Raw genomic sequence first — 144,179 nt, forward strand, 5'->3', positions numbered from 1 at the left:
TATGAATACAAAAGAAGATATTTTGAAGAATGTTGGTAACCGAACGGCGGTACCCATTGGTTACAATTGAAGTGCATGGGTTCGGTGCTTCAAGCATCTTAAAGGATTTACATTTTAGATGCTCACCCTGGATAGGCATTCAGTTAAAAGTCTATCGATCGAATCAATACAATCATCAATGCAAGCATTTGGGAAGAAAGAGCAAGCATGATACACAAGTCTAAATTATAGCTCACTTCATCATTACAGGCAAGGCATCTCCCAAGTGTGGCGTAAAGTGGCCCTTAATGGACATGCATTCTTGGTCCTCATAATGCAAGCTTAAATCTCGGCCGGTCTGGCTTAATTACCAATCACTTTTTGTCATCAGCACCTCTCTGGTCGGTAACATCCTCATCTCTGCTCCGCGACACGTGTTGAAATGATGGTACTCAGACATGGGTGTGTTTGATTCAGTGATTTCTGTAAGGTGTCATCATGGATGTGAATTGCAGCATTTGCTCCTCTCAAAACAGCTGTGCTGGAGTTTTTCCTCTCTCTCTCTCACTCTCTCTCTCTCTCTCTCTCTCTCTCTCTCTCTCTCTCTCTCTCTCTCTCCTCTTGTCCATTATTATCGCAAATGTTACCTAATACAAAACATTTTCATTTGAATTATATAATCCATGACTAATGCTCCTCTTTCATGCAGAATATTAATATGGCATTTGCATTTCTCGCAAACAGTGTTTGGGATTTTAAAAACTTAAATGGAAATGCCAGTGTTGCAGATTGGGGGTGGGGGCGTCACATTACAGATTTTGTTTCGGTGGTTTAATGCAAACCAAAAACCCCAATACATATAACCAAATGCATTTTCATGGGGGGTTCTCTTCAGGAGCTGCTGGAAATGAAGATACGGAGAGAAGTTATTGTATTAGTTTGGTATTACAATTCAACTGGTGAATTCACATGAGAACTAGCTGCGAGATCGCAATTCAGACATATCACCCACCTTCTCTTTGATCCATGTGACTGGATTGGGTCATGAAAGTTCTTCATAAATGAAAAGTACAAGGAACGGAAGTGTGTGCAGGCTAAATATAGAGTCACTCCCTGGAGTTCTGTTACATCAACAACAGACACAGAAATCCTGTTCATTGCATTTGTTCTCTGAAATAAAAAGAGAATTGAAAGAATTTTAAGAGGAAATTCAAAGTTTAACACAAATTAAGCATCCACAGAAAAGGATTTGGGCTGAACCCTCATTGTGCGAAACAAAATGTGTTTAGAGTAATGCACTTAATCTAGTGGGAATACATTATGCCTATATAGGACTGTGAAAGAAATCACCAACCTTGTCTGTGCAAAGTCAAATTCAATTCTTCAACTTCTTTAACTCTGTCGTGACCAGATAAAGCCAGTGAAACCTGTTTCATTTGCATGATTTGCAAAAGGATGCCACTCAAAGGAAGAAAAGTTTCAAGATCTCTTTAATATCACAGTTGGAAAGCAAATTAAACTTTTCCTGCCCCTTCGATTTTTCCCCTATGAAAAGGACAGTAATCTCGCATGAATTCTCTAAAAGATCTCAGCAAACCGTGCTCGGATTGGCCAGGGTTACGAGTTCTGCACTTAAAAACAGATTTATATGAATGCAAACAATTTAGAGTTATTCATGTCAGGAAACATTTAAGCAATAACATGTTCCTAGGGGCAGAATGGGACAAACATTGTGCCAGTAACACATAAAACAAGCATAAGCTATCGTTTCTTCAAGAATTTTATAGTTTTAGTTTAAATGTAATGAGAGCATTACTGCAAACATGGTTTTTGTTTGGTTTTTATAAACCAAGGAACAATACAAGTGGAAATTGTTTTCTTTGGTTATCAACATGATGTCTCTGTGCTATGCTACTTGTCTCTGAAGTCGCTGACCTGGACGATTATTTCGCCTATTTTTGTTTGTTTAAAAAATAGTTTTCAATCTAAAAACTAAAACTGATACAAAATTAAACCCTGTGATAGTTTGAAGCACTTGAAGCAAAGAAATCTGGCTGAAAATGACATTAACAAGAAAAAAAACCTTTCTAAGTTTCTCTACAACAAGTTAACCCATTATTCTCCCCGCCAAACAAGTTGCCAAATTGTCCATTCTCTTTCTGAAATATTCCTATTAGAATGGGGGTGAGGGTAAAAGACGGCAAGATGGAGATCCAGAATGTGACAGACAGGACCTTGATGATGGGAAAGAGAGGGCAATTGACAGCATTCTGAACATGCCTCTATCCTTCAGATAATGATATTTCACCATGTCAGACAAAAAGAAAAGAGGGGGTAAGAGTAAGGGTCAAGATGAAGAGACGGGACAAGAAGGGACGATTGTACGAGTTTCATACGTGGCATCATTTTTGAAGCTTTAAAGATAATGTCAGGGTTATGAATATCCGTGTCAACTTACATGTGCATGTTTATTCATATCTATGTCTGGATGGCTGTGTGTGTGTTATGCAATAGCTGACCTTCTGTGTGTGCATTACTCATAGCGACCTGCTGTGTGCAGTCTGGTCGGGTCTGAGATTTGGCCCCAGTCTGAAGAGAAGTGGAGCAGATGTTCCCGTGTCTGGAGCTCTATCCAGTAAACCCATGTGATGATGCTCAGGGGAGTCGTGTGTCTGTGGTTGTGTGGGCGTTGGGGTCATGCATGAACATGTATGTGTATTGCTGATTTACAGGCCAAATTTCATCCAAAAAAGTAAAGAAAACTAAAATAAAGAAAAAATATTTATATTTTAAGATGCCATTATTTTCATCATAACCACAGGCAACACCCCAACTCTCATTATTGTAATGCAATAATCCAGTAAGGAATACTATAATACAATGACTCGTAATAAAAAATGTGTTCTCCATTACTCCCCCATCTGTCATGATTCGTAAACTAAACGTTAATTTATCAAGTTTAAATTTTTTAGGAAAGATTTCTTACCTAAAATCAAGTTATAGCTTACTAATACCATCACAATCAATACGTACTTTGCTTTAAGGTGCTGTTTGTAATATTTTGCAATAAAATATACACACCTATGACTTCCTAGTTGTATACATAATGGAGCGACATGTTGTTATCCAAGAATGAGCTATTTCTAACTACATATACCACGGGTCCCCTTACATGGAATTCACCATGTTGTTTCTACAGTAGCCCTAAACGGACAAACTGCTCAACAGAGCATGTTTTGAAAATAAGTAATCTCCTTTGGCAAAGAAGCGAAAACGTAATGACATCTTAGTCCTGTGTCAGCCGCCATAGTGCTTCGAAAGGGAGGGGGAGGAGAGAGCCGTTGATTGCAATTCACAACCTCATTGCTAGATGTCGCTAAATTTCATACACTGGGACTTTAATATGGAAAAAAAACAAAGATCCATTTTTTATATGCAACGAGAATGTGCTAAATTGCAAAATCCCTCATATTAATTATTAGCTTAATAGTTTTTCAAATACGTAAAATAAAATGTCTTTCTGTTAAATTAAGGTTGACATATTTTCCCGATATGTTCTTGATGGGTTTGTGAGGATCAATCACCCATATATATATAAAACTGTGTGCAGTAGAGGTGTGTAAATTAATTTAAACCCTGCAGTCGTTCATCAACGTCTTAAAAATACTCGCAGTAGAAGTGTGTGTGTGTCTGAACCGAGTGAACTCATTTAAACCCTGAGTCAGGCGTAAAGGTCTGAAATCCCGCAGAGGTAAAAACTCAATCAACACAGAACTTCCTTATCACAAAACATTCAGACTATGCAGAAGGCAAAATAAAAACCCTCCAGAGAATCTGCGTTATTGAGCTGCGGATGGCGTCAGCTGTAATGATGTTGTTCTTAGGGTACACTGAAAGTACAGATTACTCTTGACGTATGAAAAAAACATCAGGCTTTTGTATTTAGAGTCGAGCACTTGCCTGTGCAAAGTGGAAATATTAACATTTACTAAGCGCAACGTCCAGGTGAAAAGTCTTATTGTGGAAAGCAATAATCACAGTCTGCTTTACATTTTTATCCAAAGCGACTTACAATGCCTTACATGGTATACATTTTATCAGTATGTGTGATATCTTGGGATTTAACCTATGACGCTTGATAGTTTACCCAAAAATGTAAATTCTGACACAATTGACTCACCCTTTTTAATTCTGTATGACTTTCTTTCTTCTGCAGAACACAAAGATATTTTGAAGAATGTTGTCACCTGGCACCCATTGACTTACATTGGTTTTGTGTCCATGCAATAGATTATCGGTTCCCAGCATTATTCAAAATATCTTCTTTTATGTTCTGCAGAAGAAAGAAAGTCAATGACAAGTTAAAACACTCATATTTTATCAATTGTTCTGACAGCGTATACAGTAAGTGTAAATGTTCAAGAATCGTGTCGCATTAGGACATTTAAATTTCCTTAACAAGAATCAAGAATGAGTGTAGATGTGGATATTCTGCAGAGGAAACAAAAGCAAAGCCTAAACATATGTGAATCAAAGTAAATGTGCCTAGAAGAAAAAGAAATCAAAGAAGAAAAAAAACGGGTCTAGAGGTAGTCCATAAATATCAGAGACATTATTAGGTTGTTATGGAGACAGTTAGATCTTGATGCCGAGAGGGTGGTCCACGTCACCACGACAACTAGCACTGCACCCCCAGCTCCAGAACAGACTGCATCGTCTCTATCTCTCTGGTGCTTTGCGAGTTCATTGTAAAGTGCTTAGCCTCTCGTTATAACGCTGTCATTAGGAGAGGCATTAGAGAATGCCTGCCAGGCATCTCTCTATAGAGAAATCGTACCCAAATAGTTAGAGTGCTTAGACTCACTCATGATCTAATGCTCCGCTAGCACTGAAGGTATTGTTATCTGAGAGGTCCCACGAAGAGGAGCGGGCATAATGGTTTGAGCTCTTTGGGTTGCAAACATCAGTTATCTTTATTAGGAAAAGACAGCCAACTGCAGAGATGTTTATCATTTAATTGTCACGTGGAAGGAAGAAAGCCATTAAAAATCTTCAAAGTTGCTTTTTTTCGGAGAAAGGAGGTGGTTTGTTTATCTGGCTTGAAATGTGACTGTTTTCTCTTATGAATAAAACTTGAAGCGGTAAAATGCAACATAATCCATTAACACTAAATTATTACTTCTTTCTGTACTTTTGTGGCAGTCATATTTGCAATGCCTCCAGGCAACTATTTCAGTCATATGGGACCAAGTCCAATCTATTTGACAGATATCTCCTCGTTGGCTAAGGACACAATAAATAAACATAGTCGGGCAAAACGTTAAACCTGACATCAACTGTGACACCATTTTTTTAGCTCAAATTGTGCTAAAGCAAAGAAAAGCCCTATTTGCTTCAGTTCAGAGCTCCTCCCCCACAGAATTGTCAGGCTTAAGCGAGTGATGATTGGCTCTTTATATTGGAGGGTGGGACTTATGTTGCAAGAGTGTCCAAACAGAGCGTTGCACTTAATTCATAATAATAGTACTACAGCCCGTTGTCAAAATCTTTGTTTGGGGCAGTTGTGACCTTTGTTGTATTAATAAGGGGGCGTGTCTATTGTCCAGATATGGGCATTGTAAAACCTAGATATGAATTACATATGGGTCTTGTCTATTTAATAAGATGAATGTTAAATTCAAAATTGAAAAGACAAGGAATAAAAAGATGTATCATACCTTAATACGGTGGCCATCAGAGCATCAATTCTGATCCGACGAGCCACGTATCAAAAAAAGCTAATAAACGCACAATCTCACATTTTATATTAAAGTGCCAAGTCGCTTTGTGATGAGGACATCAATAGCAATTTGTGTAATTATGTGACAGCTCATCACTAAAAACTGAAAAAATAATGACCAAAGTTATTAGTCTGAAATTAAACTACTCATTAAATATAATTGCTGGAGAATGAGGAGCAAATGAGCGATTAGGAGAGCTTTGCTTTTGTCAGAAGATAACCCAAAATCAGATAGATGTTCTCTAGGTACCATCAGAAGAGTTCCCCATTTCGTGAAGATTCATCAAACCGTGTGACACTCGCGGCTGAAAAAGACAGCATTTACCATGAGGCTGTTAAAGTACAATCCATAAAAACAGCCCTAAAAGGCTTTGGTGACAGAGGTAAGAATGGTGCCCTCTGCTCAGTCTATAAAATCATCTTTTGCCTGGAGTCACTACGTCAAATGGCAGCACTAAAAAAAGAGAGAGTCTGCTCCGCTTTTTATTGTTTTTGAATCGTGAGCACTTTGCGGTCCCCGTGAACCCCCTGTTGCCTGGCTAATGTAAATATTTCAGAGAAAGGTGCATAAAACAGATATATAATTCTAATAAAGAGCCATAACTGTTTTTTTGGCCCTGGCGAGACCCCTCTTCTGCCAGTGGGGGAATACCTCGACCTATCACGCTGATATCAGATGCATATTACCCTTCCATGCAGGGAGGCATTTTTAGCTTTGTGTTTGCAGATTGAGGGACGGCCTGCACTTTGCTATTGATATAGACTCTATTGACTCGATCTAAATGCGAAATTGAAACCGAGAAAATCAACAATGTAATTGACCTTTGAAATCACGATCTGTTTATTTTAGTCTGTTATAGACTAAATGGATTTGTCTTGTTCAATTTTAACATTTCATACGCCTCATAAGTTAAGGATTTGCCTTGTTTATCATTAGCACCGGTGGTTGTACATTATTATCGCCATTTCTTAAGGTCATCGGGAGACTAAAGCGAATAATAAACCCAGGGAAAGTTTGAAATCAAAAAGAAACGTGACCGGTGCTTGAGTTTGGTAGCGCCCAAAACCTACAGTACTTATTATGGATGTGGGAAACTCATTGAAATGCTAAATAACCAGTGATCTGCAGTATCTTGTTTAAAAAGTTAAATGTTCCAAAGCCATGCGTAGTTTGTTTCTACTGAGCATCATTATTTAAAACAATATTTGCTTATTTTTTCATGTAATAGCTATTTACAGTGTCTACACCAGACGCGACTGGTGCGTTCTAATGGGATTGATGCGTCGCACTGCATCCAGTGTGGACAAAAAATCTAATGATAATGGTTCTAATGCGTTCTATTGTCCTCAGTCACATCGATTCACGTCCGCTGTAGACACGATTTACATTGACCACACCTGTAACGCTTCCCAAATGGACAAAGAAAAACACCACAAAGGAACAGTAAAGTACATTATACTCATTTTCAAGTCTTTAAAGCCATATAACAAAAACACAGCAGCTCTGAAATCTTATTCTGAAATATTGGAACAAGAACCAACGACAAATGGTGGGTTATTCAACCCATGGTTGTGTAAAATACACACCCAAGTGCTAGGTTTAAAATAGCCTACGCATGGTTGATTTGACCCATGGACATTTATGGGTCAATTTAAACCAGCGGTCAGGTCTGTCCATATTTTATCCAACCATGGCTCGAAAACAACATATTTTTTGTAATCTTCCATCTTGGTTCAAGTGTTCCTTTAAATATGTCAAACTTTATATGTTATATGTATATAATTTTGCTTCCCTAAAACATGTTACCTTTACCTTTTACCATCCTGGGATTAAATCAAATTCATAGCACTGTTCCATTGTAAGGGTCAATGTGGGGTCAAAGCCTTGGTGGGGTCAAGCACCTCACATTTGATCTGCTCAGACGGATCGTCATGCAACCTACATGAGAATTACAGGTGATCAGTCAGAGGCCTGAAAATACAGTAACCGTCCACAGCACAATGACAAATCTGATAAAGGGGAAACATTTATATTATGAGAACGATGATTGATAAGAGGATCACAGTGAACTTAAAATGTCTAAACAGACATTGGCGAAACAGGGATGGGGTACAACAAATCCTTTTAGTCATCATTGTAATTTTGTTCTCCTCTGAATGAGCTCAATAAATGACGCTCACGCCGACATCCATTTCAACAACAACATTGATGTAAAAATGTAAGCGCGAGGATGCAAAACTGCATTTTTGATTCTTAAATCTTAATTTTTCAGCACGTTGTGAAATTGAAACAAATGGGGCTACATGTTTTCAATGAGATTGATGTAACGTGTATAGAAAATTATTTTCTATACACAAATCTGTCAAAAACCATCTAAGAGAAGGTTAAGATGATGCCTAAAGGTCAGGCACCAAGACATTTCACTACGTATTAGAAAATAGTCACCAATTCAATCAAATTTAGCGTTTAACACTATGTACAAGAAAAAGGAATACAAGCGCAACAATCTTTTCCGTGCAAAAATGTTATCAGTAGCCCATCATAAATTTACTTTAAAAGAGATGAAACGATACTGTAAATCTCTCACGACAGCGACCGCCTTATCTTCCTTCCTCTCTAAATCTCAGCTCTTGTTGTGTCTTAAACGATGAGGAAAGGGAAGACAAACAGGTAGAGGTGGATTTACAAGTGTATGACCTGACCTCCTCTTTGCTTTATCCATCGTCCTGCCCCACTGCGACCCTGAAATTGGCGGCATCAGAGCTCGGCGGGAAGGACGGAGGCTTTAGCGGAGAAACGGGCCCGGCAAAGCGAGAAAGCAAACGCTTGTGTTCTTTTTCTCTTCGTGAGAAAGAAAGAGAAAAAAATCCTAATCTCATGCCGTCTGACGGGGTCTTAAACGCTCGATTGCTTTGCCGCTCACGTCCCTCTCCCATCATCTTCCCCTCTGAGTCTGAGAGAAATGCATAAGTGCGAGCACGCGTATAGGCTGCCGCTGCAACTCTGCGGTGATGAATGACGTCCCCGTCCCATTGGGTCCCTGTCGATGCATGTTCAAGTGGACAGGATTGAATTTAACCAGAGAAATGACAGACCATTTTTTGGCAGGGCCACATTACAAGAATGGGTAACGGCTACGAAGACTTCATGATTTATGGCATTACAGAGTGTAGGGAGAGATTTGTAGAAAAATTCAGAAGGCGCAAGAGAAAAGATCACACTGAATATCTGCGCACCTCTGTAATAGACCTCAATTTCGGTCCCCACAGTGACACGAGTCCAAAAGAGTTGGTGTGAATTCAAGTTAAGGTCCTCACCTGATATTAAAACAAGGCCACGCACACACAAAGATATGTTTGCATGCTTGGCACATTTTCCCTTTTACTGTGTCAAATCCATGAGAAAAAATACTGAAAGAAACGCTCAGGGTGGTAATAAATCTTTCTGTAAAAGCAAGTTCGCACCAATGTCTGTAATTGAGCGTGATTTAGGCTATACAGTGAAAAAGCGTTTTATAATACACAGTTACTATAAGAGTTGATTTTTTCAGATCACTCAACCAGAGAAAATTTGACAATGACGAAGGCTACTGGCTAATTTGTCTCGAGGGAATTCTCATAAGAATGTGTAAACATATCTGAGAAACTATCAATAAAACAAGACAGATGTGCTATAATTTCCTAAAACTCTAAAAATAATCGACATGCATCATTTAGATTCAGAATGATTCAGATTTAATACAGAATTTTACACCGTTCAGCTCACATTTTACCCATAAAATCAAAAGAAAAAAAATATTTGGCACAAAGACATTGGGTATGATTACTTTGTTATATTCAAAATGTAAATATTTTTTACAATTATACCAACTTTCTTTCCATTTATTACTCTTTTCACTACATTAAAAAGAACTAGGAAGAAAGATGTGATGTGTCACAATCCCACAATACACCATGTATTTTAATTGTCCTAGAAATAGCTGTCATTTCCTCTAAGCCTGTATCATTCCTAATTCTTTGTTGCCAAATATGACCTGGACAGATTCACCCCAGCTATCAGAATCATCCTTTAGGATGAAGCTAAAAAGGAAAACGACAGAACTAGACCAATGAAACACTGTATGAAAAAGAGAAAGAGAATTTGACAGGCAGAGGCAACCTTTCAAAATAAATCTGTCCTGAGAACATTGGACCCGGCCCTTCAGAAAGCGGTGACTGATGCAATCACCCCGACAGGAATTGGGTCGGCACTGTAAGCCACATTCAGCTCTCCAGACGCTCGGCCTAAAACCAGAAAGGGTTTAAACCATTCAATGGTGCCAGTGATTGAGGACCTAGAAGTGTCATTAGATCCACAGTAATCCGGAGGGGCAGGAGGAGGAACAACAGAACTGTGCCGTGGAATGGATTTAAAGGGGAAAAAATTAATAAATGAGATCAGAGTGCTTCGGAAACAAATAAAGCGATAAAAGAAGTCCACCAGAGAGATGAAAAGGTATCGCATTTGTCAGACTCTACCTGCTTCCATCCGTGCATCCCAGCTCGGGGCCATTTGTAAAATGAAGATATGGAATGAAAACAGTTTTCTGAAAGTCAATTTAGTGAGAACACGTCTGCCAGAAACATGAATGTAAAGTAAATTTAGAGGGATAGTTCAGCCAAAAATAATCCAACCTGCACTTTCCTCCTTCTGTGGAACACAAGAGAAATTGAGAGATACAGTATGTTGACAATGCTCTTTTTCATTTGATAAAAGTGAGTGGTGACCGAGTCATAAAGGTTCAAAACAAGTGTTAAATATGGACAAATTATATAGGCACACAGAGATACATCAAATCACAACAGTATTCCCGTTGACATGTCTAGGATATCATCATCATTACAACAGAAGATGAGATAACCTGCAGGCTCTTCCTCCTCCGTTCTTGCATAATTTTCTTTTGAATGGATGGAACATCTAAGCAAAATCACTTTGAGCTCCATCTAATTTAATTGAGCCTTGAGAGAGGTTAATGTATAGAAAATCTCAAACAACAAGCCACATGGTTTTCGGCATTGTACTCAGCACATTTTTTCTCCCACAATTCCCTTTTATCTTTCATACGGTTTGTATGCAAAAATAAAATCCAGATGTTACACGTTACACGGTGACACCCACTCAATTCAAACTATGGGACACATCAGAGGCTCAAAGATGTGTAGTGTGACATCTGAGAGTGAAATTGAGAGGGATGTTTCCATAGTAGATCTGCAATTCTCGTTAGAAAAACTATAAAAGAAAAACATCTGTTTAGCTTTTGACTTTTAGGTTTGGAAACTAAATGAACTTAAACTAAAACTAAATGAACTTCGTTACACTGTACTTGTATATGTGTAATGACAATAAAGTTGATTCTAATCTAATCTAATCTAATCTAAAAAATGTAATTTTAGCAGATAAACATAACAAAAATCCTGCGTATCATCAGTGAAAACTGATATGGATGACCCATCTTGCCCTCATTCATTCTAGATTGAGAACATCCCTTCTACTTTAGAACAATATAACATACATAACATTCATTTCCTGTTACGCTTATGGATCAAAAGATTTGTCAACAAATGTCAACACAGGATAAAAAATGGCATTTATCCACCACGTAAATGCCCATGATTCTTGGCTCTTGAAATCTTGGCTTTGTTAGATAACTCCTTTCCAGAAAAAAAATGATTTTTGAGAGAAGTTTTATGATGCACAAGGATGACATTTTAACATCGAGGTCACAGTTAATTACCTAATGTAGAGTACAGTGCTTTAATCTCAATGGTGATGAAAACGTACATAAAAGGCTCGGAAAATGAAAAGACAGAATTTTATTGATGCTGGCAGTGTGCAAATCTATGATCTAGCGGAAAAAGAACTGCTTTAAACTTTCGACCGGCAAATTAATATCTGACATAACTTGTCAGTGCACACGCTGGGTAAAATGGTTCTATAAACAGCCTGGAAAAGTTTTTCAGAAAGGAAATGAAGGCTGGTGTTTAAAGACTTCGAAAAGAAGAATCTGGCAAAGCGTTTCAAAAGCGACGCTGCTTTGTTTGTCTGTACGGGAAGCAGACATCAACCCAGGTGAACCTCAAAGATCCTGCTTCCTTTCTAACCAAATACATCCAGTAAATACGACTGAGCTATCCACGCTGTAAGCAAAAGCGAGCATGAAAAGGAGGAGATATTCCTCTTACATTACATATAATCCTCAGAGAGGCTCTGATTTCAGAAACTCATTATTTTGAACGTTTCATAGGCAAGTGCCGATTTCTTTTAAGGTAGATTCATTTTATCAATATATAATGAGGGTCTTGATGTCAACTTAACAGGAAATGAGGATGTCAAGGCTGATTTTTCAACAGCAGAGAAAAACTAATCTCTTACTTTATTTTATTGTCCCACTGGATTCACAGTCGGAGTCGGCGCGGTCATTCATAGCCTTAAATCAAATCCTAGTAGCTCTGTGCGACTGAATGAGTTTTCGGAGGGAATTAGATGGGACGTCCTCGCTCTTAAAGCCTACTGGGTAAAAACTTGTTTGATTTTCATTGATTTCACCGTCGGTTGTCAGCATGTTGTGACATGTAATCAATGACCCTATGCGAAATTTATGTTGAAAATAGGTATGGGAAAATCTTGTCAATTAGCTTCATTTGCTCTTTTTATCTGAGGTTCTGGAAAATGGGTTGAAATGTACAGGTTTTCTGAATGCTAATCAAACATACAGATATGGGCGGATCAATAAAAATAGATATATTTATATTAGCAAGCTCGCTTACTTAACGGAAGCACTAAAAAAAATTTGATCATGATTTGCTCTCTTGCTTTACACACATTGCTGCTGTACTTGAATCTCCATTTAACATGTTGTTTTTGGCATAAATCATTATTATTAGTCACCCTTTATATTTGCAACTGTGTTTTGCAAATATGTAAACTTTGATTTCCTAAAGACAGCTAGTTTTTTTAAAAAATTAATGTTTCGTAAGGACAGCAGCTCAACTCAACACAAAAGGAGGAATCCTAATGAACTCACTGTTGGCTCCATGCAATTGCAATAAATGAGAATTACACATTTTTAAGACTGAAAAAGCTAAAAGTTTTACAGTATTAAATAATATTTCAATATCTGGATTCTGGATTTACAGAGAATGTTGACGTCCGCCCAAGCCCTCCATTGCACGTTACCCCAAAGTAGAAATGTCCAATGAATCCCAGCACAAAACATTCAGACCAGTATTGGGACTGCATTTAAATATTGATTTTATCACTACATTTCATGTGAACTCCAATGAATGTGCCAAGAAGGAAGATGACAAGATTTTCTGTACATGACTGAAATCTTGGGTTGTCATTGAACATCAACAAAATAATGACAGAATTTTCATTTTTGTTCTTAAAACTGCAGCAATCTGGCTAATAAGATCTCTCTTACCTATAGATAAGATCCTATTTCCATACCTCCAATGGTGCACACAACCATCAAATCCAGCTGTCTTTTCACCATCATAATATCTCTCGTGACAGACTGCCATGTCTTAATACGTCAAATGTGCTGCTCATATTTAAAGGGGATTTAAACGGAGAGAACAGTTTGATTAGATATAAACCGGGATTACTTACTGTATGTCCACATACAAGTTAAAGTTAAACTGTAATGCATTTCTAATGCAGTCTAATATGCTTTTTCAGAACAGCCAGTATCGGGACAGAAGACTACTTGAAATAAAGTACCTTATACACAAAGTACGTGACATTTTATTTGCGCGAGATTACGTATGTGCTGAAGTAGATCTCGGGTTATCAGCACAGAGCAGAATTTAGGTAGAAAAGGCGAGAGAGAAATCGTATTGCTTCTGGCTCTGCCCAAACAAGCAGACTCATGGGAACTTCCCACTGCTGGTGAGTGGGCTGAAATGAAAAGCTAAGAGAGCACTTTATCTCATGCACGGAATGTCACAAGTCCAAAAACACAGTTAAGATTAAGGCTGAAACAAACGAAAATGCTATCACTCCAATTGTTTACTCGAAAGGTCAGAAAGTGTTGCCAGGCCCCAAAAGATATCCGTAATTCCACCGATAAAGAACAGCCAGTTTGAAGATTACAGTACGCACCAAAAAACGTGTTAACACATAAAAGTATTGGACATTTAAGTGCTAAAACGGAAAACAAAATATTACTAATCTGACAAATGAAGAAAACAGTAATGTATGATAAATTATTTCTTTGTGATTTTTTTATGAAAGACCGCACTCATGAAAACCAGAAAAAATCTTTAAAATGATTAAAGTACATAAGTGCCAGTTTAAATGTACAAATTGCATGGCACTGTTTTTATATCAATTCCGAATGATAATGTATCAAAAAAGTTCACACTAACCCCAGATGCTTGTTTTTCCAAGTACACTTTCCTTTGTGTTAACAAACTAAAATCTGACATCATACAAGATATTGTTGGCACAAAAACCTCCAGTGTAAAAACAAAACACCCTGAACCAACAACAGTTATTCCTAAAAAGAGCCTTAATAAAGCGAACAATTATTGCACCACTATCACAAATGCCCATCTTGACCTCGAGACGAGAAAAACTTGACAAAGTACTTGTCACGTAATTTCTGTTCAACTATTTTATGCAGCCACCATTTTTCATGCTATCAATAACGCCAAACCCGTCGATGCATCAGTTGGCTCAATTAATTGGCCTTTATTTCCAAACCCTATATCTGTAATTCATGAAATTTAATTTTCCACCAGGACACATTAGGTTCCGTCAAATTTAGTCGCAATTAGACGGGCATCAGCGATCGGCATAATACTGCTAATTTAGTGGGAAAAGAAAGCTTTGTGATTTTGACTATGTCAGCATGTTTGAGCTAAGGCATTTTTCCCCCTTTCTTGCGCAGGGTGCCTCATTTAGCCTGCTTGATTGTATAGGGCCCCGGGAGATCTCGGCCCATTTAACCGTTCTGATTTTTCAGTGCATGAACCACAGGACAACTCTACTAATAAGGTATTCAGTCAAAGTGTGTACACTCACTGACTGACAGACACACGACCCGCTAATGTGTGTGATATTGCATCTGAGTTCCCTGACCTGATTTGAATATGAATTACCTGTGTTGAAACGGGTCACGGGGTGGACAGAATTACAGGAAGCTGTGCGGTGGCTCTCTTGACTGACTAAGTTGGCACTCAGACGAAGGTGTATTATTAGCAGGTATATGGTGGCGCGGAGGGCAGGACTGATCAGTTCCTGTGATGTATGGAGTCATTAACTTTGTCAGAAGTGATGTACTATATAGTGTGTATACTTGTACTACATGCTATACTTTCCATCTGTGCTGTAGCTTAAATTGGAACATACAGAATTCAGGATCAGGATATGTAGTAATAATGCATTGGATGTGTTGTTTCTCCTCTCTGTCAACTTTGGAAAAACTAACAGGGTAAAACTTCAAATAGTCCACATGGTTACCTAAGTACACACTTCTGTAAGTTTATACTGAGCTTCATATACTTCAAAATAGCACGGAGTAATGCAGAACCACACCAAGCAGGAAGCAATACCAAAAAGTATGAGCAGACGACCCAGCGCTCATATATCCTCTTAATTCCATCTCTGAAACACACAAAGGGACAATTTTATGAATAAATCAATTACCTTAAGAGCAGATTAATACTGCACCGTCGCCATCAAGACAATCGTGCTGCATCGCCGCCACCAACAAAATGCTTAAGGGAAAAATCATAAGAAGAGGGGTGACAAGTGATCAGTTGATGAATTAAAGAAACCGTGATGTGATGCCAAGTAACTAGAGAAAAGAGAAAGGGCTGAACTGGAAAAAAATAAGAGATAGATTGTGCAGGCTTATGACCAAAGGCGATAACTGTCAAAAATAAGACCCTTAACTGGGGGCTGGGAGAACAACCCACAAACGTTCTGACAGGGCGAGTTAAGAGTGAGAGGAAAGCTTTAGTACAAATAACATTGCTTTACACAACACATGAATCAGATGATCGCAGTTTGATCTCTGGTGCTGGTACACACAAAAAGAAACGGAATTACTGTGCAAATAAGTAGTCCCACCTCAAATTTAGCTGTGTTGGGATGTCAAAAAACATTACGTTAATGTGGGTATCTTGCAGATCTATAATGGGATACAAGATTCAATAAAACACAGACACAACCCTGCTCAATCTTACACCTTAGATCATAGAACATTTAAAGACAGTTAAAACTTACTTTAAATTATGTTTTCATAAACATGCATTGCATTCAAATCTACCAGGGAAACATATAATACTGTGAAGACTTTAAGCAGGGGTTCCAAGTAGCATATCTCTTTGCGAAAATAATTGTCTTTAAAACCTTGGAGGGTTATATAAGCAAACGAAAATCTCAAAACGTCGCCATCAGTCAGGATTTGGCCCAAAGGCTAATATCCAGCATGTCAGAGCGAATTGCAGAGGATGTTGACAACAAGGCCAAACCCTATAAATATTGACTCTTTGCATGTGTTATGTTTTTGCCAATAAACGTCTTTAAAATACTAAAAAATATGCTAACTTACGATACCCAGTATACCATACCCAAAATGTACAAATACAAAAATATCTTCAAATACAGAAGCAGCAAACTTTGCAAAACCCCCAAATTATGTCTTGGCAAATACTTTTGGCCACGACTGTAGTTATGATGACGAACTTAAAATAATGTATCTGTAGTTGTGTGAACAGTTGGTGTAGTTTAATTTACTAGGTTTGCTGTAGGACTCAGCCCAAGACAATACTAAGAGCTAAGTTTACAAAACAAATAAACATCAACCCTACCATAACATAATGGTAATACAAAATGTTTACTGTATAACAGCATTCAATGTAGTAGCAGAAGCGTTATTTACCTGTAAAACCATAAATAATATAAACTGGCCCATATCAGAATGTTTCTCACAGAGCGTGGTTAATAGTCTCCACGGATGAAGAAAGGCCACATAACCTCTCCAAGCTGACACTGGACCTGTGAGTCAGCAACAAAAGATAAAAAAGCATTTCTCAATCCATTTATAAACTGACAAGCCTATCTGCCATTCTAACTAGAAAACAGTTTTGTATCATTTGCATTTAGCATCGTTTATTCCCTGCTGTCTGCAGCCCTATCAGAACAACTACATTTCACTGTAACAGCCCTGCTGTTAAGAAACCACTGTTTCACTGCCCAAAAATGTTTTCCACAATCCAATAAATGTGGTATTGTCAGAAAGAAAGTATTGCGCGATTGTTGGACCATGTCTACAAATCCCAAATTTTGTTAGGCTCACCTGGATCTCAGGCACAGAGTGCCAAAACCATTTTCTCTGCACAGGCTGAAAATAACGATAATGATCCGCACACAGTTTCTGTTTCAGAGTACAGAATAAGAGCCCTGGCAATGTTTGATAAGGTTCTATAATAACAATGACAACAGTTTTGGGGAGCTCATTAATTGAGAATCTCAAAGTAATTGCTTTACATCCTGGGGGCTGACGCCATTGTTAATGTGGAGAGCTGTCAAACTGACAAACAGCAAGTTGCAGAATATGGATTTTTTGTGTGTTTTTGTGTTAATAACCATTATCAGAGTGTTGCCGTGGGAGACCGTCAAGATGGCACCCATGATAAAACACCAACACGCGACAGAAACACCTGCCTGGGAGAATAACTTCTTTTATTTGGGACCGAACCGCTACTAGTTTCCAAAGTTTGTGTTATTTGACCACAATACCAAAATAAACTGAACAACAGGGCTAGTGGAGTAAAGACTGTTAAATAATAAGAGATTTATTATCTCTGCCTTATCCCTGGACGTTAAACGGTAACTTTTATAAATCAATAAAAAGTATATTCATCAACAGTCAAAAGTTTGGAAACAATGTTTATTACGCTTTATTTTCAGTTAACTCCTAAATACCACGAAATAACACAATTGTAACTGTAGGAATGATGTTGTGACTATAAGCATTCAATATAAATGAACACTGTTATATTTTAGGATCTTTACACCTGCCTTGAATTTACAAAACCATCCTCTTTCTCATCGTATCATTCACCTGCTTGAGATCTTAAAGATGCTGTGTGTAATTTTTGGGGGATCTATTGACAGAAAAACAATCAAATATAATGTCTTCAGAGGTGTATAAAGCCTCACATAATGAAGTGGTGTGTTTTTATCACCTTATATTGATCTTTTTCTATCTACATGCACCACGGGTCCCCTTCCGTGGAATTTACCATGTTGTTTGCTCTAAACGGACAAACTGCTCTACGGACCGAGTTTCGTAAAGATCTCCTTCGGCAAAGAAGCACAATTCTACCTAATTATTTTTTGTTTTCATCCAAGAATGATGATATCAATCATCATTCATCCTCGTGTATGTCAACTTCAATGTCTCACTAAGCTTCATTAAACTTAAGCATCCTGTTGAGTTCCATTCTGTTACACATCCTGTTAATTTTCTTGTCACTCTATACTCAAGCTAATATTAATAAAGTTTGAGCACCTGGGCTTGACCAAGACATATTTCTTAAAGTCTGGTATTCTCATTTAAACGAACACCTCCTTACTTTGCAAACATGGAAAGTTTTCTAAGTTTATAAGGTAGGCCTACTGCACAACAATTAAAACAACCCTCAAGGACATGCAGCATCAAAGCATTATGTTTAAAATTCTTAAGGTTTTCTACAGATTTCATACAAAGCCACACACCATTTGCCCTTGTCTCTCGGATCTCACATGAAAACAAAGCACTCAGTCAAAACTAAAGCAACCAAACAATTCCACTGTCAACCACACATGCCAACACCGTTATACTCGCGGACGTGCACTGTGCCGCACGCTCGAACCCCAGACACCAGGTGTTGTCGAGACAATCCAGAGAATGCAAATAGACTCAATGAATGCGCCGGATGCGAGTGTTCTCCATTTGTCAAAGAATATGTTCATTACCTGCCACTCTGGACCTAAAATTAGTGTCAGAACAAGACATCCTCACTGGGTGATGAATTTATTTTTTCCGCACGTGCATTTTGGATACCTCCTTTGCCCAACCCCTCCTCTTTCTCTCCACCTTCTATGTGTCCTTCACATCTCTACGCCTCTGCTCTATATTTTACTTCGGAGAAATGTTAGTCAACGAGCCCGACAGCGAAGCCCCAACCATCCAGCAAAGGACACCACCCACCAGATGGTGCGCTAATATTGCTCTCTGTATCAAGGTGTTTCATCTCGTAATCCAAGGAGGAATATCCTGCTCGGGGTACCAACCCGTTCTCTCTCTCTTCTTTTCTGTGCCAAAGTCTAGTAAACACAAAATAAAAAAGCTCATTTTGAGATTGTAGAGATTGATGTGGCAGATCCTGATGCACTTAGAGACCTCGGTAAATATTTTACAGACAGAAAAAAATAATTCAAGGAAAGTGGAGTCTTCTAGAAATGACAGATCTTTGATAACTAAACATTAAATACAAATAAAAACATAAAGGAACTGTGTTTACTTACCCAAGTATTTTTTTCACATTCTACTGTACAGCAGAAAAAAGTTGAAGAGTGAATGATGACAATTTTTCATTTATGGATAAAATATTTCTGTAATAAGTGGAATTTATGGTCAGTGGTAAATGAATTAAAAACACCATTCGAATGATCAAAATAAAAACATACACACTTTTTCTGACATTTCAGACTCGGAGCATCATGAGAGGGGACAAAAGATCAGATCGGGTCAAAGGTCAGACCTATGTTATTTTAAAATGAAAATAAATACAATCTGTAAAGCCCAAATACACTCTGTCAAACAAACACCACTTCATTTAAACATGTGCTAGTATACCATCTGTGACAGGCTTTCATATTGTCCCCCAGCAAATGTCTCCAATAAATGCAGTCACGGCATTTCATGATGGCAAATGCCACGCCTCCCTACTCTAGCACAATGTCTAATATCCTCAATGTCATCATGTTGCCAGCACCACCCGGTCCTGTAGATTCATCCTCTACAACATTAGGAAAATTAGACCTTTCCTATCAGAGCACTCTAGGCAAGTCCTAGTCCAGGCTCTTGTCCTGTCCAAACTGGATTATTGCAATGCGCTTCTGGCTGGACTTCCTACTTGCACAATCAAACCTCTCCAGATGATCCAGAATGTGGCGGCAAGAGTGGTCTTCAATGAACCGAAGAGAGCGCATGTTACTCCGCTCTTCATCAGGTTACACTGGCTCCCTGTTGCCGCCCGCATAAAGTTCAAAGCTATGCGCCTGGCCTACAAGACCAACACCGGATCTGCACCATCGTATCTCCACTCGCTAATGCAGCTCTATGTTCCTGCCAGATCACTGCGGTCTGCAAAGGATCAACGACTAGTGGTACCATACCCAAAAAGGAAAAAAGTCACTCTCCTGTACCTTCTCTGGATCTGTTCCACATTGGTGGAATGATCTACCTGCTGCTACAAGATCAGCAGACTCGGTTGCCATCTTTAAAAAACGCCTAAAAACGCATCTCTTCCGTCACCACGTCGCTGATTGATTTTTCCTAATTCTCTTCCCTTTTCCTTCTTTATCAAAAGCAAAAACAAAAATTACTAACCTCACTATTCTTAGCTTTTTATACTGTGCTAGGCTTTAATGGACTAGTTTGATGCACTTATGTATTTTGTTGCCTTTGTTGTTATAATTGCTATAATTTCCTCATCGGTAAGTCGCTTTGGATAAAAGCGTCTGCTAAGTGACTAAATGTAAATGTAAATCATATATCCAGCAGCTACACTAATCACACTATCCCAGCATGCATCAGGGACACGCCCCACTGAGACATTCAGAAGAACACTGGCTTGGTGAAATGAGCAACGGCAAAAAAACGTATGTACACAAAAGAAAACATGACTAATGTACTGGTGGTCAAAAAGTATAAAATCAAGATCAACTTCAATTAAGATACTTCAGTATTGTGTATTTCGGAGAGTGAACCAAAACATGAATGAGAAAATTAAGGTGGCGGCTTGTTTTTTTTAAGGTGCAAATTGTTCTAGAAAAGTAGGACTGACAGTTGAATTGAAGGTGTTTAAGTTTAAATCTCACAAAGACATTTTTTTTGTAAACTGATGTGCACAGATAAACTGTTTATCGCAAAACTAGCATTGTGCGCTAACTAAGTAAACAGGTTCAATTTTTATTTTATAGGGACTTTTAATGAACAGTTCACAAAAAAATTGGTCTTCATTTATTCACCGTCAAGTTGTCCCAAATCGGTATACATTTCTTTGTTGTAATGAACACAGACAAAATATGTTTGGAAAAATGCCTGTGAGAACAACAGAAGAAGATATTTATGTAGGAAAGCAAACGGTGGAAATTTACACTGGTTTGGAATAACTCTAGGGTGAGTAAACGTAGACAGATTTTTCATTTTTGGTTGAACTGTCCCTTTAAGAAAGTAAATGGAGTCAATTATGATTTTATGTTTTTAGGATATTAATACAAGGCAACAAGGCAACAAAGCATTAAGAAATAGGTTTATCTCTGTGCTTGCAGTAAACCACAGCTTTGAGCTGTGATTTCTAGGAAGAAATTAGTGCTGATGTGAAAACTTTAATCCTCAAAGAGATATTGTTATCTGTGAACATTTCCACAACGATAAAGGCCATTGCCCATTGAATCCGAAATTTGCGTCTGAAATTTTACCAACTGCCTCCGATATTTTCGTCCGTCATGAAACAATTCGGACTGGGTTCGGTTTTCACATCCGTAGCAAGCATTTTGAGAGGCGATTTGACAATTCAGAGACACTGTACGAACAAGCGCCAAATTAAAAAAAAACGCATACGAAATATTCAGACTGTATGTGCAAAGACCTTAACAAACTTTTGTAGCATAGTTGAAATAATAAAGTATTTATGGTAACACTTTACATTAAGGTATCCTAAATAAAGCATTTATGCTCACATGTTATTATAAATGCTTATTAAATGTATTTATTCATAATTTTTTTTCGAAAGCAGATTCATTATTATCTTGATGTTGTTTGCAAAATAGGCTGTCAGACTGGACAATGCAGGGTGTTATATTGTGTTTCTTATACCTGCTCACTATTTGGCAGGTATTTCGTTAGAATCCCGTTTTATTCGTGCAGTTATAACTACTTTATAATGCATTTGTAAATGACTTATTAATCATTAATATGCCTCAGAAAGGGTACATTAATGTAAAGTGTTACCGTATGTATTTAAAATAGTTTTCAAATGTGGTTTAAATTCCGAATTTTTGTTTTCTTTTTACTCCTTTTACCCCATTCCTGTTGCTTCATTAATGATTAAAAGACTATCTCTCGTGTCAGGCAGCAGACAACCACACAAACTCTGTCTCACTTTCCATGGCTCCCTTTGCACACTTCTTAGTCCATCTCAGATGTTTTTAATTCCTGCCGTGTCCTGAGAATGGACTCACACATGCAAAAATCATTATCTTAGCTGCTCTGGGGCTTATCTGAGAGAAGTTCTTCTATAAAGAATCAATAGATATTTATTGCCATGCTGGCCGAAGTAATAGTTTTCACCTTCAGTAAGTTCACGAGGACGTGCCTCCTTGCAACAGCAGTGATACAAGTTCTTACATGTGTTTAATTCCGAAGACTTCCCAGAATCCTCTGGGGAGTCAGCAGCGTGCCAAAATTGGCCCAAGAAAAGTGGCTGTAGGCTTGATTATCTTGTAATTAAGTAATTTAATCACTAAGCATGCTTCTATGATTTAATAAAAAGAGCATAGCACATTATTAAATACTTGAGCCGCTCTTTGAGGGAGAGAATAATAATCTGAGTAGGCCGGTTTGTACAGGGTCAAGACTTTTTGGACAACCATCAGACCATTAAGTAAAGTCTATCTCGATGCTCACTGGAGCATCTAAACAAATAAATCTACATTTCGCTCTGCCATAGCTTTAAAAGAACAGCTCCACTGCTCTATATTGTTGCGGTGGAAATGCACAGCATTGTGATTTTACACTAAGCGGTGACACTCGCACACACAGATCGGGACACAGAGAAAGCGCTTGTTGTTTTCTTCATTTCCATTGACACGTCGGAACCCTGTTACTATCATTCTGGCTGAAGACCCTTATCCTTCCATTCAGCTGCGGGAGATGCTTCTCAATGGCTTCTTACACACCTTTCACCCTCTTGTCACCATGTGAATGCCAGTCGGGTTCTGCCATTTCCACAGACCTTTATCTGGATGGCACAAAGTCTGCGGCGTGGGCGTCTTTTGTCCTCCGCCTGTGAGTGGAGTGAATGGCTCTTTTTGATTCACCCTTACAATCTCCGGCATAAGAGATGGCTTTTCTGCAACAGTTGCAGTGTCCAGCGCCCTCGCAACACCTACAATCAAAGGTCCCCGGAGCTCAAATGTCCTAAAAGCCGAACTGTAAAGGAAAAACATAGCATTCATGGAGACTTCCAGATAAAATTCCAAAGACCAACCACATTCACTGCACTGAAAAAAGACATCAAAAGCCAATTTTTGGGGTTTATTAATGCATTTTGTATTTTAATTCATCGTGTATTTTCTATGTATTCTATATTGCAAAACTACATCTTTTTTTGTGAATGTTAAGCTGCTTGCAACAACGAAAAATTAACTTGTTGCATTACTTGACTCTAGTTAGAGCTTTGAGGTCTGATCTTTTTACAGTGCTGGATTTTTTATTTTATTTAACATTTATTTTTGGATTAGTTTATCCAAACATGAAAATGTATATGCATGATTTATGAGCTCTTTGAAAGCACATAGGGACCAAACAAGCAGAATATAAAGTCTTCTCATATTTATTTAAACAAAGCTATCATATAGCTTTAGAACAAAGACCTCAAATCACGTGAGCTTTTATGGTTTATTTTTATTAGGTTTTTATTTATTTTTCAAGCTCCTGTTCGGTCACAGTTTGTCTTTAATGTGTGTGGAAAAAAACACTGTGAACATTTTGCTGCATCTGTTGTGTTTCGTGAAAAGAAAGTCACATGGTTTGGGACGACATTACACAAGAAGGAAAAAGGCCCAGGCCCAGCTCCTTCCACGAGAATTCTAATCCTAGACTTTATCTCAACATTACCCTCTGCATTTCCATATGAAAGCTCTTATAATGCAGAGACAGACGTACAGTAACACGGTCCATTCCCTGATCTTCTGAGCTTCACGGTGAGCTGCACTTAAAATTCACAAGCAATCTTACTATGTCCATGGGGCTGTTTTACTACTTGCTTTCTGTTCTACATACAAATGCTTACGTGAAAGGGTGCATTAGGATCTACATCTCTGGCCCTATGAAGCGATTCCACCATGAAATTCTGTCTTCTAATCCCACAATTGAACTCAAACATAACATGGCTTTAATTCCAGTTGACTCACCGTTATTCCTAACCCAATTTTAGGAGGTGACGGTTCGGAGGTTACACGTCTGACATTACTACCTCCACGCTAACAGGAAAAGAGGTTTTCTAAAGAGGACCAGACAGTAATCTTCTCCATCCCCAACAAGCAGTAGAGGACAGGATCAGACGTTTATATAGATTGTAATTGTTTCTCCCCCTTCCATCTGTCTTTTTTCTTTTTGGGCTGGATTCAACACCACAAGGTCACTGCTTTTAGGCAGCTCAGAATCTGCTTTATTGTTTCCCCGGGTCACAGGGGCTGACATGTATCACACCTATTATTCCTTTCTAACAAATGGCTGTCTGCCGCTTTGATGTATGGCTCCCATTTTGAGCCGATTCCATAATACCCGTGACAGATTTTTTCTTCTCTTTTTTCGACGATCCGTCTTCTTTTCTTCCTGTTCCCATCCCTTTAAATCTGGAAATTTGATGATGGCATTATGATGGATAATTGCAGTTTTGATAAAGAGTCAGTTTCGGATAGCGGGCGAAATGCGCATCGATCTTGCGCTTTGAAAATTCAACACATCTTGTTAGATGTTCCGTTGTCATAAATAAGTGCTGAGAACGGTTGTGGGGTTTAATACCGATCAAACGGTAATAACCAGTACGGTCGGCGCTGCAGAAACATGTTGGCATGGTATTGAAGCCTGACAACTTGGCAACAGAAGGCTAGGGAGTAAAAGTGTTAACGCCGGGTAAAATGTTTCATTCATTAAAGAGCCATTTCACCTCTGGCTAGGATTTCAGACCAGACCAAATTGCCACCATAAGGGATATTGTACGGGAGGGTCTTTAATGAGCTCCTGGTGGTGAGTTTGGAAACACAGTTGTCGGACCTTTGCCGCTGTTGAGCCGAGTAGGATTTTTACATAAGAATTAGGGCTTTATCGTCAGTTGCGCTGCAGGTAACCGACTTTCGCATGGCTTACACGGTGGGACAAACATTTGGAATCCTGAACCATCCGTGCCAAGGCTGGTCCTCTCTGATGAAGCGCTCGGTCGAGTTTGTTTAGATCCCTGCGGCTAGCTTTCAGCTCATTATAGAAAGCCCAAAACCGTACCTCTGTCTGTGAATTATTTATGCGGACTGTTGCATGGACGTGCTTCGCTGTGTATGTGTGGGTTTTAATTAAACGGAGCCAGTCACCCTTAGACGGGCTACTAGAACGGACAGGCTTACAGGGGCATGCTACTCTAATGCTACACACATATTCAGGGCACAGCTGACAACAAGAGAAATACTGCTGGCTCAGGGCGTGCATGGCATCGAAGACAAGCTTGAGTGAGGATAGTGTACAGCATATGGGTGTTTTGATGTTAATGCAATAGTACAGGAGTTCTCAAACTTTTCAGGACACGTAGCACCTCTGATCGAATTTGAAACACCTTATTACATACCTTCAGCATCGAGCATACTGAAAGATGGGTACGGTGGGTACTATCCACATAACGCCTTATTTCGACAATCACCAATTCCTGGTAATATTCTTGACTGGCCCTTTGTAGGTCTGTGGAACATTAGCATCTAAAATGCAAAAACAAAGTTACATTAAGATGTTTTACAATCTAATTAAAAACCATTTTCAACTGAAAACAAAAGCATTTCAAGTTGGAAGTCCATCATAACACACAAGCACAGTTGCTGAAGCCAATATTAAAACTGTATGAGTGTGGAACAGTGCTGTCTGTTTACATCATAGCATCTTCGAATACACAGTGCCTTTATGTAGCATTCTGTCGGAAACTTTCAAAAGCAAAGCATTCTCTAAACTAACAGTCAATGAGGGTCAACTGGTATAAAAGTATAAAAAGGTGAGACATTCCATTTTAACTCATTTTAACAAGTGGGTCAATGCACGTGTATTACAGATGCATAAATGCAATATTTAAACTCATCAAAAGCAATATTGATCAAAATTAGGCTACGTTTAGGCACTCCAGTTCCGTCTTTACCAGTCAATGTTCTATCCTAAACCTCTAAACCTCCTGCAGATCCCATCAAGTATCATGTAAAGTGGGGCTGAGCTAAATATTTAAATACTTAAATGCAAGTTATGCATTTGCTGGGAGGCTAATAATTGCCAATGAATAGTCACTTCATTCAAAGCACAGCATTCTGTCATTACATTTACATTTATTCATTTGGCAGACGCTTTTATCCAAAGCGACTTACAAGTAGTTTTATACAGTGGCACATTACTGCAGAGCAATCAGGGGTAAGGTGCCTTGCTCAGTGCCCTTCAGTCATGACCTGCTGGCACTGAGATTAGAACTGGCAACCTTCTGATCACAAGCCCAACCATTAGGCCACAGCTGACCCCATCATTACAAGTAAAAGAACAGCTTATGGTTGGATATAACTATATAAATAAATGTAAAAGCAGCAAGAAGTGATTTCATATTTATTCTCACAGTAATTGGTAAACATCGGAGATGCTCAGCCTTGAAGAAGCGGGAAGACTTGTTTTACATCACTACACTTTCATTGGTGTAAATTGGCCAATGCATTAGCGTTACAAATACGGACTAGTAGAAATTAAGAAACAACAATTGTTCTCATCTTAGCTGAGAGGCAGCATGTGTTTATGTCTGTTTGTATGGGCTGAAAATGTTATAATGTCACATAAATATTAACGTCACCAAGCAATATTTGTATTTATCAAGGTCCATTCAACATCCCTTCATTGTAAAATGAGGAGTGCAAAGGCTTTAGACAAAAACGGTATATCCAACAGTCCTGCAGTCTGACCGTGCCATAACAGTGTCCTCTCTGAGCATATCTGCACACATCTGAAACCCACCGAAAGTTATTGAAACACTCGTTTACTGCAATGCTATTCCAGTCCATACCACCGGTCACTACCTTCCCATACTTGCATACAGGGCTTTCATTTAATCTCTGCATAAAACGAATATAATTTACCTTAAAATGTACCTTGTGTAACCATAAGAGCCTGATTTAAACACAGGATTTATAGTCCTGAAATGCAGCTAAGGGGCTGGACAGAGAAAATCTGGCCAAAAAAGTAGAGCACTATTGCAATTACGAGTTTATTTGGCCCATTAATATGTTTACACAAAACAATCCAAATGCAAGAAACAACCTAAACTCAACAGGGCTGTGCTTTGCAAAGAACTAAATGAGGAATGCTATTTAATTCCAATTCAATTACTGAATCTAAATTGAGGTAGCAAACAGAATATACACTTTTTTAATAAATTACCTTTAACTAGAGGGATATTCCACCCAACAGTAACATGTCTGTCATCATTTATTCATCATCATGTCATTGAAAACCTGCATTCAACTCTCATTCTGTTGAACACAAAAGAAGAAGATATTTTCAGAAAACTTTCAGGGTTTTTTGTTCCAACAATGAAAGTCAATGGGGACCCGTGTTGTTTGGTTACCAACATTCTTCAAAACATCTTCTTTTGTGTTCTGCAGAAGAAAGAAATGTTTAGAAAGAAATGAATACAAATATTGAAAGATTTTCATTTTTGGGTTGAACTCGTAGCAAAACACTTTACTTCCCAGCACACCAACACATCTATTGATCTACTGTACATAGAGGTGAAATCATATCGGTCCAATTCAAATCAAAACAAAAGGGAGGCAATTCTTACAAATTCAGCACTTTGCCAAAACCAGTGACAACAAGTGAGCATCTGCAAGAACACTAACTCAAGGTTAACGCTCGCTCCTGCAATTCCACGCCCGTGAAGGAGGGTAAATGGAGATCAGGAGTCAAACGCTCACAAGCGTGTTAAATTATCTGTGGAAATCAACACAGTCCTCATTAATTACACAATAGGCTGTTCGTCATATCCCAGTCCCTCTCTGCCGCCTCCCCCGCCACGCGCCGTGATGAAGAGGCCCAGCGGATTACAGGAGGATGCGTCTTTCAAACCAAAACAAGCCCCGATAATGCAGCGAACGACTCCTGTTAACCTTCAGCTTCTCAGACCTGGACGCAGTATGTGAAGTACACTCGACGTCACCCTGCTCTCGATAATTTCAATCTTCAACTTTTAACAGCTAAGGGAAAACGATCTTTATTGTCTTGCGAGCACCTATCCGTGCCCTTTTAGTTACCCACGCGCCCTGTGACATTCCCATTCACTGTGTTTTATGCCCGTGTGTAGATGACACTTCATCTATCTCGTCGGACAGCTCTTCTGTAGACGTTCCTGCTCGCTCGCTCGAGAGGTGCACCGGAAGGAAGTATGCAAATGCTAAGGAAGATTTATAGTGTAATCTCTGACTCTAAAGATTGATCTTACATTACTGCCGAAGCAATATAAAGTTGGCTTTTGTCTCATTCTCCAGTGGAATACACTGAAATAAGCCTGGAGACTATCTATTATTTCCCAGTAGAGGTGGATTACTCCTGGCTTGCCTCTGTTTGACATTTACAATATGCATTTTATTATTGGAACTGATCTGTGAATTAACGCTGGTATTGCAAGCCCGGCGCAAACCTTCACAATCTAGACGAGCATCCACCCTCTCCGCATCTCCTCTGACCTTTTTGCGCTGCATTATTTAACACACACGAAATCGGCACACCGGCGCACGATGCTGGCAAATGGAATTGACAGTGACATATGGCGGCTGGTGGCCAACGTATTGAGAACTTTAAAAACGGGAAGCAGTAGCAGCTCTCGGCCTGTGGCTTCACGGACCAAAGCCACCTTAAATTTTTACCGTACTTTAGGATGTTGTCCCCATTCTTTGTCATTTCATTATAAGGACCTTAAAAGGAAAATGCATTTTGAAGATTATTTTTTATTAAATTAGGATTCTGAGATGGTTCCATTCAACAGAAGTACAAAAGACCCCTGCGGCCAATAGAAGGACAGTTTTGGGAATATATAATGACCAAAAAATGTGAAACAGATCTAAGCTGTCTTATATTTGATGAAAAGGCGCACTTCTTCAGTGCTATAGACAGAGTAATAGGATGAATATAATTCAAGGCAGGCAGTTCTGACGTTCAAAATGCAAAGTTCTGCCACATTTCAACTTAAAAAATGTTTTTCCCTGTTAGTAAAAAAATAGTTTTACATACATGTTTATATTATATATGCCCTACATATGCTTAAAATTGCCTTTGATTGGAATACACAAACATATAAAGATATAAAACAACAAAAAGCTTAAGATCTAACCTTCACATTAAAATAAAAAAAGATTTCCAAATGCAAATCTCCACCTCACTTAAAAATAACAAATTGAGAGTGTAAAACCCCAGCTCACAAATATAATTGTTTATCTAATATGCATTAAAACAAATCCAGACTGCCGGCTGATGCAACAGAAGGAAAACGCTGCGACTCAAAACTGCCTCCTCACACTCAGTAATTCCAGAGCTTTCCCTAGAAACTTCTGCCTCCCTACAGCCACGTGAGCTTGCTGAGATAACCGAATAGATCACAGTCCGGCCGGCTTTCAAGGTTAAACTCATGCTAAAACAAGGGGCTGATGTCATTTACAGCAACCGCGCCCCGGGTGCTGAATGCCCAAACATTCCCATTGATTGTACAAGTTTATTTTGGGGTTTGATCCTAGAAAAACAGAAACCTGTTGAAATTTAATTTCTCAGCATTGTTATGCTGTTCGAAAGGTGAGTGTTGTAATATCGAAGTGGGGTTGTGTCAAACCAGATATATGTGACTGGTGGCAAGACTTTTCATTATCCCCTTTGCTGGTTGAGGTCTGTCTGAAAAGAACAAAGAAATAAGAAGAGTTATAAGGTATACTGTGTTGTACAGAGGACTAAATGTTTGTGGTTTTTAACAGTGGATGTTCATGTGGGGCCCGGCTGACTTCCTAGGGGAGCTCAAGATGACTAGTGATTTAAAATCAGACAAAATGAGCATTGAAATACATTTCATTATTTTTCAGAAATAATATGATTGGCCATTGGGCCATGTTTGCCTATGCATTGGGCAGTTTTTGTTACAGAAATCTGGCATCCCTGACCAGGGCCGTCGATAGTGGGGTGAAAGGTGGCGACAATTCCGCTGCCCAGGGGCCTCACAAAATCCAATCAGTTATACAAGAAAGCCACCTGTTTTGTAAACAATTTAATACATGAGTTGAATACATAAGATTTTAATGAGATCCACATTCGCCCTTCCCAAAAATGGTTAATGGTCCAAAGTCCAACACCTAGCTCGTGATCAAAACCAATCAGAGTTGAGGCGGCAGGCAGCTCAGCTGATGTATGTTTTGATGAAGTTATAGAGCAGGAGAATGAGTAACTGAAAATGTCCCGGCAAAAATCTGAAATGTCATAAAAAGGAGAAAAGAACTCATAGAATTGCTGTTTCCCAGTCTATCAAGAAGTTCCTTAAAAGGTCGGGCTTTATAATTCCTGCAATGTGGGATGGAGACGGATTTGCGTTATCCATGGGTAAAACTAATAACTCGGATGTGTAACTTAATGCGTGATGCTCATGGAGTTGTCAGTCTGTGTGTCTAACTATATAAATATGTAAATACATGAAGATCTCTGAGCTGCTCTTAGATTTCCTTTGAGAAAAGCTACTCGCACTGAAACTCAAAAGGTCTTAGCAGCGGCCCGCCAAAATAAAAGTCTGGTTAATTTCAACAAATTATGTAATCACCCACACATAAAATGATTAAGTATAAGATCAACATTACATTATATACAAATGTATTGGAATGTATTCGAAATAAATGGACTTTTAGAGATACAATTATAATTTAATTAGTTATCATTTTATTTTTAAATCAGTTTTATTCATTAATATTTAATATTGTATTGTCTTTTATTATTATTTCATTAGTTTGTTAAACGTCTCTATTTATTTAAGACAATGTTTCATAAGTTCCTATAACATTTATAAACACTGTACTTTAGAAAGGATTCACAACGACAATGCTATTTTCTGTTAGATGTAAATAGACTACGTCAAAGTGATATGATATAATTGATATAAAACTTGACATAAAATGTCCCTCTGTTAGTTAGAAGGCGGGGGGACCACATCAATATTTTTTCAGGGGGGCCCAGAATTCTCAAGCTACGGCCCGGACCACTTCTCCAACCACCTGTCATACAGACAGACTCATAGAAACTCAACAATGCAACCTCTTAAACTACAGCTTGACTGCACACTTTATTTAAACTTTAAAGAAACTGTTCTTAGTCAATTTGTTTACAATTCTATCCGACTTTGAATAGAAGAACTAAATCTAAAGCTTTACTGGTTTTACACAAGCTCCACATTTCTCCCACATTTATACATTTTTTGAAAAATGTCATTGAAAATTGAAAGATATTTAAATATCAAAACAACGTCAATATGATTGACAGAACAAATTAATGGACGTCATTTAAATCAGGCTTTTCTCGCTCCCCGGCTGCGGCTTTAATTTCAGTCGTGTTCAATGCAATATAGAGATCAATGCACTGCTTGGTATTCACAGCCCTGAGGACCACGGCTCCACGTCCTCGCACCGTGAGACCCCTCTGATAGTTATCCGCGAAGTGTCACGCAGGACAAAAAAAGACGACATTTAATAATTAACAAGCGTATACAGGAACAGCAAAGAAAATAAATGATAGCTGTGAAAAAGAGGACAATGAGTCGACATTAACAATCAGGTATGCGGGTGACTAACGAGCGAGCCCCACAACGTTTTAATTAGCAGCCTACTGGACGGCGGAGTGATTAATGAACACAATTTTATTTAAGCTTTGCTCTGAATTAATACCAAATTGACATTTAATGAAAATTACTTACCACAATCAGAATTAAAGCTGTTTTCAGCCTTGAAAACAATAGCCTGCGAGCTAAATGATCTCGCCACCATTAAACTGGGTAAAGAAATATACTAATGCGCGTTAACTATGACAAACGTTTCAGGCTGGTTCTTATTCATTTTACATACCTTTTTAATGTTAGTGGTGATTTTCTCCCCCTTTCACCGCTAATGCATATTCATGACTTTCTAAGCGTATGTAAATGTCCTGAATGAAAAAAAATCTGCATAATTTTAATTGACATTGCGCGCACTCAGTCTCGTGCCGTTCATAGAGTAATCGCAAGTTGGAATTTAAGAGCTGGAATGAAATGCAGAAATTCAAATGGCATCACCAATTCCTGCTTCTTTATCTGCTGTTTATTATTCATTCTGGAGACTGTTTGAAGATAAAACACTTGATTCGTCTTGGTGGGGGATGTTGGCTTCCTGTTGAGCCTGCAGGGCTGAGCTTTACCCCGAAACACCTGGGCCAACTGTTGCATGCACCGCGGTGACATCGTCTTTCGTTTGCTTTTCTGAAGACCCATGTAGTGATGGGAGAGTAGTAAAAACTGGGGGATTACTGGAAGTGCTATTGATGAATCAAATCGATGATTGCAGACCGTCATAAAACGTGTGGCCTTTTTCTAACTCATATTCAGAACCTGAATAAAAACTATGAGCGTTTCCTTACCCACCTGTTGTTCCAAATCAGTGTGACTTCTGGAAAACACAAAGCAGGATTTGTTTACAGTTGTGTTTTACATACGAAAACTTGCGGTGACAAACAGACACTGTCAAGCAAAGAAAATACAAACTTGCCGGAATAATAAATTCCAGTGTTATGACATTTTTAGTGAAATGGCCAATTCCATCCAAATGTTAACCTTACCATGAAAGTTTTTAGGTAAGGTTTTCGCTAAAATGATATAAGCACAGATATAAACATTGAGTGGTTAAAATAACCATGTGAGGTCTCAAAGTTTTTAAAGCATTTTTTTGTGCATTGTTTTCCATAGACAGGTTACATAGTCCTCATGAATGGGCACATGAAAATGATATGGGCCTTTTTGTCCATGTCCTTTTTGTCACATCCATAACACATGTTTATTGGCCTTTTTTAAATATAAAAATCACGCATAGAATGATATTTTTTTATGTTCAGGCCATCAACAAAGGTTAAGTAAAATTTAAACAGCATATGGTTCATTATATTGGTTACAAACACATTATATGTCACACCCATAACATTGTAATTGCCCAAAAGTTAATTCTCAGAGAATGTATTTATTAACAATAAATTAAATCATGTGTTTATATTTTACTAAACCCCTGATGACAGAGTCCAGATATCATAAAAGTTTTAAAAGAGAAAAAATGCATGCGTCAGATATGACAAAGAATTATGCGTGAGAGATACCATACTTTGTGGAATTTCTGCGGATTACAATGTACCAACCAGGAGCAATAATATCCAACGTATGGAAAAGGGATGGCTCTTTAGAATACAAAAGCATTTGAAACAGATCTGACCTATCAGAATGGTGAACACCTTTGGCTAAATATAGATTTTTTAATCTTAAGGTTGACATTTGCATGAAATTGCCCGACTACTATTAAAGTAGCTCTACTATATACTATATTCTGAGTTTCTAATAATATCAAAATCTCGCTGCACGATAACACCTCGGTATGGAGTTCACAGTGCAGTATTTATTGCAATATTTAAAATGATAAATGATGAATTTGAAGCGTCCTCTTTTCTTTATCCTCTAATCATAACTGTTGCTCAGAGGTATTCGATGTGTAATATGACCCTTTGATAACATCAAATAATTTAGGTAACATCTATAATTTTTCCGAACATTCTCTATGTTAGGCCCGGAAGACCTATCGTTTCATAGTCATGTGACCACGATAATATTGGGACAATTTTGCTATTGTGATAACATGATATTGATAATATTGCTTCATCCCTACTATATTCTAAAGCTATCTAAAGGCACAAAATAGTTTAATGCAAGAAACAAACCTAACAAACCTTTTTGTTATTAGCTGAAAAAACCTTCCCCTCTCCCACAGCTCTGAAATCTCATTTGTGCATGTGTATAACGAACCATGCTACATCACAATGAGTTACAAAACACACAGAGAAACATTCCCATTTGATGTTATTGACCAAGCGTGACACAAAAGCAAAAACTACAACAGAGCACGAAAGACTGAGTACCGCAAACTGCCAAATGAAGCAATTTTAAGAGTTCACAGCCATCTTGTTAAATGTGTTTCTTTCCGACTGTCCAGCCGCTGGTGCATTTAACAAAGAGTGAATACTTTAGCGTGGCTCCCTGTTTAGTAGCGCGTTACACCCATTACAGGCTGATGACAACACCAGGAACAGCACTTTCGCTCTCACACAGCGTTTACTGCTCCTCTCTCTGTAATCAATAGAGATGTGCGGGGCCGAGAAAAGGGAGGCTGAGGGCATCAAGAGACGGAGGCAACAAATCAGGAGTGTTTATTCAGTTGCTGTCGTGTGTGCGCGTGTAATAAAGCCCCTCGAAATGGCTGTTGATGATGTGACCACCGGGTCATCTGCGCACTTAGCTGAAGGATTGGGTGATTGTAAATGCTCTTCATATTTGCTTTGGCAAACTCTATTTGTGAGACTGACTGACAATATTGGGACACCGAGCTCTGGGAAGCTCATTATTAAGTCACATCCACCTAAGACAAAAAACATAGTTGGAGATTAATACGGAGAGACAACTAAGTTAAATATAAACAATGCATTGGCGCTATCAAAATATCGCTCTGTTTGTTTTAGCTTTCGGAGAACGCTAGCGTTATCTCAATAGCAATTGCTTGTTTGGCACGTAGAACTACCTACCTTGGCATTTTTGCTTCATGGGCATTTTTTTACCTGAGTCATAACTACAATCTTACACAATATAGATGAAGTCCATTAATACTTTAAGAGCCCTCTGGAAAAACTGGAGTACTTCTTAGGACATTCTTTCTAAAGGGGTCTATGATAAAAAAATCTATTCCTATTGATTTTAAATAGCATTTGATTAGAATGTGCTTGTTATTTTTACAATCATTTTAAGTTTAATTTAAGGAGATTAACAAACTGTCACACCAGGGGGAAATCACTGCTGTTCGCTCCCAAACATCTTTCGCGGTGCTTAGAAAACAAGAAGTCTAACCGAAGTGAAGTCAGACGTGGAAATGTCTAACATTACAGAACGTTCCAGCCGGGTAGTTTTACTGAACTCGTTCAGGCTTACGGCGAAACTTTTTTATTCCTTAATAAAACAAAACACAAAGGCTTTAATTAATTCCTGGTGAGACAAAAAAATAAACAGGACATCTGGGAGGCTACCTGCTCTCGTAAAATACTCAGAGACGTGACGGCACGATCTCAGCATGTTGAATGCAGCTCTGTTCCTGCTTGTCAAACTAGACCGCCTTCTTTGTAACCAGAAATCTGTCTGTTTTTATTAATCACGGGTGTCTTTGTAACCGTCGCTTCTTACACTGTCATTTGTGATAAAACCACATTACTAAAACAAAATCCAAGATGTATTTTCACGCAAGTTAGCCGCTGGATGGTAAATTGGGTTTCCATTTGCAAAAGTGACACCATCAGTAGTGGCCCTGGGGAGAGATGTTCTGTGAAATAACAAATTAGCCATTGAAAAAAGACAACTCAATAATACCACAGACTAATTGCATACGCCGGGCAATGGCCATTAATTCCCTCACTGTAGAATCTTTAGCTTCATTGATCATCTTCTTCATTTGTTTAAATAAACGTGAATGGAAGCACGGAAGCGATGGCGGCTAGGCATCGGCCCACCCCTCGCCACTAACCTGAGGGTATCGGCGCATACAAATCAGCAGAAATGAGATGAACTACCGTAAAAGCCCATGTTAAATCCGTGTTTTTCCACAGAGAAACAACTGAATTATGCAAGCCGTGCCCGATCAATACAGGCAGTGTTTACAAGCGTTAATTGTAATTCTCGTATGTGTGCATCCATAAAATTGGATCCTTAATTAGAATCTGTGCCACTAAGAGAGCAAGAAAATAATAATGCAAACAAATGCATATACCTCTGAGAGAATTGTTGTTCTCTTAAATGTCGAGTAGCCCCACCCACACTAAAATCTGCTCCGCATAACTGTTCATTAAATATCTTCTGATTGGCTGCGATTGTGTCACGTCTTGCAGCAGTTTCACATTCAGTGTCACTGAAAACATGTCGTATCACGCCTGCTTAGGACACGGTGCGTTTTGTGTACATGAGCGAGAAAAAGAGAGACAGGGGAGAGCAACACCTCTGACAGTAATTTATTTGGAGCGAGATCTGCCAGCGGCAGTAACGCCCCCTTCTCATGCCTGGCATCTGTGCTGCCACCCAAAATGTCAGCAGACAGAATCGGGCACTCACGGGTCATTAGGGAAAGCTGTCAAAGCCCACTGTCACCCCGTCTCTGTGGAGAGAATGAGAGAGAGAGAGAGAGAGAGAGAGAGAGAGCATTACTTGTTAGACTCCTTCACCTCATCTACTCATAATGGAAACAAACTGAGTACCAACACAGACCTGCCATGAAACAGGGAAACTGTTGCAAGTTTTTCTTCACCTACCCAGATCAATACAGATAATGTATACTGAGACTGATCTGAGCGTCCTGTACAGTTGCAAGTATAGAAAAACAGAAGTCGTAGAATTTGCGTAATGTGGGGTCTATGCTACATAAACACAATTTTTTTTCAGTGCTGCCCAAGCACACTACCGTGCAAGATTTTGAATTTAAGAACCTGTCTCATTCAATTCATCGAAATTGGACTAGCCACACCCACAGGAAGTTGAAATGGAAATTGATTTTAAATTAATTTAAATTGAATGAAAAGGAAATAGTCAAATTGTTATTTAGAGTCACATTTCATTAGTCCAACAAAAGTTCACCTTCGAAATGAAATTTCTGTCATCATTTACCCTCTGATCATTTCAAACCTGAATTACTTTCTTTCATCCGCAGAACACACAAGAAGATATTTTGAAGAATGTAGTGAACAGCCCCCCATTCATTTACATTGTTCTGTTACCAACATTCTTCCAAATATTTTCTTGTGTGTTCTGCAGTAGAAAGAATGTCATACAGGCTTGAAATGACAACAGGGCGTGTAATTATGACTAAATTTTCATATTGAAGGTGAACTACTCCTTTAACAACAAAACATAGCATCATTAATTGTTCATGATATTTAAAATATTTTTGTCAACAGATTACACTTTCTCTAAACCAAGTATACTACTGACAAAACAATTGTACACTACCAATAAACGTATCTTTTTTTATTTCACAATAAATCACCCACAAACATCTAAATGAACACTAACTTCTTAATTTGAAAATTGTTATTTTTTCTGTATTTTGTGTGTGTTGGTCACCCTTGTTTAATCAAATGAAAACATTTTCAACATCTATAACTGTTTCTGAAAATATGCATTTGTGTGTCTACCGGACGCACGCACCTGGTCCAAAGTTTTATTCTATTTAACTTATCTTAATAATAATTTATATTCATATTTTATTGTATATTTACAGTATTAAGTTGACTTAAAACCTACGTAGGTTTCTTTGCGTAGTTCCACCATGTAGTTAAGTTTGGACCACATAACGTTTGTTTATATTGTTGCCGCTGAAACAGTGTTTGGGGGTAATTCCAAAACAATATTTCCTATTTCCTAATTCAAATGACATTTCTGCTTAATCCAAATTCACCATTTAAACTGAGAATTAAATTCGCCGCCTCGTGTGTATGTGTGCAGATAAAGATATACAATACCTGCAGAATAGGTAGAGAGAACATCTGCAGCCAGAGAGAGAGAGAGACTGAACACTATGGTGCCTGGTTCCTGACATGCGTGCTGACGGCCGATTTGTCGCTTCAAACGCAGAGTGCTGACCTGGGGGCGGAGACACACACAGAGCACAGTGAGATGGCGACTGAGTCTGAAAAGCTGTGACACTTCAAAGAGAAGCTCACACACGCGCACCCACAAACAAGCTGTCATAGCCCGAGAAAAGATACACTATGCTAACCTGTTTACCATGTGTAGAAGAAGGCAAGAAACCCACAGATGCTGTACTAAGCTGCAGATCTAGTAAACAACAAAGATGAAGACGTGAAATTTGTGTGCACCCTGGAAACCATCTTTAAAGCCTGCGATCTCAAAAATCTTGCTGTTACCGTTTTCCTCTATTCAATACTATCCATGTATTCAAGCCAAACATATAAGCAACATAAATATTTCATTATATGACAGTGTTTTATCAATGGCTAGGAGCATGTTGGAGCAAGACTATTTAAAAAATTTAATCTGTTCTATCGTGTGCAGCCAGGGATTTAATGGCACTGTGTGAAATATTTGGACGTGCCTGTTTGCATGCGACCCTACTCTGTACGTGTGCATGTGCGCGAGCGTGTGGTCAGTATAATGTTCCACTAACATCTCTATTCCCAGAGGGCTTACCTGTGACTCACTCGACCGCTGTAATCATCACGCTTGCCGCCTGCGAAACTTGATTTCCAGCCTCCGTATGTGTGTGTGTTTGTGTACGTGCGTGTTTCCTGGACTAATGTCATCTGATTGATGGAGTTTGTTTGGGTTTAATTACACTGTAGGTGACTGACTATACCTGAACACTCCACTGAAGCAGAAAACTCAACTTGGTTAGGCCAGAAATTGGATTTCCGAAAAAGAAACAACATGGAATGGGAGGTTCTTTGGACGATATCAATGTCTCTTTCCTTCAACAGCCTCTCTCTGCAAGCTCTGCCGTAATGTAATTACTGTAATATAATGATCGATTCTTACCGTAGAACAAAAGATGGGCTAGACCGAAAAGACAGAATCTATAATGTTGAGACAATAATTGTGATGTGTTCATCTTCCACATGATAAGAGAAAGATGATAACGAGTTATCCAGCCTTCCTCTATAGATTTAGATATCGATGGCAGTCAGAATAAGGCAACAAAGCATGGAAACGCATCGCACCCCGTCGGCAGGTGTCAATCAATTATATGTGCAAAATAACTAAAAAAGAACATTAAACGGAATTTTAAGAACACTTACCATCCGAGACGTAGGAATAAAGCATATATCTGAGGGTCAGTTTTGGAGAGAGGTTTAATAATACAGGGCGAATTCTGCTGGGAACAAACGTTCAATTTCAGCCCAACGCTGCAGAGTTCTCTAATCTGTCAGCTTTGCTAAATCAATTTAATTTCTTTGCCTATTTCCACAGGGGGGAAATTGCTCTGCTTAACATCCACAGTGTCCACAACAAAGAATTTTTCGAAAACCACCTTTTCACGGCAGGTTTGTTTGCATATATATCAATAGAGGGGGGCGATTCAGCGACTAAACCAGAAAATACTGTATGTGTCGACCTGTAGGTATTTTGCTTCTTTCACAGTTCGGTGGTGAATTACTTTGTTCAAAATTATATTTTGGAAAAGTTTTTGGATTAGATTTGAAATTTGCCATTGTGCGGGTACAAGTCAAAGACGCAGTAGTTCTGATATTACTTTAAAAGGGACAGTTCACCCAAAAATTAAAATGATATCATCATTCACTCGCCCTCAAGTTCTGCATAAATATCTCTATACATTTCTTGGTTTTGAAGAACACAGAGAAAGATATTTGGAAGAATGCTTATAACCAAACAGTTCTTGGACCCCATTGACAACCATAGTAGGAAAAATGACAATGGTAGTCAAAAGTGCCTGAGAACTGTTTACTTTCCTACATTCTTCAAAATAACTTATTTTGTGTTCAACAGAACGAAAAAAATGTATAAAGCAATTTTTCCTACTATGGTAATTATGGTGGCCAAAAACGGATTCATTGTAAGCTGCTACAGTTTGGTCAGATTCACATTTGTTTACTACCAACCTTCACATCACTTTTTACATGTGCTCTTGTGCTGGGGGGTGATCTGTTGTTCTGCAGTTGTGTCTCCACGGCAAGGCTGGATTTAATGGAGGGCTGAGCAGTGCCAGTCCGCTGGCGTGGTGCGGTCGGATGCGGGGGAGGCGAGGAGGTCTGCGGAAAGAGACTTTTCCAGATGGCAGGTCTGTGATGACCAGCTCAACTGGCACAGACCGGGTCCAACGACAGCATTAGTCCACTCCGGCACCCTGTCATTACCTTATCTCAGTCATACTGACCCAACCAATGCCTCTCAACTCATGTTTCTCTCTTTCTCTTTTCTTGACTGCCTCTCTTTCCATCTTTATTTCACTCTCTTTTTCTCACTCCTTTACCCTTGCTGACCGATTCGAGAGCTGAAATGAATTTGTAATTCAATATCAGGTGTCTCTACACCACCAATGACAATCACATTGATCACTCGACAAATAATCACAAGCCACACATTTCATGGCAAGATCATCTTTCATTATAATGAGACGACAACAACTGCTTAGGAAAAGCAGATGTTTTCTCTGTTAAGAAACGTCCACACGGGGACAAAATCATCCATAGAAAAACGTGATGGCCACATGGTGGTCTCCGACATAAATCTCAGTGGAGTGGCACAAAGGTTTGAAATGTAAATGAACCCTGAGTCAAAAAATGTCTTTGACAAAATACCTTGTAGTATCATTTGCCATGGCAACAAGAAGGTAATACCACAGTACCATGGTCTCTCCGCTTTCTCACCTTTCATCTTTTTTATATAGATGTACATTATAGTCAGTGAGTGTGTAAAGCAAGGTAACATTTTTGGTAATCTCTCCGTCCAAGTACACTTCAGTCCTCACCTGACTTGCTTTACTGTGCAGTAGGGGGTGCAGAGAAGGGAGGGGGTCTGCCAAAACAAGTGACAGTCCTTAATACTCACCCTGCCTGTTGTGTTTCATAATGTCGTAGCCCCTAGATCAAACCATTCCCACTTCTGCCCCTCCGCGTCGAGACAAGTCCCGCCACTGATGCATTTACCTCATTTGCCGGTTTTTACCCTGAGCGAAGACAGTCAGGCCGGATTTCGCCGGCTTCTATCAAAGCCACATTTCTTTGTCAGCTCTCCCCTCTCAGCCTGTGGCGTGTTTGGCAAGGTAAACTACTTGATGAAATTTAAAAGTATAAATGTGGATGTGAATTATCACACCTCTGCTGGGCCCGGGCTGCCGTCTCTTTGTCCCGGGGTGGAAGTGAACAATGGGGGTCCATTATTGATGACATCCATCAGGTTGAAGGGGCATCTGGAGGAGGGGTGGCAGAGATGTTGGCCACGTGACCGCACTGCGACTGAAGCGCTACTTCTTGGAGCCTGCGATTTGATTGAAAAATAACCAGATATGATAATTGACAAAAAGCAACAACGCTGAACAAATATACTAATTAATTAGTGGGATAAAAATGAATTAGTTGTCGTAACAATTTTTCATGAAGTTTTTCTGTTGTCTCAATTTAATAGCAAAGCTCACAGTTATAAGAGTGTGTAATTGTTCGGTTCAACTTCTTAGCTAGGGAACGTTCAGCTCATTTAGCTTCATTAGATAATAATAGCAGCCTAGTTAATTTCAATCAAGCAAATAAAAACAAATCAGGTTAAATGAATTGATAATAGGATAGTAATAAGGATAATTTGTATACTCTTAAAAACTGTAGGTAATTGGTTTGAGGTAGTTTGCGTTTTCTTTGTGGTGTCGGATAGGCTAAAAGTTGAAATGATAAAAATCCAGATCCATTCACATTCTATGCATTTGGTTGATGCTTTATCCAAAGCAATTTAGTTCATTCAAAGCTATACTTTTTTCCTTAGGAATCAAACAAATTAACCAAAAAAGTTGAAGGACCCCTGCTATAGAGCAAATGCAAAGTTACCATATCAAAAATGCAACATAAGCCAGTAACCTGCTTTGCTGGCCTTTTCAGCAGGGAATGCTGGGACGTCGCATTTAAGATCAAATTTAACACCCAAAACACTTTCTATAATCATATTTATTATACGTTCACTGATGTCACATATATGTGCACAAAAGTATCTCGTGCACAGATGTTAAGGTTAGCACAGATTAATCACTATCTTTCAAATTGTGAGTGATCAATGCTTGACATTTGTGATCACTTTTCCTCAGTCCCTCCAGCGTCTTTTGGGAACGGCGCTGAGTAAACAACACACACTCTCAACGATGTTTGATTTATCTTCATTTACACCACTGACAGCTGCTCATCCCTTTCAATTGTTATGCGCGCACAGGCACGGACACGCACGTCATGCATGTCACAGCATGAACGGAGACATAGCAGCATGGTGCATGCACGCACACAAACAAATACACACACGGTGACTGACAACAAAGTAATAATAGTATCTAATTTTTATTAGTGAGTTGACGATCAACCGAGGCATTGTTTTCACATTTAACGGCAGGAGTTAGGTGGCGAGGGATATTCTCACTGTCTCTAGGGTGATCGAGAAGAAAGATTAAGAGGAAACGAAGGAGAGAGTGAGGGAAAGAGAGAGAGGCTGAAGTGGTAGGGGTGCAGGGAAATCAATGGCAGCGCACTGAAAGATGCGAGCCGGAGGGTAATTATTGGTCATTCTGTATCTTCGGCACGGGATGGCAGAAATTGTGACAGATAATTAGGAGGTGGTGATTTTAGAGTAAGAGAAGCACGCTCTTGCTGCTGGCTACGCGTTCAATGGACAGGATGAATAAATCAATGATATAAACAAAGCAGACATGCATGGAGCGAATATGTGACACTACAATGCGGCCCACGCGGAATTGCGGGCGTGCTGAAAGGGTCGGCTTTCACAATTTAACTAGGAATACATGAAAACCAAAGAAATACTGACCCCACCAAAGAGGTTGATGTGGTCTGGACGTCAAGTCTAGAATCCCAATTGATTAAGTGATTGTGATAGTTCACCCGAAATGAAAATTCTGTCGTTATTTACTCTCCCTCTCTTTCATTTCAAACTTGTACGACTTTCATTCTTCTGCAGAACACTATAGAATGTTGGTAACCGAACAATGGCAGTACCCTTTCACTTCTATTTAATAGACACAAGACCAATGCAAGTCAATGGGTACCGCCGTTCATTGTTGAGTGAACTGTTCCTTTTATATAAAATCCTATTTGGTCTACTGGCCAAATTAGAAAGGAGATGGTTAAAAATGACTTCTTAACCAAGCAGTTGAATGAAAGAGAGTGATTGATAGAGAGAAAGGAAGGAGAGAGAACGTCAGGAACAACTGTTTTAAATACTTCTCATCTCCAAAGGACACTAAAGTTTTGTTAACAATGTAACTATTCAGGCCAAGGATCTGACGCTGAGGTTGATCTACACCTTAGTCAGCTTAGCTGCACTCTCGAGACCAGCGTAGCCTTGGACAGATTTACATAGTGATTTACACATCGTGTATCTCACTTCCCCAACACGTCTGTAAATTTGGGATCGTTTGGAAGAGGACACGGCAGTAGATCTTACGGAGGTCACACCGCATTTCCCAACACGCCAGGTCTGTGCTGGTTCCATCAGAATTTTGAACAACATTTTTACACAAGAGAACCAAATGTGACCTGGGGCGCATTTTCCTTTAATAATGTAGTTTGCATGGTTATTGTGTTGGGAATTGCGGGTAGCGGTCGTTCGTTCGTACAAAGCGGCCCCTCTCTCATATTTACACGTGCCACGGCTCTTCCAGGTGATTAAGCGAGAACGAGCTGAGAGAGAGAAATTGATTCAGAGTAGCCTCCGAGTCAATAAAAGATGGATGCCGGGTGCCTGGCTAACCACACCCCCTTCATACCCCGAGATGAAGAAAAGAGATTACTGGATATAGAGAAGAGTGTTAGCATGATGGAGCGGGAGATGTTAGCGGCTAGCTGGGCAGGCGGCACGAGACAGGTGCCTGAGTGGCTTTAGATAAAGATTTGTGTTATATTTTAAAGTCCATATAGCCGCTCACTCACACACCTATTAGAGACAGAAGCTATTACAGCAGCACGCTGACAGACCCCCAGGAGAGAACCACACTGTTCGCTGGTAATTCCAGGCAAATAGAAAAAGCCAACAGCAAAATTATTTAATGCTGGTGTGGTGGGAAGGAGCAAGGGGGAGATAGAAAGAGTGAAAGAAAAGAGAGATAGCCCTACGTGTTGACGCATAAAATAACATCTCACTTATTTTATTAAAAGGTCTCAAAAATAAGTGCTTCTTACTTTTTTCTAATGGAATAAAAGGTATTAACAGCACTGGATAAACGTCTTTAGTATGCCTTTACTTGTATCTACTGCAAAAACTGTTTTGGATAAGCCAACAAATTGCTTCATGTGGCCACATCTAAATAAACTGTCTCTATGCATGTCAAAAAAGATTTTAATAAAGGACTTAATGAGTATGACTACATCAACCAAAGTAATTCAGGCGGGGCGGAAATAACTGCTTTATGGAACAACAGCACATTTTCATTTCTACAGTGGCTCAGCAAAAGAACATTAAAAATGAAAATGCTCCGCTGAAACAAGAATATTCAATAAATGTATAAAAATCTAACAAGTTCAGTCTTTGTGATTAACACTATTCTGTTGTTATGAAACTCTTTCAGGATTACAATTGGGTGTACAGTACTATGGAAGAGCACTTGCTATATATTTTCACTGTCAGGAAAATAAATTTCTCGATATTACTTTAGAAGAGATGTTTATGGTGAGATGCAATTGTATGGGAAAATACAAAAAATTCTTGAAAATCCACATCTCTAATCTGTCACTTGATAGTGACCATTTCTATCAAGCAACCAACAGTCTTTTTGATTGACACGATGCAACACAAAGTTAATGCTTAATAACCCTCTTGTCATTTCAAACCAGTATGAATGTCTTTCTTCTGAAAGATGTTTTAAAGAATGTTTGCAACCGAACAACGGCGGTATCCTTTGACTTACAATAGAAGTGAATGGTTTGTTGTTTGGTTACCAAAATACTTCAAAATATCTTCTTTTGTGTTCTGAGGAAGAAAGAAAAGTCATAGTGGTTTGAAATAACAAGATGGTGAGTAAATTATGACAGTTTTTTCATTTTGGGGTGAAATATCCCTTTAAATGACACGCAACTGAGAGCTCCATCAAATAAAATAGAAGTTAACTTAGATGTTCGACTCGAAAAAACTATGAAAAAACTAAGAAATGGCATGTATAACAATTTGACCAAACAGAACATTGTAAACAGAGACAACGGTCAAATACAGTCGATTATCAACAACAATAAAGCATGCTAACATGCATCACTGACTTTGCATTGAGAAAAATACCATTGCAATAATACCATTTTTCCCTTTTTAATTATAATGTATGTAAAACTGCTTTGCGACAAGAAAAATCATGAAAAGCGCAATCAAAATCTAATTTAATTGAACCGTGAGAATCAAAGTGAAAAACATTGTCTTGTAAGGGACGAGAGAAGGTCTGTCGCAGCATCTTCACGGCATATTAATGGGTGATTATTGCCGCCTCTAAATCACAGCAACACAATTGGGCACAATGCAATCAGCCTTCCTTCTGATGACATTTGAGACAAGCCCAACCTTTTCCCCGCCAGTTTTTACCATGAATGCGCAAATCATCTTGACTTGTTTGGACTGCCATTTCATGGAAGATATCAAATTAGCCCAGTGGAATTTGACTTGGAAATGAAAGCCAAAGAAATAAATAACAACAGGAGTGATATTTCTTACGCGCTTTTTCTGATTGCTCCAATTTGCATCGCGGAAAGTGAAATGCGCTCTGGCTAACTCGTCAGCTTTCTATTCATGTTTGAAACGCCCCCCGTCTCATCTTCCCATTAGCGAGAGTTTGGGGGGGGGTTGCAGTGGGGTGAGTCCTTCATTTTAACTTTGAAGATAATTAAACACATAATGGATATCACTGTCACCAACAAACTTCATAGCTCGTTTATTGGCAGCAGTCTTTTGTATGCTAGCCAAATTAAAAGGCTAGAAATGTGCATGTTACTAATTCATTCGGCCATTTAAAGAATGGGGAGTAATGCATTGGAGTGGGTGAGCCAATCTGTTAGACAGAAAGTGCTGCTTTTCCTTGCTGATTTATGAGCCCTTCTCTCTTCTCTTTTGTGAATGGGCAAGCCAGGCTTTTGCTGTGATTTGACTTGACAAAACGAGTCGTGGGCGTGCGTCTCTTTCATTCGCTCCGTCTCTTTTTTCTTAAGTTATATAATTTGATAGTCAGGAGAGCTTCAGAGCCAAGGAGAATGTCTGAACAAGAGTGCAATGTTCAGAGCGTCGTTTTGAGTTACATATCAGGCACGTCATCGTGCCGGATTGTAGATTGTGAAATTTATAGTGATTTTTCATTCTTCTGTGACTGGGATACCTCAGAACAATGTGATCATAATTCACTTCAATAATAAACTGTGCTGTGCGCTTTACAGCTTTTACAGCAAGGGCATTAGCCTGTACTTCATGTGATGCATTAGCATTCCCCGTTTTTATTTACATGTCACAAGTCTTCGCTGATTTGTTAACTGTGCTGGTGAACTTGACAGGACAGGCCTCCAACACGGTAATGATCTCCATCATGGACTAGTAAAACTTTACTATCCCCATAACATGCCTTTCAGCGAGGGTAGGATAGCGTTCGGCACAGTAGTCTTAATGATAGCGTAAAAGCTTCACGTTTGTCTGTTGATGTATGGGCTAGCCTCCAACTCCCTTTTACTAGCGAAAACTAATAGAAAAACAATCTTACCATTGGTAAGAAAAAAACATTTTGGACTTCCACAACACTTGATAGATGGACTGCGGGTACGTCCGGGAAGCTATTCAACGGCTAAATGTTAAAATTGCACGTATTTCTATATTCGGTTATTGCTTCTTCTTTCTTGGAACTGCTGAATCGAATCTCTGGAGAGGAGGTGCCACACCATCAACCACGAAGTGGTCATTACGTTGTCACATGCCACCGCATAACGCAGTTAGAGCGATGATGTTCTTGTCATTGCATATCTACCCGAACAATGTCTAGCACGACTAATGTCAGTTACCTCCACTTGCCAATTACATGGTATGGTGATTCACATGTTTGACTAATATAGACGTGCACTTCCCCGAGTTCTTCTCAGAAGGTTCAGAATGTCCCCGAAGGTGGCGCTTTACAGCCATAGCTCTGTTTTTCGAAAACTGTGTGCAGGTGAATCTATAACCGGCATTCTGCTGTGCCTGCAATTATTCATAATTATTGTGACAAATAATTATGCAGGCATTCGCACAGGACAGACTCCCTTTCCTCATTGTCCTCTAAACTGCACATTGTCATTTCCCCATGACTTCTTCCATGAAGCATGTGATGGGTTGAAGATCCCGTTCCATATTAGATCAGAATAAATTCATGCAATCCGCAAAAAGTTTTAAATGAGCCGAGTGAGTCCTACATATAATTTATTCAGAGTTCATTCGTATGTTAAGAAATTATAGCATACGTGTGCTTGTACCTTCCCCCTATTACCTTTCGATGCTATTAACTATATGAGGAGTGACAGAGACATTTATGATGTTATCCAGGGATGACATGCCAATAACGTCTCTATAAAACCCCTGTAAATGAGCGCTTAAGACACGGACTTAGTATATGTCCTCTGCACGACGGGCTTAGCATTTGTAGTAGTGAAAAGCTTAGCATATCTAATTAATCAGTGTCTCAGCGTCTTGTCTCACAGAAACAGATCCTACGTGGCCTTTTAGGCAAAAGAAGCGACATAATGGCAATGTAATCACATCAATCAACTCATTTTCCTCACGTTTCGCTCCTGTTTTAATGGGATTTGAACCCCTTACATTTCAATGTGTTTCATCTCTGATGCCCTTTACATCATTTGAACTTTCCATTCCATATTTTAGACAGCAGTTTGGTGTTTCATTGAACGTGTTTTGAGCGGCCTACCAGGCAAACCAGGGTTCAAAATCAACACTTCCCCCAAAATAAAGTGTCACGTCAACGTAAACCATTGTTATTAGGAACTGCAACATAACACAATTTATCAAATCATGTTAGGGGATTGAAAGTTGAACATGAAGAGCTTTTGAACTTTTACCTCTTCACGATTTTGTGACAGGTACAATTTCACAAAAAGATGGGGACTGGAACTTTCTGTTTGAGTTTTTAACACTACACAAACATTTGAACAGCAACTAGAGCATTTATAACCGAATCAAAATGTTTAATGAGTATTTTTATGATTTAAATATGTCTAAGATAAAAAAATAACCACATTTTGTGAATTCGTCTATATCAGGCCTTTTACCTTCCCATCATTCTATTCAATGCTTATATGCCTATTAGCTGTTTATATTTGTTGGTTTAGTTTATTTCGCTGCTTCGAAAGTGGTGCCAGACCACTGATCATTCGCCAGGCCACAGAGCGGCAAACCAAAAGGTAAATATTGTTCCAGTGGCTCTGATTTAATGTGGAAGAACTTCTTAATTATGTTCCCACAAAGCTTTACTTATTTCCTCTGCCTGGTCATTTCTCTCTCTCTCTCTCTCTCTCTCTCTCTCTCTCTCTCTTCTTTGCCCCTCCACGCCTGGAGGAGCAGTGAGATGCGAGCTTCAACGTGTCTGACTGATTACTGTAATTCATACACTTTAATTAGCTGCACAAACCATTAGCTACAATTAGACTATTACAGAATGCTTTGTGGCAGGAGCAAGCCTGAGGAGTACGTTTATCTGCTGGAGGGGGAAAATGGAGAGAGATACAGAGGCAGAGGAGCGGAGCGGAGAGAGTGGGAGGACGAGCTTTCAGTGAAAAAATTTACACACGAGTGAAAATATTAGACCGAGTGCTGATGCAGGGGTGCTGGCGAATTCAAAAGAGCTAATAATTCCAACATCATCTGAAACACAAACAGAAGGCCGATGGGACAGCCAATCAATTTGTTTGTTGTTTGTAAAGTCAGGTGTGCTGGTAAAAAGTGTCTCTGTTCAAAAACCGTGTTGCCCTGATGTTTTCTATGTGCACAAGCGGCTGTCTTCTCTGGGAGCATACTAAATGAAATGGAAGTGCATAGGTGATCGATTTGGAATGCCCTACATAGCTAGGCAACGACTCCGATCATACAAACAGAGTGTTGACTGTGGTTGTGGCATAGGCCAACTCGTGATCAAACACAAGTATCACAACTCTGATTATTTCAAGCTACTGCACAGACTAAACAATTGTTCGACATACCACATTTTTAAACCATAGTGAACTTACACTATAAAACAAAATTGGGCTATACAGCACAAAAAGATGTTCTTTGCTCGTAATCATAGGGGAACCACTTTTAATGCTATTTAGCACCATCTTGGTGCTTCAGTGGTTCTTCACCGGTTCTTTGGGCTGACCGAGGTGATGTATAGCCCCTGTATGGTTCTTCAGTGGTTCTATATATCACCTCAGTCATCCCAAAGAACCACTGAAGCACCCAAATATGGTTCTATATAGCACTTAAAGTGGTTCTCCTATGATTACGAGCCAAGAACCATATATTGTGTAATGTAGGCTATACTTTTATATTAGTTATATTATATGAGCCACCATAGTTTGTGATTGTATAACTTACCAGAATAATTGTCAACTTTGGTTGAAGTTCTTCATTAATGCTGGAAAAAAAGATAAGTAACAAAATGAATATGCAATAATAAATATTTCTCTCTCAGCATCTCGCTCTCACTACAGTTGTGTCTACGCTCAAATAATTTTATTTATTTACAGTTCTGAACTCATCTGTGAGGGATTGTTTGCAGTAGAGATAGTGTTAGACCACAAGGGATTATATTTGGGCATGCAGGGGTTGAACCACTGGGCAATACACCAGTGTCACTAATAAGCTTTACCAAGCGAAAGAGGGGAACATTGAGAAGGCACGGTGTCGCAGTCAAAAATCTGAACCTGAGGCACATGCCCCAGTGCTCTTATAAATTTTAAAAACCGATCAAGACCTTTAAAGGGCAGGGCTTGGCCTGCTATGGAGAGAAGCTTTTTCTCTGTTTCAGGCTTGTCAGAGCTAGTGAACTCAGTCATCAAATGTACCGTGATGCATCACCTCGCCGCGAAACTATGAGTTTGCCGTGTCCCAGCGGTCTTTGCAGGTAAAAGAGTTTGGTGACCTTACTGTGAGTAGAAAAGTCCAGGTAAGGTTACGCTCAATCACAGAGGCTGTCAAATACAACCGTACATCATGCGGATAAATACGCTCGTCGCTCTTTCCAGAGCCTAATCCTGTTCTGAGTTCAGCCATTTATAGCTGTGGGACCACATTACATAACCAAATTTACAGCCAAAAAATATCAGTCTCTACACTGCATCAGTTTTATAGGAATAGTTCATCCAAAAAATATAAATTCTCTTACAGTTTACCCACCCTCGAGCAATCCCAATGATTGACTTCTTTTCTTCAGCGAAATATAATGGAATAATAGCATTTTGAAATGTTACTGTATCTTATATGGAATTCAAAATGTTGAAGCTAAAAAAATGACAAAGCTCCACTGACGTGCAATGACAGGTGAGTGTGAGAAAATACATTATATTTACGTTTACTACAAATTAAGTTTACTTATTGAAACTGAAAGCAAAACAAACACATGAGCGTTAAATTTAAACACGGCATCGTGTCAATAGCTTCAGATATCATTCGTGATCAGCCGAAAAAATGAAATGATGAATGGATGAGTAAAGAAATTTTATATTTTTGGTTAATTTCCGAATTAACACATTATTTTAAACTGTACCTGACAACCAACACAACCACAATATAATAATAATAATAGTTATACATTACAGGATGATTATTATTATTATACATGTATAAAATATAAACTATATTATATGTTTCATTTATAATGCCCATATCTGTAGCTCATAGTCACTTTACATACAAAGCAGAATAAGGCCCGAGCAAAATAAATACATCTCACCAGTCTGAAGCCAATCTTAACATTGCATTAAAAGCAAGACAGTTCTTTACAGTTATCACAATTTTTGGAGCGAGTCCTACAGTATATTCCATAAATACACTGAAAAATAATGCAGATGATTCACAAAATAAGATTAACTATTGTGTGCATGAACTACATTAATAACTTTTGTTTACCGACACGTATTAGCGACCTACCAGTTATCAGCACTGAGTTAAAATCACCACGACACTCGCTACTGCACAGCTTCACTGAAATAATGATCAGAATTCTATAAAACTCTGATCCAGTTCAAACTCACCATGTTTAATCTTTCATAATACACCATTGTGTGATGCCTACAAGACAAACCTGAGCCGCAACACAAGCTTCAAGGTAGGTAGAGTTTAATATTTCAGCGAGACAGTTTAGTTAGTCCCTGGACTGAGCGATGGCTTTGGTTGGTTATTACAGACAGCACAATCTGTTGGTTGATGGTGTCGGTCGCTATTAGCATCAGAACAGACTAGACGTTCTGAAGGCTAGACTTTCCGAGGGTATGTGTGACGGGGCTATGGAGCACGTGCAGCTCTGCCGCTAGCCGTCTTGGCAGTTTTAGCGATGTGCTGACCCAGCGAGGGCTCCGGGAGATGCATCACGCGCACAGGTCTGTGTCAGCTAACCTTTTGGCCCTCGAACATCTAGCACTATCTGAAATGGTGGGTGGTCTGACTCTTCAGCTCTCGATCAAACCGGCGGTGCACTTCATTCTCTCCAGCCTGAAGGACGCGGGTTTAATAACACAGCTGAAGGGTTGAAGCCACTACACAGTGGCCCAGATTACAGTACACGAACTTAAAGATGCTGACAGACCAAAGAGCTGAGGAGATAAGTCACCGTATCTATACGTAAAGACAAGATACCACAGAAAGGAGGAGAGGGGAATTAAAAAACGCTTCTTGAGCACTTTTCTAATCTGGGAGAAACAGGAGCAAAACACCAGAGCGGCCTGCAGTAATTCAACTGGTGCAGGGATGCTAGTACGCAGCGGTGCAGTTCTCCATTATGAAAATTATTTTATTATACTCTTGTCTTTCCAAAACTGTATGAATGTCTTTCTTTTGGGAAACTCTTGGAAACATTTTTATTTTGAAGAATGTTGGTAACTCAACAACATTGTAACCATTGATTTCCTTGGCCAAACCATTTCTCCAACAAAAATGTTTTGTTCCACAAAAGAAAAAAAGAATTCAGGTTTTCAACGGTGAATAAATGATGACAGAATATTTATTTTTGAGTAAATTTTCATTAAATAAAATATACATGAAATTATATAAAAAACAATTGTGTCCATAACATTGAAATAATAGAACAAGTTTAAAAAACACAATAAATCAACTACTTAAATGTTATATGGATATACATATGCAGACTGTGTATGGATATGAAGGTGAGGATCTGAGCTGGCATATTCTTACTGCAACTTTACGGTAATCATTTGCACTTTGATGTGCATAGCCCTATCCACCATAAGATTCCTTTTCGACCTTGAGTGGGTTTATGCTGTAATGTAAAGTTGTTTCTTTCTGACTGGCTGGCTGTTAGAGATCTTCCACACTCAAAGCCAAAGCATTTGCCCCGATGCTTTCTGGAACAACTTCAGTGGCTGAACGTGACTCCATCTTGCCCTGTTCTCACATGGCTACATTGCAATTGTCTGGTTCAGTAGAGCCTGTCGCTGTGCGGGAAAGGTCTGCACTTTGATGGACAGACACTCTTGTGCATCTGGCTGATCTCCCCCTTCTGAAACCGGTAGATCCAGCCCTCAGTTTATCTAAACTTATAAGACCATCCACAGCTCCTGGGCCAAGCCTGGGCCTAATGCTCTAATCTGTGCCTTCTGGCCGCTTTTACTGATGCCAGGGAAAGAAATGGACTAAATGTGTGTGAATTAATTTAGATGCAGCACGGGTTTCAAGATTGAAGTTCTGAAGCTGGCAATGAGGTCAACAAATGTGGCAGAAAAAATGTAGCTTTCAGAAAGCAGGCTTTTCAAAAGTGAAATGAAATCTCTGAGCTCCAAGTTTTTACAAAATGATGAAAATGTGCTAACGAATGTAAAATACAAATTTATGCTTTATTGATCTCAGAATATTGCACGGTACATACACAACTTCCAAATGAGGCAGTTTTTGGGCTATACGGATGTGCGTTTAGTACAGCAATTGTTTGCGAGCCATAATTCGCTTTTTACACTGTTTACTCATTTGCCAACCCAGCATCCCTTGCCCTGGGGTTTGAGAACAAAGTTGGAAATTTCATGAATTATATTTTCGCTCTGGGCACTTTCTCCAAATGTTCTAAGCAATACTGGTTAAAGCAGCGTGCCACCTGCAAGGTTTGAAATTTAGCTCAAAGACCTTTATGGGTAGCGGGGGCCTGGGAGGAACCGCAGCTTCCTGCTTGCCGAGTGCGGCCCACAGGTGGCCCCAGGCAAGGACAGGCCACACATCCTCTCCGACCCCCTCTGGAGGTGACCTTGTAACATTACTTGCTGCGTAAAAAAAGATTTATAGGATGCCAAGGCGATGTGTATCAGGGCTTCAAAAAGCCGCCCGGGGGGAGAATCGTTTTGAGAAAAGCCCAGGTTTAGAGGGCTCTTTGAAACACAGCGGTGCTGGAAAGGGTCTGCATTTTGCCTCACAGCTAACAAGCCACCGCAGATTTAATGCCGCTATCACCTTAAGGAAAGTCAGCATTAAAGTATAAAGCTCTCCATGGGACTTCAGACTTTAGGAGGGAAAAAAAACGAAGAATAGAAAAAACAAGACTTAAAAAAACAAAACCATACATAAAAGAGATGTTGCCTCTGCATGGCCATTGCTTCCTAAAGAAGACGTGAGCATCCGTTTTTACTAGACTGCAGCTCGACGGTCATCGAGAAGGGCAGATGCTACTGAGGGGAGGATAATTGGTCATGAGCTGTCTGAAATGTGTAATTAGACAAGATGAGACACTCCCTGATTTTTTATCACTCTCTCTCTCTCTTTTATCACCCTCCTTTTTCCAGTTGGCAGTTTGAGCGCCTTAGTGTCGCCTTTGATCTCAGTTAAGGTTCTCTGAGCCCTTTCAGATAGGATCAATTTGCTGTTACACACATCACTCCTGGCTCTCTCTCTCCCCTGGCTACCAACTTGTTTGTGACAGCCGCACACGCATACAAATAATTACGGATCTCGGCTATGCCGGATAAAAATAAGATGCACAGATGTGAACTGCGCCCCCCTCGATACAATACGGAGCGATCTTTTACTGTATACTTTTTACTGTTAACTGTATCACAGATGGACTTCTGACTTCCAATTTTGGCAAACTTGATAAAGAATTCCAAAGAATGCACAATTAGAATGTATTAAAGTACACGCCAACCTCCAGACTAAACGAACTGTAAAAGTAAATACTTGCATAATTTGTCTGATGATATTGGCTTACAGTTCTTTTCTGTTGACATGCTTTGGTCAGCATGAATTACGCTTGTAGTTGATGGAACCAAGCGGTCAAGGTTCGTCTGGCTGCCATGGCCCTGTGAGCCCCTGCTGATACTTGTCATAATGACACCATCTGGTTCTACAGAGAAGCATCCTTCACTATTGATGGCCATTTGAAATAAGCTGTGTGTCCTACAAGCAACAAAACTGACACTGGGATTAATAGAAATGGTAACCGATAGGTTAACAGGATAATTTAAAGTTACAGTAGGTGGTATGGATGCCATTAAACTGTACTGGTTGATGTTAGTTTTTCTGGTGAAGCTGATCCACCAGTAACATCAACCATTATCCAAATCAGCGCCCCATGCCGAAGATCCATTGTGTTGGAGAATGTGTACAAGCAAAGTCAGCCAAAGGCTCTCTGGAGGGCTGCTTGTGGGCTCAACGACAGGTCTTTAATGCATGACTTTTGTGTTTTCCAGAGTGCTTGTAAACGCTCTGCGAGGCTTTGTTGCAAAAACGCGATTTTAAAATGCTCTTTAAAGTCTAATGCTGATGGAACTCCAGCTTCTTCTGTGTTTAACAAGCTTCTAGCCGTCTCGTGAATGTCTGAGAGAGAATTGCACCCAACAATGCGGTCTATGAATGATTGGTGCCAAATTATGTTAAATGTTATGTAGCTTTGAAGAGTGCGACCCTCAAGCTCTAGTTCACAGCGAACTTGTTTACAGACAACCCAATGCAGACTTCTCTCACTCCTTTTCGTCTCTCTTTTTTTCTCTCTCCATGTCTCTCTCTCTCCCCCCGAGGCTTCTATCTCTACCTCTTCTCTCCCTCCATCTGTTTCATGCTCAGCACAGTCAGGCTATGAGCTGGAACAAGTCTATCTACAAAACCAGACTTGGAATTGGGTCTTATGGCCGGAGAGGCTCTTTTCCTGGTCCAGATAATTCCACTTTTTCCCTGCCCCGCTACAGAATAATACCCTTTTGTCACGCCAGACGACAATCCAAGCTTTGACGCGTCAGCCTTTATTCATGACAGTCATATTTTGGCCAATGTGACGCTGCTACAACAATTAACCATCTGAGAAAAGCAGGAGAATGCGGCGGGGAGAATTTGCGCAGTTTCATTACGCCGAACGAAACGCATTTGCAACTATTGCATGATAGGTTTCGACGGTGATATTAAAATGCATTCTCATTAGCAGAAACATCGGAAGAAAAGCAAGGTGAGGGGTCGGATGATTACAAGTCTTTGTGGTGCCAGGCAGTGAACTCAACAAGGAGCCAGCTGTCAATCAGGATTGTTTGCCATGGATTCTGGTCAGTTCATCAGCTGCAGCCTTGACCTTATGCAAATCCGCAAGATGAAATCTATTTATGATGATGTGGAACAACTTATTGAGATGCAGAAGGCAAATGCTGCCAACCCAAAGACATGCCATTATTCAGCTTCGTACTAGCATGTTTCCAAAACATGGAAAGAGATTGCGCCAGAGATCATTATATTTCTATTAAAGCTGCAATAATGTAACTTTTCGGGTAAAATATAAAAATCAGTTATTAAGTAGGTATGTTATGGCAAGGTTATAAAAATTGATTTATAATTTGAGCCGTCGGGTAGGATTTCATCTGAAAAGTCAATTTGCTGTCATTTGACTTTAACACACATTTAAGTCCCAGTGAAACCGTGTAAAGAAGTCAGAATGGTTATATCAGTTTGAATGCTTATACCTTCTGAATGTGAATATTGTCAGCATGTAGGAGCTTATTAGATAATTGACGTCCTTAAGGCTAACTTATTTTTAATAAAAGGAAAAAACTTTCATATTGATTTTACTGGGGCTTTAAGGTACAAAAAGTGACACATTTCAACCAACAGTCATCTGAACCAGAATAATACTGGACAGACCAAATATCTAATTTTTTCTATCCTAACAAGTTCTTCGCTCTTTTGGCTAACTATTTCCAATGAATCTCACAGTTAACAGTAATAATTCTCTATGTAGTGCTATTTCAATATGCCAGAGGAGATCTGGCTATCCTAGTTGAGTCTGGCCTTTCCCAAGGTTTTTTTTCTCCACTTTTATACATCTACGGTGGAGTTTTGGTTCCTTGCCACTGTTACTCACTGGGAGACTGCTGATTTAGTTAAATCCATAAATATGAACAACTTGCTTTATATCCAGTCTCAATAACAATATTTAAAATAATAATATACCTAAATTAAATATACTTCGATTGAATAATGTATAGTTTCTGACAATCCACTGACATCAGTGTACATTGCATAGAGAAAAATTATCTTAATGCCCTATATTGACTTACATTTTTCCCCTACATAATTTTTATTAAATGTTTTATTATGATGTACGTAAAGCTGCTTTGCAACAATGAGAATTATGAAAAGCGTTACATATTTTGGCGGGAATTGAATTGCAGCTTTAATAAATGCAGATTTAATTAGATTTAATTGAGTGTGCATTATTTCTAAGGCAAAAATTAAAAATTTTCATTAAAATGAAATAACTTTCTCTTCTAAATATTAAATATCCAATGGCTGGCCTTCCAAATAGTGTTGTGGAAGATGTGGGGGACCTTGAAGTCAAAAAGGATGACCGTTTTACAGGCCTGGCAGAACTTACACAGCATATTGATAATAATGTGCAACTCTCATCTAACAGAATGGGTTATTGGATGATGTGAGAGTATAACTGCCTAATTTTGGCCAAATGCTGACAGTGCAGACCTGTAAAGTTGTTAACAGGGTTTACAGTGTATGAACTACAACCCAATTCAATCAAATCACATCCCAATAAAATCTTTAGACCAAGTTACTTGGTCAACGGGGAACCATAAAATCAAAAGAAAAAGGGCGCCTGCTATACCGGTGTCCTCATAACTTGCTGTGACAATGTATTACAACAGAGACAAGGGGGAATTTTTAGCTGAACCGTTAAGTCATGTTCTTGTTTGGGGTTGTTTGAAGACCTATTCTAAACTATTCAACTTTAGGGAAGCATTAGTGAAGTGCTGACTGTTACCACAAAATAATTTAGTTTGTATTTGTGCATAAACCACCAGAATGATACAAGTTAGCTATCATTTATAAAGCACTGCTTACATGCAACAGACTTTAAAAATGACAACCAAGAAAAGTAGTCCCACGAAATGAATTAAATATACATTTGATATGATTTTACCATTTTGCAAAGCGTACACTACACTGTTGCAGAACCACATTTTTCACATTTGTAATAAAGCCTTACAGATGTTCATTCGACATTTCGTTCAGTTTTAAACAAGCATTTAGTTTAGTCATAACATTTTTGTAGTGTTAAACTAAAACAGGAAGTGCGTCTGCATCAGTGTTTTTACGGTCTATATTTTAAATATAAGACAAGGCATTAAACAAGCCTGTGTAAAAACACCAAAATATCACTTCGATGCAGCTTCGGTGCCAAGTCTGCAGTGTACATGCAGCTTCAGTGGAAGAGAAATAACCTGATAACTGTTTTTGGACATTCACAACTGATTACTCTGAGGATCGGAGGACTATCTGTACAACAGTGTCTATTTTAGCAATGCCTCGAGATGTGGAGGATGGGAGAAACTCTACTTTGGCCGGCAGTCAGTAAAGATATTGGGTCTGTTCTACTTGACCTGCCATCCGTGATGTAACACAGAGTGACTGATTGCCCCCTGATGCTGTGCCAACCGAATCAGACCTTTCAGATTTTCTGCTTTTACCGGTAAATCGGTGGGGGGAAAGCAAAGCTCAGAGGAAAGACAAAGTCACTGATGAACTGATTGACATTTCCTAATGTGATGTTTGAGTCCAGCCACACATATGTAGGCTTTCAGAGGGATGTGCAAGCGCACTGGCCGCGCATCTCGAGGGCTGGAGGTTAGGAGACAGAGCTGCACATTGGGGCAGATGGGAAAGCATGTACGTTATCAACGAAAGATGCATGTCAGGGGAAAAAAACATAGGTAAATTGGTTCTCTCTCACTGTCGCTTTCTTCCTCCATTGTCGTATCTTGTCTCTCAGATAGGCGAACATCTCTCCGTTTGCATTCCACTCTGTTTTCCATTCACAGCGTCATGGGCTGGCACTCTTCACCTCCTGATTCACCTGAAAACACAAGATGCAAACACGCTAGATTGCTGTATGCTTTCCCTTACACATGGTAAACACTCCTGTGTGTCCACGGAAATTAGCATACCTACGAAAGGGCACAGCAATCTGGTTCTTTAAGCCCGGGAATACCTTTCGACATCTGACGTACAGAGCATGCATACGAAATCATTGAAAGTGCACAGGCGAGGGGGAAACAATGAGTACCGGCCAAACAATATTTACAAGGTTTCACTTCCAATCATGTTTTGGCCTTTTAAAGTGCCTCTTAAATCAATTCTCGCCTTCAAACCAAAGAGCATATTTTAAATGATTCATGTAAGATCAAGTAGAGATTTCAGAAAGGAAATGGTCAAAGCCCGATGTGCAAAGGGGAAAAATGCATCAGGATTTCGTGTATGTCTGTATTACGGAAAGTGATTGTCACTTAATGTGGTGGAGCTCTCAATGAGTGTAAGAAAGATACAAATTCAGACTGTAAGCGCATCTAAAATCACTTGGTTGTGGTACCACCGCATCATGCCACACACAGAGACCGGGAAAATACACTAACACTCCAAAATGGGAAACTCTAAAATCGTGCGATCGACAAGGTTAAGAATTATTCCCAAAACGTCCCAGATTGAATCAATTCGGATGAGAAAAAAACAACAACAAAAAAGCAGGGCACCAGATTGGAATTTAAGGAGACAAATAGCATCTGAACGATGCCATGCATTATTGTGTCATCTCCATAGTCATCTAATGGCTGTATCAAATTAATAAAGTGGAGAATGTTATACTGTAACAGATGGTGAGACTACATCAGCGGCTCAGGAGCTATTTATTAAATGCGTTATTAATTATTTTCAACATGACGAGCATCACGACTCCTCCTGGTCTGGGTGAAAGCAGGAGAGTGCCATTTGCTTTTATTCAACTTATAAAATCTGCCTGGCCACCTCTGGATTGATCAGAATTTAAATGTAATGTATTAAACATGAGCATTTTGTGATAGAGTGTTAATATATAAAGAGAATGGCTGGATAGCCATAGTCAGTCCAATGATACATTGAAGATAACTGAGCGCCTTTTTATTGATCTTCACTACTGATTTCCACTATTAAGGCTATTGAGTTCAACATCACCTGGCATGACTTTTGAATTCTCAAACAAAAACCACATTCGTAAAATTCCCCATTCAGGTAGACAGCAGCTGTGCTTGTATGACAGGGACAGAGATTCCCGAGGGTGTGGCCACAGAGTGAAGCAACTTCAAGGGACTTTGAATTCACTCCCTTCCAAGCACCATATATGCAACTATGGAATAGACTAATCTTTCTCAACCCGAAGGAACAATATGATACAATATTTTTAAGAATAACTAAGAATTACACTTTATTTAAAAAACCCTTTACCCTTTAAATAAAAGCGAGGAAGCTATGAATTTGTTTCTGTGATTTATTACGCTATTTGATAATCCTGACACCTCGCTTCCGAGTAAAGCTTACAATATGTGATGGAACTCTTGTTTTCCAGCTGAGCCTTTTGTTGAGGGTCTCAAGGCTATCACCCCTCATCCCATCCCAGCGGGACTCAGGTGCGAGTCTGTGGAGGAGGACGAAGCGCGCTCCCGCACCTTTCGCTCGAGCTTTGTCTTCCACCTCCCACGCCCCCCATTCCGTCTCCCCGCAGGGCCTCTCTGGGCCTGGGATGGCAGCTGGAGGTGACAGTTTCCTCACCTGCCACAGGCGGCCCGCCACCTGCCAACACTCACCCCGTTCCCCCACACAGGTGGCGGGGGACAGCGAAGTCACGACTCTGTGCCGCCCAGGCTGTCTCCCCTCCCCCATAACCCCCACCCGTCTGGGTTCATGCTCCAGCGCCCACACTACAAACTCTATCTCCCGCAAACACCTTGCACACTATCTCCAGTCTCATTTGGTGATTTATAGCGGCCTTTTTGCCTTTCAGCTGCTGCCGCCACCTAGGCGTGGCACGTGTTGGCCCTGGGACAAATGAACACAGTCTCCATTTGTTATTCGTTCAAAATGAGAGGGAGAAATGCGCTTCTTGATTTTACACAGCAGTGGAACGTCCATTATCTGCTTGTGAAGGTGGGCGCCGAGTTTCTGAAACAAATGAGTAGGAAATGGATCCAGAGCCATGCATATAGCTGTGAAGGTAGTGCAACGGGGCCTTAAAGATGCAGTGCACAATGTTTATTTTCACATGGCTTAAGTAGTTAAACACAACTAAAGAAAACAAATTAGCTCTAAGCTCCTTCTGGTTTCATCAGAGACATGTGCCTGGCCCGAGGATATATTGAAAGAAATGCAGTGAGGACCCCTTGCGAATTCGCCATGTTGTTTCTACAGTAGCCCTAAACGGACAAACTGCTCTACAGAGCGCGTTTCGTAAATACTTTATGTCCTTCGGCAAAGAAGCGAAAACGTGACGACATCTTAGCCCTGTGTCAGCCGCCGTAGTGCTTTGTAGAGCAATTCACAACATTACTGCTTGATGCTGCTAAATTGCATACACTGGACCTTTAAGTTATATTAATATTACATTAATAGTTGATTGTATACTAATTGTATTCAATTAAATTAAAACTACTTAACAGTTATTTATTCTTCGCGGAGGTCTACCAGAAGTTACTGTAAGTATACGTTTGTTACTGTGATTGGCACTTTGTCAGATTTGTCACCTGTCTGAAAAACAAACCACTGTAATTTCCATCCATGTCTCATCTTTTCTGGAGTTTATGGTAACATCTCAGATTTGCAAAGTCTGCAAAAAAAAGTCAGAAATTTGAATATGAACATTTCTCATAAAATTCTACCAACACCAATTTATTATACTTAACAATTCACAATGTAGCTCTATATATTTACTGTATGTTAACAGTTGTGGTTAATGAACACATATGGTGTGAATCATAACTGAGAACTATAAAAAATCCTCTGCAGAATATAGTTTGAAGGCCCAGGTGTGAATGCTATACCACGTCATGAAAAGAACAAATTGAGTGCAAAATGTGCCACACCACTTTTAAGTAATTATCCTCCCATATGCAGACATAAATACAAAATAAGTCTACCAGGATGAATGGCCAAATTGATAAATATATGGCTGCACAATGCCCTTAAATGGCGCGCTGGCACCATCCCGTCAACAGCGGCGGGATTTATTAATGGATTTATTGAGGAGGGAATGCCAGCTTTTCATATATTTAACTGTGTTAGATGGAAATGTCTAAAACGAGATGATAAAAGCAAAAAAGGAAAGCAGGCGGAAAGAATGTCGGTGGCTAAGTGCGTGTCCCTGAAGTTGTATAGTATACTTGTACGGTTCAAACGAAAAAGGCTTTCATTCCATGCTTTGAGACATCTAAATGAATTCAATAACACACCGGTTGAAATAGTATTTAAAACGCTTGTTTTGATTTCCAAGCACTATTTGTGTTCTTTTTCTCATTGCGTGATTGGGTCTGAACTGTGTCTGAACCTGTTCTGTGGCAAGGCCACGGCCCAATAGATCGATAGCACTCTGACCCACCCTGGGTGCACCATGGGGTGAGAAGAAAGTACTGAATATAACAGAATGTCCAATAAAGAGCGATGTATATTCGGCAAGGGTATACATTTCAGCAAGGGCATACATTTAAGCGATAACTGTGTTTAAAAATAAATGCTTTTTATATCTAAGCAATATCAGACAAGCAAAACTTGACTCGAAACCTTGACATGGCATTCTAAAAATGCTCATGGTCTGAAGAAGCAGAAACAAATTATATTATATTATATTTATGACTTACTCATACATGTGACCAATGTAATGAATTAAGATTAAAATCGAATCTATTAAAAAACATAACCTATCACTGTGATGTGCATTCATTTTAACAAACATATTAGCAGTGCACTGTATTTGTGCAGGGCTGTAACCATCAGAGCAGAGCAAAGTAGCTTTGACTAACACGCTTAAGAGATACAGATGACTTTGGCATACCCTTCCTTTTCGCTACCATAAAAATATAATGGTTTCTCCTGTTTGTTTCTCCACTCTGAAGAATTTTTGCAGTTGTGCTCTGTCAAGTAAACAGTGGCCTTGAAATATTCATGAATTGCTAACAGATGTCTCTTGGCCTGGTTTACTGAGTGTACTATGCTAAATAAGTAAATACAATTAGCTGTTTTACTTCGAGAGTTTCAAATCAACGCAGTAGATCTAATTTGGTAGGCTAGTTCTGCTTCGAGCACACCTCTTAGGGCTATCAGGAAACTTAACTAGTTTTTTTCCTCCACACAGAACTAATGTTAGCCTCCAGCCTGCTAATGTGCTGCAAGGGAGCGGCGAAGCGCTTCCAAGCTCTCGACTATTCATGCCGTGCAACCATGCTTATCAAAACCTGGCCTCCCAAATCAGCCAAGATTTCTGGTATTCTGAATGCCTCCGGGCCTTCAGTCATTTGCTTTGTGCATAAAATTTAGCATCTGTTTGTGGATGCGTCACATGGCTCTTGAATTTAACACCCATGGAACCTCTTTTTTATTCCTATTTATTTCTCTGTTTTATCAATTTGGTACATCTGAAACTGTATACCCTGAATGGATTGTCAGTTGCTTTGAGAAACGCTTCAGCCAAATGTTGAAATGTAAATTAAATAACTCCAAAACGAACTACCACAAATTATTTCCACTCTCCGGTGCACAGTATAATCAAATCTAAAACTTACACAACCCATTAAATCTGTATAGTATATAAACATGAAAAGGCCACCAGATAACACCAGACAGCCTGGAAAATTGAACCGTATTCGACATATTTGCAATAAATGGCTCTCGACCAAACGTTCCTCAGACTTGACAGACAGCTCGTCCCCTTGTGAGGACAGACCAACTGCTGCTATTGCACTTCCACTACCAGGAGAGTCACACTGCACACATGAATGAAGACATGAAAACCATTTTACAGCAGAGCGGGCCAAACATGTGCGCTGTGGCCCACAGGCGGCCATGTTGTTTCTGAATTCCAAAGGTAAGCCGACCATGCAAGCAAGCCAAGTCAGCAGTAGATGCCCACGATCTCAGAGGAACCAACACTCTTGGGTACCAAAAACATCTGAACACATAAAAGTGTTTTGATAAAAACATTTAGTTAAATATTGCATTAGTCTAATTACTGTGACTTGTTTTGTAGTGGACAAGAATGAATTTATTATTCATTGAACAGTTTGTATGCAATAAATGTGCCTTTAAAACTTAAATACACCGTTTATAAAGTGGAATTTCCAGAGGAAACACAACATTATTGTATTATGCATCCAAATAACTCATCTGAAACTGTCTTGATAGCTTTTTATGACAACGTTTATAGCCAGAGAAGAAACTACCGTGGTTCTGAGACAACATCCAAATTCTCTTATTTTGGCTGGTGCACAATTACTCTTCAGTAATACTTATTAATTGTACATATAACATTTGGTATGAGAACACATCAAAGCCTTCATTCCCAGCGTTTCTACAGAACAGTGGCTACGTGAAGCCAGCTGTCATCTTGATGTAGAAGTTTCTAGTGACCTCTGTGCTCCGAGCAAAAAAGAAAAGGACAGATGAGAGGGAAAAAAAACACAGGTAAAAGGAGAAAAAAGTGAGAGACAGAGTCTGACTGAAAATTAAGCTTCACAGAAAGAATGACACAGGTGGTAAAGGGTGAGAGAGACAGAGTGAAAGAGAGATAGGCACAAAAGGCCAGAAAAGTAGAAGCAGTAGACATAGAAATAAAATGAAAGGAAGATGGACAGAGAGGCCGCGGGAAGGACAGCGAGCGCCAAAGGCAAAGGGAAAGTCAGACAAAAAGAGCCAGAGAGGATGTGAAGAAAGAGCGCGAGGGAGACCGGGAAGAACCGAAGGGTCTTGAGGGGTAGAGCTCCCTGTCAACCCCCCACATTCATTCTTCTGCTTCACAGGTAATTAAATGGATTTCCTGTCTTGTACTCGGCGAGAGAACATGACCCAGCACTCTGCGAGAGCGTGTTGAAAGGCACTCCAGGGCCGCTCTTTGCGCCATCTGCATCCTTGTGTCCGAGCAAGGCCCTAAGCAAACAAGAGCTGTGCTGGGACTACGAGGGCAGGAGTGGATGCCTTAATGTGCTATAGTTGAACAGGGAAGGAGCCACTGAGCTGCGGTCTTCTTGGGATGGTGATCTGACTGCAACTAGAGCTTGAGCAAAGTTCTTCAGGTGAATCTGCACTTGTTCTCGCTAACCAAAGAAGAAGCAATGTACGACATTATGGCATATGGACACTTCGCTTAGAAGGTGTTCGCTTGACAATGGTCACCTGAAAACGGTAATTACTGTTCGAAAGGTTGCTTGATTTTGATTAAAGTTGATAAAAGTAATTTGTTTCATGAAATGACGTTGTTTCAAAGAATCATCAAGCTCTAGACACGTAAATAGTAAAGAGGGTAGATTTTTCTTAGATGTTTACCGCAACGTGACAATCAAACTTAAAAACGCTTTTCATCACGGCGCCCTCGAAAATTTTGCAGAAATTTGCATTTGCAAACTTTGCAAGTAGTTCTACTCTCATGCCCTCTTTGTATTCTCAGCGTCTGCCCAGAACATAACAGACCCATCGAGCAACTACCACGATTACAATGCCAGAGGTGGTGCTTGCAATTTCACAGCCCTAACAAGCTTACCATCAAGTAGCAATCTCAATCACTGCTCAGGTTCCTGTATTCATTAAGGCCCAGTTCCAAATGAGAGCCACTATATCGAAGGAAATGCTGAGCGTTGGCTGATTGGCCCGTGCCGAGGGAGGGGCCATGCCTCCAGATTGTGGGTAAATAGACATGGGAGGCGACCGTCACACACACTTGGAATTTCTATGGGGGAACAAAACGTATGCAAATGAGGACCTTGACCCGAATCAAATCCCCGACCTGTTCGTTAATTGCAAATTACAGACTGCGGCACCCCAATCAGTGGCCTTTTAGTGCAAGATTCTCGACTCATTCTTCGCACACATTAGAAAATAAAAGAGAGGAACGTTCTGCCATCAAGCATGGGATTTGTTATTCACGATGGTGGTGATTAGAAAGTGTTTGGCCCTGGCCAGTGGTCTGAAATGTTAAAGGAGGGGTGGCAGAGACTTCTTAATCTGGTACCAACCGGAGACTGAAGCGAAACTGGAGCATTACAACTGCGTCAAGCCTCCGGAGAGGCAGTGAGGCGAGGATTTGGGTTGCAGCTGGGGCTGGGAGAATCATCATACATCGATGTCAATCTTCCACCAGCCGCCTGATGTCACATTATAGCATTAAAACTATGAAAACACCACAATCTACCCGGCCATAAATATTACATGACAGGCTGAGAAGCACCAGTTTGTAAAATGCAAATCGCCTTGACATTGCTTGTGTATCCATCACTGTTTTATCATGTGCCTGTAGGCCTTAACAAGGCAAATGAGCTCGCATTTTGATATTTTATCCTTTCATTCTGCAGCTGGTTCCCTTTTTATGCATGTTCTAAACATTGTCTTTTTTTACACCTCTCTCTCTCTCTCTAACAGGAGGTTTCTTAAATGATTTTCTTTTGAGACTTCACATTAGAGAATGCTCCCTGTGGACCTGTTTCCATAACTACTAAGATTTTCTTTCAGCAGTGCACAAATATAGGCCTATATGTATACCAACAAAAAAGAGTGCAAAAGTTAGAACTCTTTAATATCTCAATGGTATCTCATGGGAATAAATGAGTGGCAAATGGAGACTTTTCCTTTACGTTTCTTCTTAAAAAAGCTTTTTGATGACATGACTTAGTATCAAGCCCGATAGCGATACTGGTATTGGTGCACCCCTTAAAATCAATCTCTCAAAATGTGCTCAGACTGAAACAGCAAATGACACAGAAGTCAGTGATCCAAATCCAGAGATTTAGAATAGGAACTCAAATTTGTCCAAAACCAAATCTATCTTGAGCCATTCATTTCACAACTCCATATTCTTGTCTCAGTTGACTATTTCTAATTTTAGGAGAAACTCGGACAAGTTAATACTTGAATTAAACACAACCCAAATTCCATACATTTTTCTAAGTTTTTCAAGAGCAACCTCTGAGCAATACACATTTCTTGTGGTTACACACAAAAAAGCTGTGCTCCCACCCATGACCCATACATGAAATCTCACATACACACCGACTCGCACACACAAACACACTCTTGAGATGGCAGAGCTGTGAATTAAGCGATATTGTAACCTTAACCTATACACCACTTCCCCACTGTGAGTTCAACCAATGAATTATCCTCTCAAGTAAATCCTGTTTAGAGGATAATCCTTTTTCCATCATCTGGACAGACACTTTCCGTAATGAAATGCCCTGAGGGTCCCTGTCAGACGCCTCTTCGGCCCACTCTGTGACATCCCCCAACAGAGGAAGGTAGATCTCCTCACACTTTAACACACATTTCTATTTCAGCACTCAGTCATATGATGGACACCATTGCCCACAGCTTTCTATATTATGAGAGCACCATCCACATCCGGTGTACACCGTCCTTACTGCAACTAAAACACTTTTTGAAAGTTAAAATTACATTTCTTGTCCTGTAATTGTGCCAGTTTTATATCCGGTTGTGCATTCAAATAGTTTCTTTCATAATCTTTCATCCTCAAACTTAAAAAAACAAACGTTTTGTTGGCTGTCATGTGGGCATTGCTTATCCTGCCAGTAGTTCAAGCAGTAAAAATGAATGATGGCTAATACATCTGCATCAAAAAGACCTTCAAAATCAACTGCAAACTAAAATTTAGGTCTGACTGCTTTCTGCTTCAAAAAAAGTTAAATCTTTCAATATTTTTACAATACAGATCTGAAGCGGAATTAGGTTTTGCAAATGGGTGAACATAACTTCTGTGTGGTGCAACAGTGCATCACAATGCATGGTGAAGTATACTGTACTACATCAAATTAGACACTGCAGTCTCCAATGCGACTGAGTTGCGAAAGACAGTGTATCCCAAAATTATATGGCCTAGTTTTCCATCTGCACTAAAGCCCAATAGGAAGGTCTCTCGTGACAGTGTATCCAGGAAATGTGTTCTCAAAAGGACGGAGTAAATATTTCTCCAAATGTCTTGGCACAGTGAAACATGCTGCATTGTGACAATGGCAGGGTGACATTATTAGACTTGCTGCGGGGCAAGAGTGCTGAGCGGAGCCCCATCCGTGTCTGTATGTGGACCAGGATGGCCACAGGGTGTCAGATCTGAGATTTGATGGCGTAATAAAAAGCCCAGGGTGAAGGTTCCTGCCACTTCAATCTGCCATAACATCATCTGGCCAGTCGCTTTCCCACTACAATGAAAGCTTGTAAACGCTTAACACAGACTTTGACTCTCACCCCCAGTGAGATTCTAAAATATACACTGTATACACACAGACATTGCACGTATGTACATATAATATAGTCATGTGCCAATAAGAACACTGATTCACAACAAACAGGTGAATTCGACATTTTGGCAACTAAGTCTGACAGGAAAAAACAGTAAGTGCTCAAGACAGCGAATAAACCAAATTTAAGCGAAAGACAATAAGAAACCTCGTCCTTTTGACAGGTACAGATGTTTACATCGTATTTACATGAAGTCCACTTCAAAATTGTATTCATAAACTAACCACTCGGGATTTACTAGGAAAAACAAATTGCTGCGTACACATTCCTTGTGTTCAATTCCGAATGGCTCATACCTATTCATTCAACTTCATTCGGACAGTAGATGTGTTCATTTTGGAGGGAATAATTCTGTCTCTTAATGTGTTCGTTTAAAAATTACTTGACGAAAAGAGCAATACATTTTTTTTCTACATTTCAATATTTGGAGCAACGTTTTGTGTGGTGTTCCGAAGTCCTTCGAAGGGCAAATTATCCCGTTTGGAAAGCACCGGCTGTGCCAGGCTATGGTGCCAGCCACCAGGTAATGACGCATCCAAAACGACACCCAGGGCACAAATTAAACAATGTGATTGGCTATGAACCTGTCAATCACCTTAAACTCGCACATCAACGTTAGGGGTAAAATCGGATCCAATTTTACGCAAAAAGAGTGGAAAGCAATTAAACAAAGCAACAGATATGCAATTTAGACAAAAAGGAATAGGTAGGCTACAACTGTACTTTTACGTTTAGGAAAGAGAAGTCAGTCTGGAGAAAGGGTAAAGCATTATTGTAATGCAAATGTCACCGTTTATGTATCTACACCATGTAATGTTATATGTATATATGCGTATATACAGCAGTTTGCCTCTGAGACTATGTTCAGATTCAGCATCAGCACCCTACGACAATAGCAACCATTTCAGTTATACTCAAGGTAAATATCACAGCTGAGGATTTGCCTCCATGAGACAGTGACTGGTCAGGTAGCTCTTTGGTGTCCCCAAACCTTTGTCTCCAACGCAGATCAAACTCATCTCCCTTCCCAGGTCTCTACACTGCGATAATTTCACAGACAATTATTGTGTGCAGGGAAGTCACCCGATTATGCTCATGAATAGAGGTAGGTAGCCCATGAAACAATCTGAAAGAACAACAACACCTGAAATGCATCTGTACTTAATCTGTTGCATACCTGAACTGTAAATGTAACAATGCAACACAATAATATGGATAGATATACATCAAACACAAAACTATCGGACACAATAATAAGATTTAAACTATTTTTATAGTGTTTTTCACTGACCTTGCTGTTCACGCCTATGCTGCCCATTGAGGCAGTTTACTAGGTTTTGTAAAAGATCGAGAGAGCCTCGTAAAATGAAAGCCAGCAAATATGAGAAGGAACCAGAACGGACGTGCAAGAAGACAAACCTTGAGAAAGGAAGAAAATTAGAGAGCGGGACAGAAACAGACAGAAAAAGTGTCTGTTAGGCCCTCAGGCTGTTCCATGCTTTCCTATAGTCCTCCCCTGGATTAGATGACTTTCATTCCTTGCGGTCCCCAGTGCCTGAGCTTGGCAGACGGTACTGTCTCACCTGTCATCTCGACTAGTCACTGCTCAGATCTCTCCTGATCAGCTAATGTCAGTCCAATAACCACAAAATGCTCTCTCTTGCTATATGCGAATATCATACAGACTAAAACGAGTGCTACACAGTCAGGTCATGATTCACATGTCAGCGAATGCAGCTATATCAAGGATATGCAGGGCTGCTGCTTAAAGGGATATTCGCCCGAAAATGGTTATCGTTTACTCGCCCTCGTTTTATTTCAAGTCCGTATGGCTTTTCTTTCTCAATGGAACACATAAATGAGTCACATGGTTTTGTAAGTAAATAATGATAAAAATGTCATTTGGTTAAATATTCCTTATGTTCAAGGGACCTGTGACAAAATGATGATGCCCTTGCATAATAAAATCTTTTAATGTTTTAATTATTTTGTTGTATTCATTATCTACTTTTCTCTGACATCAGTTCCCATAGTATAGATGATTTCATTTATTTGCTTTATGATTACAAAGGAAAAAATTACAGCTGAGAAAACGAATGCACGCAATGTAGCTGAAGTCAGCGAACAGTAGTAAAATCTGTAGTGACTCAATTATGGAGGACATGACATTTTCTATTTGTGTTAGTGAAGCCAGGCTCAGCTTAGCAAGGTTCATACGTTCTGCATGGCAGACTTGCATTGATGGTGGTGGTAGAGAAAGTGTTTGTTCTGGTTGAAAACAAGCAAAATCCTAAATAAAATGTGCAGTATTGCTTGATAGTAGTGAGCTCTGTTTTGTCTCTGGTACAAACCCCAAAATGTTTTACTTAATTAGTGGTGATTTTAAAACAGATTCAACACTCAAAAGTCATATTGATGTGTTTGCTTTCACCCATTCAAATTTTTGAGAAGAATTTTATAAAATTGCTAAATTTCCCCAGAGTGAGCTGGTGCCCCCTAGTGGGGGAACATTTGCTGTATCTAATTTAACAGCATGTACCCAGTAAACAGCTCACAAGTGAACCAACCACTTATTTCCCAAACCCCGGCAAGTCATCGTGTCCTTTTTTGGGGGGAGCATGATGACCTCAAAGTGGCTTGGTGTGCCGCAGTGCTGATGGCTGTTAAAAGCTTGCCATTGAACTTGGGATGTCCCCAGGCCAGGCCCTGGGCAGCGTTGATGACATTCTGCTGGGTAATTGCAAATACGACCATCACAAGGATGTGTCTTCAGCCCTGATGATTATAGCAGCACACTGATGATGTCCTGAGTACTCCCCTCAACCAGTGGGAAGTAGGTCGCTATGGCAATCTCCGAACATTTGGTCTCTATGGCAATGTTAGAACTCCAGGGAGTTGTGCTAGTGTCTGGTAGGACTTAGTTGTTAATGGCCATTAAGAATATAGAGTGGTGGCCACATTTAAAGGGACAGTTCACCCAAAAATGTAAAAAGTTGGTCATCGTTTACTCACTTTCGAGTTTTACTCAGATTTCGAAATCTGTATACCTAATTTTTTTCTGATGAACAAAGATAAATATATTTGATGGATTACTTGTCACCGAACAGTTCTTGGCCACCATAGACTACCATAGTAGACTCAATAGTGCCCCTGAACTGTTTGCGTTCCTACATTCTTCAAAATATCCTAAAAAATCAAGGTTTACTACTGTTGCAGTCAATGGTGGCCAAGTTGTTTACAAGCATCCTTTCAAATATCTTCCTGTGTTCATCAGAACAAAGACATGTATACAGATTTGGGAATTTTCATTTTGGGTGAACTTTTCCTTTCATGCTGGTGAGAGCAGATGAACAGTGGAAAGAGACAGACTTGGCGAATGTGTTAAGTCATGACATACCTATACCTGTGATTTGCCCTGTGCAGGTATATACAGATATGATTCCCTTGTCACTACAAATATTTTGGATGGAATATGGTTGTCGCTCCGGTAAATGATCATGGTCTGTAAGTACAAAACATGCAGTGTGTATATTCACCACGGCTACACGTTTGCGTCAGGAGTAACATTAGAGGTGTTTGATCACTGCAAGCTATTATGCATTCGGCTATATTATAAGTCCCCTCAGTACTTAACCTGTGAATGTATCTGCTCTTAATTAGCATGTGGCATTCCTAAAGACAGCGGGCGTTTGTTTGCGCTTTGATACAACAGGAAGGATGACACCAAAGTCGAGACCCCCTTCCTTCCCCGCAGAATGCTAATCCTTCAGATTTGCTGTATTTTATTTTAATTGGCATCATTAGTAAAATAGTTGACCCGACTCGTAGATGGATATACGAAACAGTACAGGCCAAAACACAGGAGAGAAGTACACCCAGACCTTTAATTAGCTAAACGGGCATTCAGGACTGAAGAAAATCAAAGCTGGTCAGCGTCTATCCCGATCCCCTCACATTACACCACGGTTATTAACCCTTATGGCCAATTGCAGTCAGACGATATCACTTGGTTAAAGGTCTAACAAATGGCTTTGTTTAATAATAAAACGCAGTGTGGAATATTACTGGGGATTTTTCGTAAACCTTGCACTTTAAGGTTGATATGATATCCGGATTGAAACTCCGGTACGACGTTTTTTTATTTGCGCTGTCATGCGAGTTACCCACAGAGCTGAATGATCTAAAAAACAGCCCGTGTGCTCATCTGTGGTGTAATACTGTGATGATGACTAGTGATTTATATGGGGCTAATAACCTTCTTTTCAGCGGAGCATACGCTCGGATCTATCTGATATATGGGGCTCCAGCACGGAGACACGCAGGACCGCAGCATCAAACCGATGCACACAATTAGGGTCAGCCGTCAGCTTTCTGTTTCATCATCGAACCAGTTTAACCCCTTAAATAACAGCGTAACCTCCTAAATAACAGCGTCTGTCAACTACCACACGGTTGCAAGTGATGACTCGACAATTTGCACTGCGCTTTTTCATATCGCTTTGACTGATGTTCTATGTAGTTAGTCGTTGTGCTTGGCTAACCGTAATGCTGGATCGTACAGCACATGAATTCTTGACATTTTCAATCTTTTGATAAAATATTTCATATACGGCTCTGGAAAAATCAACAGACCATTTGAAAATTATTTTAAGTTTTTCTGAATTTACTCTTCTTTAAGTCTCCCAAATTTCATAAATACAAATATTGTTTCTATTTGCATTTATTTTCAGAAAATGAAAACAAAATAACAGAAGAGATTCTCTGTATTTTTTCAGACCTAGTACAAACAATACAAGTTATAGTCACAGTATACAACAGTAATATTTGTAGGCTACTAGTATTTAGGAAGTTTCCTTTTTTTGTGTGGTAACCTGGATTGTTATCACAGTTTTCAGTTGTCTTGTCATTCTGTCAGTCTTTCACATTGCTGTCGGATGACTTGATGTCACTCCTGAAGTTAGACGTTGTTGTAATGAATCTAGAAATGCTGATTAAACGCACATTTGTAATGGTCTCTTCATTTTTTCCGTGATTGTATATCATAACTGTTATGTCCATGACAGTTTGCTGAGATGACCGGTGATTAAGAATGTTACATGGTTTTATATAAAGATAAAGAGAAAGACACTTCTCAGCGTAAATACTGGTCCTAAAAGAAAAAAGGATTATAAAATATGCCCAGAGCAGCCTAGGGCAGGGTCACTGTCCTCATGGTGGGCGTCATGGAACCAAGACGTCACCGCCAGTCTCTGATTCCCATTCTGAGGCTCATTAATGCTAAGTGCCTCTCAGACCCTTCTGGCAAGGTTAGTAGAAGGTGGGGGTTATAAAATCGACCCCCCCGTACTTTTACAAGTAACGTTTAGGAAGTTGCCGAGTCAATAACCTGGGGATTTGGCAAAAGAAGTTGAGAAGGTAGCGTTTTAAAAGGTCAATTGAGTAGTATTTAATGATTTCTTAGCAGTGTTTTTGGTGAGTTTCTCATTTGGTATGCTGGATATATGTTAGGTACAGTATAACATATGACTTTGACAGTGAATGTCAAGAATAATCTTTAGCTGCGCAGGCTGTTCCATATATTTTATGAGGATTAGACATTTTGAACAAGATCTCAAGCTTTTAACAGCAGAGTTTTCTCTGCTTTACGGATTACGGTTATTTAATTTTTCTTTGTGATAAATTGTTCTGCTTACATAAGGGTCTTTATATTGACAGGATGCTAAGAGAAACAAAAAGATAAATGCAACTAATCTGAAAGGGGAAAGTCTTACATGGCATGTGACCATTTGCCTCGATGCATGGATCCTCTCAACACTGCTTCCTATAAAACAGAAAACATACAAATGATATCAGCAAGGCTAAAAAACACTATAAAGTCCTGCAGTGAAAAAACTATTTGACTATTCTTTTGTGAAACACAACATTTGTGAAGTGTCCATACAATGGAAATCAATTGGGCCTTTGATGTTTGGTTACCAATGTTTTTCAACACAGGAAGTGACACAGGTTTGGTGAATAAAAGATTAAATGAATGTACATTTTTGTGTGAATTATCCTGAATTTCCTGAAAACTATGAAAGAACAACCTCCAAGAAATAAACAAATTCTCTGTGAAAATACAAATAGGCTAGCAGGTTCTCTTTAAAGCTCATGCTGTTCCTAACGTAACCTCCCCATTGATTCCGATCCACCTCAATGATTTAACTTATTAATTTGATCTGTTCATATTTATGCAATAAAAGATTATGATTCATTAATTAAGTGTCAAAACAGAACGTTTGAACATTTTGACAGCTACTTTTTGCAGACCATATGCAGAGTTTGGAACATGCTGTATTTGAGTTTTTTAATTAACCATTTTTTAAGAACCTCCTAGCGGATACTGCAGATTTGGCGCTTTGACAAATTTCTGTCTTTTCTCTTTTCTGGTCTTGCATTTACTTTGCTGTTGCAACACAGTCCTTAAAAATGACTGCAGATGTTGAACGCGTTTAATAAAACATTTATCATCCAGGATTCGTGATGTATGGATGCTTGGATAGCTCAGACTCGTAATGGATCTGCACCTTGGGATGTTTGGATTGTCATCCTCTTGCGCTCAGGATGCAGTATGCAGACCGGATAATATATGCTTCTGTCTTTGGAGAAAAGATGGCCTTTGCTCAAAAAGCTCAGCGTTTAAGATGACACACCAGAGGTATTCATATTTCTCGATATGACCCCTGACCCATGTTCAGTACTGCCTGCCAAAACCATTTCTTTTCTTCTGACGGAAGGGCAAGTAAAACGGATTTGCTTGGTTTTTTTTAAGTAAGAGAACTTTCAGAGAAGTAATGAGTTATTTTCAGTACAGTCTCAACTACATTATATTCCATCTCAAGTTTTACGCAATAATATGATGATGCACTACAAAAATAATTGGGTTGCTTTGGAGCACAGACCTCTAAGAAAGCATGTGTGTGGGACCGGTCCTTCCACGCTCATTAGCGAGTTGACCTGACCCCACAAAGACAGAGGGAAAGAAATAACTCACCAAATCATTAACTATCATGATGGCTGGCATTAGCAAAACACTGTGTGTTTAAGCGTACGGATTCCAGGTCATTTTTGCCAGCTGAGTTGGCAAATATGAGGTCCTTCAGGCTGTCTCACAGGACAGTATCTCTAAATACACAAAGGGATAGTTCACCAAAATTGTATTTCATAATTTACTCACCCGCATGTCATTCCGACCTGTATGACTTATACTTTTCTGCAGAACACAAAAGAAGATATTTTGAAGAATAATGTTAACCAAACAACATCAGCCCACATTAACTTCCATTTATGAACAAATAATGATGAAACATTTCTCAAAATATCTTCTGTAGTGTTTCATATTTTTGGTAAACTGTCCCTTAAAAAAATGTTTAGAATATCATTGCAAAATGTATAGCATTGTAACCAATCACAAAATAAGCAGTTTTTTTTTCATAAATACAAATTCATAGACAATGATGAAGTGGAAACACTTACTGTACCATTATTGACTTTTATTCTCCGTTTGGACTCCTGTGTGAGGACTTTGTCGGTTGTTTGTAAACGCCGCTTTAATATTGAATTAAAAAGAACATATAAGCATGAAAATATTTTCCAGGTGCCTCTATGTATGTGTCAATAGGAATTTACTGAGAAAAAAAACCCCAGTGACAGACAACCGTATAGCATCGTCTGAATCGTTCTTTAATCACCAGTCTGTCTGAGGGATTATGCCTGATTAAACATGACGTATGTACACTATTTCTTTTTGAGCGACGTTCTGCCGCATGAACGTTCACGCCTAGCCGGGCGAGATCCATGGGTGGTGGTGGGATATCGAGGCACACAAAGTTTTCGTAAGGGGCTATGACAGTGAGGAAGAGTTTAGTCATTTATAGTGAGGCGGCCGCGTTTGCCTCCTCCACCGCCAAGCAGTGCCAAACAGCACTAGCCCACTGTAGCCTTGAGGGAGCACACAGACAAGGACAGAACTGCTGCTGTCGCTGATGCATTAGTGGGGGATATACATCTTGTTGCGCAGCATGGTAAATGACAAAATGATATCTCATCAGAGAGACAACCCGTGTGTGACCGTGTATGTGTGTTTGTGCAAGCAAGAGAAACCGGAGAACAGAAAGTCAGTTTGTTGATGAGAATCCAGTCTCGTTATACTTTCGTCATTTTTCCTAGAATCGCAGCTGGATGTTTTTCTCAGATTGAAAAGCGTGTCTGTTTATTTTTTTATTTTTTGTACAGTCGGTCAATAAGCTCAAGTCTCATTCATCAGAAAGTACTGTAATGCAGTTTGGATGAGAAGGCCATGCTCTGAAACATGCTGTCAAAATGTTGCGTGTACTCTCAGAAAGATCTTGTGTATTATTTTGTGAAGTCATAATTAAATCAAAATTGACTCTATTCACTTTCTTAAAAACATTCATGGTCTTAATATGAACGATTCATTGGTGCCAGTTTTGCCAACTTGGCGCCTTTGTCGCTAGATTTAGTGAATTTTCATACCCCTTTCGCACTTATTTTTCAAAAACCGACTAGCGACAAAAGTAGCTACTTTCTGAATAAGCATTTGAAACATTCTGCTTCACTTTTACTGCTCCGAGAGAGAGAGTTTTTTCCTACCCAGCACCGCCACTCTCAGTCTACTCTTTCCAGTGAGCGGCAGGGAGAAACAGGACATTCAGTTCAGACCACATTTATGCGTGAATGTATGTACAAACAGTGTTTCCAAGAACTATCACTTATTGACCTTGTTTGAGCGTTTATGATTTAAAACAACATGACTGTATGGATGCATAAACATGAACAGAGACGGATTTTAGCTGTTCAACAAAAGTGACTAATGGTGTGCAGTTCAATCACTATTACATAAGTCATTAAGACCCCATTTTGTGCATTTGGGTGTATTGTTTTAATATACTGTATATGGCCGCTCAGAGAATAGAGATATGAAGCAGACCTGAAGCACTTTTTGTTAGATACTACGTGGTGACGTCACTGATATGCAAATTGGCACGTGATGTCATCTGGCGACATTTATCAACTATTCGGGCAGGCTTTAGCTAGTTTCCATAGATAATAGTTGCCAACTTTGATTGGTGCACGTTCATGATAAAACAAAATATATACATTATATATACTTGGAATAACTTAAAGGTCCAGTCCCTGAAATCTAGTGGCAAGGTTGCAAACTACGACGGCTGATATAACATGGCTTATTACATGCAAGGGTACTCCCGGTGTATGTAGATAGAAATATCTCATTCAAAGGTAATAAAAACATAATGCTTCATTGTGTATGCTCTTTATACACATCTGAGTATTTCTATCTATAGATCATCCCAAACATTACACACTGTACCTTTAAATGTCTTCTCGTTTTTCTGAGTGGAATATTCTGTTTTGCGCTCAAATTTGTCGAATAAAATTGTGATGTTAATGTTGACTTTATAGGCACATAAGAGCTTGCAGCCTTTCAGGCTTGAGGTCTCAGCTGGAAAGAATGACATTCTGGTTTTTGACAGCATGAGATTATGACGGCCATCAACTGAACACTCGAGGGCACAGAGAAACTTTAAAAGAACGCTGATATGAAAAGTCTGAAGAGGGTTGAGAAGTGAATGTAAATGTTCAACTAGTTGGCTGTGTAGACAAGATGCTACTTGAGGTGTGTGTACCTGACAGAAGTAGCTTGTTCAAAAGCCTTCATTCAGTTTTGAGAGTTTTTTAAAGCACCAAATGTTTTATTTATTTATTCCTGTTAGAACAGCTAATGCAGTGAATAAATGAATATTTGGACATAAAATTATGCTTATAGGAAAAACATGGACTGATATAAAACTTTTAAAAATGATGTGTTTTTTCCAACCCAAAATAATATTAACCACCAAATGTGTATACAATGGGTACCAACAATGGGTTAAAACAGCCCAACATTGATTCATTTACAACCCAGTGTTATTTTTTGACCCAAGGCTTTTTGGTAAATTTATACGAGAAAGCATGGTATGTCCCTTTGGATAAAAGTGTCTGCCATATGTAAATGCAATATACTGATAAAAAAGATAGTAGTGTGAAAATGCCTCTAAAATCAATAAGCCCCCTTTATTGCAACTACATCTGATTTGTCTTTGGCTTAATACATTGAATTTGGATCAATACGTGATTGAATAGTACACTGAATACCACTTCTGCCGTAGAAGCCAACACTCATCACCGGCCACATTGAAATGCATGTGAGATTGAGGCCATAGCATCACCTCTCCACCTCCAGGCTGAGTCAAAAGGTGAAGTCAGGACGCAGCCAGACACCCAGCCACCGGCGCAGAGGAACAACGGCAATACAGAGCCAACAAAGTCAAAATAAAGCTTTTAATACGTTCACTATTGATCCCGTGCTGAAATAAACTCAGTGTATTGGCAGTGCTGGTATCCTACTTTGAAGGGACTCCATAATGCAGCTAGTCAATGGTAAACTGTCTGCAATCAATCCCAAATAACAGTTAATTACAGCTCACGTCCATTTCAAGAAAAGAGGAGGAAAATAAGAGGTGGAAATAGGTAAGAGGGAGACCGAGGCTGATGTACAGAGAAAATAGAGACTACCAGTTTTAGAAATTGATGGGAAGATAGCTTTGTAAAGCATCTTTCATTAACGCCAGATAACAAAACACATGTTTTGGAGATAAAGAAACATTTTCTAGCAACCAAAGGGTCAAGATTTGTTTGGTGAGCTTTGGCTATTAGTTATAATACACCCTGCTCGTGTATTGCCGTAAATACACAATTTTGCTGACAAAAAAGCTGTTTCTCTGTTGGCAGCCATTGACAGGTAGGAGAGTATTCTGATTAAATATTAATTTGCAGGCAACATTCAATTATAATACATGTTTTAATAGCGCACCCTTTTCTGAAGGCTCTTAAAAGTATTTAATTGGCCTATTTTGTATGCTGCTTTTGATGTCACAAGGATAATTTCTTGTTAAGGTTTTTTGGGAGTCTACAGTATATTGTGTATCGAAACACTTTGATTGGCTGAGGAAAATGACATATTGAATAATAGGTCACTTGACATTTATGGCTCAGATGATTGGCTAAAACAAAACATGCAATAATGGCAGCATCAGGATGAATTGAAAAAAAGATCAAGACATCCAAACAATGGGACACTTTCTGCTCGGCGAATCTGCAGCCAAGCAGGCTAAAGGAAATGTAGCGTGATAAATATTCAAAGTCTTTAGGTAACAAAAGAGGTAATACTCAGAAATGGCTTGGCATCAACTTAATGGCGTGTCAGATGTTTAAATGTTATCATCTGGACATGATATATAAGCTTTCGGCTTGAGGCCACAGAGCAAACTGCCCGTTTCATAGCACAAGCATTTCAGCCTCCCACACTGATGGGAGCCTAATAGCGTTTATGTTACCAGAAAGTGCAAAGCTCGTCTTTTTTGGTTACATATCATTAATTTAAACAGTTTATACAGCTGCATATTTACTGAGGCAAGTAGCGGTAAGTGCCCCACTTAAGGTTCCGCCGTATCCTGCTGTGCGGCCGGCAGTAGAGGTTGAATGCGACCTGAAGCGCTCTCGTCTGGTCCGGCATCGCTCTCTCCACCTACACTGGAAGTCAAAGCTCGAACGTGCAGGAGATGCAACCGTAGCTTCCATGCATCAGGGGGCTGACTTTAGACTAATGGATGAAGTAGGACCGCAGCTTTCTTTGTATCTTTTGCTCTCTCCTGCGATGCCACACTAATAGATTTAGCAAAGATTGCACGGGCATTTATAACCACATGTAATTGAACGTGATGATTATTGTTGTTGTGTAATGTGATTTTAATGTGGCGTGATGGTTATGTATAAGCCCTAATGACTTGCCTCCGAGGGTTACAGCGCGCGTGAAAAAGGGACGGAAAGAGAAAAAGAATTTGATTTAGATTTCCCCCGTTTTCACTTGACATATAAATAAAGGGGTTTAATTAAAGCTTTCCTTCGGCAGCTTGCTTTCGCAAATAATCGTCCATTTTATGAGTTTCCTTTTGGAGACGAGAGACGTGATTGATAGAAGCACCGCGCGTTTGTGCGTCGGTGGTTATTTGTGAAATATGAGTTATAGCCGAGCGGGTCTGCGCCGAATCGTTGCCTGAATTGCTTTATTTAAATCAGTATCTATGTTGTCTGCCGCCCAGTACAAGGCCAGAATACTTGTTTTCTCTTCATTGCCTTTTGAAAGCACAGACTCCTGCATATATCGCTCGACAAATGCCTGGCTTTACATAAACTTGTCTATTAGGGCCACATTTCACAAGCAGACTCTTTCGAAATGGGACCAATTTGGCTTCGCTGGGACTATCACCTGTTATTACAGTTCAGTGTTATCGACCTATTTTTATTTTAGTATGCAGTAAGCCACAACGAAAGAGGCCAAGTTTCTTCTAAGTGGCCCGGTGAATGGCAGTTCTCTGTTGAAGCCTATTACAGAGCAGCTGAGGACTATAGCTGACAGACCAGACAAACAAGCTTTTCGAACATCAAAAATACATACAATGAGCTGAGAATGCATGCATAACCAATGCACACACATCCTCTGCTCTCTCTCTCTCCTAGACACACACACACGGTAAGTAAAGAGACAGCAGAGAGAGATTTCAGAGCTTTGCTTGACATTATTAGTTTTGCATTCGGCCCGGTGCCCAGAGTAACGGTATGGATTTTCGTCTTACTTTCCTATAATTGGATGAGTTAAATTTCTCCATTCATTACACAAGCATGTGACCCTGTGACCTCTGCAGTTTTATTAGCACTCTCATCCCCTGTTAATACGGACCTCCGGCCCCCTGAGACCCTGCTCAACAACTCAGATTCCTGATATTCCTTCCTTCTATTTTTCTTCTTTTTCTTCATATGCATGTTAATTACAGACTTTTTTTAGCTTGTCACTCTAAATGCCATTACTTTTAAAATACTTATACTTAATATAAAATAAGCCAGATATTATACGGTAAGTAAGTTTATAAAAGCACAATTTTACTAATGTTATCACTAACTTATTTTTGTACTTTGTCGTACTTGTTTCTTAGAATCCAGTATACAGCTTTGAAGGCCCTGACCCTCTCCACATGTCTGCAGTATTACAAGAAATCCTGGTCTTAAAAGGAAGCCGCTTGATTCATCAGTTTTAATACTTCAATCTGGATCTCTTCCTCTGTGCTTTGTGTTGAACTGGTCCATGAACACAGTAATCTAACATGGGCTGCTGGGACACAGCTGGTGGACAGAGAAGCAATAAGAGACATCAGACCTGGATCATGGCAATCTGTTGATTTTTCATAAAATATGCACACACGCCTTTGCGCAACATGTCTGTGTGAATTTCCCCGGAGTATTTTATATGCGGCAGGTAAAACATTGTTAGTAGTATATGCAATATTGGAAAGGTAAATAAAATGCACTTTGTTTCTTCTTGTGCATTAGTTATGATCTTATTTAGTTTTCAAAAAAAAAATCGAATGACATGGAAGATAGACCAGTGTTGCCAGGTCTAGTTATTTTTATAAGTACATACTTTAGGAAGTGAAAAAAGGTCATTGTAAGTCAAATAGTTGATTTGTTCTTCATTTCAAGATCTGGCAACACTGGAATACACCTGAGCCAGACCTAAATACTGTAGCAACAACCCACAAAATATAATGCACAAAAACATTCATAACATCTTAGCAACTGCGTAGCAATGCCTTAGTAAACACCCTACTGTAGCAGAGCAGCAATACACATTTCCTTTAAGAAATGCAATCTAGTTACAACTTCCTTTTGTTGGTTTATTAGTTATCCACTTTCTTCACGAGGGGATGAGTATTTATGCAAAGAGATTTAAGAACACAGACACATCTGGTATAATTTTCTTTTTTCATTGTGATACCTTTATTGGGGCTTTAGAGCTGAATTACAGTCACTCTATTGAGGCTTTAGAACTAATTCACGTATCAGATTCGTCCTGTACCTTACACAAACAAATGCAAATGTCAATGTTGCTGTTGTTTATTAACACTCAAAAAACAGACTGCTGGATTATCGTACACCTCCGGCAGAATACTTTGTGACAACGCAGTCGCTTACGTCGCAGCTGATCGGTTAGAGTTTTGTAGCAGTGGTGTATCAAACAGCCAAAACAACAGACGGTCTAATAGCGTTCATTTAGAATGACTGATGAATGTCTGCATAGATGGAGATTTTGAGACTCTTGTCCTAAATTAACCATGAACGGTTTTGGGATGAGGATAAATAGAGGAACACAACATGCCAAAAATAACATCACAACACATTTCAAAAGCAGCCATCTAAAACTAATATCTCTATAATTAAACAGGAAACAATGAACGTTATGTCGTGTTACCGTCATTGTAAACAAATGTGTTGAAATTACTTCACTAATGGATATGGTTTATGAAATACCATTTCTATGGCCTAGAAGGCACCTCAAGGGGTTGCTTATAAGATTCATTGGAGATCTATTTTGTGTTTCATCTTAGTCTTAAATGTGCCTCCCAAAAATGATCAGGAGACATAAAAAGACAATGTACAATGCTTTTTCAACTCTGCGTGGGGTAAAAAAATGGACATACTCAACTGTCGGGTTATCAATTTATTGCTTAAAACCAAAATATTGTTTGTGAAATATAGTTGTCTGGGTTCATTTAAGCCAACATTTGGGTCTGTACCTTTTTGTCCCAACCCAACATGTTTGAGTGTGTACAAAAGTACTCAATGTACCGCTTAACTACAGACATGTTTAAATTTAGTACCAATATGTATTCTAATATACACTCATACGTACATTTTTATAATGGAGGCATTTGGTTTTTTTTGGGGTGGTCTTATGAGCAGTATCTTAGACACAGGAGATTATAGGAGAAACATAGGAGAATAGTAGAAACAACCAATATCTCATGTGTCATTTTTATGGGCTTGTACCTGAAAACAAAGAAATTATGTATTTAGTTGAGTACTTATAAAAACTCATCGTTTAAATTACGTGAACGTTGTACCAAGGTGTACTCAAAAAACAGCTTTGATTTCTATGAAAAATGGCCTGTTCTTCCTGTTAAAAAGGCGACAGCCAGCAAGCAAACAGCCACCACAACAGATCTAATGATCCCCATCTAAATTTCAGTAAAAAATATCCATCCTACTCATTGCCATCAAGCCACAAACAAAAGACTCGGCTGTCATGATGATATCAGCCGAGTGGGCTTGGAGGAAATTGATCGTTATCTTGGCACACTCAAGATTATCGTTTTACCCATTTCTAGCGCAATTTTCCTCTGCCTCTCCAAAGGAATCTTGCTTTCTCTCGCCATATTTACATACGGGTTCTAAAAGGGCCACTTGACAAGATAATTCTACCGCATCAGCCTCTGTCAGGATGTACCGATAGATTACTGTGATTTCCTTAAGCAGGATGCACTTTGCTTTACACAGAGGCACAGCTGTTTTTTGGCACGCTGATGGAAAACAAAAGCCGGTAGCTGCAAGGAGCGGTGCCTCGTGCTCCGCCGCGACGGGAGGGTTGAATCTCCGTCGACTCGGCTCACACAGTTCGCCACGTCGTGAAGCCTACGCGCATCGTTGCTGCAACCACAAGCCCCGCATCTCTAATCCACCCCCACAACCACGACTCGTGATGTCAGCCCAAATGCATCATTACAGTCAATAAATCAAGTCGCCTCCACCACATAAACTACAGGATGCCATTTGGGAAAGAAGCGCCAGCTGTTTTTCTGCCCATTGTTGTGTATGCAGTCAGTAGAAGGCAAGGTTGACTGCTCGGTAGGCTACAGTCAGTTCGACTGTTTTGGTTTTTGTCCCTTCTGGCTTGAATACAGAAGCCCTTTTCATAGTGTTTTTACACTAAGCATTTTTGATTTTAGATGAAAAAGATGATGTTACAGTTTACTTGACTTTATATTTCAACTTATATAATTGTATGTACAATGTTGGGAACACTTTACAATAAGGTTTTATTTGTAAACATTACTAAATGCTTACAAGGACTAACACAGAAATATTTTTCATTATTAAAAAAGTTGTTTACCCAAACATGAAAAGTCATCATACCCACAACTGCATGACATTCCTTCTTATGTATACAAAATACGATTTTATGACTTCCAGCTTTGTGCGGCCGACGTCATGCTTACGTCACAGCATTAGCTGGGTTATTTTAACTTTTGATAACATAGGGTATGTTAGCTAACTTTGTTAGTTATTCAACTAGCAGTTAACTATCGGCCAGAAACTAAACATAAAGGAAACTGTTTGTCATCTATTTTTCTTTAGTCGTCACAAGTGCATTAGTATAAAGGGAGAGGGAACAGTGAGAAGGCTCATGTTATATATCAGGTTTGTGTCCAAGTAAACGTTTGAAAACTGCATTTTACCTCATAGACTGTCATATGATCGCTGCTAAATGACTTCATCTCACCAACACTGCCAGAATTTGAACAGAGGTCAAATTTGATCTTTATGGTCATAATGACAGTTTTCCCCGTTGCCTAAACATGTCAGAAACCAATGGCCCTATCCAGACATTATGTTTTTACAGCAAGCACGCTATGCTAGCGCTTCATACTTTATTTTGTTTAATTTATTCCAAGTCACTTTCACATGCAGACAGGTTGTTCATGTTAGTTCACTGTACATAATAAATAATAAAAAATGAATTAGATGCTGAAATGAATATGAACTAAGATTAATAAATGCTGCAGAAATGTTCATGGTCTGCAAGTTAATGCATTATGTTTTCAAATACAACTGTTTTGTAAAGTGTTACTACAGTGCAACGTCATGAACGCTGCAAAAATTTCCTTTTATTTACATGGTTTTGAATTCAGGTTTGTGGACTCGAGTAACAAATTGATGAATTGTAAGTCAACTTTAACAAAAGTGAATTGAGACTTGACGAGGACACGAGCCATATGACTTGAAAGTTGTACATTTCAAATGTGCAGCAAACTTTCTCATGTTTCCTACTTTTATATTTTGCCACATATTTTTTACACCATCTCACATCCCTGATATGAATTGCAATAAAAACTATCAACACAAATTAAGGATAGTGTGATTCATTTTTAAAACATAATGATCACAATTTATTAAAATTCTGTAATAAGATTTGTCCTGCCTTTCACTTCAGAGCAAGCAAAGCAGTCCCATTAAAACAACAGTTTCCAATTGTACCGACTGGACAAAAACCAAGATTCTAGTTTTTACAATGTTTATTAAAAAGAAAATAGGCATTTTACTGTAAGTGGGAACAATTGATAGCCATTGAATTTGTCTGGCTAGTGGCAAATTGAAATTTAGTAGCTTGCTAACTGACATGGTGCACACAAGTGTATAACTTCAACCAAACACATAACAAATGACACAGAAAACTGACGTCTGAATGTAAATGTGTCCACTTACTGTACCATAATGTGTTTTACATTTCCTTATCATTACAATTTCAACATCATTTCCCCGATTTTTATTTTATAGCCTAGCAATAAAGTTACAAATCCCTCAGGACAGGAGTTAATCTACCCCTCCCACACCCACATAATTATCCACACTACAAGCATCTATCAGTCTAGCAGAAGATTGCTTTCATTGTTGATAGAACTACAATCCCTCAAAAACAGTTTACACGGTGAAATGCACGTCCTTGATGGAAAGCACAGCACTGTAAATTGCACGCGTATTCAGGTCCACGTCACAAAAAAATCGAAAGTTTGAATTGCGACACAAGGTCATCTACATCATGGTCATCCTTATCTCAGTTTTTTTTGTTTATCATGCGGCATGCGTGCTGATGACAGGCCATCGATTCATCCATATCTAAATATATATTTCTGAAGGGGAGGACAGAAGTGACAGACCGCCACACATTATTAGGCCCGACACTTGCCGTGTGACAGAAGGAGGTTGCCCATCTGGCCTTGGATCGCACTCTCTCGTGCACTTAGCAACTTAGCAATGCAGCAGTTTCCTTTAAAGGCTAAGTGACAATGTATTGATCTCTCCAGGCCAGGAACTTCAGGCTAGCTAGCAGGTTCATTCAATTACATGTTTGTTGATGCTGCTTCGGGGGGCCGGCGTGCTCACTTTCTCTCCGTCCCTGGCGTGAAATCTTAGTGGGCGGAACGCTGTGGTTGGCACAGGGTGACAGAAGGTTTCTGACAGCTGCGAGAACTCGCTAATGACCGTTTTCTGTCGTGGCGGCCAACGTTTTAATGCTAATCATCATTTGCAATGGATGCGCTCCTGTTTAAAACAATAATTTATGCAAACATGAAATTCATTTATTTAAAACTGTGTCCCACAAGGAAGGTCTTCAAGTTGCACAGTCTGTCACATCCGAAATTATGCAGCGGGTCCTAATGTATTTTATACAAGTCATAATCTTAGTGTTCAACATTAATTAGGTAAAGCTGCATAGCTGCATATATTTTTCTTCATTATTTGTGTTCATAATTCTTTCTCTTCACAGCACTCTTGGGTAACGTGCACTTTTTAGCCACTTATCAGCAAATGTTTACCCCTGGAAAAAGTCCATGAGAGAAATGTCAGTACTGACCAAATGTAAAATTAATCTCAATTAATTGCAAGGGAAATTATGTTTCTTTCAATTAATCTAAAGCAATACCTTGGATAAGTGTATTTGTTAAGTTGCCTAATATCTGTCTAGCACCGAGTGTGGCCTATTAACTCAAATTACAGAAACTCTGATGACTCCAGGCCAGAATCATGTATTAAATCAATGAATGTTCATGAGTGCATTTTCAGACTGAACTTCCCAGGAGAGCTGGCACATTACTGTGCTCCTCAGGTAACCATTGACAGCCAACAGCCTTGCAGGTCTCACCTGGTGTGATGTGTTCATCAACGGCAATCCATCTTCAAAGAAAATGGGTACAAGAAAATTACAGACAGTACAAACATTTATTAGAATTATTTTGGTTCTATGTTAAAGCTGCAATCTGTGACTTTTACTCTATAGATGATTTCATCGGACGCACTAGCCTAGCCCGAAGTTAATTCCGAACTTTGTTTGATTATAATAAAACAATATATTTGAAATTACATTTATATTCCTATTAATGTGGGTATTAGCATTTCATTGTATATTAACTGTATTAAATTAAATGAACTACTCAACGGTTATTCATTCTTTGCGGAGTTCTACCGGATTTCAGATTTTCAGACTTTAAATAGTTGTTTTTACACAAATGATGTCAAACGGCAGTTTTCTGCAAAATCATACTCAAAAGTTAAAATAAACAAAAAGCTTACAATTGCAAGAATTGATTTTTAGTAGGTCTATGTTCTTGCTCAATAACTGTTTTTCGTCTATTTTAACAAAAAAGTTACAAAATGCAACTTTAAAATATTGAAATGATAGAATTGTTTCTTTGCTGACGATTGCAAGTGCAATATAATTGTGTAAACGTGAAATGAGACTTGAACCTAAATTTGCATAATTAGAGAAGCTTTTTAATTTGACCCTTCCTTTGTACTTTAGTTGTTTCTACATGTAAATAATCTGCACAAACTTTACTCAATCATCTTGTTTGTAGTCCTGCCATTATTTCCATGACAAACAGTACCTAAGTTGTGCATCAATGTAGTAGGCCTATGAGAAAAACATAGTGTGTATCTAAATTATGCAAAATGTATTCTAGCAGACCTCAAAAAGTAAATACAATTTAAGCATAACATGGGCTCTTTGAAAAATGTGTGTCTTTTTCTAAGTCCACCCGCCATCACAGATTCTAATGCAGGTTTACAGTTACTTTTTTATGTATAGGTGCTGTCAGGTGCCTTAAGGACCACCAAAGCATTTGCTTAAAGCTGAAATTCAGAACTCAACTTTACATCATTAGTATTCTACTGCAGAAAGTCGTGGTCCTTTTTATAATTCTTGCTCCCGGACCAGATATAACGTCTTTGTGGGACTTCGGTACATAGCAAGTCCTTGAAACACCCATGGTTGTGAAAATAAATCCCAGCTGGGTCCAATTAGGGGACGACCAGGAGCGCTGTTTGTGTTGGCTGTCTCTCAACAGGCGGTTGGGACTCATCAGCTTTTCATTTGTCTCATTTGTGAAGGCACACAATAGTACAGTGCTATCCACAGCGGTCTCATTTGGGCATTCATGATCCCATCACACCGGCTTCATCAACACAGGCCCTCCTAATGCGATGCTGCCCCGCATTCCACAACAATGCCTGCTCGATGCATTCCTCTATGGGGGATAACACGCAGTTGAGCGTGTTTAGTATTCTCAGTCAGTCTACAGTACATTCAGATATATTTTTAAGCAAATGTCTGTATCCTAAGTGCACGGTGGCCAGGACTACGCCACCCCAATTTAATGGAGAAAAGTAGGTAAACAAAGACACACAAGTTCCATCCACTTGAAACAACAAGGCAACACGTATTAGTTCCCATACAAAAAAAGTTTATCTTGGTTTTATTTCACGTTAAAACGTTGAGCTTAAAATCATTTAAAATCAAACTCACAATAGTCTTGGTCAAAGTAAATTCAATAAAACAAGCAAACAAACAAACATGAGCTTGAGGCTTCCTCCATAGGCGGACTGGTATATCACTTTTTGCGGAACCAATCATATCAAATTAACCACAACAAATCACATTGCAAAATAACCAACATCCCTGTTACCTCTCTGATACAATCATTTGACGCTGCAACAATAAAAAGAAAACTTCTGACTCAAGCAAACTAGGATGCAACGATTTGGAAATGATGTAACTGGAACCCTCTCAGGGCAGAGAGCCAGCGAGGTCGCCAAAGTCATAGATTTCAAATATCGTGTCAATGCCACGAACTGCCATGAGACATTGGACGCATATAAGCAAATCGCTGAGTAGCTTTAAGAATTGTATGCAAGCGTAACTCTGACATGCTAACATGATACATTTGCTGAAGCTATATGATACCGTAAGTGAAAACACATCTAGGTTTACCAAGCCGAGTCCTGTTGATGGTTTTTGTGAGGAATGGGGAACAGTGGGGAACATCAGTAGGGAGTCTGGTGGAGCTCCATTGCTAAAATTGAATCCAACCACCAGCTGTTTCAAAGTTCTTCTTGTTTTAAAGGCCTGAACCAACAAGAAGCAAGTAAATATAGTCTTCTTCCTGTCATGGCAGTTTGTGCATGTTAGTTGCATGTATACATTTGACTAAAAATGATTTTGTGATCTTAAAAAAACTGGTTTATGCATATAGTAAAAATGCAATTTCAATATTATATCAATGCACCCATTTTCTTTTCTTCATTATTTTTCATTTATTTTTAAATACATCGCCTATAAATGCTGTTTAAAAGCTACCATGTTCTTATAATGTGGTCTTGACTTCCATTATTTTACAACCTGTCAAATATTAATAGTAAAGAATAAGTGGGCGTGGCCAAATTCTTGACTGGAGCTTATGTTAATATCCAGTTAATATACTTGCTGCACATTTCCATGCAATTAATTGTCTCTCGCACGTTATAGTGTCCTTGCATTACACAGCAGAATAAATGGATGAAACTTTAATGGCTCATATCAAACCAGTGTTAAGCACACAGATAAATAACTGCATACATTTGCTCACAGGGCGTATTTGTCACATTTATAATTGAATGCGAGCACATGCACCGTGTGTTTTGAATAATGCATGGTCTGTCTCAGACATTTTGCAAATGCTGAAATGTTCATGAAATTTATATAAAATAGAAAGCACATCTCCCCATGTTTCAAACATACACACGTAAACAACGTGCCTGATAGAAATTCAGTGCTACAATAAAAATGGCCAAATTGAATCAATTAGTGGCGCATATTGGTCATAAAGCGGCCATTAATAAGATCAATGTCTCGCAATCACTATTACAGTCTGAGCTGTAAAGGCCAGAAATTGATGATAAAATTAATTTGCTTTTACGATAGAAACAGAACACCCACTGGGTCCAAAATATGGGCATTTGTCTGTGAATTTGGGCTGTAAATTGATTATGAATCTGAATCGATAAACATAATATGCTGATTAATATGGCAAATGAATCACAAAAATCACATAAAAGCCAATATTTAAGATAATTTGATGTACATCATTATAGAAGATTTCGTAAAAATAATATTTAGAAAGGAATCTCATATATGCTTTACGATGACAGCCACCAATTGAACATTTTTATGGCATTCCCAGCATGTGACGCTTTCATGCTCTCCAGCTAAAAGCACACCTCTTCATCATCTCCCATGATTCAAAGCTCTCAAATCGCAATATCACGAATGTTACATTCGTCTCTCCAGCTGAATAAGTCCAAACTCTACCTCACATACATGAATGCAAACCAGCAGAAGGTCTTTGATTTATAGAGGCTGGATACAAACACCCTTCACATAGAACAGACACTCAGCTGTAATATATACACAGGCAAATGTCTATCGGTCGATATGGAATTTTAAGGGTCCCTTTGAAGCTCAGACAGTTTACATTTAAATTTCAAAATGCAAGCCTGCCATAAAAAGCAAAAGAAATTGAGAGAAAAGGAAGAAAATATACGTGGGAGAACCATTTCATCTCCTTCCAAATCTCTGTCTCTCATCCTCCTCCCTCACCACATCTCCCTTTGTATCTCTATATATTCTTCTTTGCAGTAAGCTTGTTGTATATTAGATTCGTTTTTATTCTACCTACATATGCCCAAGAGAAGGGCTGTAGTTTAGGCTCACTTCCTTTTTCAAACACAGCCGGAGGGGTCAAATAGGCGGTCCTGTCATCTCCAATGTATTTAACTGCAAAAGAGAGTATCGTCTACAATATATGAACTGCAGATAAAGGGAGATGAAAAAGCCCGGGTGGAAAATTAACCCCTTGCCTGCTGGGAGCAATCTAGCATCTAGATGGGTCCCGTGAAGGCATTGTACAGCGCAAATGAAAAGTGTAATCATTGTGTCTTCTTTCTCGCATTTCTGTCCCGGGACGGTGCTAACATGACATTAATTGGTCATTTTGGATGGCCCTAATGGGTGGATGAGGACTCATCTGGCATTGTGGGAGATCTCACATTGTGAAGAATGCAGGAGGCACCGGTGACCAGTTGTGGCAGTGTTGAATAACCTTTTGTCTCCTCAATCGATCAGAACACAGTGTTGGCCCGATGATGCGTGAATGCAGTTGAAGGTCAGACCTTCACCCAAACCAGTAACCCCCACACACATGTACACCTGTACAAAACCTTAATCTTCTTTAACCAGTACAGTTGCCCACAACCACTCACTATTTCTCCCTGTTCTGTGGCCAGTGACATAAAGCTACTTTTGCATATATATATATATATATATATATATATATATACAGTATATATAATTGTTAAATAGTTAATGGGATAGTAAATGAATCCGAAATAGAAAATTCTTATAATTTACTCAACCGTGTGTCATTCCAAACCTGTATGACTTACTTTCTTCTGAGGAAAATATTTTAAAAGAACATTGGTAACCAAACAACATTGCCCCCATTGACTTCCAATGTACGAACACGAAAACACTGAGACATTTCTCAAAATATCTTCTTTCATGTCCCACAGAAGAAAAAGTACAAAAAGTATTTTTTTCAACCATAACTTTGAAAAAATATACTTTTGGATGAACTATCGCTCTTCTGGTTGAGACAATAACAATACATTGCTTATGGGTATGAAATCTGTCCTGCAATTTGGGGTCCTACTTAACCAATGTGGATTGTGGGTGAATAAAAGCCCCAGGGGTGGGGGCAGGAAGCTCCTCTCGCCGACACCGAGGAACGCATGCATAAAACAAGAACTCCAGAGGGAGATTAATATCCTGTAGATCCACAGACAGATACTCCAGACAGCCCAATGTGACTTTAAAACCCAAATGAATAGTGAATGGGCTGGGTCAAGGGCAGGGAGGCACAGGTTAAAGAGTATTTTATCAATCAGCCAGCGTGGGGAATCTGTTTAGACAAGCAGCCGGCTCCCTCTGGGACTGAGGGCCGTGAGTTCGGCGGAGGCTTCACGTGAGGAATGAAGAATGGGTGATGGCATACGGGAGCGCGATGAAAAAAGGAAATGGAAAATAAATGCACTCGGGCATTCGATCTTGTTTTCCTTCATTCGTTCTTTCTAATTCCAGGAGCTTTCTTTCAGTATTAGACACACCACTAGACGTTCATTCACGGTGGGATTTTGTTCAACGTATAAAGCAAAATCGATGGCGTGCTCCAACAAATGGCCGGCCCTTCCTGTGCGCTCTTATCCAACGTTCCAATCGCACACTATCAAGAGTGTTTTAAATCCCTGATTGCGTTTAACCCTGATGAGCCCCGAGCCGGATCAATGGCTAGCCCACCGCAAACACACACGCCGACGCACAAAAGACAGCCAAGCACACCCACCCGGTCCCTTGCAATATTGGTGTGGAGATTAAAGCCATATAAAGGAAGAGAGACAAAGGTGAAGCCACCTTCTTTCAAATGGCAGCAGAGCGGCTTGACAAAATGAGCGGGCGAGCCTCAAAAGAACAAAAGGATGGAGCCGGGAAGCGTGCAGTGGAAGCAAAGCTCGGGGCAGCGCGGGTGAGGAGCAGGCCCTTTAATTAAAAGGATTATATGAAGGCGCACAGCACAAGGGAGAAGCTGTCCGTGCCCAAGATGGAGTACAGTAATGAAACCCATCACAGCCGGCTGAGGGAGAGAGAGAGAGAGAGATGGAGAGAAAAAAGAGAGCTAAAGACCAGAGATGAAAAAAGGGAATGGATTTTAGATTGAATATGGGGAAAGAAAGCAAGTTTGAATTAATGAGACAATGAAACAATAGAGCGATACGAAGAGCTTAAAACCCGACGAGGAGCCGTGGTGTGGAATATGTTCAGGCATCTGTGGTGCGGGTGTGCGCCGTTTAGCTTCCTTTCATGTCCTTACTGGAGGGAAAGAATCAGCGCCGACATACAGTACTTTAACAAAATTAGGACAACGGTACAGCACGAGCGGTAAATGACGCTCATTTATTCGTACAGATCTTTTATCGCGCTCAAAAATACACCCAAATCTATTTCATACAATGACCTGAATGTTCTCTGTGTAAGATGTTTTAAGTTCTTAAAGGAAGAGTGGCTTAGAAATTCCAAAATGAATCAAGAGCATTCTCTGCAAGAGGATAAAATTTGTTAACCAACACAAAAAAGGTTAAAAAAACACAACGATAATAAAAACATTCAGATCAAGGCAAAGATATAAGTGTGTGTACTTTATTGTACAGACAGCATAATTCTTGTGTGAATGTAAAATAAACAGTCATCTCAACTTGCAGTTAAGAGCAGTATGCGTCATATGTAACGTATTTACAAATAACTGAATTCGGTTTACGTTTTTATTCCCGCACTTGTGATATGGAAAATTAAAGTGTCTTTACGTTTCCATTGCAGTGGAAGAAATCCAGTTACAAAAGCAGAGTGCTTTAGATTAAGGACGTGTCACGCACATTATCCATGCAACTGTCAGTCCCACAATGCATCTTGGGAGCATCGAGCATATTTTCTGTTTTTACGCGTGGAATAAATAAAGACAAACTATTAGTAGAAAACTCTCTCTAAATCAACCAAACCAGATACATAAGTCACTTTACGCAGTCTCTTATTAATTGATATCAGTTTATATAAACAACTTTTTTATAATACATTTTGTAACCTGTTTAATTTAAGGGTGTCGTACAAAAGTGGTCTATACTTACTATGTACTATTTGCCTTGGAACTCCAGAGAGAGAGAGAGAGAGAGAGAGAGAGAGAGAGAGAGAGAGAGAGAGAGAGAGAGAGAGAGAGAGAGAGAGAGAGAGAGAGAGAGAGAGAGAGAGAGAGAGAGAGAGAGAGAGAGAGAGAGAGAGAGAGAGAGAGAGAGAGAGAGAGAGAGAGAGAGAGAGAGAGAGAGAGAGAGAGAGAGAGAGAGAGAGAGAGAGAGAGAGGATACACAGAGCTCTGTGATTGAAAAAAAAAGTGTAAAATTGTTGAAGACAATACAGTACATTAATTCAATTTTTCTTTCGAAAAATGTACTTTAGATCATTATAATGTAGCTGTCAGTGAGGGTTTACTTTGACCACAAATTATCCCTGACAGCTAAAATAGTTTGTACCACATAGCAGTAAAAATACTGAGTAATATTAAAAAGTATTAAAGCAATGATATTATTACTTTGCCCCCAACAATGCCCCCCATCCACTGCTAACATAATGAGCTCGACTGCAATGCTGTGACTTGTATTAAATCTGATATTATGATCTTGTCTTTCTCATTATAAGTCTATTAATGTTACAATTACTTTTGGCACATATGAATGTTTTCTATACCAAAAGATGACAGGTAGATTATGAGTCTGTACATTATAAAGTTACAGTGGTTGCAATTGGCCCGAGTCTACCAACTGTGTGAACGCTATATTATCAAGTTTTAGAATTCCACTGGCGATTTCACCCCACGACAAAAGAAATCTTTCGCAAGCCTGAAATTTCTCATCAAAATTGTTTCCGAAATACGTGAGCCCAGCTTTAATAGCCTCTAACCCAGATGTCTTCCAACAGTTTGAAATGGATGATTAGTCTCTCTGTGTACTCCTAAGGGGTGCAATGCAGTGCTTATGTCAAGTATAATCAATTAACAAGCGCGAGTCTTGTTCCGCCTCCGTATTCACTGCGTTCAATACAGACTGACACCGAAAACATCATGCATGTGCAAACCACATCGCAAACCTGCACACAGTATGTCTCATAAGCGAAAAAAGTTTCCTATTTTCCGGCCTGTCCACGCCGGTCTGCTGTTATCTGGTGTGCTGGGAGATTCAGCTCTGCTTCGGGCCTATGTTGCTCACTTTGTTTGTCGTAGATTAACACTTATCTCCTCCTGCCACCGAGTGCCAGAGCTGCTAAATGAATCAGACAGGAAGGAAGTCATCTAGACTAAAACCTGCGGTTCATGCCATAACAAACGTGTCCATACTGCACCTGTTTGTGTTCCATAGGAGACAGCTGGAGCTGTGCATCTTCGCCTCTCAGGTAAAGAGATGGGAGAAACTTTAAAAGTGCCTTAAAGACAAAGCTGACACTTTTAGTTTAACTGACTTGAGACATCGTGTTACAAATTACATCTAATAATACCGTAGATAAATGATTGATAAGGACTATAGGTAGAATTTTAATGATTAGGACCTTTGGGCACTGCAGGTAGCCGGTCTAAAGAAAGCTGACACATGCTGTATAATTTATCAGAGGGAGTTTGTCCTCTCTCTCTCTCTCTCTCTCTCTCTCTCTCTCTCTGTGTCCAGGTGAGGGTTTGACTCTTTATGTGCCGGATGGGGACAGAGCATATCTGTTGGAAATGTAGAGTGAAAAAGAGAAAGGGGAATACAAATGGAAATACACACGTGAACAAATGTACGTACATTAACATATATAAATGTACATCCAAGTATTTATATTAAATAAAGAACTTTATTTTGAGATAAAATACTATTTGGATTATGTTTATTATGAAAAAGGATGTCATATGGTCAACTTTCTCACTGTTGCAACTCGTGGTCATGATATACTGTCCCGTGTGTTTCTCCTGGAGAGAAAGTTTTTTCCATTCCGCTGAATATTTTTCCATTGTTTTCTATTATGTAAAGAATTTCAACTATTACGCGTAGTGCAGCACATCAATGTCAGTTCCACAGCAGTGGACCGATCAGAAGACCTCAACGGCGGGGAAAGTGTTGCGAGCTTGTGTGGACAGTGGTAAGATGTCATGGCAATCTATGAAGAGCGCGTCCTGAATACCCCGCGTTCTGCACGTTTTAAAACTATCCCTGAGTGTTGCGTATTGCGTTTTTATACGCAAAAACAACAGCCCCTTAAGCTGAATAAAATTGGCAAATTATACTAGTCATACTAGCTCGTATATGACAAATCGTACTGAGGTGCTGTGCACTACCGTAGGCAGTTTCCTCGTCCACATTTTCTGTTAAATGTTACACTGTGCTTATAAAGGAAAAATAATAGCGCTAATAGTGCAAGAGAATTGACCCCCTCACCTTGTTCCAACTTGAACATCTCATGAAAGACTTTCTGTTTTTTGACAAAGTAAGAATTCAAAGTTTTTAAAAAAGAAACTTTTATCCATAGCTTTTGGGTAATTTTTAGGACATTTCATGGTTCAGCAAAAATCTCAATCTCTAAGCATTTGCGAAAACATCCATGATTCCAGAAAATTGCCTGAAACTCATGAATCTCATAATTGGAGGAACGGCTCTCAGCCCGCATATAGAGAGCTGTATACGGCTCTCTCTAGAAAGGAAGCGGTTTGGGCTGCCGAAGACCCGGTCGGAAAAACGCCGCCAAAGGTTCCAGTCAGTCATTGGAGGAGAGGCTTTATAGAGAGTTTCTGCGATTGAGGGCAAGTGTGCTTGAGGAGCTATGAAATGAATTTCAGTACTTATTCTCATTTGCTCACAGTTTCTGAGCGGAGCTCGCAGGCTCAAGATACGTGTCCCACTATAACAGGGTTAATCCATCCATGACAGCTTTCAATTTCCTTCAGCAAATTTTGCAGCCCCTCAGACGAGGTGCGGTCCTGTCTTGATTAGAAATATCTTGAAATTTTACAGGAAACTACCCCTTAAATACATTTTATTTAGCTTTGCTATATGCTTCATGGCCAATAAGGTTCCAAATTAGATTTTTCTTTTGCCCAAGATATTGCTATTTATTTTATCTTAATAAATTACAAGATACACAGTTAGTAAATATGAAGTTTGCCTAAATGCTGTGCCAGAAATAATCACACAAATAGGTTCATGACCCATGTGAACTACCATGTGTTCTTCAGGAGGATATGGTTGTTAAAAGTGATATAAAACCGTGATGGAAGTGCTCTGAATCAATTTAGGTTACTAATGCAGTGATGGCCTGGAAATCCAGTCTATCATCACATACCATCACGGTAAAACACAAAAAATGAATCAGGACTTAAATGAAATGTCTCTATAATGCATGCAGCATCATGTATTATGGAGACATGCAATATAATGTTCATCTCTATACCAGCTAAGCAAATCTGAAGTCGTGCAACATCTAAGTGCGGATGCCTCAAAACCATTTGACACGGACATGTTGATGCAATTTTGCACGCTGTACCTACGTTATATATCAGTACATATGAAACCATCACTATGTATAAAACCGTGTGTACTTGAATAACGACATTACCCATCAAAACACAACAGCCAGTGACACATAGCCATTATTACATTGCAATCACAATAACACTATAACAACTGGGAAGATAAGCTGTCATTCCACCGCAGAAAAACACCACTACACAAACCCAGATTGAAGTTATAACAGCAATGTAAAATGCCTGGGTATGCACATATGCATGTAAATTGTTCAGAACCCGTGAATGCTATACATAAAATGCTACGCCTGTCATACTTTAAATATCCTATTATGCCCTTAAGATATATTTTTCTTCCATTGGTTAATCATGTGTGTATTTGTTGACCGTTTCATCTGCTTTTAAACATGGAGGCAAGTTGGCACGGAGGTGTCAACATAATGCAAAATAAAGATGTAATAGTATTGCGTCTGTTTGTTTAAGTGCTCTGCTAACATAAGTGTCAGGAAAAGCAAAATCAGATGCCACAGAGTATCAAGACTATTAAATTCAGTTAATAGTACAAAAAATTCATTAAATAACAAAAAAAGTCAAATGCACTATAGTGAAAACTCCATTGTACGAAATCTAGCATCTAGTGGTGAGGCTGCGAATTGCAACCAACGGCTCACTGCGCCTCTTCCCCCTCCCTTTCGAAGCACTATGGTCGCTTCCTTGGCAAAGGAGATCATGTATTTACGAAATGAGCTCTGTAGAGCAGTTTAGGGCTATTGTAGATAGAAATAGCTAAGGTCAGCAAAAACAGCAAATAAAAACATAACGCGTCATTATGTAAGTTCTTTATATAAGATATACACCTCTGAAGACGTAGTGGTGTATATTATTATTTGTGTATTCTCGCTTCTCTGTCAATAAATCCTCCAAAAACACCTTTAAAGAATTTCGAAACAACAGCATCAAACGTAATTGCAGACTCACACCATTGGTCGAGCCAATGTTGCTGTTGAACCAATCAAACAAATAAAGCAATGTTTTGATAGCACCACAGAGCCACAGGGTTTACACATTTTAGGGAAATTAGGCTACAAATTACACAGTAAATTAGTCTCTGCACGTTAAATTGGCTTAGAAGAAAGTACCATAAAAAATAAAATAACACATCAGCTTTAAGATCTCCATGCAGACAAAATTTCATTTGGCGTGTAAGCTTGTGCTGCAAAATGACTTTGATATCCGGCAATATCTCCTCGGAAAGGCCTCATCTCGATCATATTCAGCTGTAACAAAAACACACTCTCCATTTAGTGTGAATTAAAGGAGATGTTAATTAACCATCTGGACACGATCAGATCCACTTTGGAATATACATGTTGGTTTTCATCTCTAACAGGGGGGAATAATTACATCCAATTCTTTACTGAACTCGTGAATTGTCTCATTTACGCTGTTCTTTTGCCACTGTAGGCAAACCAAAAATTAATATACATAAAAAACACACTAAATTATTACATATTGCAATTTGTTTGGAGCCACAAACGATTGAAGTATCTACTTTGCTGCTTTTAAATTGACAATTTAGTCGACGTTCTTTGTGAAGGCCACAAACATCAGCAAGAGGGAAAATCCCCCAGATGCTGAAAATGAACATTTCAACTACATAAATTCCTGTTATTGGTGCTTCCTCAACATTAATGGAGAGCGGCCATTGAGAATATATTCTTGATTTAAAGGGCCCTTAAGGATAGCTTCAACACAAAGTAAATTGTTTAAATGATGATACATTTTAATTAGCTTTAATGGTAGATAACATGTTCAACCAATGCCTCTGACATTTGCTGAGGAAAATGCTGTTTGAGCACGAGAAGATAACAAATCCACAATACTACTGCCAAATATGTAGAGGAAAGCTGATAATATCATATATTATTAATATACTGTCAAACACTCACCAAACGGTGACGTGCATTTTGTTGCGGAAATGTGATAAATGTGATGGAATGTGAAAATGTTACATAAAACTTAAAATTACCATGCCTGGATAGACTAAAGTATATGAAGTTCCAGCAAAGTATTTTCTTAAATATTTTTGGGTTGGCTTAACCCATGCTTGGGTCAAATATGGTATTCTTTTACAATTCGAACCAACCCAATTTGGGTTTATCCATATTTTACCCAACTGTAGACTGAAACATCGCAGCATTTTTCACATGGCAGTCAATTAAGACTCAGTATCAGTTCTTGGCTTAAGTGTCTTTCCTATTTTTGTTTCCACCTCTCACTTTGAATCTACTTCGAAAGCCAAAAAAGAAGACTGATTTTAGATTAGTAACAAACATGAAGTATATCCAGTACTTTACACATAAAACAACCCCTGTATATAGCTTCAACACTGTATTGGCATTGCGATCACTTAGCAATCACGTCCAACAGGCTTCATTTATTACTAGCTATTGATTTTGTCATTGCTGTTGTCACTATGAGATAAAAAGGGCACATTGCACGTCGATCTTCATGGCAATGTGCGCTTACCAGTGTGCAAATCAAAACTATGGGTATCAGGTAAACATTTGAAACGACACATTATAACAGTACCAACTTTCACCAGCCGATGCATGGATTGATCCCACTGCACATTTTACAACCTACTGAAGTGGATCCAAGATCTATAAATAAGAGAGTAAATTCGGTCATGATTCAGAAGCATGCTTACAAATTACATAAAAGCAGGCAAGCTAGAAGAAATAAATGTTTTGTATTGCACAGTGGTTTTATATATACTGTACGTACTGTAGCTCTAATCAAAAAGGTCGAAAGATGTTATATTTTAGCCTTCCTTGGTGACCAAATGGTGATTATCCATTGAAACCTGATTTTGGCCCTGGAATGGTCTTTGTTTCGGTTTTCAAAAGGTATTCAAGGTTTGCCCCACTTGTCCTTTACTGGAATGGGATGTACAAAAATGGAACCGTTCACAGGGCCATCAGGAGGACGACTCCTAAATATAAGTGATGAAGACTTCTAGATTTCTATGAGCAGGATTAAAACCTCACCTACCATCCTCACATTTCCAATAAAAATAGACAAAAATGTATTTTTTATATCATCAAATTCAGTACACAGTTTCAGATAAACCTAAAAAATATATATTCACTTACTACCCACAATGCAGTGAATGAAGATTTAAAGGCCCACTGACACAATATCTACTGAAACAAAGTTAGAATGGGAGATATAAAGCGACTCCTCCCACTTTTAGTTTACCGCATCTGATGAGAAGCTGAAGTTAAGAATGATGTCATAAAAATCATTGATCTATATTAGCAGAAAGTGAGAGACAGAAATGTAGTACGCTTATATAATCTAAATGCAATTTATGTCATCAATGAATGAAGTATCCTTGGTGATAATTTGATACTAAAATACGAAAAAAACGATTTTTGCAAAACAGGTGATATGACAACGCAGTCAGAATAAGCAAATAAACAGCGGTACAAGTCGGTTCCATCTTTACTAAATGAATTCCCCCCTTCCAAATTGATTGATTCAGATGCTATTGCCCAGGGTGCTCATATTCCACACCATCTGATGCTCCAAATCACTTGAACACAAATGACAGAAGGTTGACCATGATTACCACTATTCCTGTCAATTAACAGGACTAGACCAAACTGCATGCATCATAATTAAAATCAATTGACTGAGCTGAATTAAACCGAATGCATTTGTCACACCGAAACTACCAGATGCCGCAGAATCTGACGTTCGTTTGACGCAGCGAGAGTTTCATTACAGTTATTCTTCCCGGAGTCCTTTGCATCACCCACAGGAACAGAGGCGGCGGAGGCCAGGCAGGCATGTTTGGCTCTCTGTAAACGGCTCTGCCATATCAATTCTTGCGTTTTCTCGAGAAAAGTCGATGCGGCGGTGCCTCGGGGAGAGTCGCTTGCTCATTACTCCATTCATATTCCTTGACCACGGTCTCATGTTGAATGCTTCACGCAGACAGGAACAACATTAAAGAGCCTTGAGTTTTGCTCTAGCTGCCCAGGCAGAAGACGCTTGGTTTGGTAAGACTGACTCGGTGTTAGAGCTTGTGAGCCACCTCATTAAAGCTCTGGTCCACAGACACTTTGAAGACCGAACTATTCTAGAATGTAAGCACAATGTTGGAGTTTGGGGGTTAGTATGTTTAATGTAACCAGTAAATAAAAGCTAACCCTTTATGTGTGGCACAATATTTGTTATATAAAATTATTGTTAAGCCAAAAATGTATATTTACTCTTCCAAGTTAGTCCAAAATCCTCTGACTTTCTTCAGTTGTGCACAGAATGAGCAGTTCATGTCCAGGCCATGAAATATTATACAGTAGTTGCTGAGTTCCAACAAAGACAAAAAAGAACAGTCCATATGATGAGAATTTATTACATTCAATATTATTTTATGAATAAACATGTCATTTTCATGATTTTGTGTCTTACCAAAGCTGAGAGCTGGTCATTTTCAATCCATCGTTGGGTCAAAAACAGAAAACCCGACAGTCGGGAAATAAATTAACCCATGCTTGGTTTTTTCAACCCAAAATGCTGAGATGTTTCAACCCATTTTGGGTCAATGCTTTGTCCCTTTTTGACACAATGCAGTTTTGAATGTTTTGAGAGTTGTAGTTTTTTTTATATTTTTGTAATCTTGATATACTGTAGATATGGTCATCTTCTTATTTAAAGAAAAGCACTAGTTGAATGTGGTTTCCAGAAATCCACAAAAACCTTTAAGCACCATGTAAGGTAATATACACCTTGTTTTTATACTTTACTACAAATTAAAAAAGTTAATGATAAAGATTGTTTATTGCTGAACCTCGTGCGCTACAAAAGTACCACCGAAGAACCATTATTTGTGAAGCTTGCAATGCAGTGTTAAAAGGGAAAAGGAGGTGGTTTGGTTTTTCTGTCTTCCCGGCGCACAGTAAGTGTCAGCTGACTGTTATAAATACAGCATTCTAATGGTAACTTTATGATGTTGCCTGTGTGAGCCTACGACCCTCCAGGGGCCACTTGCCTCCAGCCTTTCTCTTCCTTACCCTTCTTACCACTTTCTCTCTCCGTCTGTGGATTTACAGCCCGGCTGCAGAAAGACGGCGGCGGTAAATTCTCCTCTTATGTTGAATAATTCATAGCGAGACCTATAATGCATAAATAACAGATGAGGACTCTGGTTTAGGAGATAAAAGCTGGAAAAGTGTCGGGCTAATTGTCCATGATGGCCATGTGATAGTGAAATATTTGATTGCTGGTTTCTTGGAGAGTGAAACATAACCGCATATCTTTTTCATATCCATGAAAGGCGAAGTGTACAATTCACTTACATTCTTCAATTTGACAATTGTGGTGGTTTTGTGTCCATACAATGGAAGTCAATAGGGACCAATGTTGTTTGGTTACCAACATTCTTCCAAATATCTTCTTGTGTGTTCTGCAGAAGAAAAGAAGTCATGCAAGTTTGGAATCACATGAGGGTAAATAAATGATGACAGAAATTTCATTTTTAGGTGAACTATCGCATTGTGACACGTACTGTATGCGTCCATACCGACCTGAAGCATCATAGATTCTCTTCCATTTCACCTCTGGCACGCTCTGAGGGAGAGAGACAGCATTTGGCCCAAAGCCAGGGTCCCCTGCGAGGGCTAGAAGGGCAGGACGTGTGGAGAGAGAGATCTACAGCAACAATAGATCCTTATCTGCCTCTCACCATTACCCGAACACACCACGAGCAACATGTCCACCAAGATAAATAAAGGAGGAAAGGCCGCGCACTGGGCTAGTGGATCGATCCCAGAATCTGGAGCCCTGCTCTAACCTTTCTTGCTGATAAGACGACCGTGAAGGTCAGGCGTGGCCGTGCTGAGGGATGGCGCTCCCGGCTCGGCCCACAAACCGCTGTGGGGACGGTCTTAAGACCGGCAAAAATAGAGCCGGCCACTTGATGAAATAACGCATTTCAGCTTGACCTTTCTGTGCAATGCATCGTGGGTCAAAAGTCTGAATATTCTCCATCCTCGGCGGGTACATCTCTTTACATCGCCATCTCGTTTCTGTTGTGGAGCAGAGCCGTCTAAAGAGCAAAACTGAAATTGTATTTACTTTACTGTGGCTCCATTTAATGTAACCAAAATATTCCCATCTCTGCTGAGCATCCTCATGCAAATATATATATATACATATATATATACTCTATATACCAGTGTTGTTTGCATAAGAAGATATCCAATGTGAAACTGTGAAGAAATTCAGAAGGTGAAAGATGGATAGAGAGAGAGGGAAGAAAAACCCAGCATCCCTGACCCACCTCAGCACAGTAACCTTGAAGGGGAAGATAGCTACATATATAAATAAATAAACAAGTGCATTTTTTCAGTAAGCCAGATTAGACCTTATCTTGGGTAAAGTGTTCCTATGTGTCAGCTCAGGAGCAGCTGATCAAGATAATAAGCTTTTTTCTCTTTCTTTTTTCCTGCCTTCGGTTTAGAAAAGTCTCATCTGTTTTCTCCTCTGTGGCCTGGCCTCTTCCCCGGAGAGCAGATGTCCTCTTGGTCTATCTGTGGCATCACAATCTTTATTTAGCAGATAAAAGGCAGCCATGTCTCATGGATATATATGGTGCTCAACGAGGACCCATGGAACTTAAAACATTGAACTGAAATGTAAAGCTGTACTGCTACATATAAACTTTACAGTATATACAGTATGTATGTACCTTATGTATATGCATATATACAAATATGGAAAGCACTAAAAATGGTCTGGATCGAAAAGATATTTAGGAAATTGTCTTTTATATTTTTCTTTTAATAAGAAATGATTTAAGAAATATATCTTTTCGGAAATGCAACTTGAAAGTAAATAAGTAGCAATGTTTAAAGGTTCAGGGGTTTGTTCAAATCCTTTACCCTAAACATTAAACGTTCCTACATCGTATATAACAGCACAACTTTCAATATACATATTGACGGCCCGCTCCAAACCCTAAAGTCACAAATCATACTAAAATGTACAAAAAGATGGTACAAATTCAATAGAATTACCCACCTTGTAAAATATGAACAAATTAAGGTATATGCGTGAAAACATGGTTTTCTGATGTTGTTTAAAACAAACAAAACTTAACAAAAAGAAACACATTTTTGGTACATTGTTGGAGTTTGAGTTGAGCTGATTCTAACATTTAAGACGCATTTACAACTCGTGTTTAACAGAGCAAAAACAAACATTTCTTTGTGCACGAGCATCGGCGCGAGGATCTCCGTCATGTCCCGTTCTCTGCGGACGAGCGTGAGGACACCGACAAACAGAAGTTGGAGAGTAATTGGAAAAGACACCAGGTGGATATAAAGACGGATCGGGCCGCTATCTGGGGCTCCTCCCTCGAGCTTTAGTCTATTAACACTGGCACTCTTATCATCTGTGCCGCACCTGACAGGCCTTAATCACACTCTAATGGATTTAATTACTTTACACAGGTATCCTGCATACAAGCAAGCCTGCTGTCTACATAGCCATAGAGACACAGACCGGAAGACTGATACGGGTACCTGATAGAAGCCACGATACGCCCTAACTGATCTCACGCTAAAGGTCACAGACTGAGATTATGGGGTCATAGACATTGAACATTCCATGCACACACACAGACAGACAATGAAGGAAAGATTGCCATTGTATATGATGTATATAACATAATTTCACTTTTGCACAAGGATCTACTGTAAAAAGAAGAAATGTTGTTATTTATAGAGACAGCTTAAATTTTTATGTATTTATTTTCTTCAGATGGTTGATGGTCTTTCATCAACCAATTTAGACATTTGACACATATTAAATCGTTCTGTGACACTTCAGGCAAAAGAAACACGAAGACACTGTAAATATTTATATTAAAATGTCAGGAATTAATGCTTCTCATATTCAGACAATAGCTGTTGTCATATATCATTACCAGCGTATAGCTCTAGCAACGACAGTTTGTGTAGATTTTTTGGACTGGCTGATTTATATTGCATTATAAAGATGTGCATCTTCTAAAAAACGCAAGCACAGATCCGATTGGCTTATTTAAGATCGTTCGTTTCTGGAAGGCGAAGTATGTGGTTTTTATTGGTCTTGTAGAAAACGTGTTTATCGTTGAATTTAAGAAGTACTTCTGAGAACAATTTTATCAACACTACCATACCATGGTTTAAAAAGTGAAAACAAATATTTCTTAGTATTTTGATTTGTTGTCATTTAAACCTAAAGGATGGGTTTTATACATATTTTACCAAAGAATGGGTTGAAACAACCCAGCATTTTTTACACTGCCGAAAAATACTTATCTTGTTTTCCAGTCTAGAAATTGTTATACATTGTTAATATGACACATATCCAATATATCACGTCTTCATTTCTGGAACTCGGTTAACAAGCAAAAATATCTCACATTGGATTTAGAAAAAATTAACTTAAATTTAGTTTGATGAATGATTTGGAAACTTAAACTAGGTTTATTTTTCTTTCCCCAATGGCAGATATTTTTGCTTTTTTAAGCATAAACCACTTTTTTACGACTTAATTTCTTACAGTATGTCATTCTGCATTTGGGTAAATGTATTTTAAAAAAATGTATGGAAAACAACAATACAATAACAATTTATTTTTAATTATTATGCAGTAGAAAATGTGTTTTAACCTTTGGCTGGTATAAACTTATAACCACTGGGTTCAAACTAGCCTATACTAGGTTGTTTTTACTTATCGTGTGGGTATTAAAATAATAATCTACACTCCTAAAAAAGGTGGAGTAACACTTTACTTAAAGCATATATGGATAATGTTTTAATTATGCCTTGTAATGCACCGTAATGCATTGTAATGTTTCATGAATAATTGTAACTAATAACACTAATCAATTCATGGTTACACATTGCATTTTTAATGGTTTATAATTCTTTACAACAACATTTACTCTATTACAACACACATTGTGAACAATTATAATGCATTATACCCTTTAATAACCCTTTATAATGCATTATACATAAAGGCTTTAAGTAAAGTGTTACCAAAGGGGCTTCAAAAGGTTCTTTGATGCCATCCAAGAACCCTTTGGTTCCATAAAGAACCTTTAACATTTGAAGAACATGTGAAGGTTCTTTGTGGCTAAAAAGGTTCTTCAGATTATAATAAAGTAATAAAGAGATGGTTCTTTAAAGAACCTTTGACTGAATGGTTCTTTGTGGAACCAAAAATGGTTCTTCTATGGCATCGCTGTCAAGAAACTTCTTATTGTAAGAGTATAGTCTATTTTGGTGTTTGGACAAATGTAATCACCGTTTATAAGTCAAGTAAACAAGAAAGCACACTGGTTGATCATAACCTTCCATGTCTTATTTCGCAGTTCATGATCGGAACTAGACAACACTGGATAAAATTGAAATACTGACCTCTTGCACTGTTCAAACTCCCATAGACAAATGTAAAGATGGCCTGTTGTTGTTGTCCACATGTGAAATACATTATGCTGCAGGCACAAGTCAGATAGCCCTGGGGAAAACAGACAGATTCAACAAGAGATCTCTGGGAACGACTCATTCACAAAGAGCTGTATAGCTCCTGATGAGAAGAGCTATGTGAGCTAGTGGCTGGTAAGGGTTTCAAAATACCAAAACCTCATCAAATTCATCATTCTCAGCTGCTTCAGGGTTGAGTCACTGCTGATATTCCCTCGAGCATCACCACACAAGCAATGCCACAGCCTCCAGAGCTTTCGCCAAGTTAATAAAATACTCTTGCAGAACCCTTATGCACTGTGCTAGAGGATGCTAACATCGGAAAACAGCTGAAATTACCATGACGTTAGTTTGCCAAGGAATCAAGATTAATGGGACAAATGTGGATATTTTATACGATTTTACCTTTACACATTTGTCAGATGCTTTTTTCTGTACAGTACATTCAAGATACACGTTTTCATAGCATTTGAGAATTAAACCCATGAGATTCACCAAATATTTCACACTACAAATCTTTTCTGGGTCAGCAACATACTGTAACAAGATACACATTAATTTAACACTGTATTAAAACGTCCAATACAATTTAAAGATACAACTTTCTTTTTTATATGATAGGCTAAATCAAAACAAACCTTTGAGAAGAATTCACCTGCAACATAAATCCAACATTGATTAGTCCTTTGTAAAAACATAGATTTGAGCAGAAAGACACAATGATTTGTTTGCGAGCAGCACTAGTGTATGTACCAAGAGGGGTGTGACGTTGATGGAGAGGGTGATTTCAGGCCTTGCCGTTAGCAGGAGGAGATAGAATATCTTCTTAAGGCCCAAGGATAGCACTTTTTATGAGATGTTCATTGCAGAAGCTACATCAACCTGTCCAGAGCTACTGCAACCCAACCGTCGCCTCTTCCTTTTTCTTTACCTCCTCTCTCTCATCGCTTTCCTTTTCTTTACTTCCTCTCTTTCTCATCGTGTTCTTTTTATTATTTTTTTGTAGTTTTCCTTTCGCTCTGATCACACTTACCTCACCTTACTTCCTTACTCCCACTTCCATTTTCTTTACCTCCTTCCCTACTCATCACTTTTTTCTTTACTTCGTGTTCATTTCTTCTATTAGTGATCATGTTGTTTGACTTGAGTCCAGCGTGTACTTTTTTTGAAGGATCTTTTTGACAGAAATTCAATATAATCTACATAACTATGTCTTCAGAGGTTTTTTAGAGGGTCCTTACCTTGTGACCATTATAAATCAATGTTTTGAGACTAGTACCGTGCCTGATGTTTTAAAGCATGCCACAGTCTATCCCTTGATTAAGAGGCCGAACCTAGATCCATCTGTTTTAGCCCATTTTCGACCCATTTCAAATCTGTCTTTTACTACAAAGATCTAAGAAAAAGTAGTCCTGCAACAGCTACAGTTTATTTTATGAAAAAAAGATATTTGAGGTCTTTCCAGTAGCGGTTTTAGGCACGGGCGAACCGGGCAGTTGCCCGGGGCGGCATTTTTTCATGTCACATGGGGGGCGGCACCAGCACGATCAGTAGAAAAAACTCTGGGCCGCCGCAAAGCGGTTTTCTATTATCTATCATTCATTCATCGTGTGGGGAATCGGCAAATTGGCGAATTGGGGAAAGGGGCGCATGCAGGGGATAGTTCACCTCTAGGTGTTCAAACCGAACGCGAATGAAGCGTTAAGCGCTCGTGATTTACATTTTAAGTCAATTCAAAGACACGATGACCTACTTGCGGTGCGATTCGCGCGAATGAGGCGATTGAGCGTTCGCGTGATTTGTGAGTTGAAAAATCTGAACTTTGGCGAAAATTAGCGCTGCCAATCAGGAGCTTGCTCTAGGGCCGTGATTATTTACATTTAGTAATTTAGCAGACGCGCTTTTATCCAAAGCAACTTACAAAGAGTTCGAGGAGCAATAAGCAATAGCAATAGTACAATAGGTGCTTATACAAAGTTAGTTTCAACAAAAGCTAGACCAATACCTGTTGAGAGAAGAGTGTTAGTGTACATTTTTTTTATTTTTTATTTGTCTGTCAGGTATTCGCTGAAGGTGTGCGTTATTTGGAAGAAATGATTATGACTTAGCGAGCGGCATGACGCGAATTCAAATAGTGGGCTAAAGTCAGTCACACACCACCTCGACTTTCTTCCAAATAACGCACATTTTATCCGTAATGCAATGAATACAGGCCTAAGTTCCTGCACATTTTTGTTTTTCTGAATTGTGTGAACTGGCTAATAAAAAATAAGTAATACATAACGATTATGGCCGTGACTCGTTTCCTGAGTGACAGTGTTGGGGGGTGGGGGGGGGGGAAATCTGTTGATTGTCTAGTGCCAAATAAACAGAGATGTACAGGAAAAGTTCAAAGCCATCAGGTGCACAAAAAAAACGGATTTGTGCAATTGAGAAATATAATTTTCTCTTTTACTTATGTTGTTACAAAAAATATGACGGTTTGTCATCATTTTGTGTGTGTGTTTTATTTGTATTTATACATTTTTCTGGGAGGGGGTGGGGGGCGCTCAAATGTGGTCTCGCCCGGGGTGCAATTCAACGGAGAACCGCCACTGGGTCTTTCAATCAGGTTTTAGAAAGCAACACTCGACTGAGACTGCTCTTCTGAAGATTTTAAATGATATTCAATTAACTGGTGATACTTGGATCATTTCATGGATACTATGCTGGTGGTCCTAGACTTGAGCGCTGCTTTTGAAACTCTGGACCACGCTATCCAGCTTGCTAGTTTGGAGCTCTGTGTAGGTATAAAAGGAAATGCTCTATTTCTCTAATCAAAGTTTTGGCCGCCGCGAAGCGGTTTTCTATTATCTATCATTCATTCATCGTGTGGGGAATCGGCAAATTGGCGAATTGGGGAAAGGGGCGCACGCAGGGGATAGTTCACCTCTAGGTGTTCAAACCGAACGCGAATGAAGCGTAAAGCGCTAGTGATTTACATGTCAAGTCAATTCAAAGACGCGATGACCTACTTGCGGTGCGATTTGCGCGAATGAGGCGATTGAGCGTTCGCGTGATTCGTGCGAGTTGAAAAATCTGAACTTTAACTGGTGATACTTGGGTCATACTATGCTGGTGGTCCTAGACTTGAGCGCTGCTTTTGACACTCTGAACCACGCTATCCAGCTTGCTAGTTTGGAGCTCTGTGTAGGTATAAAAGGAAATGCTCTATTTCTCTAATCAAAGTTTTGGAGTAAATATTGGTGAATACTCATCTGATGCGGCTTCTCTGTCATGTGGTGTTCCCCAGGGCTCCATTTTGGGGTCCTATTCCTTTTTCATTGTACATGCTCCCATTGGGTTCTATTTTTAGGAAACATGTTCTTTTCTCTCCATTGTTATGCAGACGGCACTCAAATCTATCTGCCCTTAAAACAGAGTTCAACTGGTCTGGCACTTATGTCTTGCCTGTCTGATGCGAAAGCCTGCTTGTCTTTACGTTTTCTAAATTTCAATGAGAGTAAAACTGAATTATTGTGTTTGGTCCGTCGGATTCTCGTAGCACACCTTAATGTAAATCTTGCCGATTTAACCTCTTCCACGAAGCCTTGGGTAAAAAATCTGGTTGTTATTTTTGATGATGGTTAAAAATGTAAACACAACCATGGGTTCATCATCTGTTTTTAAATCCATGCTTATTTATCAGATTTATTGACTGAACATCGGCCTGAAAAAATTGTAACGGCAGTCAAAATAGCCCTAGAACTGTTTGTTTTCCCACATTCATCAAAATATCTCCTTTTGTGTTCAACAGAACCAAAAAAACTACTAAAAATGTTTTCCTAGCAGTCAATGGTGCTTCAGAACTGTTGGTTGCTATCATTATTCCAAAATATCTCTCTTTGTGTTCAACCGAACAAAGAAATGTCTGGAACAACTAGAGGGTGAATTATTCATGACAGAATTTTCATTTTTGGGTGGAGTATCCCTTTACACTTAAAGCTCCAAAGCTTGCTACAAAAACTTTTCATTACCTATCAGGCACATTCCTCTAAACCACAGGCACTCTCAGAGCAGGGACCCTTTAAAAATGAAATATCCTTTAAAAGTGAAACACACAGCAATCTAAAAGTGTGAAGTGTGTCTGAGAGAGAGAGAGAGAGAGAGAGAGAGAGAGTATGAGGGAGAGAGTGTGTGAGAAAGAAATAGTGATGGGATGGCAGGTGGCTGTCGACACAGTGAAAACACAGCCCTGCGGAATTGTTGTGCCTCACTGAGCAGTTCCCCCCACCCCATCCCAACTCACACAAACATCCTTCATCACCAGCATCCTCTTCTCCTCCTCTCCTAGCCTTCATCAGAGAGGAGCCGTCAGCATTAACATTTCCCATCAGCCCCAGGAGACTCGCCATCATCACACGCAGCTTGGATCAGTGACCCCCAGCTCCTATCTGCCATGTTTCTCCTCCATGTGAGCACACACACAAACATCGGGATGGCACAGATGACGGTTGCTCTGGGGGATGGGACGGCACGGGGTATAGCAAGGGTATACAGGGTATAAGCTAAATTATTGCCAATCAGATTTTGTTCACAGCTCAACTGTTAGACAAATTGCAGCTTGTGCTGTTTGCTATGGGTCAGAGAGCTAAGTAATTTCATTTTAATAAGTCGTATTTGATGGCGAGATGACACTACGATATCATGTCCTCTGTAAACACACAATACATACACGTGTAGCCCGCATGCATTCTCAAACAGACAGAATTCTCTGACTTTGCGTGACGCTGCCCAAAAAAAGTCTACATCTTTCAAAGCATCAGGAGAGGCAGTTTTATTCATTTCACTGAAAATATGGATTCGCTATGCAATTGATCCACAATCTAGTCCTTTCAGAAATGTTTGCAAGAAAGCATAGGGCTCCAGCGAACAGATAATGAGCATCTAAAGAAAGCGCACATTTTTGAAGCTTTTGTTGCATTTGCCATAGATTATCTAGTTTTCCACCATCCTTGAAAGGTCTTTATAAAGCCAACAATGCACAATCAACCTCATCTCCACCTTGGACATAAACGCCACTGTTGAATTGAAATAGCTCGACTGTCTCATCTCTCTGGTTTAATTTCAAGGAAAACATAGTCTCTCCGTCCAGCCGATCTGGATTCTGCGCCGGCTGTAAATTGATTAGATTAATATATATCTGAGCGAATAAACAACTTCTAGCTCCGGGGCTTGTGCTCGGCATTCCGTTAGAACTCCTCGGGAATCAAAGTGTTTGATATTCACAGCTGCCAAAATGGCATAAAAATTGACTTTGGTATAAACACATCAGACTTTCCTGGCAAAAGCGGCAAAGATGTAGGCTACAGTAGGAGGAAATCTCAGATGATAAAAAAATAATATCGAAACAGACAGTAAATTTTGAAATTGGGCTCAAAGGATTCCCGTCGTGTTGTGTAGAGGCGTCTTTGAAGTCTCTCGTCAGTGGCTACGGCAGAACGCACTTCTGAGGCTGGCTTCCCTTTCAAGTGGTCATCAAGTGTCCACGCGCCTGTACATCTGCTGTGAAGCAGATAACTGGTGCGCCGTCATGGAATTCTATTAAATCCAACAAAAATATGCTTAAACCATATTCACTTCCCTACGCCTGCTACGGTCAACCTGTAGGGCTGACGATTATCTCACAATCCTTTTGGTGGAGATATAATGTGAAGCATCATTGTTTATATTGCATGGTTTTAATACACTGGTCAACGGGCCATTAAGTGTCCTATAGGCCGTGTCATTGGACCAAAAGCAACATTGGTATGTTCGATTCAATTGCATGTATCAGTAAACACTGCCCAGTCCAATAAATCGATTTGTGTAATGATCCGATTTTATTGAGTCGGCACTGTAAAATGTTCATGTCATTTATTTATATGTAGGTTACACACAGTATTGATTCGTATTATTAAATTGCTGCATATACATAAGAATTATTCGAATCATCCGTCATTCTGTACATTATGGAGAAACAATGTTTAAGTCTAGAGTCATTTGCACTCTATGATATCTTTACATTATCCCTATGTAATGCAACAAAGTTCAACCCAGAGGCTTCAGTTTGCCAGATTTTGATTCCCTGACATTCTATTACAGCATTATGACAAAAATTTCAATTTTGGTTGAACTATGCCTTAAAGTTCAACCACAGCCAGGTCAAGGAAGCAATTTTAACACTAAAGGCATACAGTAATAAAGATGTAGATTTTAGCACTCGACTCCGCAATGATGAAGAGCGGAAGCAGACCGCGAAAAGCCACCCCCCGCTCTTGTGATTGATAGCCCAGGTGGCGAGTCAAGGGGCTAAACACCACTAAAAATGCATAGGCACTACACCCCACGCCCACTTCTCAGCAGTCATTCGTGGAGGCATACATCAACTTAATGAAAATGAGATGCTAATGCCCTAATTAAAGAGGGAAGTGAGAGGCGAAGGCGTTCGGAGGAGTTTCACTAGCATCGCTTTGCCATTGTGCCTCGGTTCTGCTGGAAATGTTTTAAGGGGCGCGTCCGCAAGGACTGGAGAGAAATTCAGCCTCTGATTCAATGAAAGAAACATACAGTACTGTAAAATGAGAGATGAGTTGTTATGGGCTGCTAAGTGGCTGACAAAACAAATGGTCTAAAAATTATAAAAAGAAATTGAGATATACGTTTACATTTTACATTACCATTAGTCATTTAGCAGACGCTATCCAAAGCGACTTACAGATGAGGAAACATTGGAAGCAATTATAACAAAATACATAAGTGCATCAAAACTAGTGCATTAAAGCCTAGAACAGTATACAAAGCTAGAAATATACAAGATTTCAAAAGTTAAATAAATATATTGCCTATGAAACCCAAGGAATATGAACTGTTTTTGTTTTGTGTATGTTACATTTATTGTAATGCATATTTTTATTGAATTCTAAAAATTTGCCTACAGAAAATGAAAGAAAAGCGTTTATGTATTGAACTGTATTTATGCATAAAAATTGCGAGGGAAATGTGCTTTCTGTCATGAAATAGCAACAAAAATAAGTTGTTAATGCATAAAACACATTTTGCTTGATCTTGCACATCTGAATCAACACATCTCTCAGATATAACTGCACATGAAGAATTAACATATTATGTGTGCACTTTAATGTCATACTTTGATTCAACCTGAGGCACCAAAGCAATAGTATCAAAGTTCATATTAATTGTTTTCCCGGATGTGAGGTTTTTACAAGTCAGACCTTTTGAGAGTCTCAAAGGGTTGTCTGAGAATTGGAATATAAATTGTCTGTCTTTTCATTCTAGTCACACACGGCCTGTTATCTGAGGAGAACCACGGAAGTTCTTCTACAGATCATAATCAGGTTCTGTGATGGGTTTACCCTCGGATAAACATTACTGCTCTTCAGCTCCACCTCTGCGCAGAAGGTCAATGGTGTGCGAATAAGTACATGGGTCTTGCTAATGAATGTGCTCTTGGATTGAAAGGCAAAAGTAAAGAGAAGCTCAGTGACACACACTGTGACAGCTCTGCCGAAAGCCGGGCCAGAGTTATAATGGTGCAGAATTATAATTTGAACATTTAGTACAGATAAAGTTGCCAGCTGAGAATTCTGAAGTTCCCAGGCCATTTAATAGCACATTTATATTTACATGTATTTACATGTATTCATTTTCCCAAAGCAACTTACAAGTGAGAGCAATGAGACGTATACTCGACGTCTAGAATTCTGTTACGGTTCACATGTGTATACATTAATGATGCAGGGTGTTTATTTCAAGGCTTTTCCTTTCCTATCATCAAAAAAGCTCAGTTTAATGTGCAGACAACTGTAAATTAGTCATCTGTAGGTTGATTTTCAAATAAAAGTACAAATCAGGTTACAGCGCAAACATGCCCACAAATTTAAACCGTTTCATTCCAAATTTTCATTTAAAGGAGGGATTAAATAAGCCGGTTCTGCCAATCTTATGTAAATCTTGAGTACCTGTAGAGTACTATTGCGTTCTTCATATCTCTGGAAATGGTTTAGTTTTCTCACATTTACAGAAGATAGATACAGCTGTACGATTATTTCCAGAGAAAGCAGACCTCCCGGGGGTGTTCCAATGGGCAGAGCTAAAGACGAGTACGCGAAGCCTCTGCGTGACATCCGCCAGCTAACCAGTAAAACTGGTGCTTGTTTGAGGAACAAAAACATTATCGCAACTCCGTTGCTGTCCGGAAAATACAATCTCCATTCACTGCTGTAATGAAACCGGGTCCCCTGACCTGAACAAGGCTTTTCCCCCTCACATCCAACACACCTCTTACAGTGGGTTCCATTATTAGGTCTATTAACAACTACAATACACGATTATGCACGCCACGGTGCACACCACGGCTTCTCCAGGAAGGAAACACGCTGATAGGCGTGCTCTTCCGCTCGCTCTCTGGTTCATTCATGGGCGTGCTCGTCCAGGAGAATGGCCAATAAAACCATAGGATCATTGTTTCGAAACAGGGATCCAGACTTATAAAAACAGGTCTTAGTGCTGGCGGACAGTATCGAGCTCAGAAATACTACGTCATGCGTCCAACTGGTATTTGAACAAGTTGACCATGTTAAGCTTGAGGACCCAGCATGTTAAACAGAATAAAGAAGGCACAATGGATGTAATAGCATGTTACTCCTCCTTAAATCAGCATTTCTAGATGTATTGTGATCATTCCATTCCAGTGTTTGTTAAATTTCAACAAAATCAAACGTCAGGAGTGACAGAAAGTCATCTAAAAGCAACTGACAGCATGACAAGAGATGATAAAAATCAAGGTTATCACATAGAAAATAATTTTTCCTAAATACGTGTACAAATGACTGTTTTATTGATTTAAAGTGAATATGAACTTGAGTATTTGAGGTCAATTTCTGTATTTGAAATTAGGAAGGAATATTATTAGCAGTTCACAGAATGAAACAAAAATTATAATTTTACCTAAACACATAAATAGCAAATTCAGAAAAACGTTATATTATAACATTATAGCTTACTCGTTTGTGAAGGTTTTTACTTGAGACATCCAGTATTTGATACCTAGTTGAGAACTCAAGTCGAAAAGATGGCTCCAAGCTTGTTTAGGCTAAACATATAGAATTGATTTAGTGAAGTTAAGCTCTTTAGTCATCGTACTGGTACAACAAAATAGTATTTCAAATTGCTTCACAATACAAGAATTTTGTTATAGTGTAAGATCATGCATTCAATTTAAAGCGGAATAATAAAGATGACAAATAAAAAATATGCAAAGATAAGTATTTAAAGGCAATAAGAGGTACAGTTTATAAAGGTTTAAATTTTTTTGCACACGTGCAAAAATATAGACCTATGGAGGGATATCAAAAGATAATAAACAAACAAGAAGGTGCAGTGTTTGGGAAATATTACAATCGTGAATGAATTGAAAACCAGAAAAATATGACGTTTGTGAAAATAGCTAGTCCCTGCGTATGTCGAGGCAAGTGCATTATAAATAAGGCTGTGGAAAAAATGAAATACAGAGATTACATCAGTGTAACAGCTTCATTGCATTTACAAATTTAATTGCCCACACTGCATTCAACACATTCGGCATCTGCTTAAATGAGATTGCAGGTGGTTTGAAAAAAAGATGCAGGGTTTTGTGATAAAATACAGCATGCAGTAGCTGCAACTGTTTAGTGCATCGGCCCACTGTTTTACCCAGCAGGCTTTGTCTTCTCTCCCCCAGCGTGCCCCACATGACAGCCGGAGGAAAAAGACACTACTTTGCTCCAACTATAGGACCCCTACCTACATATTCATATCTGTGTGTGTGAAAGAGAGACAGTTTCACTGTAGAAAGCCTCCACCTCAGTTGTCAAGTGAGAAAGAAAGAAAGAAAGAAACAGAGAGAGACAGGTACGAACGGTGAGGGTGAGAAACAAGTAGAGGTAGCAAAACTCGGAAAGAGAAAGCAGCCATCCAATTCATCAAAGAGCACTCAACATGACTGCCGGGCCGTGATATTGGGAATAAAGACCCTCGCCGGTCTACATCCAACAAAGACAACAGCACTTCAAAAGCATTCGGCTTCAGCATTCCAAGACACACAACACCAAATATTCCCCACCAGGAGAAAAAGGCACTCTCAAGCAAACACTGCAACTGGAGAGACAGACATTACAACACAGACACAGGAAACTTGCTTTGAGTTTCGGCCCCGCCCACTCCGTCTATTCTGCGAAGATAACTTCTTAAACATCCGTGTTTGACATTGCTTTGTCTTTTTCAATAAAACGTGCAAAATCCCCCTTTGCTAATTAGATTTCTTGAAATCATTATAGTGAGTAATGAAAATGACCCGCAGGACCTTGGTCATATGAGATGGAGGTGACTGCATTCATCCACACCATTAATTGCAGTCAGATTTGCTGATGCATCCGGGCATGATTTAATTTCTCAATCTCTGCTTACTTTTACAGATTTTCCCCACGTTCTGTGTGATCAGAGGGCGATTGCTAGAATAATCTCTGTGTTGCATTCGGTACGATTTGCATGCTAGTTGAGGAGCGTGCACGGATCAACTAACTTCACAGGTTTGTCTGAATATCTAACCATTAGTTTCACCAATAGACAGATGAAATTGACCCACTTATCAAACCACTTAATGCTTTAAATATGTATTATTGCTTTAATGTTTTAAATATTGTTATTATTTTTTATGAAATATGCATTAAATAAAAATGGGTGTTTGTTTACATGTGTTTGCGGTTTTCACTGCACTAAACATTTATCATGAACGATTTAAAACTCTGCATGGGTTCTAACCGTGAGGAGGTTTTAAAAAAGATGAATACCAGACATGGAAAAATTAATAAATAAAAACAAATAAAAGTACATTACATATTTGACATAAAATATATCTATATACATATATAAAAATAAATGATATCATACATATTCGATACTAAATCAATAGTTGCTGGATTCTAAATATTTTCTCATCTAGGAATCTTTTTGTAACTGTTTTAATAATCATAAATGACCGGAGAACTCATGGAAAGATGTGGAAATAACGTTTTCGTTTTTCTGTTTGAAGAACATCGTAATTGAAAACAGACACACAAGTATCAAGCACACAGCCTTCACCCGGCTTCCCATCCCTCCTGTTTTTTTCTCTCTTTCACACACACACCCACTTGCAGATCTCGACGCCCTTGCAGAGGTCAACGGTGAGAGAGCTACTCCTCAGGAAAGGGCCAGCAGGTTGGGCTTTAGTGGTCTGATCTGTGCTTATTTAGAGCCTGTGAATAATGCATGAGACGTCGGTGCGCGCGGCTCTGCGGGGATAAAGTGGCTCTCAGCCCAATATCCCAGCATTCCCGGGCCCTCCCGGTCCGCACCGCAGGTGAGCTTCAGCCCGAGCTCCGGAGGTAACTTTCATGCTCTGCTGGGCAAACATTTTCCAGGTCACATTTTCAATTACTCTGAGAGCCGCGCCGACTCACATCCCTCAGGCTCCCTATCGCACGCGCGCACACGCGCGGCCGACGCCCACTCTAAACAAGCTTTGCTTGAAGAGGAAATGAGAAGCGCCAGAGGACAGGAACGCGGGGCTCTCGTCGTGTGACACCTCTGACAAACAACAGGTCTGTTCCGAGTGTCTGCCAGCTTTCCGTCAGTGCCAATCCAGCAGAGACAAAAAAAAACAATAGCGTCTGTGAAATCTGTCAGAAACATCAGGACTGACAGAGCAAATGAACAAACTGTTATACTGAGTCCTGTGACCTTTTCAAAGATTTATAGACTTTCCAACAGGTCTTCTTAAAGTGATAATTCACCCAAAAATGAAAATGAATGACTCTTGTCATTTCAAACCTATATGACTTTCTTTCTTCCACAGAATCCAAGGAAGATATTTTGAAGAATGTTGTTAACCGAACAGCGATGGCACCGATTCACTTGGTTTTGTGTCTATACAATAAAAGTCAATGGGTGCTGTTCGGTTAGCAACTTTCTTCAAAACCTTCTTTTGTGTCCTGCAAAAGAAAGAAAGCCATACAGGTTTATCACGATAAGGACATTATTTTCATTTTTGAATGACTCATAAGTATACAAATGTCAGCAATGTCATCATTTACTCATAATATTGTTCCAAGCTATGTTATTTGTCCTCTGTAGCTTTCGAATTAATTTCATATTTGCAGTATAATATACAATGGAAATCAATGGAGACTGGAGTTATCAAGTTAAAAATAGCAAAAAAAGCAGGTGGCCCACGCAACAGGTGCATCCTATTTCAAGTCTTCCGAGGTCAGCTGTTAGCTCAGTCTAAGAAACAGTAGTTTTCTTTTTTGGTGAACTGTTCCTTTAAGTTGTACGACGGCCAAAAGGGCATAAATGCGCTTCCCATTTACTGCCTGTTCCCCTTTTTTGCCTTTGTTCCTCTCTCTCCCACTTTCTGGATGAACATTGTGTGTGCTCCTGCTTTAGTCTGTTCTTTCTGACAGGCTGGTGTCACAGAGGGGGATGTCGAATGTCAGCACACGGACAGACTTACACTCCTCAGCCGGAGCGCAGTCTTTCATTAGAGCCAGCACACCTCTACTGCACTATCATCTCACCTTCACACCCACACTCTCTGTCTCTCTCTCTCTGGTTGCTTCTCGTTACTTCTCACTTCCTTTTCCCCTCTCTATCTTTGTCTCCACTTTCCTCACATTCTCTCCTGCTGAAAAGACCAGTCATTTTCAGTCGGGCACAGCTCGGTATGGTCGGGGCAGTTATTGACTGGAAATGTGGGGCATATGCTCTGGGACCATGGATTCTCTAGAACCCATAGAAACACAAAACAAGAGTGAAGAGTGAAGCACAATAACTCATCAGCTATAACAATTGCTAAAATATGTAATTCATCACAAGCCAACATAAGAAATGAGACACTCTTATTTTTCATCCTTAAAAGTTTAAGCTGTGTTCTATCTGCCTAAAATGAGACTCTGGGGGAGAGAGAGAGAGAGAGAGAGAGAAAGAAAGAGAGAGCGCTGTTTCAGCGATGAGCCTAATGCTGCTTGTGTAGCTAATAGTCCAGAAAAGGTGGCGTTGCATGCCCGAGCTGGCACTTTAAATTATTCATTCTGTGCTGTGGCACGGGCGCGGAAGAAAGCAGCGGCGCTCAGCTGATACACTGTCGCTCATAATCTCTTGATGTCCACGGGAGCAGAGACGACAACTGGATTTGAGCGGCTACAGTGACTCCCAGCAGGAAGACGAACTGAAAAGCTGGAAACGCGGGAGGTGGTGGAGAAGTGTGAATGCAATAACTCAATTTGCGAGATGGGGACGGGGCCATTTCAGTGGGGACAGTAGAAATCACAGCTCTGTATCTACGGGGTGTAGACCTTTTGAGTGCAATGGATTGTGGATAGGCATGTGAGATACAGGGTAAAGCAAACCAAGGACATTTTTAAGGATAGTGACATTATGAAAGGGATTAAAAAATAAGTGTTTGGCACTATATGAGATATAAAATGAAAAGTTGTTTTATCAATTAAGTTGATTTTGAGGTAATTTGTTTTCCAACATAATTTCATGGCAATGCACTAACAATGACAATGTCAAGGGTTTGAGGCAAAAATACAAATATATATAGAGATATTTTCGCACCTAAACATTGCATTGAAATAACTCTGAGTTATAAGGCACAACCAACCACTAAACTTTGCTTTAGCGGGATAGCCTTCCATTTTTCTTTCTTTCGTTTTTTGGGTCCAGGAATGAGCAACACATGAAGCCTCTCCAAAATACGAAAGGATCCAAGATGAAAATATTCTCTGCGCCACAGGGCACGACACACGTTGCCAGGTCCTCGAAAGTCTTTGAAAGACCAGGTTGGGTTGGCAATGGACACAAAAGTAAAAATGGCTTAAAAAAGGCAAAAATGGGCAGTAATACAAGAAGTGAAAGAAACTCATGAATAAAACAGAAATGTTGCAATGTGCCCAAAACCACCAACACCCCCCAAGGCTTTCTGCAAAGCAGGAAATGGTAGAAGTGTGATGCATTCGTCTCCTGTTCTTCCTCACCTCCTGCGCTATGTATTTCTGTTTATCGCTCCTGTTCAGACATCGTAAACAACACCATAGAGAAACAACGAAAAACAAAGTGTTGCTTTTATGCGGTCCAGCAAACACCTCCGCTACCCTAAGACATTTACTGCTAACTTTCTTTCTCAGCCTTGCATCTTTAAGATAAGTACGAAACCTAACAAGAACTGTATAGATCCAAGTGTGATGACCGGCTTCAAGCCACCCACACAGACTCTCTCATATATACACACTTACGGGCAGACAGCAGTTCTGGGAACATTGGGACAGGTGTCTGGGCCCCTGGGAGCCAGTCGCACACAGGTGTTAATTAGACAGACAAAAGTGTGTGCAGAGGGCGCCGGGTTCGACGCAGCACTCACAGGTCTACCATAGCCAAGGTATAACACAGAGTGCCGACGTGAGCCAGAACTTCCATCTCTCGATCAGGAACAGGCAGACAGATAAGAGAAAAGTTGAATGAGGAGCTTTAAGAAAAAGTATTTAAAGACAGTTGTTATTTCTGAAAAAAGCCTTGACAGTGTGATCAGGACCCGACGTGAAGCAGAGGGTCTTGTATCACACTGAAGTGGCTTATTTCATGATAACAGCCGGCTGCTTGTACATTATACAGGTTATTACACGCCTACTTGCCACATAAGAAAAAAACTGGACTTAAAATGTGAATTGGAAATATTTTATTAACTCATTTTTACTAAAACTACTTGATGAAACATATCGATAAATCCATCAAATTAGCTCGAGCTTTGAAATAGCAACGTCTGAGCAATAACATTTTCCTCTGGGTCGCCAAGCCTACATTTCAATAATAAAATGCTTAAAATAGATAAAAAGCTAAAAGTTATTTTAAGGCCATTCACACGATTATCATCAGCTTCAGGGGCGGAGCCAGACGTTGTAGACATTGGGGGCTTAGCACCCGAATATTTTTTCCACATTTATGGCAGCTATATTATAATTTTTTATGTAATTGTTATTTGTATTATCATTTTGAAACCATAAAAAAACAAACATTTGCAATGACATTTTCTCTTCTCTTAACAGGCAGAATATGTCTGCTGTAAGCCTGTTACTATGACGTTACATAAGAAAGGATTATTTTTAATAATTCTGTTTATTATTTGGAATAAACCACATCACTAATATATAATCTTGAAGCCTGTTAAGTAGTTTTAATCACTGAATCTCACCATTTAACATTTTTATTGTAAACAGTTGGCTTTGTTATGTCTGCATTCTTACGTCTCACTGCAGTCATCTCCGCGCTGGAATTCACGCATGGTTTCCAATCAGCAAGCGCCCGCTTGCTGATTGGCTGAAGTTCGGTCTTCTTCAGTCTGATTGGCTGCGTTCTGCTTAGCCTCTGTAATTTGTTTTGCTGGCATTCTCATTTGATTGGGCAACTTTTTAAAATTTACGAGCGCTAGCCGCCGGTCCTGCAGCTATAGTTATTATATATATAATAACTATGCCCTATAGTTACTATCTCTGCATCAGCTAACAGTTTTAACATAACATAACTATAAATAGACACTTTCACAGTTGTAATAACTACCTAAAAAGCGGGCTTTTGAAGAAACATTCGTGGCTTGAGCCCCAAAAGCCACCCCTCCGATCCGCCCCGATCAGCTTAATGTAGCTCTTGAACTAGAAGTTAGCATCAACAAAACGAAACGGTCTCTTTTTCTTGTGCGTTTACTGGAAGAGAAGAAGCAGAAACCAAGAATCTATTTCCTCACAAATAAATTCATTTAACAGGGCTAATATGGATCCCCTAAATGACGATAATGGTAAATAAGTATGTAGCGCCTCTCTAGCGTATTTCACTATAATGAGAGGTAGCTATCCTGTGTTCTTTAAACTTATTTTTACACAAATATGTGAGTTTCACTAATAAATGATCTGTATTCAACCTGTGTGTGTGTGTACTTACTAACTCTTAGAATGAAATACTTTCCCCCTCTTAATCACTATTTAAACAGTATTATTTACCTCATCAACGAAATGTCAATGTCTTTCAAATACTTAAAATATAAGACACTTTCAAAGTTAACCTAAGAAATTACACTTTTCTCTTAATCAATTTAAAATAATCTACAGAGACAGTAACCACAACAGTTTTATAAAAAATATACCAGATTTAGTAGAAAAAGTGTGTCAAAAGTAAACAGGTATTGAAAAACTCACTTTTCATATAACAGGCATTCAACTTCACATACAAAACAATAGGGCCCAAGAAAATAAAATAGCCGGCAAAACTCTATTTTAAATTAGAAATACCCTTCAAATGTTCCAATGCTGCAGGCCTGAATGTAGCTTGTGAACGTTGTAGCCTTAAACCAAATGGCTGCTTCACCACACGGGCCAAACTAAAAATGGTACCTTATTTACAGATGTAGATGCAACCTCACGCGGACAGGATTCAAAGCATCCGCCAGAGGAAAACCGGACGAAACGAATTCACAGGAAGATGGTTGACGAGGGAAGTCACATGGTCGACGATGCGGGCAAAGTCCACCACTCCGTAACACTATCCGGCTGCGTCCGGGTCTTTGCTCGTCGTCACTCAGTTGCTCGTTACACACAGGCTTAACCCACAAGATCGCTGGCCGCTAGCTTGTTAGCAATGTCCGTGTCCACGCTTAGCACTTATTTCAGTCTTTATGTGCGGGGTATGCCACTCGCACCGACAGAAATAAAACCACTCAAGCGAATATAAGAGTCCTGGTTGAACACTCTCACTACATAAAGCACATTTTTTCTATCAAACTTTTTCCATGTATTTCTTAACAGACCAAAACCCTCGCGTCTCTCGATCCTCCTCCCCCTCTCCTTTGACCTCCACCGTGATTGGCTCATTACAAAACTTTCAGAAAATAAAATAAATTCACAAAACACTTCTGTACCTCTCTTCCTATTCTTACAGGCATTAAATAAGCATCTTCACACATATTAACAAAAACATATTTAACCTTTTAAATGCAAAACATGAACATAAATTAATATTGTGCTTTCTTATACATCAAAAGCATAACTTGTAAATGATTATTAACTTTTCTTTTTAACCTTAAACTATTTATTAAACCATGAAATTAGTTATTCAAACTGGTATAACCTACTAATGATTAACATTCAACCGGGTTACACCCTCCCCCTTTTAAATGTCTGCGTGTCCTCATCAGACACTAATACTAACCAAAGGAGTCATAAGGGCATAATAATCAGTGTGTCTAGTGTTTTCCTATTTTAATGACTATCCCTCTATGTACGATAGTCAAAGGCTCATCCCTTGATCTACCAGGCTCATCATAGGTAAGTCTAATAGTTGGCTTGGCAGCTCTCTTAGGTCTAGGCTCAGATGTGTGCTGCACTCTATCCTCACGGACCTCAGATACTACTTCTTGTTCAGACTCCGTTCCCACTTCACTAGTCTCTTCCTGAGTTACTTCGGGATCACACTCCTCATTCTCAGGTCCGGGTGCATAGTTCTGGTCAACCTCTTCTGGGCCTGAATCATTTTCCTGTTCCGTTTCAAGGTCATCTTCTAATTCAATTACGGGCCTGGTAGTATGCATCACCCTCGGGACAGGCTCTCTTCGAGTGCAATGGTGAGTGACATAATACTCCATGTCAGAGGACGAATCAGAAAACTCCTGTAACTCTTGAATCTCTGGTCTTGAGTCCCTTTGACTTCTCCTACGAGTGTCTGCTCTGGTCTTAGGTTTCTCAGGCGGATCAACATCTTGGTCAGTGAAAGGCATCCTCACAAGCTGTCCAATCGGAAGAAGGTGGTCCCTGTGTATAGTCTTTGTTCCTAATCTTCCATCTTCCCGCTTGATCTTGAACACAGGTAGGTTTGGCATCTTTCCAACGACAACATACGGGTCAGAACTCCACTTGCTTTCCAGTTTGTGCTTGCCTTTCAAGCCTAGATTCCGGAGCAGTACTCTGTCGCCGATCTCTATGGACTGAAAAGTAACTCTGCGATCATACAACTTCTTGTTTCTCTGATGACGTTTGTCTGCAGCATCAGAGGCTAACTTGTAGGCATGCTTTAAATCTTCCTTCAGCTTGGTTACATATCGGGTGTGAGACGCCTCCTCTACGCCATCTGGGGACGTTCCAAAACACAGATCAACTGGAAGTCTCGCCTCTCTGCCGAACATTAGATGGTAAGGGGAGTAACCAGTGGCATCGCACTTAGTACTGTTGTACGCATGGACCAGGTAAGGCACATGTTGACTCCACGTACGCTTCTTCCCCCGGCCTAACGTACCAAGCATGGAGAGCAGAGTTCGGTTGAACCGTTCTGGCTGAGGATCTCCTTGCGGATGATATGGCGTTGTCCGCGACTTACGTATCCCCATCAAGGTCAACAGTTCTCGGATCAGACGGCTCTCGAAATCTCTTCCTTGATCCGAATGGATCCTTGAAGGCAATCCATAATGTATGAAATATTTCTCCATCAAGACCTTTGCCACAACATGGGCCTTCTGGTTTTTAGTTGGGAAAGCCTGGGCGTATCTCGTGAAATGATCTGTGACTACTAACACGTTACTTATGCCTTTGGAGTCAGGCTCCATGGAAAGAAAGTCCATGCACACTAAATCCATAGGCCCCTGACTTACGATCTGGTGCAATGGAGCAGCTCTCTGTATGGGGGTCTTGTGAGTGACACACTCCCCACAGTTCTTGATGTACTCTTCCACTTGCATCGACATCCTAGGCCAAAAGAATCTACTACGGAGCAGGTCAACAGTTCTTTCTTGTCCAAGATGCCCCATGTCATCATGCATGGCCTGCATAACCATCTCCCGGAACTCTCTGGGCAGGATGAGTTGGTTGACCACATCTCCGGATGGTCTCTTAGTGTACCGATACAGCAGTCCATCTTTCATTGACATCTTCCCAGCTTCTCTTTTCAATCTGGACAATTCAGGACACATGTTCCCCTCCTCTGGCCAGTGCCCAGTCTTGATGGCTTGGATGGCCGGTCCAATGGCTTCATCCTCTTCTTGCGCCTTTCGGAGACTCATTTTGGACATGAGGTCCAGGGACTTTAACTCCATATGTGTTGGAAACGCATACAGTTCAGGAACACAGTGGGGAGATGCTCCAAGCTGAGCAACATAGACTGGTGTACTACATGCAGACTCTGTGATGCAGACTCTCTGGCAGATGGTTTTCACTCCAGACTGAGGTATAGTCACCCAGCCATTGTCATCCTCCTCTGGCATATTCCTGGACAACAAGTCGGCATCAATGTTTTGTCGGCCTGGGCGATACTGCACATCAAACTCATATGTCGATAGGGCAGCTAGCCAGCGATGCCCTACCGCGTTGAGCTTCGCTGTGGACAGCACGTACGTCAGAGGGTTGTTGTCGGTGCGTACAGTGAATCTTGCCCCATACAAATAGTCGTGGAATTTGTCGACTACGGCCCACTTGAGAGACAAGAATTCCAGCTGATGAATAGGGTAGTTCTTCTCTGCAGAGCTGACTTTTCTGCTTGCAAAGGCGACTGGTCTCACACCTCCAGGGTGTTCTTGGTAAAGAACAGCACCCAGACCCTTCAAGCTTGCATCCACGTGCAGGATGTATGGACGTTGTGGATTGGCAAATGCCAGGACAGGCGCATGTGTCAGACAGTGAATTATTTGATGAAACGCATCTGCACAGGATTTGTCCCATCTTTCCCCGAACGGTTCCGATTCTTTCAAGTAGACTTTGTTCACATATTGGTCATACTTCTTACTCTTCTGAGTTGGAGCATATCCCTTTGTGAGTTCAGTCAGTGGCCTTACAATTTCAGAATAGTTCTGGATGAATCGACGGTAATAACCGCAAAATCCTAGAAAAGATTGTAACGTCTTCAGGTTTGTTGGCATGGGCCAGGCAGTGACGGCCTCAATCTTGTTTGGATCTGGGGCAACTCCATCTGCAGACACAATGTGCCCCAGGTATTTGACCCTTGGCAGACAGATCTGACACTTGTCCACTGAGAGCTTTAGCCCAACTTCACCGAGACGATCTAGGACCTTGAGCAGTCTCTCTTCGTGTTCCTCAAGAGTTTTTCCAAACACGATCACATCGTCTAGGTACACCAGCACTTGTAAGAGGTTCATGTCACCGACAGCCTTTTCCATCAACCTTTGAAAGGTTGCTGGTGCCCCAGTAATGCCTTGAGGCATTCGCTCAAACTGGAAAAATCCTAACGGGCAAATGAATGCCGTCTTCTCTTTGTCCTCTTCGGACATGGCTATCTGGTAGTAGCCTGAACGCAAATCCAGTACAGAAAACCACTGACTTCCTGTTAAAGCATTCAGCGCATCTTCAATGCATGGTGTTGTGTACTGGTCGGGTATGGTTCGGCTATTCAACAGACGGTAATCTATGCACATCCTTATAGCCCCAGTCTTCTTTCTGACTACAACTATAGGGGATGCATAGGGGCTCCGCGACTCTGTTATGATTCCAGCCTGCAGCAATTCTTGTAAATGCTTTCTCACGTCTTCTATATCTGCTGGGGCTAGCCGGCGTGATCGTTGACGGAAAGGGCGGGAATCAGAAAGTCGGATCCGGTGCTCTACTCCTCTAGCTAATCCCACGTCCCACTCGCGCATTGAGAAGACATGAGACTTTTGACTCAGTTTCTTACGTAATCTGTTCTTCCACTGTTCAGAGATGGGGGAGTCTCCAAAATGTATCAGGCTCTCATCAAAGTCAGAGGAAGCAGTCTCCTTAGGAGGAATCGTCGCAACTGAATCAATGTGGTACACACATCCAAGCACTGTTCCCACAGGTATGGAAGTTTCTCTTGCAGATTCATTTTTTAGTAATATTCTTAAACTGTGGACATCCAATGCCCCACTGGGCACAACCATAGGATGAAAAATCACATCTGCAGGTAAAACAGCTGCGGGTGAGGAATCAATCATCAGTATTTCTTGAGCCACAGGCTTCCTCAGCTCAACTTTACACACAACATGAGTGTCACCATTTGGAGGTAGAACCAAGGGGCCTGGACCCATCCATCGGACACGACCCGCCTCCTCCTCTTGGACTGCCACACCTGTTAGATCAGGTTGATCTTCCTCAACATGAACACGAAACCCTAGAGTACGGGTGACATCAATGCCGTTGTCTTTGCATTCATTCACCAAGCGTCTAACATGGCTTGCGTTGGTGCCCACAATGACAGACGTCTTATCTTCACTCCTGGGGTTAGGACATATGAGAGCTAGGACAGTTACAGTCTGACTGGTTCCTAACACCTCAGCTGGATACTCCACATCAACTACCACGTAGCCACGGTAAGGGTAGCTAGCTCCAGACTCACTTAAACCCCACAGGGAAAGACCAGATACTGGCTGAATGGGGATATCAGACAAGTACTTCTTGTACCAGGGTTCAAAAATGATCGTCACCTGAGAGCCACTATCTAATAGAGCAGTGCAGGGTTGTCCATTAACCTTCAGCGGCACCAGGCTAGGTGGTCCAACTAAACCATCAGGAATATGCACACTCTCAGGCATGTCCGCTGCACTTTCCTTAACAAAACAGTTAACTTTATTAGCTGTGGCATCACTTGACGGCTGGTGGTTCTTGGACAGCTTCAAAGCTTGGATAAGTCTCTTGATAACTTTAGCCTGGTTTTCTGGGCTTTGACACTTCCTTGCGAAATGCCCACTCTCACCACATCGATAGCAGAAGTGTTCCTCTGATACTTTGACTGATCGTTGTGGGGAGCTGGCTAATCCGTTGGAGGTATTCACAGCTGAAATGGCAGCTTGAGGTTCAGCTACTTTATTTGTGACTTTCTGTTGCAAACGCTTCATTTGTTTTTTCAAAGCTGCTATTTCACCGTCTGAACTGCACTCACTGTACACTACCTTTGGGGGAATTTTCTCGCTGCTAACCGACTGGTCTTGCACTGGCTTTGACATAACAGCAGCAACCAAGGCCTGTAGTTCTTTGATCTCAGACTTCAAGTTCTGAATTTCAGCCTGTTTCGCATCAGCATTCTGCCTTACAGTTCCACTTTGCAGGACAGGAGTAATCTTCTTTCGTGAAGCCTCATATTCCTCTTCTGTGCGAACCTCCTTCAACAGCTGAAGAAAGGATGGGGGCTTTGCTCTTCTCTCTCTCAGACGAAGGTTAACTAACATCAGATCAGAGGCTATTGCACCACGCAACAACTGGTCAAGTCTCGCTTTATCTGCACATCCAAGGGGAAGACCATCTCTCTGCACTACCCTAGTTAACGACTGCTCTAGACGTCTAAGGAAGTCAGACAGCTTCTCACCTGGTTGTTGCTGCAGTAAACGAAATGCAAAATACAACTCTTCTCCTGACTCTGCTGTCCCAAAAGCATGCTCCAGTGCTTCTAAGCAATCTTCAGGGCTCACCTCAGGATCACTGGCTCGTATTGATTTTACAATGTCCAGCGCTGGGCCTCTAAGACTTTCCATCAATTTCCGCCTCTTCTCTTTGTGAGAGCAGTCACACTCTTCCACCATGAGCCGTGCTTGACCCAACCAGTGGTCGAACTGCTCTTCTCCAGCAGGGGTGGGTAACATCCCAGAGAAAGTTCGTAGACGGCGATAGCTTCCATGCTCACCTGAGGACTTGGACGTCTTGTCCAGTAAATCACTCACAGCTCGCAAAATGGCCTCTGTTGACGTAGCAGCAGCCCCATCTTCAGGGAACAATGTGTGAAGGCCTTCAAACTGTTTACCTGGAGCTGGTGGGGTTCTGTGGATATCAACTTGTGTGTTGGCACGTGCAGCTGCATCTGCTGTGATAACCGGCCACGGCTCTCCACCAGGGATAGGAAACACTTCAACGGGAACAATTTCACCTTTTACAGCTTCCTTACATTCACACAGGACCAAGTATCGGTTTAGATGGCTGTTGAACATTCTGCCTCTGACTCGCACACGTCCCAAGCACTTCACTGTTTGCATTGTCTCTTCTATTGCACTGGGGTCTACATCTTCACGAATGAGCACCATGACTGCATGAGCCTCCTCTAATGCCTCGCCACGGCACCATCCCTTTAAGTCTGATACTAGCTCTTTTGTACGTTCCATTTAAGCTTATAGTTAGCACTATTTAAAGTTTCAGAATGCTAATTTCCAAGGCCAAATAAATTATAAAAAAAAAGAAACCCACACTAAATATCCCAGCGGTGCCTCCAATTTATGTAGCGCCTCTCTAGCGTATTTCACTATAATGAGAGGTAGCTATCCTGTGTTCTTTAAACTTATTTTTACACAAATATGTGAGTTTCACTAATAAATGATCTGTATTCAACCTGTGTGTGTGTGTACTTACTAACTCTTAGAATGAAATACTTTCCCCCTCTTAATCACTATTTAAACAGTATTATTTACCTCATCAACGAAATGTCAATGTCTTTCAAATACTTAAAATATAAGACACTTTCAAAGTTAACCTAAGAAATTACACTTTTCTCTTAATCAATTTAAAATAATCTACAGAGACAGTAACCACAACAGTTTTATAAAAAATATACCAGATTTAGTAGAAAAAGTGTGTCAAAAGTAAACAGGTATTGAAAAACTCACTTTTCATATAACAGGCATTCAACTTCACATACAAAACAATAGGGCCCAAGAAAATAAAATAGCCGGCAAAACTCTATTTTAAATTAGAAATACCCTTCAAATGTTCCAATGCTGCAGGCCTGAATGTAGCTTGTGAACGTTGTAGCCTTAAACCAAATGGCTGCTTCACCACACGGGCCAAACTAAAAATGGTACCTTATTTACAGATGTAGATGCAACCTCACGCGGACAGGATTCAAAGCATCCGCCAGAGGAAAACCGGACGAAACGAATTCACAGGAAGATGGTTGACGAGGGAAGTCACATGGTCGACGATGCGGGCAAAGTCCACCACTCCGTAACACTATCCGGCTGCGTCCGGGTCTTTGCTCGTCGTCACTCAGTTGCTCGTTACACACAGGCTTAACCCACAAGATCGCTGGCCGCTAGCTTGTTAGCAATGTCCGTGTCCACGCTTAGCACTTATTTCAGTCTTTATGTGCGGGGTATGCCACTCGCACCGACAGAAATAAAACCACTCAAGCGAATATAAGAGTCCTGGTTGAACACTCTCACTACATAAAGCACATTTTTTCTATCAAACTTTTTCCATGTATTTCTTAACAGACCAAAACCCTCGCGTCTCTCGATCCTCCTCCCCCTCTCCTTTGACCTCCACCGTGATTGGCTCATTACAAAACTTTCAGAAAATAAAATAAATTCACAAAACACTTCTGTACCTCTCTTCCTATTCTTACAGGCATTAAATAAGCATCTTCACACATATTAACAAAAACATATTTAACCTTTTAAATGCAAAACATGAACATAAATTAATATTGTGCTTTCTTATACATCAAAAGCATAACTTGTAAATGATTATTAACTTTTCTTTTTAACCTTAAACTATTTATTAAACCATGAAATTAGTTATTCAAACTGGTATAACCTACTAATGATTAACATTCAACCGGGTTACAAGTACGTGGAAAATTTCTGCAGCTGCCGCGGCGCTAGTTTCCTCCAGTACGGCCCCAGAGAGGGAATTCACCAGAGAGTAACTGGAGCATGAATTCGCTCATTTACTTTGACTTAACGAAGCAAGGCCATGTACAGCAGCTCAGCGCCGGTCCTCTGATAATAAATAATGACCTGTCAATTGTTCACAAGACTTTCACAGAGATCTGCAGTGTATTACCATGTATCCGTCTCCTTCAGAGATACACACACAAACACACTCACACGCTTTTTCCACCTTTCACTTACATATGCACATGTAGACGAGACTTTATCGGTCCGTATCGCTTTCTTACATGCTAACCCACACGCGCACGCAAACTAAATATAGTTTCCCCTTTGACAACACTCCTAAAAATCCACATCAGTGTGTACAGATGGAGTCGTGCCTCCTAATTGAAGGTGTTAAGTGGACAGCTTCTAGCTGGAGGACACGTTTAATTAGACAGCGGATGCCAAGGGGAAAATGAAGGCAGACAGAGACGGTAAAACGCAGAAGCAGAGGGACACTTAAACGTCATCCGCGTCTCGCTCGCCGACCGGACGCGGGCTGTCCGCTCTCGTGTACGCAATTATCTCACCGCTCTGTTGACGGAACAATCATTCCACAATCCGCCGTTCCATGATTAAGCACCAAATCCTGTTGTTCACGCTTCCGTGCCCGGGCAAGCTCAGATTGATGCCCCCCCAGTGCACGAGACCGGCTTTATTAGATGCCACCACACTGATAAAGTGGACAGAGGGAGATGGTGAGAGGCCCCAGCGGAGCCCCTATACCTCCAGTGTGTGTGTTATAATCAGGATGAGTCACAGAGTTCTCTGGAGACGTGGCAGGGTGCCATGACAGAAGTAGGGTTATTATTGTTAACAGAAGCTATTGTATTTAAAAATAAAAAAACTGGTAGGGAACATTTTTTAACTGAAATAAAAATAAAGGAGACGTTTGCACAAAATAACAAAAACTAAAATAGCTGCAGTGTAAAACATTTTCGCTGCTTCTTTTTTGTACAATCAATACAACTCATTTCAACTATAGAGGGTATGCATTAAAGTCACTGTCCCCCGTGAACACATCGGGACAGGCCACCTTGAGTGCCAGATGACGTTCCCTTGAGTGGAAAAATAGCTTGAGTGGTAAACAAAGCACTAAAATGGCTGCTTTCAATAGGAGAAACAAAGAAACCGAGACTAAAATATGCAATTACTTGCTGAAATTAAAAGCAGTTGGAATCTAGGGTGATATAAGGAACCAGGTGTTCTTGGATACTGATTTGTTGCGCAGAATTGAGTTTCCTGATATTGTAAGCAGCCATTTTGTTGCGTGTTTTGCCACTCCAAGTGCATACCATCTATTGAGAAAAATATTTTAAGATACAATAGTCACTGGGGTGGAAGCTTTAAGGGATCCTTTTTTGTAAGGGACCTCAGTTCACGTTTCGAACCTGACATAGGTTGAAGGTAAATCCAACAAAATCTCACGGTAATTTGAAGCTACGAAGTGGTTAATTCGTACATGTATTTGTTCGTACGATCTTATTACTACAATTTAGAATAATTTGCTTTTGCACCAGTGATGTTTGGTTTAGGGGCGGGGTTAGGGGGTGGGCTTCATCATGGCTTTATTCTAATAATCAAATATTTTGTACGATTCAGGTGATACAAATCCATACAACTTTACCAGCTCGTAAAATGAGATTGGTAAATCTGATATCGATAAGCAAAGAGGTTACAGAAAATAATGTCACAGACATTTTTTGTGAAACAGACAGACAAATAAAAGTCCAATAAAAAGTCTCAGTTTAATGCCAAGAATGATGCAAACGCTGGCAAATCCAATGACTAATTGTTCTCTACAGCATCCTTCAGTTTATGACATTGATTAATCATTAATGTCCCAAAATTGACACAGTAATAACACTTACAAAACTTGGATAATACTATTTCCAGTATTGTGTCGTTTTAGATGTGTCTCATGACAGGGTGAAACAATTTGTAGTTTAAGGAAACTATGGCATTAAAACAAATGTGTATCATGAAAAGTTAACTAAAACTAAACCAAAAACTACAAACTATACTTCATATATTAATCCAGAATGGAATTTTAGAAGCAGTTTTTTCCCTTCTGACAGATTAAAACCGAGACAAGATTAAAGACAAATGAAAAATGTGTTACCCTGTAAGAAGAGGTGCAAATTCTTTGGCTCTTTTTGTGACGACAATCCTCTATCACGGAGTTAATGTCTGAAATTTACTGCAGTGAAAGCTATTATTTTTCCCCAAACGTTATCTAGCTTTGAGTGTAACAGCGGCCCTGGCATTCCGTGTTTTTTTTCTCCACAGACGATTGGAATCAGAGATGGGGAGACAGCTGTTTGCTCCGATCTGTCGGCCACTGGGATAAATTCTCACATTGCTCTTAACCATAAAATTGAAGCTATCAAGACTTCATTGGCCTCCCATTACACCCCAACCTAACAGAGTTTTATCATATCTCAGCATCGCTGCTCCTCATCACTGTCTTCTCCTCTCTTTTCCCATCTGCTCTTGTCTACTTTTCATCTACCATTCCTCTCTGCATCTGCATGTCTTGATTTTTACCAGCGGAATCTTATCTTTGACAGGATCCCAACTAGTTTGACTAAAATCAGGAATGCAAATATTTGAACTTGAAACACATGTGTCAACGGTGAATTTCCGAGGCCTTTGTGGCCCTGATAAGCCCTAAATGAAGACACTTGGTTGGGTCTCTGTGAATTGCACTTGAAAGTGCAAAATTATGCAGAGTACGTCTCTGACCTTCGGTAAAGTTTCAAAGATTTCTAATCTATTTTTTTCACGGTCAAGTCTGAGGAAGTTCTAAACCTATGGAGAAAGATTTAAAGTTGATTCATACTGATTCTATTATCTACAGAACAAAAGCAGAACAAAAATCTACAACAATTGCTTGATGTTTTTTAATGGAGAATGAATTCCAAAAGCTGGTATCTCCAAGATTTAGCACTGATCTCTCAGGTGCAAGTAAACACCTTACTCACAATGTACAGCCATGGAAAACATTACGTTTTCTGAATTTACCACTTCTAGGTTTGTATTTAAGTAAAATTATCATTCTGAATTTTGGAATGAACATTTTTCCCAAATTCAAATTAAATAAATGTTTTACTTATTTGCAGAAAATTGAAATGGGAGAAACTGGTCAAAACAACGAAGAAGATGCATTGTTTGCAGATCATGAGTACTGCAATGAAAAAAAATTACATTCTTAGTATATAGTGCTTAATGATTTGACATAAATGCTTTTTATGTATTTTATGAAAACAAATATATGATGTAATAAATCTCTGCATTCTTCGGTCATTTCCTAAGGTTGTTTCTGCTGAAATTCAAATTTTATGTGCCCTATATGTAAAGCAATTTTTTCGGATGCTATATTTGCAAAGCACAATGCATTGAGTGCCATGAGTACTGTTGCTCCTAAGTTTGAATGCAAAGTTGATTTTAGGTCTTAGTTTGATTTTCTTCTGCTTGCTAAGTTCTTTTAAACAGTAACTGTGCCACATAAATAAACATCTCATGAACATCAACGCATGGGAACGCCTTAAGTAGCCAAAGTACCTTCTCACATGACGACTAAAGTAACATTTACCATGCTATGTACCATAATGAAAACAAACGTCCGTGCTCTACATGATCTAGCTTTTTTGTGAATGCCACATCAGCACACGATTTCACGACTGTAAAACATTTTACAAGGAAAAAGTACAATATTAACAGCTTTTCTTTCTTCAAAGAATGTTCAGAGCGATCTCTATTTATAGTGGCTTTGATGCTATAATCCACACACATCTTGCATGTAATCACGTTACCGTAGGACGCATCTCCATAGATTAACATCCTATAATGTTTCACCATAAACCTTAAAGCCTTTTCATGGTAAATGTGATATAACCGCTTCTATGCAGTAGCCACTTCTGATCATCCTATGACATGGTGCCTGTGTTTCCTCTAGCTTAATGGGAAATAGCATCCAAAAATCCTCTTTGCTGATGGCGAAATAAAGAATCTCGCAAAACATGCGCTCGCTCTACCGCCTTGTTGCTAAAAGGGCCGTTTAAAAGTGCCGTTTTTTGTCCCGAGGCATCGTTTCAGTCTCTCATTTCTGTCTCCTCCCCCACCCCCCTGTAACCTTCTCTTTTTCCACCCTCCATTTGAAAGACTGCCAAGCTCTGTTTGCCTTGATAATTAGGACCCAAAGCGTGCAATCGCAAGTCCATTATAAAAACAGCCAACGCCTGGGTGGTTTATTGATAAGGCATTATGTGTGTGGAGGTGTGGAAATGTACACAGGCCTGGTGGCACATCAGATAGATTCTGCCTTGCTTAAAAAAGAGGCCTTTATCCAGATTACACGTTCCAACAATGTAATTCCAGAGCTTGGACGACAAGAAGGCAAATATATATTAATGTAACCTGGAAGCCAGCACAGCTGTTTGGTACAGTAGGTTTCATCTATGAATTCATATAAAAGTGTTTTCAGCTAAGATGCTGTCATTACAAATATCTGTCAATATTATCCTGTGTGAACTTATCTTACAAACAGATATAGTGATTGCACAAGTACAGCTAGAAAATTGACCACAAATACAACAATGAGAGAACGAGCGAGCAAGCAAGAGTGTGAATGATATACAGTGAGAGAGAGAGAGAGAGAGAGAGAGAGAGAATAATTGTTTGGAGACAGGGGGCTGTAGCAGGATTTTAATACGCTCTCTGTCTCCTGGTTCCAATTGGGCCCCTCAGGACATTGTGATATTTAAAAGTGACATGGCTGACCCTGCACATTTGCAATGTGTCATCATGCATCAAGCGCAGAGGTGTGGATTAAAGCTCTCCCTAATGTTGTGTGCATTGGGATTTATATTTCCAATTAAGTCTGCAAATTATATGATCATCCAGAGCTATGTGCAAGGGCCATTTTGAAAATGGGTGGCGATAGCGATGTTTTTTTATCTGCCGCTAATGGTAATGTTGGAAACGCGATCCGCATTGTGGCTGGAATATTAATCCACTCTCTTCCGCAGCCGTCCAATTACACCGCACATTGTAATTTGTGATTCCAAGAGAATTGTCCAGCAAAAAAGATAACTCAGCCATAGTGTGTTTGGTTCATTGCGTTGATCATAAAACGCAGCACGGTGACGAAGTTGCATTTCTTTCTGCAGGAAGAAGTGCTGGAGAAGGAATTTAGTTCAAAGGTCAAGCGAGGCCATCTCCCGCGAATGCTGTAAAACCTCCAATAATCCTCAAATTTAAACAAACAAAATACCTGTAACAACAACAAATAATACTCACCAAAATCAAGATTGAGACTAATACTAAAGGTGCAATTCCTCTAGAAATTTGTTTTCATGTTCCTACTGTAACTTTTTCTTTTCTATATTTGCAATGTGTGATTTTTTGGAGTATCTATCGACAGAAATGCAATATAATATACATAACTATGCTTTCAGAAGTGAAATATATAAAGACCTTACATAGTGAAATGTAATGTTTTTATTACCTTAGAATAAGCCATTTCTATCTACATTCACCGGAATTCACCATGTTGTTTCTACAGTAGCCCTAAACAGACACATCGCGTTTCTTAAATACGGTTTGATCAAACTGAGACTGACTAAATAACTGGGGATTGCTGCAATTATAAAAAACTAAAAATCAAAAATTCTAAAACATGATGTTGACTTGATTTGTAATCTTCTTTCACTTTCTCAATTCCTTGTTTACATATATGTTTATGATGTCATCTGCAATGACTACTCTGAAAATCAGACATTGATTTATTTTTATTATTGGATGAAATGCCAAGAAAGTTGGCAAAAATGTCTAATTCCATTATGAAAGTGCACAAGGCGGTCCAATGGGATGTAGCTTTGGTTGTAGTATTCAAAAAAGATTAAAATAAATGAATCCGTGTAAAAAAGGAAAATATCAGACGTTAATGACCATATGGCACAAGGTTTCTCAGAGGGCTTCAGAGCTAACAGAAAACAGAGTAATTTGCTCTGTAATTCTAACTGAGGTTGTGTGAGGATCAGGTTAAAATCATAAAGTACATCTGGTAAACACACATTTTTATCCAACCTCCTCGGGGGCCCATCGGAACAGACTGATATTAATATAAATATTCAAACTAAGACTAATAAAATACGATAATGCTGTGGTCTTGCTCGATCATTCTTGGTCAAACGTTATCTCTCTTTTTCAATCAAGCATGCAAATAGGAACATGCCGAGGCACACACCAATGAAATGAGTGTGGGTGGGTGTGGGGGGTGTGGTGTTTTGACAATTTCCTGTTTAATGAGACAGAGTCCATATCAGTTCTTATCTTTGCAGATCTGGCATGCCAAGCGGCGTTAATTGCTTAAGGAATTGATAATAGGCCCGACGCCGGTCATCAGGTCTACCTGATAAACCCACACGTCTATCTGTCAAACCTGTCTCCTCAAATTCTCAACTGTGTAAATTATTGATTTTAACATGACAGCTTTTGGAGATGGTGCACGAAGGCAGGCTTTAAATGTCCAGTCAGTAATATCCAGCGGCAAGGTTGCCAATTGCAACCAACCGCTCACTCCACTACGACGGCTGACAGAACATGGCGAATTGCATGCAAGGGGACCCGCATTGTATGTAGATAGAAATTGCTCATTCTAAGGTTATAAAACATAACGCTTCATTATGTAAGCTCTTTATACACATCTATCATTTCTATAGCATTTCTATCAATAGATCATCCCACAAATTACACGCTGGACCTTTAAGAAGAGGGGAATATTTTGCTATGGTGGAATCTGACTGCAAAGAAGGCTTTCATTAGAAATGAGAGAAAAGGGAAAAGCGAGTTGAACATGGTTGTGAGTCTTAGATAGAGTACTAAATACCATTGTGTTAACATACAGTTGTGTTAAAATACTTCATCACTCCATCACACTTCATATACTTTATATTAAGTATGTCATATCAATGTATGTGTAGCATATAGTATGCATTCTATTTCAATACCACTAAAGTGAACCGCTTTTTAAGCCTTTTTTAAAGCCGGAGATGTACATGAAAAGTGGACCTAAAGTATACATACATTTTTTGTTTAAAAGAAGTATTCTTATAGCGCACTTGAATAAACCGGTTGTATAAAGAAACAGTCCCACCCAAGCTCATGCCAGTGGTTGAGCCATTGCAGCTATGATACGGACAGAGCAATTCAACAGTCACACCTGGTTGTAAATGTGGCAGCGAATTCCAAATACTGTGTGAACATAGCCAAAGAGAGAGAATAAAAGATGAGGTGTTAGGCAGAGTCAAGATAAAAGAGGAAATGCAGAAAGCATGAGAGAGAGAGAGAGAGAGAGAGAGAGAGAGAGAGGGAGAGAGAGAGAAAGATTGCAAGGGTGATGAATAGAGAGATACACAGCCCTAGGAGAGAGACAGAGCAAAAGTGAGAATTGAAATCTGACATGCCGTCTCTCCCAGGGGAACATTTTGATCTAAACATATTTGAATGTAAATAAGAGTGTCTGCTTTTATTGAGTGCTGTCCGTGTGGCACAGCTGATGACCACTGGCGCTGTCTGACACTCCGGTGAGATCCATCAGAGAGGATACTCTCTGAAGAATTCATCTTTATGATGTGCCTGCACTTCCTTTCCTACAATTATAGAAAATGTATACACCTCCTGTTTACACCCGTCTGTTTAAAATGTGTGGCTTTTGTTCTCTTTTTACTTTAGAGATATTTGGGGTCTGTACTTCTAAAGGCTTCTCTGGGCTTCTGAAGGCTTTATAGAACCGGATCTGTTTAAACACCCATCCTCCTGGTGATGGTCAGCCTTGGTAGTGATTTGAAAGTGGAATGCCACACGCTTAAAACTGAAATAATGAAAACAGTTCTATAGTTAGAAGACGATTACTATCAGTTACACTATGTGGTAATATATCTTGGCCCCCAAAAGGATATTCAAACTATTAAAGATGGCAGAATTACAGCATTGATGAAGGACAAAAGTGAGAACGCAATCCAATATGTCAGGTGGGATCTTCTTACACACATTATTGAACATATTTTAAGGGATAGTTGACCCAAAAATGCTAATTCTTGCATCATTTAGTCACCCTCATGTCATTGAAAATATCTATATGAAAAAATCCCTCTGTGTGCTTCTTTCTTGAACACAAAAGATGACATCTTGAGAAATGTCTCTGTGGTTCCCTTTCTGTCGGTCTCTCGACGTTGTGTCGACAGAATGGGGTTTGACTTGAGAACCTACCTTCTCTGACTGACTTGAACAGGCCAATGAAAATTGGCGAATGAAATTTGCATGCCGGACTCCGCCCCCGGATATCCGGGTATAAAAGGGAGCCGGCGTGCCGCATTCATTCACCTTTTGTTCTTCGGAGCCTTCGCATCCTGATGCTGACGACTCTGCAGACAATTTCTACGTGTTGCTGGTCTTACGACGTGGTGCAGCGGACTGTCCCGATTCCTGTGACTTCCCCTGGGCGTCTCGGCAACTGCCAAAGCGTCTCTCTAAAGAGCGAGCCCTTTTCAGGGCTTAAGATATTCTACAGCGCGGCATGTCCCGCTGTGCTCGTGGGTGCGGCGCACTCATCGAGGAAGGGGACGGACACGATGTCTGCCTCAGGTGTCTGGGACTCCAGCACGCTGAGGCGGCATTTGTGGATACATCTTGCCCGCACTGCGGGCGGATGGTGATTCAGACATTGCGGTCACGGGTGGCTGCGTTCTTGCGAGAATCAGCCACCGCCTCGAGTGTTTCCCGTTTTGCGGCAGCAGTGGCATCAGCCCTGCCGTCCGCTTCGGCGAGCACCGAGGGTGATTTGGGAATTACCGTGAGCCTCAATCCGTCAGCCATCGGCTCGCGGACCGTTCACGCCCCACCTCGCTCGTCTGACCGTCCCGGAAGAGGCGGTACGCCGCCTTGTTCCTCCGTCACGCACTCGGACACGGGGCGTGACGACGATGAGATGTCGCTCGCAGCATCGGAGGGCGACCTCCTGGCATCCGACCCCGACGAGTCCTTGGAGCTTCCTCCCCCGGGGGGTCGAGCTCAGGATGAAGCGGACGTCGAGATGTCAGCCATGCTTTCCCGGGCCGCCGCGAGTATTGGGCTGCAGTGCACCGCACCGCCTCTTCCCCAACGCTCGCGGTTGGATACATGGTATCTCGGGACCGGCCGTGACTCTAAGCCACGGTCGGCCCCGGTACCATTTTTTCCGGAGGTGCATGAGGAGCTCAGTCGGACTTGGAACGCCCCCTTTTCGGCGCGTGCACGTCAGACTGGCTCGGTCGCCCTGACTTCCCTCGATGACGGGGCAGCTAAGGGCTATGTCGACATCCCACAGGTGGAGCGTGCAGTCGCGGTGCACCTGTGCCCGCAGACAGCTGCCACCTGGAGGGATCGACCAAGGCTCCCTTCCAAGGCTTGTAAGTTTTCGGCATCGCTGGTGTCGAAGGCTTACAACGCTGCGGGTCAAGCTGCCTCGGCTCTTCACGCCATGGCCATCCTGCAGGTCCATCAGGCCAAGGCGTTGAAGGAGTTGCACGAGGGAAAGTCCGACCCAGGGCTAATGCAGGAGCTCCGCACTGCCACTGACCTCGCTCTCCGGGCGACGAAGGTGACGGCGCGAGCCCTGGGTCGTACGATGTCCACACTGGTGGTCCAGGAGAGACACCTTTGGCTCAACCTTGCGCAGATGCGGGACGCTGAGAAGGTTCGCTTTCTCGACGCTCCCATCGCGCAGGGTGGGCTGTTTGGTGATACGGTCGAGGACTTCTCTCAGCAGTTCTCGACTGTAAAAAAGCAGACGGAGGCGATTAAACATATCCTGCCCCGCCGCGACCCGGCCGCCTATCGTCCGTCGAGGTCCCGCGCGGCGTCTGCTTCCCAGCAGCCCCGCCCCTCTCCGACTCAGACTCCGGCCCCAGCGCCCCCTGCACAGGCGGCCTCCCGGAGAAGGACGTCGAAGAGGAGAGCACCATCCCGTCACCAACCTCCGCGGAAGCAGAAGCGTTCCTGACGGGGTGAACCCAGGGAGATCGAGTCCACCGGGCCCGACCCAGGCAACTACATCGCTGGAGGGTCGGATTGGGACGGTGCCTGCCCCGTCCCAGCAACACCAGCCGGGCCCTTTTCAGGGCCTGGTGCCCACATTCTCACGAAAAGAGCTGTCTCTCCCTCTGGGTCTTTCTCACAGCCGCTCTCACCCTCCGTAGGGGACCTACAAGCATTTTCCGTGGCCACGGATTGCCTAGAGTTCGGGCCTGGTCAATCTCACGTTATCCTGAGACCCCGGCCTGGCTACGTGCCCAAAGTTCCCACCACTCCCTTCCGGGACCAGGTGGTGAACCTGCAGGCGCTCCCTTCTGGGGAGGAAGACCCAACCCCTTCCGTGTTGTGTCCAGTACGCGCGCTGCGCCTCTACTTGGACCGCACGCAGAGCTTCAGGAGCTCTGACCAGCTCTTTGTCTGTTTTGGAGGTCAGCACAAGGGGAGGGCTGTCTCCAAACAGAGGTTGGCGCACTGGATCGTGGACGCCATCACTATGGCTTACCGATCACAGGATCTCCCGTGCCCGCTTGCAGTGAGGGCACACTCCACCAGGGGTGTGGCCTCCTCGTGGGCACTGGCGCAGGGCGCCCCTCTGGCAGACATATGTAGAGCTGCGGGTTGGGCTACGCCCAGCACCTTCGCGAGGTTTTACAGCCTCCGCGTGGAACCGGTATCTGCCAGAGTCTTACGAGACACCGCCAGGTAAGTCCGGCAGCCGGTGGGCGTACGCCTGCGATAGCACCCCTCCACAGGTGAGACGTGGTGCTATCCAGCCTCCCCTCTTCCCCCCACGTGGGCGAAGAGTAGGCATTCCATCCATCACTAAGCACTCCTCGGCGGCGGGCTCGGCGGAGCAGCCCTGCCCCCCTTGGCCTGTTTTCGAGCCTTAGCAGTGACTCAAACAAGGCCTAGTGCTCCACACGTAGTAACCCCCCCACAGGGCGGTTCCGTCTGTTGTCTTCTCATGAATGGCTCTCAATCGATGGCCCATGACCTCTCCCAGGTGTACTTCACCTGCTCGCGACACCATCTCGTGTCTCCATGTCTCCCACGTGCTCTCCCCTATCCGGTGAGACCGTGTGTGAATCTCCACTAAGCTCCTCCCTGCGGTAGGAAGTGGTCTCCGTAGCGCGTTCCCTCAGGGGGGAATGACACTTCCCAGTGGCCCTTACGGTGCCGGGCGGCTTCTCGCTGTTAAGAGAACTAGGCCGCCGTCCGTGACGGCCGGAGGAAGGGGCTCCCATCTTGTAGGTAAGCTCTGGACCCCTTCCCTTCCACTGGAAGGTTGCAATTCATGCTAGCGCCCACGTTTGACACGCCCAGGCCAGTCAACGTCGCTTCGCGAGGAATTGTGACGCGGCACAGCGCTGTGGCGTTTTCCGAGGAACCCCATTCTGTCGACACAACGTCGAGAGACCGACAGAAAGGGAACGTCTCGGTTACGTATGTAACCTCCGTTCCCTGATGGAGGGAACGAGACGTTGTGTCCTTCATGCCACAACGCTGGCCGCCCGCTGCAGCAGTCGGGGCAAGATCCTCAGGCTCCTCAGCACAAAAGGTGAATGAATGCGGCATGCCGGCTCCCTTTTATACCCGGATATCCGGGGGCGGAGTCCGGCATGCAAATTTCATTCGCCAATTTTCATTGGCCTGTTCAAGTCAGTCAGAGAAGGTAGGTTCTCAAGTCAAACCCCATTCTGCGACACAACGTCTCGTTCCCTCCATCAGGGAACGGAGGTTACATACGTAACCGAGACGTTTTATGTCTATATAATGGAAGTCAGTGTGGACCAATGTTGTTTGGTTACCAGCATTCGTCAAAATAACTTTGTATTTTGCAGAAGAAAGTTATGTTTGAAATGACGAGAGCATTGTTGGGTGAACTCTCCTTCAATTTTAAAGGAATCCTTCATCTTATACAAACGGAGAATTCATGTTAACCTAGTCTTACAGGAAAATTTATTTTTACAAGGTGGTGATACAAAAATTTATGATTTAAAAAAACAAGCAAGCAGATCAAACAAAAAACGATTCAAATCGGCCACCAATTCGCTAAAATGTAAAATTGCCTCAAGAAAGGTTGTGTTGAGAAAGTTGTAGTAGTCATTAACTGTTGTTATTGAACGATTCCACGGGGATAAAACAGAATACGGGTAAATAATTACATAATTTTTCATTTTTTAGCTAACTGTTCCTTTAAGGAATTCTGTTTTCTTGCCTTTCAAATGGAGATGGATTTCTTCAAAGTCTCTCTATAGCTCATTAGCAGCAGTTCGGCATAATACAAAGTGTAAATGAGAGCAAGAAAAAGTGTGAAGAATTTATTATTATTTTTCCTACCTCAAGATATTACATTCCTCTTCTAATATAAAGGATGAAAAGATTTTCTGTCTTATTATAGCTGGTATTATCTAAGGAGACACACAATTTTATTTAAGTTGAGCTGTTTT

The sequence above is a fragment of the Barbatula barbatula genome (assembly GCF_947034865.1).
Source record: "Barbatula barbatula genome assembly, chromosome: 22".
NCBI lineage: Eukaryota > Metazoa > Chordata > Actinopteri > Cypriniformes > Nemacheilidae > Barbatula > Barbatula barbatula.